This window comes from Podarcis raffonei, chromosome W (assembly GCF_027172205.1).
Source record: "Podarcis raffonei isolate rPodRaf1 chromosome W, rPodRaf1.pri, whole genome shotgun sequence".
NCBI classification, from domain to species: Eukaryota; Metazoa; Chordata; class Lepidosauria; order Squamata; family Lacertidae; genus Podarcis; species Podarcis raffonei.
In genome coordinates, this window is record NC_070620.1 from 13,480,846 (window position 1) to 13,625,024 (window position 144,179).

General features: G+C 43.7%; 1 protein-coding gene across 8 annotated transcripts; it reads left to right on the plus strand.

Annotated features, from left to right (window-relative positions):
• Window positions 1-41,524: 41,524 nt before the first annotated feature.
• LOC128405953 (zinc finger protein 711-like) lies at window positions 41,525-99,177 on the plus strand. Of its 8 annotated transcripts, XM_053373004.1 has the most exons (9): window positions 41,525-41,836; window positions 50,543-50,644; window positions 54,747-55,271; window positions 84,953-85,111; window positions 88,526-88,672; window positions 90,738-90,875; window positions 93,476-93,523; window positions 94,393-94,536; window positions 96,339-99,033. In XM_053373004.1, exons 2-9 carry the CDS (start codon window positions 50,560-50,562, stop codon window positions 97,514-97,516), a joined length of 2,424 nt encoding a protein of 807 aa, XP_053228979.1. In that variant the 5' UTR covers window positions 41,525-41,836; window positions 50,543-50,559; the 3' UTR covers window positions 97,517-99,033. The 8 variants fall into 8 exon arrangements, with proteins under 8 accessions (XP_053228979.1, XP_053228980.1, XP_053228981.1 ...); XM_053373005.1 differs by lacking the exon at window positions 94,393-94,536; XM_053373006.1 differs by lacking the exon at window positions 54,747-55,271.
• Window positions 99,178-144,179: the final 45,002 nt, after the last annotated feature.

Sequence of the window (144,179 nt, forward strand, 5' to 3'; positions counted from 1 at the left end):
TAAAAGCCAACGCCTGGCTGCCACCATCAGGGCACTGCAGCCAGGCCAAGGAGCAGTAAAAGTGCCCACTCCGGAACCTCCAAGGCCAGCCCTGGTAATAGAGGTGTTGCTAGAGCTGGCAAACGGGTACCCACTAAAGACAAAGGCGCTGTTGGACTCAGGCAGCTCCTGTAATTTTATGAGTAAGGAGTTTGCAGCTGAACACCAGATACAGATACTCCCCTTAAGCAACCCCCTGCAGGTGACCACGATAGATGGGAGGGAGCTGTTGGGAGGAGAAGTTAGCCTACAGACCGTCCCAATGGTTATGAGGGTGGCCAGGCACACAGAAAGGATAGCGTTCAATGTGGCCACCCTGGGAGGGGCTCCTGTCATTTTGGGAATGAGCTGGCTAGCGTTGCATGATCCGCTAGTGGGCTGGCATCAGAGAGTGGTTTCCTTTGGGTCAGCACATTGCCTGGAACACTGCAGGGAGGGAAAGGTCCCAGAAGGGGCAAAAGCCTTTCTAGCAGGGACGGAAGTGGCGGACAAAGGGAAGGTGCCCAAACAATACGCTGACCTGAGCAAAGTCTTCAGCGAAAGGGAAGCAGATAAACTACCACCGCATAGAGCCTTTGACTGCCAAATTAACCTGGTCCCTGGGGCCCAGCTCCCCGTGGGCAAGCTGTACGCCATGTCAGACAGGGAAATGCAGGAGTTAAGGGAGTTTATTGATAAAAACCTGAAGAGGGGCTTCATCAGAGAGTCCAGAGCGGTGGGGGGGAGCCCAGTGTTTTTTGTGGACAAAAAAAACACGGATAAACCCAGGCTTGTAGTGGACTACCGGAGGCTAAATGCCGTGTCAGAACCAGTGACTTTCCCCATGCCCAGGATTGATGACATTTTGACCAGGGTGAGGAAGGGAAAGATATTCACGAAATTGGACCTGAGAGGGGCATACAACCTGATACGAATGAGGAAAGGGGATGAATGGAAAACCACCATGTTCACCCCTTTGGGGGCTTTTGAATATCTCGTTATGCCATTCGGATTGCAATCAGGCTCCGCATGTTTTCAATCGCTCATGAACCATGTCCTGGGACCTCTGCTCTACAAGAATTGCGTGGCCTTCCTCGATGACGTGCTGATATATTCAGAGAATGAGGAGCAGCACGTAAAGGATGTCAGGGAAGTGCTGAGCCAACTGCAAGCAAACCAGCTGTGGGTGAAATTGGAGAAGTGTCAGTTTCACACCAAGGAGGTGGAATTCCTGGGGTACCGCTTATCAGACAAGGGATTAGCTATGGATCCAGGCAAGGTCCAGGCGGTGCTGGAATGGAAGACACCGAAAACGAAAAAGGATGTGCAAAGGTTCTTAGGGTTTGGGAACTTTTACCGTAAATTCATCAAGAACTTTGCCCACTTAACGGCTCCCATCACGGACTGTCTAAGCAGCAAGAAGAAATTCGTTTGGACGGCGGAGGCGGGGCAAGCATTTGAGGAATTGAAAAGGGCATTCGCTTCGGAAGAACAGCTCCTGCATGTGGATTTACAAAAACCCATGAGAGTGGAAACTGATGCCTCAGACCGGGCGGTGGGGGCGGTGCTGCTTCAGCCAGGGAGTAATAAGTCGGAATGGAGACCGTGTGCCTTCTTTTCGCGTAAGCTGAACAAATCCGAGAGGAACTACACCGTATATGATCGAGAACTACTCGCCATTCACGAAGCGTTCCGGAGATGGAGACATTTACTAATTGGCGCACAGCATAAGGTGCAAGTGTGTACTGACCACAAGAATTTGGAGTATTGGAGAACGGCACGAGTGCTCAACCAACGACAAGTGACGTGGGCCCAGGAGTTCTCCAAATTCCATTTTGAAATTTGCTATGTGCCAGGTCCAGAAAACATCAGAGCGGACGCTCTCTCGCGCAAACCTGAATATTTGGAGGGGGAGGGAGCGCCTGAAGAGAGACATATTATCCCAGAGGACCACTGGGTGTGTGGGGCAGCCTGGGTGGGGCAAAGGGAACTGGTAGAGGGAACGGTAAATGATGAATACGCCCAGAATAAGCTCAGAGGTTTAAGGGGAGAGGGAGAAGACCCCGGAGGTTTTGAAGAAAGAAACGGGGCATTGTATTACAAAGGGGCACTATATATACCCGAAGGGGAATTGAGGGGGAGAGTACTCAAACAGCTGCACGACAACCCCACAGCGGGGCATTTTGGGCAACACAAGACCATGTGGTTGGTGACCAGGGAGTTTTGGTGGCCCAAGGTGAGGGAGGATGTACGGGAGTATGTGAGAGGGTGTGACCAATGCCAGAGAGCCAAGGGAGAAAGGCGGGCGCCAGCGGGGTTATTAGAACCGTTACCCACACCAGAACGACCGTGGGAGGCGGTATCGATAGATTTTATGACTGATCTGCCTAAATCCCAGGGGAAAACCGCCATACTAGTCGTAGTAGACTTGTTAACTAAGATGGGTCACTTTGTAGCTTGCTCACATGCAGTCACGGCGGAAGAGACAGCGAAATTGTTTGTAGAACATATTTTTAGGCTGCATGGCGCCCCCTTGAGGGTGGTCTCCGACAGAGCGAAACAGTTCACGTCCAGATTCTGGAGGAAACTTATGAGCTTGTTGCACGTAGAGGTCAACTTTTCGACTGCCAGGCACCCTGAGACCAATGGGCAGGCGGAGAGGGCAAACGGTATCCTCCAACAATACCTGAGGTGTTATGTCAATGACAGAGAGAACGATTGGGTCGAAAAGTTGGCGCTAGCGGAATTTGCTTACAATAATGCGGAGAATGTGTCCACCGGGATGAGCCCCTTTTTGGCTAATTATGGGTGCCACCCCAGGGCGTTTCCAGGGGGAGGAGGGGAGAGATGGAGTGTCCCGGCCGCTGAACATTTTGTAGAAGAAATGGAAGCGATCCATCGTCAACTCCAACTCAACTTAGAAAGGGCCAAAGAAGAATATAAGAGGCAGGCAGACAAGAGCAGAAGGGAAGGTGAAACCATTAGGGTGGGGAGTCAGGTCTGGCTATCAACCCAAGGATTGCCGTTCAAGGGGGGTTGCAAAAAATTGAGACCCAAAAGATTGGGACCATTTGAGGTCATCCAACAGGTCAACCCAGTGGCTTTCAGACTCCGGTTACCGAACCACATGAAACTGCACCCAGTATTTCACAGGTCATTACTGTCACCATATAGGGGGGAAGGTGCAGGGGTATCCACACGGGGGCCAGTCTTAGAAGAAAGGGAAAGCAGCAACCATGTGGCGGAAATCATCGACTCCAGGTGGAAGGGTAATCAGGTGGAGTATTTGGTCGCGTGGGAAGGGGAACCGGAGTCGGAAAACACCTGGGTGACGGCAGAGGAGGTCAGTGATGAGATCTTGATCGAAACGTTCCACCGAAGGTTCCCCAGGAAACCTCAGCCAGTAGCGAGGTTCAGGAGGGAGTACTTTGGCACCACCGATGATGAGGAGGAACTGGAAGGATTCAGGGAATCGGAGTTGGAAGTAGGAACAGACTCCGATGAGGAGGAGTACTTGGAAACCGGAAACAGCAACAGGTGGAGGGAAGTGTTCGAAACTTCGGAAGATGAGGGAGGTTCTTTCAGGGGTTTTGCTCCCTCGCCTCCCGCAGAGGAGGGGAGGGAAGGGGGTGAAGGGGGCCCTGGAGGGGAGGTGGATGTCAGGGAACTGCCATCTGAGGCGCAGGAGGTGAAAGGGCTCACGGAGGGTGAGAGAGACCATTCAGCTGAGAAGGGAACCAGCAGGGGGAGAAGTGGATTTCCAAGGGAAAGTGAGTCGGAGGGAGGGCTCAGAGACACTTCAAGCGAGAACAGTGGGGAGGTTTCAAGACCTCCTATAGGGACACCCACTCCTCGCCGGAAACTGTCACGCCGAGAGTCCAGAAGACGCGTTTCCGTTAAGGAGCTTTTATGCTGGAAGAAGTTCCGTAAACGCCCACTGTCCGATTCAACGAGCGACTGATGGAGCCATGCTTAAGGAGCTCCGTCACAGACAGAGGTTTGTGGACTTAGCCAAACTCTGAGGGACTAGGATTTTACGCACAAGCAGCTCACCATCCCATCACAGTATGTCTTTTCCTTCCACTTCCAGATTTGTAATTGTATTTAGTTTTTGTCTTTTTTTCAGTTGCCATGCTAGTAGTTTCCCACATTTGTTTGCTGATTCAAATGTCTTCTGTCTCATTTGTTTAATTTTCCATTCTATTTCCTGGTTCATCAATTCCATATATTGTACCTGAAGTAGCTTTATTTCTTTCAAAATCTCCTGTGACTTTGGCTTTGCTCTCAGTTTTTTCTCTCCTTCTTTTATTTTCTCCAGAATTTTATCCTTTTTCTCATTTCGACTTCTCTTCTTTATTGCATTCTGTTGAATCAGAAACCCTCTCATCACGGCTTTACTAGCATCCCAAATTACTCTTTTTTCAACATTAGTGGCCAAATTCACTTCAAAGTAGTCTCTCAAAGTTTTTTGGGCTTTTTGTATACTTCTTCATCTCTAAATAAGGTGTCATTCATCCTCCATCTGAAGGAGCCGGGTGTTATTTGCTTCATCTCCATCTTTACAGCATTATGGTCGGAGCAAGTTTTGGGGCAGATTTCTACCTTTTTTATCTTAGGTGCCATTCCTCTAGTAATCCAAATTTGGTCAATTCTAGTCCAGGTCATTTTTGCTTCAGAGAAAAAAGTTCCCTCTCTCTCTAGAGGGTTCTTAGTTCTCCAAATGTCAATCAAGTCCATATTGTCAGTCAGTTCAAAAAAGGTCTTTGGTAATCTCCCATCTTTAGTAATTACTTGTCTTTGTGCCTTGTCCATATTTGTAGAGACAACTCCATTCATATCTCCCATTAAAATTATATTATAATCCATATAGTCCAAAAGAACCTCATGCAACTTCTTAAAAAATTCAGATTTCCCCTCATTCGGTGCGTACACCCCTACAATCAGGAATTTTTCTCCTTGAAGTTGAATTTCAATAGCCAAATATCTTCCTTGTTCATCTTTAAAAATTTGTTTCGGTAAAAGTTTCTCCTTTGCATATATCACAACTCCTCTTTTTTTAACCTTGTCCGATGAAATAAATTCTTGTCCCAATCTCTTATTGATGAGCAGCTTCCTGTGTGACCTCATTATATGTGTTTCCTGTAGACAAATCCAATCCAATTGTTCTTTCCTTAATATATGGAAAACACTTTTCCTCTTTCGAGGGGAATTGATCCCATTACAATTCCAGCTTAGAAGTTGCAGAGCCATGGTAAATTATTTGTTCTTCCCTCCTACTGCCCCAAGTTGCTCTTCTTCCTCAGTCGGTGGTGTGTCTTTCCCTGGTTCAGCAAGTCCATATGATAAATTTGCTACATCCAAAATTCCTTGTGAGTCAGTTGGGTCCTCTCCAATCACTCCCTTCTGCAGATTCTCGCCTTGTTCATTAAGAAATTTGTCTTTGTCCTCCACAGTCCTTATTCTTATTTTCCTTCCTTTAAGTTTAAAGGATAGGCCTTGAGGAAATTCCCATCTAAAAGGAATTCTATTTCCTTTCAGTAGGTCCACCAGATCTCTGTAATGGGCCCTGACATCCAAAATGAGTTTAGGGATATCCCTAAAAATTTCCACGAAAGAGTCTCCAATTTCCAAACGTCTTTGATACTGTAAATTGAGAATTTTATCTCTTTCTTCTTTTGATCTTAACGAGATCAGGCAGTCCCTTGCTTTATTCTTTCTTTGTTTCCTACCAATCCTAAAAGCACTCACTATCTTAATTTCTTCCTTTCCCAAGTCCTTTTGCCAAAATTCAGTAAATTCTTTCATAAGAAAGTCCACCAAGTTGTCTTGTTCCTCTTCTGGTACCGCCCGAAGTCTCAAATTCTTCTCTTTCCCTTGAAGTTCCCACATGGACAGGGTCAGATCATGGTCCTCAAGTTTCTTATATACCGGTGGAAACCTCTCCTGGGTAGCAGTTGCAATTTATTTTGCTTCTTCAGCTAATTTCCTGGTGGAGGCCGATTCCTCTATCAACTTCTCAATAGATTGTGTATTAGAATTCACCTTCTTCCCCAATTCATTTATGCTTGTAGTATTCAAGTCAATTTTTGCTGAGGCCTCCGCTACTTGCTTATTTGTCTCTGCAACTTGTTTAGCTAAGAATTCCAGTGATGTATTAATTTTACTTAATGCCTGGGCGATTGGATCTTGAGATGACATAACTTTTGGTCTTTGCTGTAAAACTGTAACTCCTGATGAGCCCGCTGCACCAGATGTTGAGGCCCTTCTCTGCTGTGCAATGTCGGTTTTATATTGTTTCCCAGATCTAAGCTTTTTTTCTTCCGATTGTTCTATTTTTCCCTTCTCATCTGCCATATCACTCCCATACAACAATCCAAGGTCAGTCTCACGCTTGGTTACTTTGTTTTGAAAGGGAATTTTCCAGGCTCAGTTATTTTGTAGCACAAAGCTTTGCAACAAATCTCCTCTAGGGGGACACAGTTTCAATTTCAATTTCAATAGTAACAAATATAGTCCTAGTAGCTCCCCTTTGTTATTTAACCAAGCACACTTTCAACCAAAAATAGCTTTTTCTGCCCAAAATCTCTTTATAAGCAATTTTATCCTTCACAGAGTATCAACGTTCTTAACACTTAGCACTTTGACAGCTGTCAAAAGCAGTCCGTTCCAGGTTTTAGATCCGCCTCTCCTGGCCTTAAGGCGAGCACTCCTCCTGGGAGAAACCAGTTCCCTTCGCCTCTCTGTCCTAAGCCTCTGCAGTTCAGGAGAGGCTGAAGGGTTACTGGGCCCAGGGGGAGACTCACCTGTAGGCACTGAGTCCTCAACCACCTCTGGAACCAGAATGGATTCACCTGGTGCCTGCTCCTGAAGATCCGGCACAAGTGCAGGCTCCTCAGCATCAAGGCCCTGCCCCAGTTCAGCCGGCCCTGGAGGCGGGGACTCCTGTGCAGGCTGGGATTCCTCCGATTCACTCTCTGAATCGGATTCCCAGGCCATCACACCATCCCCCCTCCCAGGCCCCCCCTCAATCGAGGGTCTGGACCCAGCTTGCTCGCCGCATGGAAATCTCAGAGGCAGGCAGGCGCGTGGACGTTGGCTGCTGGTTCCCAGGAACGGTCCTCCGGTCCATACCCCTTCCAGTCTATGAGATACTGCAGCTTTCCCCTGCGGTATCGGGAGTCCAGAATGTGTTCCACCTCGTACTCAGGCTCCCCCTGGACCAAAACTGGCTGCGGTCGGGGATGGTTCGGGTGGAACTCATCGGGTGGGGCCACCGGACTCAGAAGGGACCTGTGGAAGACCAGGTGAACCTTCAGGGTTGCAGGCAACCGGAGACGGAATGCCACAGGTGAGACTTGGTCCACGATAGGAAACGGGCCGGTGAAACGGGTGTCCAACTTCCGCGAAGGTCAAGAGGGGTGGAGGTGGCAAGTGGAGAGCCATACCAGGTCACCGACGTGAAGTTCTGGCCCCACCTGGCGCTGGCGGTCGGCCTGGGCCTTGTACGCCTCCTTGGCCTGGCGCAGTTGCTCCATCAAGAGCTGTTGCTGGGACTGGAGCTCCTGAAGCCACTCCGTCACCACAGGGACCGCGGATGCCAGCAGCACATCTGGAAACAGCCGTGGATGATAACCGTAACTAGCCTGGAACAGGGTCTGCTGGGTGGACACATTCACCGCGTTGTTGTAGGCGAACTCCGCCAATGCTAGGTGGTCGACCCAGTCATCCTGCTGGTAGCTGCAGTAACACCGGAGGTACTGCTCCAGCACCGCGTTCTCCCGTTCCGTCTGGCCATCGGTCTGTGGGTGGTAGGCTGACGAGAGACAGACCTCTGTCCCGAGGGTCTGGTGCAATGCTCGCCAGAATCGGGATGTGAACTGGACGCCCTGGTCGGACACCACACGCTCAGGTAGGCCATGCAGGTGGAAGACATGCTAAAGGTACAGCTGAGCGGTGTCCTTAGCTGTGGGTACGGATGGGCAGGGGGCACAGTGCACCATCTTAGTGAAATGGTTGGAGAAAACTAGGAGGCAGGTACAGCCACGAGACGGGGGTAAGTCCACCACAAAGTCCAGCGAAACCGTGTGCCAAGGACGTGGTGGGACTGGCAACGGCTGAAGTAGGCCGGGGGGTCGCCCGGTAGGGCCCTTGGCCCGCAGGCAGACGTCACAACCAGCGACGTAGCAGGCACGTCAGCCTTCAGGCGGGGCCACCAAAACTCGCGGCTTACCAGATGGGTGGTCCGATACCGCCCAAAGTGTCCCGCTGCTGGGGCATCATGGGGCATCCGGAGAACCTCAGCCCACAGTGGCCCTGGCGGGATATACAGGCGACCGTGGCGCAGGAGAGGGCCTGGTGCAAGACCAGCCCCGGATACTGAGGGCATGACCCTTCGGCCAGTTCCCGGAGTCGTTCCTGGGCCCAAGCATCGACCCGCTGCTGTTCCCGCACCCGAGCCTGCAGTGGCTCAGCCTCCTGAGTGGCCAGGAACGCAGCCGGTGGTAGGATCGTGGTTGGTACTGCTTGCTGTACCGTGTCTGCGATGTCTTCGGATTTCTGGGACAGGGCATCCGCCTTCTGATTTTGGGAGCTGGGGATGTAGCGGATCCAGAACTGGAACCGGGAGAAGAACAATGCCCACTGGATCTGCCTTTGGTTCAGCTTGCGGGTGGTCTGGAGGTACTCCAGGTTCCGGTGGTCGGTTCTCACCTCCACCGGGTGTCGTGCCCCCTCAAGATGGTGGCGCCAGACCTCAAAGGCCACCTTGATGACCAGTAGTTCCCGCTCCCACACGGTATAGTTACGCTCCACCGGAAGGAGCTGGCGGGAATAGAAGGCGCAGGGTAACAGTGGCGCATCAGGTCCGTGCTGCTGGGACAAGACGGCACTGAGAGCCGTGCTGAAGGCGTCAGCCTCTACCATAAAGGGTCGAGAGGGATCAGGATGTTGCAACCTCTGAAACGCCTCCTCTGCCTCCTTGTCCCAGGAAAATGGCGTCTTGGGGCGCAGCAGCCGGGTCAACGGGGTGGTGCGATGAGCATAATCTGCAATGAAGGTCCGGTAATAGTTGGCGAACCCCAGGAATCGCTGTAGGTCCTTGCGGTTCCGAGGTGCCGCCCATTCCCGAACCGCTGCCACCTTCCCAGGATCCATCTGCACCCCATATGGAGAGAGTCGGTGACCAAGGAAGTCCACTGACCGCTGATGGAACTCGCACTTGCTGAGCTTCGCACACAGGCGATGCTCCCGCAAGCGCTGCAGCATGGTCCGGACATGACCCTCGTGGCGAGCCGGGTCACGGGAGAAAATCAGAATGTCATCTAAGTACACCACCACATACTTGTCTAGTAAGTCCTGGAACACGTGATTGATGTACCGTTGGAACACAGCGGGCGCGTTGCACAATCCGAAGGGCATTACCAGGTATTCGAACTGCCCATACCGGGTCCCGAATGCTGTCTTCCACTCATCCCCGGCTCGGATCCGAATTAAATTGTAGGCCCCCCAGAGGTCTAGCTTGGTGAACACCTGCGCCCCTTGCACCCGCTCCAGCAACTCCGAGATAAGGGGCAAGGGGTACCGGTCTGGGATAGTAATCTTGTTCAGGGCCTGGTAGTCATGGCAAAGACGAAGCTCCCCACACTTCTTCTTAACGAAGAGCACTGGAGCAGCGGTGGGTGAGGTGGAAGGCCAAATGAACCCACGCTCCAGGTTCTTGCGAAGGAAGTCCTGCAAAGCTTCACGCTCCGGCTCCGTAAGAGAGTATAGGAGACTCACAGGCAGGGGCGCCCCGGGCGGAGGTCTATGCCGCAGTCAAAAGACCGATGGGGTGGCAGCTGGTCTGCCCCCCATTCCTCGAACACGTCTTGGTAGTCCCGGTAAACAGCCGGGAGCGCTGACGCAGCCTCATCAGTGGGCACGGCTGCTAACATCTCGAACCGCGCATGGGGACACGGGTCTGGGAAGTGCACAGTCCGATTGACCCAGTCAATCCGAACATTGTGAGACTCCAGCCAGTCCACCCCGAGCACCAGGGGAAACCAAGGCATGGTAGCAATGTCCAGAGTTCACACCTCCCGGTGCTGCTGGTGACACAGAACCAAGGGCTGTGTCTCCTGAGTAACAGCGCCCAAGCGCAGGAGCCGCCCGTCAATTGCCTCCACCTGTACCGGTTCCGACTTATCCTGGAGTGGCACCTGATGATGGGCGGCAAAGGCAGAGTCCATATACGAGCGGGTTGTCCCTGAATCCACCAGAGCATGGGTGAGAATCCAGGACCCGCCAGGGGGGTATAGGCGCACTGGAACCATGAGGTGTCGCAATTCCACCGGTGAGGGCCCCTCTTGCATGGTTTGGGACCCCGGGTACCCAGGGCATTCGACTACCGGGGTTGGCGGTTTCCCTGCGGCCTGCATCTTCTCGGGACAGGATCGGGCGTAATGTCCACTCCCACCGCAGTAGAGACACAGGTTCCCCTCCCGACGCCGCGTCTTCTCCGAGGCGGAGAGGTGAATTCGCGCTGCCCCAAGCTGCGCTGGCTTGTCCAGCAACTCGGCTGTGGCAGTAGATCTGCTGGGAAGGACTGGAGCCAGGAGCCGGGAGTGCTGGCGGTCCCGGGCCTGGCGACGGTCCTCCAACCAATTGTCTATCTGCAGGCTCCGCTGAATGAGGGCGTCCAGCCTTGGGGGGCGATCCATCGTGGCCAGCTGGTCCAGTATCTCGTCCGACAGTCCCTCGAGATACTGGTCCCGAAGTGTAGAGTCATTCCAAGACAAGTCCTGTGCCAACAGCCGAAATTCTGTGGCGTAGGCGGCGGCTGTGGACTTGTCCTGTCTCAACCGACGAATCGCCTGATTGGCTTGGCTCCCCTTCAGAGGCTTGCCAAACGCAGTCTCCAAGTGGTTACAGAACCCCACATAGTCTGTTAGCAAAGGGGAGTCTTGCCGGAGCAGTGGCAAGGCCCACTTGGCCGCATGGTCCTTTAACAAACTGATCAAGAAGTGCACCTTGGTGCGTTCGTCAGGAAAATTCTGGGCTCGCCCCTGAATATACAGCTTGGCCTGGGCGAGGAACATGGGAAAGCTGGCTGGAGACCCATAAAATTTCTCTGGCAGGGCCACTGGGTACTTGCCAGGAACTGGGGCATCGGCCCCAGGAGCTGGTAAGGCGTCCAACTGCTGCTGAAGCGCCCTAAGCGCATTGCTTAGCTGCTGAACGGTGTGAGTCAAGGCCTGGTTCTCCTGGGCCAATGCCACGAACGCAGCTGCCTGATCGGCCATGGCTTCTGGCTCTTCCTGAACGCACCCCAACGAAGGGGGAGTGCGGGTGTGACGGGAGCAAACTGTGCTGGTCCCGGGGGGAGGTTACCGTGAGGCGTGGTCAGAGTCCGGTCCTGGGTCGAGGGTCTGGAGACTGTCCACCAAGGGCGAAGCGGGGTCCAAAGCGAGGAACCGGGCAAGGTCGGGAACTCTGGAAGAACAGGGCTGGGTGCTGGCAGAAACAGGTTTCCAACGACGTTGCTCCCGCAACCCAGGACCGGGCTGACTGGCCTTTATCTTCTCTGAGGCCAGGGGTGGTCCCAGCCCACAGGTGACCTGCCTCTCCTGGCCTTAAGGCGAGCACTCCTCCTGAGAGAACCCAGTTCCCTCCGCCTCACTGCCCTGAGCCTCTGCAGCTCAGGAGAGGCTGGAGGGTTACTGGACCCAGGGGGAGGCTCACCTTCCCCTGACAGGGCTGGGAGAGGCGCACCTGTAGGCAATGGGTCCTCAATCACCTCCGGAGCCAGAGTGGATTCATCTGGTGTCTGCTCCTGAGGATCCGGCACAGGTGCAGGCGCTTCAGATTCAAGGCCCTGCCCCGGCTCAGCCAGCCCTGGAGGCGGGGACTCCTGTGCAGGCTGGGATTCCTCCGGTTCAGCCTCTGAATCAGATTCCCAGGCCATCACAGGAAACCACCCTGGCGGAAAAACGCAGCTCTTTTTTTTTTGAATTATTTTTTATTCATTTTACAATACAAAAATATAAAAACACATAACACAATTTTTCACAAATACATTTTTTGGAGTTCCCTCAGCTCTTCTGCAAATCCTCTGTTTTAGTCCTTCTTCCACATTTCTTAATCTAGTATTGCCTACCTCCTCCTTCTTATTCCCTTTTTTACAATATTTCTAATATTATTTTCACAGAGCCTCTTGCAAACCTACAAACGTTAATTGTTCATCGCAAATACTTTTCAAATAGTCTACAAATTTACTCCAGTCTTCAGTGAATCTGTGGTCTCGTAGGCCTCGGATCCTTCCTGTTTATCAAGTTCTGCGTATTCCATTAACTTCATTCTCCATTCTTCCATCGACGGTAATTCTTTTTTTCCCCATTTTTGGGCTAGCAGTATTCTTGCCGCTGTTACTGTGTATAAAAAAAAGCTTATAATCTTTTCTGTTTATTTCATTTCCTACCATTCCTAACAAAAATGCCTCTGGTTTCTTAACAAATGTATATTTCAACATTTTTTTCAATTCGTTATATATCATTTCCCAGAAGCCTTTCACTTTCTTACATTCCCACCACATATGATAAAAAGTCCCTTCCTTTTCTTTACATTTCCAACATTTATTACACACTTTATACATTCTTGCTAACTTCACTGGTGTTATATACCATCTACATACCATTTTCATAACATTTTCTTTTAACGCAGTACAGGCCGTAAATTTTAACCTTTCGTTCCATAGTTTTATCCATTCACATAACTGTATATTATATCCAAAATCTCTAGCCCAATGAATCATAACCGATTCAATTTCTTCTTCTTTAGTATACCATTCTAGCAGCAATTTATACATCTTCGATAAAATTTTAAATTCATTATTCAATATCTCTATTTGAAATTTTGATTCTTTTTCAACATAACCTTTTTCTTTTAGTTCTTTTTTAAACATTTCATTAACCTGATAATAATGCAACCAATCATTAACATATTCTTTAACTTCCTCATAGGGTTTCAATTTCCATTTACCTCCTTCTTTAACAATCAAGTTCCCATATGTTACCCAATTCCCCCTCATATTGATCTTCTTTACACTCATCACCTCTAATGGAGACAACCAGTGTGGTATCCTTGGTTCTATTTTTTTATTATTATTAGTTTCAATTCGTTATACAAACATTCAGACAACAGAAAATAAAGAAAAACATACAAAACACAGAAAGAAGAGAAAGAAAGAAATTTCATAACAAAAGACACCAACAAATTAAACTTACAATAATTGACTTCCCTTCATCTCAGGTTTCGGAATATGATACAAAATATTGTAATCTGCAGTTTCATTTTCTTAAGTCTCTTTACATCGCAGGCGTGCTTTCTAGCCTACTGTGAGTTTTAGATTTTTAACCTCTATTTCAATATATGACATAAATTTATTCCATTCATCATTAAACTTTGTGGTCTTTTGGTTTCTTATTTTCTGCGTCATTTTTGCCAATTCTATATAATCAAACAGCTTAGATTGCCACTCCCTTATAGTTGGGATTTTCAATGTTTTCCAGTTTTGTGCTATGAGTGTTCTAGCAGCTACTGTTGCATATTGGAAAAGTGTTTGGTCTTCCTTTCTGATTTCTTCTCCAACTATCCCCAAAAGGAAGGCCTCTGGTCTCTTTGTAAAGGTGTATTTAAATATCTTTTTCAATTCATTGTATATGGATTCCCAGAATTTTTTAATTACCTCACAGGACCACCACATATGATAGAAATTACCGTATTTTTCCCTCTATTACACGCAGATTTTTTCTCCTAAAAAGTAAGGGGAAATGTCTGTGCGTGTTATTGAGCGAATGTGTGGTCCCTGGAGCTAACAAGCGCGAGTGAAGGCAAAAATCAGGCAAATATCAAATCGTCCGTAGAAGGGAAGCCTTGAAAGGAGGAAGCTGCTGCTTTCCTGCATTCTGCCTCAGGGTCTTACTGCCCACCCGCTTCTGTTTCCTTACTGTGTTTGCTCAAACGGAACAAAGAGCAGAGAAAACCCCTCCCCTCCAGGCAAGCAGAGCGTCCTTCCTTCTAATTCCTCTCCGTGCGTCTGGGACTCGAAGGCAACATGCAGGTTGGGGGGGGGGGAGAGAGAGAGAGCTGGCTGGCTTGTGTGTGGGGGGGGGAGGGACTTTTGCCTTCCTTTCCTCCCTCCGGTAAAACCCCTCTCCTGCATTCTTAGCCAGCTGCTTCTCTGCACACCCCTCTCCTTGTCGCTTCTATGTTTTTCCTTCCCTCCCTACTTAAAACGTGGTTCCAATCACGGATCCACATGGATCCTCAGGATCTTTGCATTGAGTCACCCCAAATTCACCATCAGATCACATAGCAATGATCTGATGCAAAAACAGGGCTGCAATGGTGCAAAAACATGGTTACAAAGCACGGATCCACATGGATCCTCAGGATCTTTGCATTGGGTCACCCCAAATTCACCATCAGATCACATAGCATGTCCATGGCTACAGCCTGCACCAAAAAAATCACGCACCCACTGTTGCCTGGGGCTGCAATGGTACAAAAACATGGTTACAAAGCATGGATCCACATGGATCCTCAGGATCTTTGCATTGGGTCACCCCAAATTCACCATCAGATCACATAGCATGTCCATGGCTACAGCCTGCACCAAAAAAATCACGCACCCACTGTTGCCTGGGGCTGCAATGGTGCAAAAACGTGGTTACAAAGCATGGATCCACATGGATCCTCAGGATCTTTGCATTGGGCTACCCCAAACTCACCGTCAAATCACATGTCTGTGGCCGCAGCATGAAGCACAAAAATGATACATCCACTGTTTCATTCAGATTTTTTTCCCTTGTTTTCCTCCTCTAAAAACTATGTGCGTGTTATGGTCAGGTGCGTGTTATCGAGCGAAAAATACGGTACCTTCCTTGCTTTTACATTTCCAACATGATTTGTCTACAGTCTTGTACATTTTTCCTAGTTTAACAGGCGTGATGTACCACCTGTACATCATTTTATACATATTTTCTCTAAGTGTTGTACAGGCCGAGAATTTCATACCTATATTCCAGAGTTTCTTCCACTTTTCAAACTCTATGTTATTTCCAAAGTCTATCGCCCATTTCACCATTACATCTTTTACTTCTTCATCTATGGTGTCCCATTCAAGCAGCTGACTGTACATTCTTGATAGGAGTTTTGACTTGTTTTCTAGTATTTCTATCTGGAATCTAGATTTTTTTTCACTCATCCCCTTCTTTTTATCTTCGGTCCACATAGCATTGATTTGATGGAATTGGATCCAACCTGTCAGTTTGTTCTTTATCTCTTCGTATGGTCTAATCTTCCATCCATTTTCTGTTTTTACTAACAGATCTTCGTATTTCCATCTTTTCCCTTCAATGTTGGTTTTCTTTACTGTTAGAATATCAATTGGTGATAACCACCATGGGGTATTTCTTTCCAATAACTTTTTATTTCTCTCCCATACTTCCAACAACGATCCTCTGATGACATGATTAGAAAATCCTTTGTGGACCTTTCCCTTGTTACGCCATAGATAAGAGTGCCATCCAAACCTTATATCGAAACCTTCTAGATCTAACAGATCTGTATTTTTAATGGTAATCCAATCTTTAACCCAGCAGAGGCACGAGGCTTCATAGTACAACTTCAAATTCGGGACTGCAAATCCTCCCGTCTCTTTGATCTGTCAGTAATTTAAATCTAATTCTTGGCCTTTTTCCTTGCCAAATAAATTTAGAGAGTAATTTCTGCCATTCATTAAATACTGAAGTTCCCCTGATTATTGGTATATTTTGAAATAGAAACAGCAGTTTCGGTAATAAATTCATCTTTATTGCGGCCATTCTCCCCAGCCAGGAGAGTTTTATTCTGCTCCAGGTATCTAAATCCCTCCTTATTTCTTTCCATGTGTTCGTATAGTTGTCTTCCATTAGATTTATATTCTTCATCGTTAGCCAAATTCCAAGATATTTTACTTTTTTAGTTACTCTAATTCCAGTCTGTGATTCAAGATGGTTTTTTACCTCTTCATTCATGTTTTTAGTCATCATTTTAGTTTTTATTCTATTTAATTTGAAACCAGATAATTTTCCGAATTCTTCTAACAACTCTAACACTCTACCAACACTTGTTTCTGGGTCTTCCATTGATAACATAAGGTCGTCAGCATATGCTTTCAGTTTATATTCTTTCAGTCCGATTCTTATTCCACGTATCTCTGATGTTTTCCTTATCTTATTTGTAATTATTTCTAGCGCCATGATAAATAGTAGAGGCGATAGGGGGCACCCCTGTCTTGTACCCTTAGAGATGTCAAAGGATTCTGTTAAATTGTTATTGATAATTAGTTTAGCTCTTTGTTGTGAATAAATTGCTTTTATTCCTTCCAGGAATGCACCCTCTATCCCAACCACCTCCAAACATTTTATTAAAAACTGCCAAGAGACGTTATCAAAAGCCTTTTCGGCGTCTATAAACATTAGTACCGCTGGAATTTCATTTTTACATTCTAAGTATTCAATAAGATTTATTATATGTCTTATGTTATCTTTTATTTGTCTATTAGGTAAAAAACCGGCTTGATCATGATGAATGAGATTGACTAAGCACTTTTTAAGTCGACTTGCCATCACATCTGCAAAGATCTTATAATCATTATTTAATAATGAAATTGGTCTATAGTTCTTAATGTTAAGTTTGTCCGAATCAGGTTTGGGTATTAAAGTGATGTATGCCTCTTTCCATGACGCTGGCATTCCTCCTCCTCTTAAAATCTCATTCATTACTTCACAAAGAACTGGAGTTACGAGTTCATCTAAAACTTTGTAATATTTGGCCGATAAGCCGTCTGGCCCCGGAGCTTTCCCTAATTTCATCCTTTTTATCGCCTCCTGGATTTCCTCTGCTTTTATGGGTTTGTTTAGTAAAATTCTTTCCTCCTCCGATATCCTTGGTTCTAATAGGTTTTTATACCTATCCCAAGCTTCTATAAGAGATCTTCTGAAGATGTGGTTTTCAAAGCCTTTGTGAATTTTTTTCTTATCACACCATAAATATGCGTGCCAACCAAATCTGTTATCAAATCCTTCCAAGTCTAACAATTCTCCATTTTCTAATCTCATTCACTCCTTCAACCAACAGAGGCATGATGCTTCATAATACAATTTCAGGTCTGGTAGGGCGAAGCCTCCTCTTTCTTTCACATCTGTTAACAACTTAAACTGTATTCTTGGCTTCTTACCCTGCCAGATATACCTTGAAATTGTTCTTTGCCATTCTTTATATATTATTGCCCCTTTGATTATCGGGATTGTCTGAAATAAAAATAGCATCTTTGGTAACACGCTCATCTTTATCGTTGAAATACTTCCCCAAAATGATAACTTCATCCTCCCCCACACCTCCAGGTCCCTTTTAATTCCATTCCACATTGGTATATACTTGTTTTGAAACAGATCAATATTTTGGGGGGTTAGCCAAATTCCCAAATATTTAACCTTCTTAACCACTTCTATTCCTATTTGTTGTTGCACTGTTTCTATCAGACCTTGTTCCATGTTTTTAGCAATTATTTTAGTTTTTTTCTTATTTAGTATGAATCCTGCTACTTGACCAAACTGTTCTATCTCCTCTAATACCTCTTTAACACTTCTTAACGGTTCTTCCACAGTCAATACCAGATCATCGGCAAAGGCTTTAACCTTGTACTCATTATGACCGACTGTTACCCCTCTTATTGATTTATTTTTCCTTATAGATCTCAGAAAGATTTCCAACACCAAGATGAATAATAGTGGTGAAAGAGGACATCCCTGTCTTGTACCTTTAGTTATTTTTATATCTTCTGTCATCACATTATTTACAATCAATTTTGCTCTTTGTTCCATATATATAGCCTTTATACCATTAAAAAACTCTTGACCTACACCCATAGCTTCTAAATTTTTTAACATAAAATCCCAAGATATATTATCAAAGGCCTTTTCTGCATCTACAAATATCAACATAGCTTGTTTTTCATTTCTGGCTGTCAGATATTCCAAAATATTAATTATATTTCTTATATTATCTTTCATCTGTCTGCCAGGTAGAAAACCAGCTTGATCTTTATGAATCACTTCCTGTAATAACTTTTTCATCCTCTTAGCTAAAATACTTGCAAATAACTTGTAATCATTGTTTAACAACGAAATAGGCCTATAGTTTTTTACTTGTGTTAGATCAGAGACTTGTTTTGGAATAAACGTGATAAAAGCTTCTTTCCAAGTTTCAGGAATTTCCTTTTTCTTTAAGATATTATTCATAACTTCTTTCAATGGTACTAGTACGATGTGTTTCATCTCTTTATAATACCTTGCCATAAATCCATCTGGTCCTGGTGTCTTTCCTTTTTTTAAATTCCTTTATAGCCTCTTTTATCTCTTCAGTTTCTATTGGGTCATTCAGTCTGTCTCTTTTATCAGTCGGGATTTTCTGGACCTCTTTTTCCTTTAAAAATTTTTCTATTTTTTTCATATTGCTCTTCTCTCTTCTTTTATATAAATGTCTATAAAAATCCAAGAATCCTTTTCTAATTCCTTTCGGATTATCTATTTCAGTTCCCTCAACGATGATTTTGTAAATTGTATTCTGTTCCTTTCTTTTCTTAATCTGCCAAGCCAACCATTTTCCTGATTTATTAGCAAATTCGAAATTTCTTTGTTTCATTCTTTTAATATTCCATTCCATTTCTTTATTTATTATCATTGCAAATTGTGTTTGTAGAATCTTTATATTTTGTTTTATTTTCAAATTGTTTGGTCTTTTGATTAGTTTTTTCTCATTTTCCATTATTTGTTTCAAAATCTCTTTTTTCCCTTTCTCTCTAAAAAAATTTTTAATCGAATTCTGCTGAATAAAGAAACCTCTCATCACGGCTTTGCTGGCATCCCATACTATATTCATTTTCGTTTCTTTATTAGAATTGTTTACAAAATAGTCCGTCAAATTTTTTGTGTGCTTTCATTAAAATTTCTTGATCATTGAGAAGGTTCTTATTTATTCTCCATCTAAACGTTTTTTCTTCAAATCCCTTTATTTCCAGTTTTATTGCATTATGATCCGAGATTACCTTTGGTTGAATTTCAATCCCTGATCAATGCAGCCGCCTCCCCCTTGTGTCGGATTGTGAATAGCCAGGTGTGTCTCAAAAAATCATCAATCAGGACCAGAACATGCTTCGATCCACTTAAAGAAGCTACCTGCATTGGTCCACATAAATCTGCGTGAACCAGCTCAAAGGGTTTGCTGGTCCTCCTGTCTGACCTGGGATATGTGCATGTCGTGACCTTCAATTGCTTACACGCTCGACAATCTAGGAATTTGTCACATGCTTTAAACCCACACCCAACCGTGTTCTCAGTGGCCCTTTTAACATAAGACCACCCCGCATGCGCAAGTCTGTGATGCCATAGATGTAAACAATTATCATGTGGTGGTACATTTGCACACTGCACTTGTGCCTCTTCAGGGGGTTCTGCAACAGCAGCATTTGCAACAGGCATCTGCACCAGGAAAAGCCTGTCTCTCCCCTCAACGCTGTGGATCTTCTTTCCATCCCTGTAAAAATAGCACATGTTGTTAGTAAACACCACATCAAAGCCATCAGCAACAAGAGCTGACACACTTAAAAGAGAATTGGCGATCTCAGGCACCACAAAAGCCTGCACTTCATGATCTATAAAGGAACAGTACAAAGAACCAGATTCAGTTAACTGTCTCTTCGAACCATCAGCCAGTGACACAAATCGACCAGTTTTAACTTTCTTGCAGTTTCTGAGGAGCCCACTAGATGGCACTAGGCAATGGGTAGCTCCAGTGTCCACAACAAGAGTCATAGTGGCTCTCTGGCTGTCTTCCAACACTGCCATAGCAACACTCTCCCCCCGACTGGGGCCTTTGTTGCTTCCCAGAGACACCATCGCAGCTGTGAGATGATAAAACGACTTGTCCTTGTTTTTCTCCTGGCCTGCTCCTTTCCCACGTCTCTGCTGGGAACCGGCTCTGGAACTGCCGCTTATCTGCTTTGTTGACATTCCTTTCCGGCCAGTGTCCTTGCCTTCCTGGGCCTCTAGCGGACAATTGCGTACCAGATGTGTATTGCTGCCACATCGATAGAATCTTTTGGAAGCGAAAGCTTTTACACAGTCTTCGCTGCTCCTGGCTGCTGCCCCCCCACTCCTTCTTGGGGTGCAGCCTGTGCCCTCCTTCCCAGCCCTCTGCCGCTTCGATTCTTCATCAATCAAGCGTCCGCTTATATATTCAATCGTTAAATCGTTTCGGCGGCATCGTTTCCATCGTTAGAACCAAGTTCTCATAACTCCTGTCCAAAGAGCTTAACAGGGCATAAGATTTGAGTTCGTCTGGGAAGGGTACATTGAGCTGACGCAGCTTGCTGAAAATAGTCAGCACCTGAGCAATGTGGTCCCGTATCGATTCCCCTGGGGACAGCCTCTTCTCAAACAGAAAACGTATCACATGGATTTTGCCCCAGCTGTGGTCCTTTGATGTATTCTAGTCAAAGCGGACCAAATTTGGTGACAAGTTCGCAAGCCATCAATATGAGGGAGTTGCAACGCCTCCATCGCCATCACCACGTGAGACATAGCCTTTTTGTCTTTCCTCACCGCCCCTGCAGCCCTCTCAACTTCTCCAGCTGCAGCTCCGGGCGCAGAAAGAACTGGATCAGCCTGCGTACATTCCCAAAGCTGTTTTCCTTCCAGCCAGTAGTACATGTGCTTGCTCCAGTCTTCCCAATTTGAACCATTCAAGCGTTCGAAGGGCACGTTAAAAGTCTCATGGGCTTGCGGTTGCAGAGCAGCCATTTTTCCACACCCCGGGGCTTAAGCATACTCACGCGTTGCTAGCCAGCCAGTCCTTTGAAGAAGCAGCCTCCTCTTGGCTCCACTCTTCACCAGCGCTCTCCCACTGCCTTTCGCTTTGGCAGGAGCTCAAAGCTGGCAGCCTTGCTTGTCTCCCTCCTCACACTTGGCAGGAAACACGTAAGATCCATAACCTGTGGCTATAAATCTGCCGTCCAGTCGCGCTCCCGCTGCTCAACATCTGCTGCTCTGGGCAGAAAATGCAGAGTCGCAGCGGTCCTGCTGTCCGTGTGAGATAGAGGGATAAATCAAGTCCAGAGACAGTTCTTTGCTATCTCTAAAGTGTTTATTTACAGCAGTAAATCATCTGTACACCACCGGAACTTTCCGGCATCTTTCCTGTGCTGAAAGCACACACAGACTGTCTGCAGCGTCTGTCTGCAGCGTCTCTCTGCCTAAAACTGAAACCAACTCACAAAGACTGTGATGTACGGCCATGCGTAAAGGCCCCTCCCCAGATACAGGACACCAAGGAGTTTAACCCTATAACCACCAAACTCTGCCCGAAGCCCAGGGTGCGCAGCGCTGCGCTCCCCGGGCTTCGGGCTGCAGGTTGCTATCCGCAAGCCTTTGGAGCCCGGCGGGAACTCCCACCGTGCTCCGAAGGCTTGCGGATAGCTTCCTGAAGCCTGCATTCGCTCCATAGGACGCACACACATTTCCCTTTCATTTTTGGAGGGGGAAAAGTGCGTCCTATAGAGCGAAAAATACAGTACTTCATGGTTTTAATTGATTCTTTTTCCAGGTACATTCATGTGTTTATGCTCCAAAAGAAATCAGAAGTGTTTCCTAGGTTCAAGGCGTTCTGTGCATGGTTGGAGAATGCTCACAGTAAACGTATTGGCTGTTTGTTTACTGATCGAGGCGGTTGTGATGGGATGATGAGCTGCTTGTGCGTGAAATTCCAAGTCCCTCAGAGTTTGGCTAAGTCCACAAACCTCTGTCTGTAACGGAGCTCCTTAAGCATGGCTCCGTCAGTCGCTGGTAGAATCCGACAGTGGGCGTTTACGGAATTTCTTCCAGCATAAAAGCTCCTTAACGGAAACGCGCCTTCTGGACTCTCGGCGCGACAGTTTCCGGCGAGGTGTGGGTGTCCCTATAGGAGGTCCTGAAACCTCCCCACTGTTTTCGCTGGAAGTGTCTCTGAGCCATCCCTCCGACTCACTTTCCCTTGGAGCTCCTTCTCTCCCCCTGCTGGTTCCCTCCTCAGCTGATAAGTCTCTCCCAACCTCTGTGAGCCCTTTCACCTCCTGTTCTTCCGATGGCAGTTCCCTGACATCCACCTCCCCTCCAGGGTCCCCTTCACCCCCTCCCCTCCCCTCCTCTGCGGGCGGCGAGGGAGCAAAACCCCTGAAAGAACCTCCCTCATCTTCCGAAGTCTCGAACATTTCCCTCCACCGGTTGCTGTTTCTGGTTTCTAAGTACTCCTCCTCATCGGAGTCTATTCCTTCTTCCAACTCCGATTCCGTGAATCCTTCCAGTTCCTCCTCCTCGTCGGTGGTGCCAAAGTACTCCCTCCGGAACCTCGCTACTGACTGAGGTTTCCTGGGGAACCTTTGATGGAACGTTTCGATCAAGATCTCGTCATTGACCTCCTCTGCCGTCACCCAGGCGTTTTCTGACTGACACATAGCAAATTTCAAAATGGAATTTGGAGAACTCCTGGGCCCACCTCACTTGTCGTTGGTTGAGCACTCGTGCCGTTCTCCAATACTCTAAATTCTTGTGGTCCGTGCACACTTGCACCTTATGTTGTGCACCAATTAGTAAGTGTCTCCATCTCCGGAACGCTTCGTGAATGGCGAGTAGTTCTCGGTCATATACCGTGTAGTTCCTCTCGGATTTGTTTAGCTTACGCGAGAAGAAGGCACACGGTCTCCACGCCGACTTACTCTTCCCCGGCTGAAGAAGCACCGCCCCCACCGCCCGGTCTGATGCATCAGTTTCCACTCTCATTGGTTTTTGTAAATCCACATGCAGGAGCTGTTCTTCCGAAGCGAATGCCTTTTTCAATTCTTCAAATGCTTGCTCCGCCTCCGCCGTCCAAACAAATTTCTTCTTGCTGCTGAGACAGTCCGTAATGGGAGCCGTTAAGTGGGCAAAGTTCTTGATGAACTTACGATAAAAGTTCCCAAACCCTAAGAATCTTTGCACATCCTTTTTCGTTTTCGGTGTCTTCCATTCCAGCACCGCCTGGACCTTGCCTGGATCCATGGCTAATCCCTTGTCTGACAAGCGGTACCCCAGGAATTCCACCTCCTTGGTGTGAAACTGACACTTCTCCAATTTCACCCACAGCTGGTTTGCTTGCAGTTGGCTCAACACTTCCCTGACATCCTTTACATGCTGCTCCTCATTCTCTGAATATACTAACACGTCATCTAGGAAGGCCACGCAATTCTTGTAGAGCAGAGGTCCCAGGACGTGGTTCATGAACGATTGAAAACATGCTGAGCCTCCTTGTAATCTGAAGGGCATAACGAGATATTCAAAAGCCCCCAAAGGGGTGAACATGGTGGTTTTCCATTCATCCCCCTTCCTTATCCGTATCAGGTTGTATGCCCCCCTCAGGTCCAGTTTAGTAAAAATCTTTCCCTTCCTCACCCTAGTCAAAATGTCATCAATTCTGGGCATGGGGAAAGCCACTGGTTCCGACACTGCATTTAGGGCCCGGTAGTCCACTACAAGTCTCGGTTTATCCGTGTTTTTTTTGTCCACAAAAAACCCTGGGCTGCCCCCCACCGCTCTGGACTCTCTGATGAAACCTCGCTTCAGGTTTTTATCAATAAACTCCCTTAACTCCTGCATTTCCCTGTCTGACATGGCGTACAGCTTGCCCACGGGGAGCTGGGCCCCAGGGACTAGATTGATTTGGCAGTCAAAGGCTCTATGCGGTGGTAGTTTGTCTGCTTTCCTTTCGCTGAAGACCTTGCTCAGGTCAGCGTATTGTTTGGGCACCTTCCCTTTGTCCGTTACTTCCGTCCCTGCTAGAAAGGCTTTTGCCCCTTCCGGAGCCTTCCCCTCTTTGCAGTGTTCCAGGCAATGTGCTGACCCAAAGGAGACCACTCTCTGATGCCAGCCCACTAGCGGATCATGCAACGCTAGCCAGCTCATTCCCAAAATAATGGGAGCCCCTCCCAAGGTGGCCACATTGAACGCTATTCTTTCGGTGTGCCTGGCCACCCTCATTACCATTGGGACGGTCTGTAGGCTAACTTCTCCTCCCAACAGCTCCCTCCCATCGATCATGGTCACCTGCAGGGGGTTACTTAAAGGGATTGTCTGTATCTGGTGTTCAGCTGCAAACTCCTTACTCATAAAATTACAGGAGCTGCCTGAGTCCAATAGCGCCTTTATCTTTAGTGGGTGTCCGTTTGGCAGCTCTAGCAACACCTCTATCACTAGGGCTGGTCTTGGAGGTTCCGGCGTGGGCACTTTTACTGCTCCTTGGCCTGGCTGCTGTGCCCTGACGGTGTCAGCCAGGCGTTGGCTTTTACTTGCTCCTGGACTTCCTCCTCCTTTCCCCCAACAGCTCCCGCCATCCCTTGCCATTCCTTTCTTTGCGGGCAGACTCTGGCAAAGTGACCTGGCTGCTGGCAGAGATAACATTTCTTGGCGCTCTTCCCCTCCTTCTTCCGCCCTTTACTGGGATTTGAAACTGCGCGCGCGCGGGCTTTCCCAATTTCCATCGGCTCTCCTGGCGGGAAAGTTGGCTCCGGAATCTCTGGAATGCGGAAATCCCTCCAACGCTCCCCTTTCCCTTCCCGCTTCTCCAAGGCTCTCGCCTCCTGGCGCGCTCCAATGGTCAGCGCTGATTTGGTCAGCTGGTCCATAGACTCCGCCCTGGGCGCCCGGGAAAGTTCGTCTTTCACCGCCGAAGAAAGCCCCTCTTTGAATAGCATTTGAATGGGTTCCGCCGATAGATCCCACCCCAATTTATGTATCAACATGGTAAACTCAGTCCAGTACTCACGGACAGATCGGCTCCCCTGTTTACAAGCCATCAACTGTCTGCGCACCACTCCCTGCTCAATGTCGCTGGAAAACATCAGGTCCATGGCGCGAAAAAACTTCCTCGTGTCCTTCAGGACGTCATTATTCCCTGCCATCAGGGGTCTAACCCAGTCTCTCGCCCCCCCTTCGAGATGGCCAACCACAAACGCCACTCGCGATTCCTCGTCGGGAAAGTCGTCAAACTGCAGATTGAGAGCATACTGCATCTCTGTCCTAAAGGCTTGATAGTTCCTGGGATCCCCCCCAAACTTCTGCACCAATCCTGGCATCTTTCTTGCCAGTGGGGAGCCTTTTGCCTTTTCTGCATCCTGCGCCCTCCTCTCCTCGAGCCTCGCCGTTTGCAGCGCTAGCTGGACCTCCAACACCCGGTACCTTTCTTCCAGGCTTGGACCCGCTCCAGCTCCTCCCGCTTCTCCGGTTCCGGCTGGGTTGCTCATGATGCCTCTCTGCACAAGCTGCTTTCAGGGTCTGTCGGATTGCTGTGATGGGATGATGAGCTGCTTGTGCGTGAAATTCCAAGTCCCTCAGAGTTTGGCTAAGTCCACAAACCTCTGTCTGTAACGGAGCTCCTTAAACATGGCTCCGTCAGTCGCTGGTAGAATCCGACAGTGGGCGTTTACGGAATTTCTTCCAGCATAAAAGCTCCTTAACGGAAACGCGCCTTCTGGACTCTCGGCGCGACAGTTTCCAGCGAGGAGTGGGTGTCCCTATAGGAGGTCCTGAAACCTCCCCACTGTTTTCGCTGGAAGTGTCTCTGAGCCATCCCTCCGACTCACTTTCCCTTGGAGCTCCTTCTCTCCCCTTGCTGGTTCCCTCCTCAGCTGATAAGTCTCTCCCAACCTCTGTGAGCCCTTTCACCTCCTGTTCTTCCGATGGCAGTTCCCTGACAGCGGTGAATTCACTTCTCAGCAGTTTGAAGCTTTCCTGACTGAGAAGGGAATCCAGCACAACCTCTCAACGCCTAGATCTCCATGGATGAATTGACTTTGTGAGCGAGCAAATCAAACATTGCTTCAAGGCTTGAAAACCTTGCTGCATTATACCAATCTCCCTGAGAAGTTTTGGGGGGAGTCTTTGAACTTGTTTGTTTACACTTATAATCGCAGACTGTCATCACCTATTGGTTGTACTCCCTATGAGAAGAGGTTTGGTAAGAAACCTTACGTCAAGCACATGAGAATCTTTGGTTCTGACATGTGGGTCCACACCCCACAGAGCAGCAAGCTTGGGAAGCGTGGGGCACATGGTTTGTTCATGGGGTATGAAAAAGGTGCATACAGGGTATGGATGACTGACTCTAAGTCCATTAGGTTCACAAAGAGTGTTGAGTACAATCCTAAGTGGGGGGGAAATGTGGGAATTTTCCAGAGTCACTCAGAGGAAGATGAAGATGATGTGAAAAAAGCAGAACTCAATGCTCTGTCATTTTCACTCATGGATTGTGAATGGTTGATGCAACTGTTTCAGGACATCAGAGTTTCTGTGAAATGTCCTATACAAGTGTACCAAGACAATAGACCCTGTTTGGCTTTGCTGAACTCAGAGAGCTGCAAGCAAAGAACTAGGTACTTGCAGATTAAGCTACATCATGCAAGAGAGTGTATTCAGAAAGGACTCATTCAGGTGTCCTACATGCCAGGAAATGAAATTCCTGCTGATCTGTTGTCTAAGGTTGTTAACAGAGAACAACTTAAGGTTTATGTACAGAGGTTGCAATTGGGTTGAACCACAGGTTCTACAGGTTACACGGAAAGGGGGAGGATGTTAGGATATTTCCGTTTCACCTTAAAAAGGGAGCAGGCTGTTGTGTGTCACAAGCCTGCGTACTTCCTGCTCACAGGTAGTTTATGTTTTGTATATAGCTTTTGTTTTCAGTCTGTTGCCTCGACACGGAGGCAGGCAGTCATGTTTTTCCTTTGTTCTGACCAACGTTGAATAAATCTGTAGAATATGCTCTCCTGGGTGAATCTTTCATTGTGGAAACTCTGCAAAAAGGGCGTGCACGAGTCCTGGAATGTGGACAGCTATTTCTGAGACTCGTGTCGCTAATTGACTGATACTGTTTCCACGGGAGACTGGGAGACGACGTGGAGGCATGATGGCCTATGTCTCCCTGGCAGTATCCCAACAGCATCTTCATGAAATTTTCTTTCAATTGATAAGAAGCCGTAAAATTTTTATTTTTCCCCCAAAATTTATTTTTTTAAAAAATATTTTTATTAAACAATTTTTATAACCACACAAACAATCAATACATACATAAACAAACAATAACAAAAACAAAACAAAAAAAAAAGACAAGTACCATTTCATATCCTAATTTCTTAAACCTTTCTTCCTCGACTTCCTCATGCCTCCCTTTTCTGTATTCCCTTATTTTACTTCAAATTTAAGCTAATCTTCCTTATTCTCCTTGTCTTAACCATTGCTAATAGTAACCATTTACTTTCCAGTCCAACATCATTCTAACTTTCATTAATTTTGTAGTATTTCTTTAAATAGTCCTTAAACTTTTTCCATTCTTCTTCCGCTGCTTCTCTTCCCTGGTTTCGGATTCTGCTCGTCATTTCTGCCAAGCCCATGTAGTCCATCACCTTCATCTGCCATTCTTCCAGTGTGGGTAGATCCTGTGTCTTCCAGTACTTTGCAATGAGTATTCTAGCTGCTGTTGTAGCATACATAAAGAAAGTTATATCCTTCTTTAACACCCCTTGGTCGACAATGCCCAAGAGAAAAGCCTCTGGTTTCTTAGTGAAGGTATATTTAAATACCTTTTTGAGTTCATTATAGATCATTTCCCAGAATGCCTTAATCTTCGGGCACGTCCACCAAAGGTGAAAAAATGTACCTTCCTTTTCTTTACATTTCCAACATTTATTATCAGGCATTTTTCCCCCAAAATTTAACCCAATCTTTGTATTCAATTTCATAACCTAAATCTTGTTTCCACCTTAACATATTATTACTTTTGATTTCTTGATCTGTTTGTACATTATTTAATAGTTTATACATTTTTGTAAGTATTTTTTGTTTACTCTGTGAGACTTCTTTATCTAACTTTGATACAGTGGTACCTCAGGTTAAGAACTTAATTCGTTCTGGAGGTCTGTTCTTAACCTGAAGCACTACTTTAGCTAATGGGGCCTCCTGCTGCCGCTGTGTCGCCGCTGCATGATTTCTGTTCTCATCCTGAAGCAAAGTTCTTAACCCGAGGTAATACTTCTGGGTTAGCGGAGTCTGTAACCTGAAGTGTATGTAACCCAAGGTACCACTGTATTTTATTTTCAAACCCTCTGCTTTTTGTATCTTTTTCAAAAGTCGCTTTCAATTGAAAATATTCCAACCAATTTATTCCCATCTTTTAAAATTCCTCATAAACTTTTAATTTTGGTTTTCCATTCATTTCTTCCACTAACTCTTTGTAGGCTGGCCACAGTTTTCTTGCATTATTCTTGAGTGTTGAGGTTGCCTCTACTGGGGAGGTATACCACAGAGTTTTTTCTATGATTTTCTGCTTTGTTCGCTCCCAAACTTCAAATAGAGCCTTTTGCACTAAATGATTCGTAAATCTTTTTTGTACCTGTATTTTCCCATACATTAGATAGCCATAAATTCTATCCCAACCTTCTAATTCCAAAATCTCCATATTTTTCCATTTACCAAGTTTTATTACGGCAAAAGCCAGTGACACTAAACACCACAAGATCAAACAAAAAGAAATCAACAACAACATCAGAAAAGAAAAAGAAAAAAAGGATTACACAAGGGAACTTCGCAGTGTGCCATTCAACAGAAGAGATTTACGCTTCCTGATTACTAAAGTGCAAAATTTGGCCACCTCATATGATATTGAGCTCGAGGAATCTTCCAGAAGGTATTTTCGTAGAATTTCGGGGGAGGATTCCAAATAATGTTGTAGGGGTATGAATTTTGATAAAAGCGGCAAAATAAGTTGAACTCGCTCTTCACTATAAAATTCGCAAAATAGAAGGATGTGTGTGACAGATTCTACCTTATTAGACATACAGGGGCAGAGGCGCGCATGCATTGGTACCTGCGTGAATTTGCCGTACAGTACTGCTGAGGGCATTGTCTCAAAGCGGGCTCTAGAGAAAGCCCATCTATAAGCTTCGTTAGTGATGTTACTTAAGTAAGGGGCAGTTGCAAAATTAGGCCAAGCTTTTAAACATCTATACGTCTCCGGGAGTAGGGCGTCTTCTTGTTGTAATTCGACATCGTAAAGTCTCTGAGTGATAATTGCTTTTGCCTTATTCAGAGTTCCCAAAAAAAGGTTTTCAGGGTTTAGGCCAATTTGTTTGATCTTATTAGTTATTTGCATAAGCCAAGGAGGATAGGGAACTGCGGCCAGGAAGCAAGGTAACAGTCCCTTAGGATTGTAATGGATTTTCAGCCAGAGGGATATTGCTTGCTCCCAGACTTTTAATTCCACTCTGGGCAGTCCTGCCTCTTGCCTTAAGACTGCATTAGGTGTACACTTTGGGGTAGCAAATAATGATCTTAAGAATTTTGATTGTACTGTTTCAAGGGTCTTAAGGTTGGCAGAGGGGCTAATTTGAGAGCCATACAGGAGTTGGGCTAAAGATTTTGCCTGAAAGACTTTTAGGGCCATCGGGAGGAAGCCAGCTCCTTTCCTTTTGAATAATCTAAGGATGGCATTTGCACTTCTTCCTGCTGATATAGCTGATGTGGTCAGGTGTGTTGACAATTTGGCATTATAAGAGAAAGTAATGCCTAAGTATTGGAAGGTCTTAGTCTGTTCAATGGCGTTTCCCTTTACGCTCCAATTATCTTTCCTGAAGGAGCGGTTAAAATGTACAATTTTGGTTTTGGCAAAATTAATTGTTAACAGTTCAGTGTTACATTGGTCACTAAACTTTCCTAAGGCACGTTTCAGACCCACTTTGGTTTGAGAGAGAAGAACAGCGTCATCCGCATACATTAAAACTGGTACTTTTCTGCCGTTAGAGAACACGGGGGGGGGTGGGTTTCGATTTCACGGCAACATGTGACCAGGGAGTTAACATAGATGTTAAATAAAAATGGGGCTAATAGGCATCCTTGTCTAACTCCTCTTTGAACTGGGATTTCTTTAGAGAGTCTGCCGTCCTGTGCGAGTCTTATCTGGAGGGTATTGTTCTCATGAAGCTTAATCATCAGAAGTAATAACCTTCTGTTAATACCCATATTGGCCAATTTGGCCCAGAGCCTACCCCTGGATACAGAATCAAATGCTGCCTTTAGGTCCACAAAGGCCGCATACAATGATTTTTTCCAATGTTTCACATACTTATAGACAAAATAATCTAACACTAAGCAGTGATCTATGGTGGAACGTCCAGATGTAAACCCTGCTTGTTCAATTTCTAGCAAGTCATTATGATCTAACCATTCACATAATTTTAGGCATAGATGTTTTGTATAAAGTTTGCAGATCACATTCAGAAGACTGATTGGTCTATAATTAGATGGGTCAGAGGGGTTGCCCTTTTTAAATATAGGAACAATTATAGCCAGTCCCCAATCTTTAGGGATTTCAGTTGTCTTATCTATATATGAAAATAGATTTGCAAGAACCGGGGCCCACCAGTTTATTTGCGCTTTCAGAAGTTCAACGACAATGAAATCACTTCCTGGGGCTTTGCCAGATTTCATTTGTAGAATTAACGAAGTGATTTCAGTTTCAGATGTTGGGGGCCATGGTGTATCATTATCTAAGGGAATGTTAAGCAGCGCAGAAGGACGATGTTCCCTAAATAGCACTTTATAGTGCTCTTCCCATAAAATTGCAGGGATTATTGTGCCCTCGTTAGGAGCTTTGGTTTGACTGGATATAATTTTCCAGAAGTTGGTATTGTCTTTTTCTATTGACGCTTTTATGAGGGCCATATTTTTAAGTAACATCCACTCTTTCAACCAGCTCCAACATGCAGCTTCATAATATCTTTTAAAATCTGGAACTGCAAAGCCTCCTATTTCTTTAGACCCCGTCATAATTTCAGATTTAATTCTAGCTTTTTTCCCTTGCCAAATAAAATTGGCAAGGTCTTTCAGATATTTAGTCCCTATTATTATAGGTGCGGTCTGGAAGAGGAACAGAATTTTTGGGAGTATCATCATTTTAATCATTGATACTTTCTCCCATAGCGATAATTTTAATTTATTCCATTTTCCTAAGATTTATTTGATTTCTTTCCATTTTTTGATATAGTTGTCTTTAAATAAGTTCATATTTTTATTTGTTATCCAAAGGCCGAAATACTTCACTTTACCTTCTATTTTTAACCCTGTTGTTTTCTCTAACTCTTCTCTGTCTTTCTCTCCCATATTCTTTGCCAATAGTTTCGACTTTTCTTTATTCAACTTAAAACCCGAAACCTTGCTGAATTCCTTCATTTTTTCTAGGGTTCTTTGAATACTTTCTAATGGTGCTTCCATCGTTATAATCACATCATCCGCGAATGCTTTAACTTTGTAGCAGTGGTTTCCTACATTTATCCCTCTAATTTCCTTGTCTTTTTTTAATGCTCCTAGAAGAGTTTCCAGCGCCGTAATGAATAACAGTGGTGACGGGGGCATCCCTGTCTAACCCTTCTCTCGATATCAAATCCCTCTGTAATTTCATTATTTATCATTAACTCCAGATAAGTCTGAGGCACTGTTAGTGGGTGGTTCCCTAGACCAGATGAGTGGGAGATCTCCCGCTTTTGATGGGGTTACACTTCATCTGAAGGAGCAGGTTCATAGCTTGGGGGTACTCCTGGATCCTTTGCTGTTGCTCAAGGCTCGGGTGGCCTCAGTGGCCCGGAGTGCCTTCCATCAGCTTCCACTCAGAAGTGGTGGTGGTTTCACCAGCGATATGCTGCTGAGTGAAACCGACATCATGGTCTGCTCCTCATACTGGTCCTGGGCAATATATTGATGTATCGCCCAGGCCTAGTGAATACCCCTGTGTGTATCTTTGGCTCTTCGTCTGAGAGCAACTAGCTGACATAGAAACTTAAGGGGATACTCTGATTTGCACCCAAGTGTTTTACGTCAACATGAGGGCTGAGTTCCACATACTCTTCAACCCTTCCAAAGGTTTAAACAGGTTCCTTGGTAATCATATTATTTCTTTGTTTTCACCTGTCACTGTACTTGTACCAATCTCTCCCTGTCCCTTTTACCCAGAAGAAGGTTCAGAAACCATGTGAGACAGTATGCTTTGATTGAGCAAGAAAATGGTGCATGCCCATATGTCACTATGCGTGTGTGCCCTATATAATCAAAATCACTAATATGGACCAATTTTAGTATTTTTTTTAATGGATTGGGTTTCAAGATTTGAAAACCATGGGGCCACATAAAATTCCAGTTGGATTTCCCCTGTAAATTAGACAATGTGCCCAAGGTACAAATTAGCCTTTTGCATCCCTTTTGGAGAGCAAGCTAATGACATATCCCTTAAGTGAAAGACCACAGCCAATGTAAAACTCCTACAGAAATGCCAAGGTGAATACATTTCTCTCAAGATATGTCAACACCTGTGCCAAATGGGAAGTTGCTTATGATAAATGAAAGCAAATGAAAGCCCTTCACAGGGATTCATAAAAAGGTGAATGCTGAGGAGTTAGGATGCGGAAGGCTAAATCTGCAATCTAGGGAACCAAGAAAAGCTGAAAATAAGAAGGATACTCCTTCCTGCTGAGTGTAAAGTATAAACCTTCAGATTAAGAAATGGAAAAGAAAGATGCCAATAACAATTGATAAGGAAAACCAAAGTTTTGAAAGAGGGAATTCATCTATTCCTCTCAGCTAACTTCTGCATAATGCCATTGTGTAATGTTATCCAGATGCTCTACTTCTCTAAAAAAACTATTTTTAGAAACCTGCAGTATGAGGACCTCTTCATGAACACATGCACACACCAGGACATCCCCCCACATGCATAAAGTTACACCACTTAGGGAGGATATGAAGTAGAATTTGAGTGCTTTAGGGCAGAGACAAGGACTGTTTTTCAATAACCATGCCTCCATACATCTGTTTTGTGCCACCCTGTGTCCCACCACATGTTCACAGGATGCACATAAAATAAGTTGAGTGGGAGAGCTGGAAAAAAAAATCACATTAGGCAACAATGCACCACTTTGGTTCAGATAGCACATTGGTAGACAAGTCTAAAAAGCCCGGGGAACAAATTTTCATGGCCTTCTAGAGACTATAGTGGCTCCTGTACTAGAAGTAGTGTACTTAGTGTTAAATGTGGAATTGTATACCCGATTCTGACCAAACTAAGTCTCCTAACCAAAACATACATCAGTATGCCCTCCCACTGTATATAGGTCTCATGATTCAGGCTATCACTAAGAAGAAGAAAATTATAAACTGTCTCATCAGGGCCTGAGTGTTACATATACTCGAGTGCAAGAAGTATCAGCCACAGTAACAAATGTACCAGGCACAGGCAAACTCGACCCTCCAGATATTTTGAGACTACAATTCCCATCATCTCTGACCACTGGTCCTGTTAGCTAGGGATGATGGGAGTTGTAGTCTCAAAACATCTGGTGGGCTGAGTTTGCCTATGCCTGAAATGTACTGGTAAACAATACATGAAAAATGGTGTGTGCCTGCTCAAACAGTGTCTCAATATCTTTGTAACATCAACAATAGATATTGATCAATCATCCATTGCCGTAACCTCTTTCCATGGTTCAAGTGTTACAATTATTCAGCATCCTCAACATGAAGTAGATATGGAGGATGCTGGGGAAAGTGAAAGTGAGTTGCCATAGCGATACTCTGTTTCCCCTTTCTGAACTTCCCTTAAAAGCAACGTTTTATGTAGATACTTTATAGCAAGAGGATTGTGGAAGAGAAGGGGGACCAGGGGCGAATGGCTGGAACTGTGAGTCCTTGAGGAAAAGGAGGGTTTGAATGTGAGAAAGGAGTACTTCTCCACCTTGTCTTTAAAGTGTAAAGGACAGTGAAACCGGAAGAGAAGGCTCCGACGCCATTAAGAACTGAGGATAGAGGCGCGTTGAGGAAAGTTTAAAAAAGGTTAACTACATTAATACTGGCTGTGGAAATTAGCTGTACGTTGGATTTCCTGTAGATATTACCTCCTTTCTTCTTCTTTTTGGAATTTTTGATTTGTATGAGAAACTAAGTTGCCAGAGAAATAAGATACGGCTACATTATTGGAAACAATGCTATATTAAAGGGACTTGGTGACATCTAGTGGTGGGACTGAGATTGCACAACTTGGCTTTTAGCCTTCTTTCCTTCTCATCGCCTTCTTTTTTTTTTTTGTTACCTTTTATCTTCGCTATTTTTGTGTCCCCCCCACCCATTTGTGTGGATTAGCCTGAGTGGAGGCAAGAAGAACCCCCTGCAGTGGCGCAATTTGTGTGGAGGCAAGAAGACTCTACAATAAGAACTTTGTATTGACTGTTTGAAATATATATAAGGGGAGAAATATTATTATTGATGATTACATATAGATAAGAAGGGTAATGCAAAAGAACTAGCCTTCTTTCCTTCTCATCGCCTTCTTTTTTTTTGTTACCTTTTATCTTCGCTATTTTTGTGTCCCCCCCACCCATTTGTGTGGATTAGCCTGAGTGGAGGCAAGAAGAACCCCCTGCAGTGGCGCAATTTGTGTGGAGGCAAGAAGACTCTACAATAAGAACTTTGTATTGACTGTTTGAAATATATATAAGGGGAGAAATATTATTATTGATGATTACATATAGATAAGAAGGGTAATGCAAAAGAACTAGCCTTCTTTCCTTCTCATCGCCTTCTTTTTTTTTGTTACCTTTTATCTTCGCTATTTTTGTGTCCCCCCCACCCATTTGTGTGGATTAGCCTGAGTGGAGGCAAGAAGAACCCCCTGCAGTGGCGCAATTTGTGTGGAGGCAAGAAGACTCTACAATAAGAACTTTGTATTGACTGTTTGAAATATATATAAGGGGAGAAATATTATTATTGATGATTACATATAGATAAGAGGGGTAATGCAAAAGAACTAGAATTGGAGAATTTGTAAAACGGAAACTGTATAATTTAAGAGGGTTAAAGCGAATAATTCTGGCGGGGGGGAAGAGGAGGAGGGTACTGCACGGGGAAAGGGGAACTATAAGAGTATAAGATGTCTCATACAGTGAAGAAAGGACCAAATGGAGGGACTCCTGGTGAGAGGAAAGGATCTAAACAAGAGACGGATTTTAAGGCAGATATCTTAAGGATGTTTGCGGAAATTAAACAGAGTGAGAAAAACTTAGAGTCTAAACTAGAGCAGGTAGATAATAAAATTGAAAAAATGGATAAAAAAATGGACGAAACAGTTAGTGAGTTGAAAGGTCAAATAAAAGAAGTATTTAGGAGAACTCAACATGCAGAGGAAGGGTTAAAAAAGACAAGAATGGAATTAAAAGATATTAAACGGGAGGAAGAAAAGATCAAAGCAGAAATGATGGACTTAAATAAAGCACAGGAAGAGATGAAAGATGTTATTGCAATGAATGAACTCCGACAGAGGGAAGTGAACTTGAGGCTCAGAGCTGTGCCAGAGATACAAGGTGAAAACATCAAAGAGAGGCTGATAGCAGAATTGGCGGAATGGATGGATATACCAATAGAAGAAATGGCCAAAAATGTGCAGAATGCATTTAGAATGCGTGTGAATACAACAAAAGCAAAGAAATTTACAGGAGATTGTCTGATTACATTTAAGGATAAAGAAATGAGAAACAGAATATTAGGAAAAAACAGGGAAAAGAGGCTGAACATAGATGGGAACTACATAATTATTTTTAAAGATATCCCAATTAGATTACTTAAACGAAGAGATTCTTATAAATCACTGGTACAGACACTGAAGAAAAACAAAATTGAATTTAGATGGGAGTTCCCGGAAGGAATATCATTTGTGTATAGAAGTAAGAGACACAGGTTGTCAAATTTAGAAGAAACAGGGAAATTTTTGAGGAAATATAAGGAATTAAGATCAGAGGTGAATGGAGCTAAGGGAGCGGAGGGAGGATCACCAGGAGAACCAAAAACAGAGGAAGAAGAAGAAAGGAGTGGAAGACAGACGGAGGAGGAAGAAGAGGAGGAAGAAGGAGACTCGGCGAATTTATAAAGAAAAGGAAACTCACGCAAATGGTGGGCACCATGGGGTTAAAAATTTGGAACTGGAATATTAATGGGATGAACAATAAAAAAAGAGGAATAAAATTGAACAATTTTTGAAAAAGAAAAATTTGGATATTATTTGTTTGCAAGAAACGCACGTGGCTAGAAGACACAAAAAAATTCTAATTAACAAAAGATTAGGGAATGAATTTGAATCTTCAGATAAAGAAAAGAAAAGAGGGGTGGTACTGTATGTTAAAAATAAGATTGAAGCCAAACAAATCTTTAAGGATGATGAGGGAAGGATGATTGCGATTCGAATCAATTGGCAAGGAGAAAATCTGGTCGTAGTGGGGGTCTATGCACCAAATGGTAACAAAACTGAATTCTTCGAAAACCTAGAAGAGAAATTACTCGAGTACATGGATCAGAAAATTATTTTAATGGGAGATATGAACGGGGTGGCTTCCTTAGAAATGGATAGACGGAGAGAAGGAGCAAGCAAAGAAGGGAAATTACCAAAATCTTTTTTTTCAATGGTAAAAAATTGTAACCTGATAGATATCTGGCGGTTTAGACACCCGTTGGATAAACAATTCACTTTCTATTCGGAACCAAATCAGTCGATGTCACGGTTAGATCAGGTCTGGATTTCAAGTGAATTGACACCAAGAACCAAACAAATAGAAATTAGACCCAAAGTAATTTCAGACCATAATCCGATTGAATTTGAGTTGGAGAGTTTTGAGAAAAGAACTTTTAGATGGAGATTAAATGAATATCTTTTAGACGATCAAAAAATTGTAGAAAATGCACAGAAGAAGCTAACAGATTATTTTGCTGATAATTGTGATAAAGGAACAAAGAGTAAAGTGGTTTGGGACGCGAGCAAGGCCGTAATAAGAGGTTACTTCATCCAGCAGAATGCAATTAAAAACAGGAATAGAGAGAGAGGAAAAGAGGAAATTTTAAAGCAGATAATGGACAATGAACAAAAACTAATTAAGAAACCTAACTGTCGGAAAATAAAAGAAAAGATCAAAATCTTACAAGCCCAGTTTGCCACAATAATAAATAGAGAGGTGGAATGGAATATTAAGAGATTAAGACAAAGGAACTTTGAATTCTCAAACAAACCAGGCAAGTGGCTTGCGTGGCAAATTAAAAAAAGGAAAGAACAGAGCACAATAAATAAAATTACAGTAGAGGGAGAAGAAATAAGCGATCCAAAAGGAATCAGGAAAGAATTCTTGGACTACTATAGAAGCCTTTACAAAAACAAGGAGAGAAACAATTTGAGGAGAATAGAGAGATTTCTGAAGGATAAAAGGGTGCAGAAAATCCCAACAGATAAAAAACAACAATTGAACGCTCCTATTGAAACAGAAGAGATAGTAGAAGCAATCAAAGAATTGAAGAGAGGAAAAGCCCCAGGACCTGATGGATTCACTGCGGGTTATTACAAAGAGATGAAATCCATCTTGGCGAACCCACTGAAGGAGGTTATGAATAACATCCTAAGAGAAGAAGAAATTCCGGAAACATGGAAAGAGGCATATGTTACATTTATTCCAAAACAAGATGCAGATCCAACCCAAGTCAAAAATTATAGACCGATTTCACTGCTGAATATAGATTACAAAATCTTTGCAGGAGTTCTGGCGAGGAGGATGAAGATTTTGTTATCAGAAACTATCCACAAAGACCAAGCGGGTTTTCTTCCTGGCAGGCAGATGAGAGACAATATAAGGAACATAATTAATATGTTAGAATATCTGTCTGCCAGGTATGACAAACAAGCTATAATGATGTTTGTGGACGCAGAGAAAGCATTCGATAATGTGGCATGGGACTTTATGTTGAAAAATTTGGAATATATGGAAGTGGGCAAAGATTTTTTTAATGGGATAAAAGCAATTTATAGGGAGCAGAAAGCTAAATTGATCATAAATAATGTAGTAACGGAAGAAATAAAGATACAGAAAGGAACGAGACAGGGTTGCCCACTTTCCCCACTTCTATTTATAACGGTGCTAGAAGTCCTTCTGAATTCAATTAGGCAAAACAAAAAAATAAAAGGAGTAACAATCGGTCATAATGAGTACAAAATTAAAGCATTCGCAGACGACTTGGTAATAATGACTGAAGATCCCATAACTACAATTGAAGAAATCTTAAAGGAAATAGATCTGTTCGGAGATGTGGCAGGCTTCAAACTAAATAAGAAGAAAACGAAAATGATAGCCAAAAATATGGATCAGAGGGTAATAGAAACAATTCAACAACAGTCACAGATAGAGGTGGTTAAAAAAGTTAAATATCTTGGAATTTGGGTAACCCCTAAAAATATAGACTTATATAAGAACAATTATGAAACAGTGTGGAAAGAAATCAGAAAGGACCTAGAAGTGTGGGGAAGACTAAAACTGTCATTTTGGGGAAGGATTAACACAATTAAGATGAATGTGCTACCAAGGTTGTTGTTTCTATTCCAGACCATTCCAATAATTAAGGGGAATGGAGTCTTTAAGGAGTGGCAAAGGGTGCTCTCAAGATATATTTGGCAGGGCAAAAAACCGAGAATTCAATTTAAATTGTTAACAGATATAAGAGAAAGAGGAGGTTTTGCCCTGCCAGATTTGAAATTATACTATGAGGCATCATGTCTTTGCTGGCTGAAAGACTGGGTCAAGTTAGTGAACAATGAATTGCTAGATCTGGAGGGTTTCGACAACAGGTTCGGTTGGCACACCTACTTGTGGCACGGAAAAAGGAAAGTACATAAGGGATTCGAAAACCACATCTTTCGAGGCCCACTAATTGAAATATGGGAAAGGTACAAAAACCTGTTGGAGCCTAAAGTTCCACACTGGTTATCACCTCTTGAAGTGTTAAGTGTGAAAAAGATTAATATGAGAAGTAACTGGGTAACATACAGCCAATTATTAATTAAAGAAGGTGGGAAATGGAGATTGAAACCTTATGGGCAGGTTAAAGAACTAGTATTTGATTGGCTACAGTATTTCCAAATAAATGCAATGTTTAAAAAAGACAACAAAGAAAGAGGATATGTGGATAAAGACTCTAAATTTCAGACGGAAATTATAGACAATGATGTGAAAACTTTATCTAAAATGTATAAGATGTTGTTAGATTGGAATTTAGTAGATGAGGAAGTCAAGTCCGTTATGATTCACTGGGCTAGAGATGTGGGCCATAGTATACAATTTGAAGATTGGGAAAAACTGTGGAAAGATGGATTAAACTTTACAGCATGTACGACAATAAAAGAAAATGTCATGAAGATGTTTTATAGGTGGTATATAACACCTATAAAATTATCGAAAATGTACAAGGTTTGTAATAAGTGCTGGAAATGCAAAGACAAGGAAGGCTCCTTTTACCACATGTGGTGGGAGTGTAGAAAAGTGAAAGAATTCTGGGAAAAAATATATATCGAACTCAAGAAGATCCTAAAATATACGTTTTTAAAGAAACCAGAAATCTTCCTATTGGGGATACTAGGGAACGAGATACAAAAGAAGGATTGTAAATTTGTGTACTACGCGGTTACAGCAGCAAGGGTAACGCTAGCCCAGAAGTGGAAACAGCAGGAAATACCAACGGTGGATGAGTGGAGAGCAAAATTATTAGACTACGCGGAGTTGGATAAATTGACAGGAAAGATTAGATATTTAAGAGACCAAAAGTTCATTAAGGATTGGGGAAAATATGTAGATTACCTGGAATATATAAGTGAGGGACAAACAACGTTAAGGGGATTTAAAGAAGCATTGTGAAAGACGAAGAGTTATTGACTAAAGGGAATAGAAGAGAGAGATATATATATTGTCAATATAAGCTAGGAAATGCGTAATCTTAATTATTACCACAAATGATTTACGGACAAGCTGAAGGAAGTCTTATAAGAGATGGAAATGTGAAATATCTGATGTGAAACATGTAACGTGTACTATTGTTTTTTCTTCTTTTCTTTTTATTTTCTTCTTATTTTTTGTTTATCTTTTATTTGTAAATCAATAAAAAATTTAAATATAAAAAAAAGAAGTAGATATGGAGGATGATGACGACAGCATTCATATCCAGCAGAGGAGCCAGAAAATAGTCAACTGCCTCCCCGAATCTTACACTACTTTTCCTGCAACTGGTAAAGTGACAAGGGACCTACGTTTGCAAACTGTTAATCCATGCTACATTGATCACAATCCTGCCTTCGCCCCAAGGAAGTTTTATATCCTTGGCTAAACTCTGTCCTGGAGAGAATGCATATTCAAGACACACAAAGAATGGAGGAAGTACCTTGAGTATTCTTTGCTGCTTTTCATGCAAAAATTGAACCTGGTATAGGGAAACTAAAATGTAATGCAGCATTGCTTCCACTTTTAAATGACAAACTTGCAACACCAGCAATGGTACGTCATGTTATGGATATCATAATAATGGCAAAAGCTAAATTAAATGGAAATCAAATGCCTGTATATGCAATTGGAAAGGAACTGCAGTGGAAGTTTCCTGACAAGTATAGTGAGGATCACATTATATTCATGAAGTGTGGCCTTCATAGTGAAATGATGGTCATTAACTTACTTGGCAAGTGGTTAACTTGCAGTGGATTAACTTAATTAGTAACAACAATTGGAAATAACTGGTATTGTCAGTTCTGGTGTTGCAGAATCCTGCCTCACATTGTCATATGTGAAAAGATATTGATATGCTCATCAAGTTACTTTAACTGCATTACACTGTCTACAGGTACAAGCATTCCACAAAGCATGTGAAACAGATTCCACCATCAGTGACGTAAACATTGAACTATGGATTACGTGGAAAACATCTGAATGTCCTCAGTTCCAATACTGGAACACAATTATTGAACCCAAGTCCCTGCTAGTACAACTTACATTAAGTATTCACACATCTAACTTTAAAATGTTTGTGGATACTTTGACTCAGTTATGCTCTGAGTCCCATAAAAGGGGAGTTGGGCTGTTAAAGGCACCCCCCCCCATTTTCTGGTAATACACTTTTCTGGTAACAATACCTGTTAACTTCTCATTTTTAATAAAGGGTTCAAAACTAAAATTCATTTTATTTCCCTAAAAAATAAAACAAAAACCACCTATCTTCTTCATGCTTCTGGAGTTTTGTCAAGAGCAGATTCTGCCTTCCTACCTTCGGACTGACAATGGCGTGATAAAATGAAACGCAAAATCAAGCACTCAATGCATTTGGTTGTCGGTCTCCTTCGTCTCCCATTTTCCTCCACTGCAGTAAATGAAGGAGCCTTCAGCTTGCTTTTCTGCTCCAGCTCCCTTTCTCTCCCCACTAATGGCACGAAGGCATGGGCACAGCTAACTTCATTAACTTTGCTACGCGTGCTCAGAACACTGTCGGGAAGCGGGCGGGGCAAGTGAAAGAAGAACGGTGCGCACAAGAGGTTGATGCCCGCTCCTTTGTGACGTTTGTTTTAGCAAAGACTGGTCGCTAGACTATTGGGGGGAGGGGGAGAAGAAGGGATAAAGGGCGGGGGGGGATGTGCGTGTGGGTTTGCGAGTGAGCAGGCCGCTCGCTCTCTCGCTCACCTGCAATTTCCTAAGCTTAGCCTGTGATTAGTGCAGGCCTCGGACCTGGCGAACCCCGGAAAGCGGCAGTCAAGTCCTCTTTTCTCCACTCCTCCAGCTCGAGCAGGAGCACGCCAAGCGAAGGTGAGGAGTGGCTGGGGGGTGCTCAATCGCGGAAAGGGGATTGTTGAAAATTTTAATTAAATTTTTTTTAAAGGGCGGATGTGTGGGAGAGGTGCCAGGCTGCTTAGGCCCCAGAACAGGCCCCAACGCCTACCAACACTCACGTAGCACACCACTTTTTAAAATTTACTCCCCGCTTCACATGTAAACCCGCTCGGGCTTTACAACCAGAGGGGCGCGAGTGTGCGTTCGGCTTCTACTCCGCCGCGCGGTTCGACCTAGCACTGTAGCTGTCCCCGAGAGGCGGCCAGAAAATGGCGGCAAACAAAATGGCGGCTGTCAGAATCAGCGGCAGAGATAACAGAGCAGCACAGCTTACAGAGGCCTTTTTCTTCCTCTGCCTTATTCAACTTTTAGAAAACACACACCTCCCCCCGAAGTCTTCTAATAGCCAGTGGTTGTAGCGCCAGACAAACCTCGCTTCTGCGCCTTATAGTACTGTGGGATGTTAAAGACAAAACGGAAAGGGTGCAGGGGAAGAAGGAAGCGCCGGCGGTGCGGCTGTCAGGGGAGTTGTCGGCTGAAAACTCCTTCCTCTTTCCCCCGACAGCCCACAGCTGGGAGCCTTCGTCGTCATGTCTTATCTCAGATCCCGCGCGAGGCATCGCTGGCTCTTTGCCTTCCTCGGCCGTGCAACACTAGCTCTGGGAAGGATGGGTACAACCCCACCCCCTTTTGCCCTACCCGCGCTCTAAAGAGACGCTTTATTGTTTGCCCGTCACGGGCGCTGATTGGAAGCGAGGGGAAGAGGAGCGTTTTGTGTGTGTATATAGGCATGCGGGTCTCCGCCTCATTCAAGCGCAAGGTTCCCCATCCCCTTTATTGAGTAGCCGCCACCTTGGAAGCCTTTGGAAAAAAGAATTTACGTTTTGAGCCACACGACTTGGTTTGGGAGAGCTCTTTCCATCCAGAAACAGTCTGACCCCTTCTGTGTGTTTACATTTAAGTTTTGTTGGGACTTGCCCATGTGCTTTTAAGTTTGCAGTGGTTTGCTGCCTTTACTTGCACATGTTTACCAAAAAAACCCCAGCTTAGTCTTTCATCTTCTTTAATATTAAATGCATCTACTGCATAAACTTTAATAATATAGATTACAGCCTACTTCATGAGGACTTGGGGCACATACAACCTGTATTTTCAAAATTCAACTTTTGTTTATTGGCCCACATGCAAACCACCACCACCTCTAAGCACCACCTCAACTGCCTCTCCCGATGCAGGTGGAACAGAGAGAGAGCTGGGTGACATCTGCATATTGATGAAACTTCATTCCAAAGCTCCTAATGACAGTTCCCACAGGCTTCAGAGCATGAGGGACAAGATGGAGTCCTGTGGGACACCACAGAGCAACACCCATGGTGCTGAACAGTAGCCTCCCATTACTATTTTCTGAAAATGGCCCTGTAAGTAGAATTGGAACCACTGAAGCACAGTTCCTCTGAGCCTCTCCAGAAGGATACTGTGGCCAGCAGTATCAAAATCTGCTGAGAGATCAAGGAGAATGAGTGGGGTGGCACACCCTGCATCTCTCTCCAGATAAATGTCATAACTCAGTGTTATCAAGGCAGTTTGTGCCATGAACAGTCGTAAAGCCAGAGTGGAATGGAGCCAAGTAAATACAGTTTGCACACACTGGGCAATTGAGCACTGCATTTGCAGAAGAGTGAAAAAAATTTTTTATTTTAATTCTGGGGAACTTAAAAGTGAGTTAAAATGCCTATCCAAGAGACTTAAGAAATTCATGTGTTTGATGTCATTAAGAAAGTGCTAAGTTTTTTAAAAACAAAACCCCAAAATTGTAATGTGTTGTCTACTACAGCAGCAAAGGATTTTGACAAAATATAAAATGAGTCGGTACAATGCATAAACTGAATTAATGTAGTATTATGGTACGTACTGATATGTAATGGATTTTCATAATCTATTAAGTTCTAAACATCCTGCAATTGGAAATGGATATTCAGAAGTGAATCACAGCTATTTCAAAATAATAATTTACAGGAACGTTTACAGGAACCTGAGGTGGTCTTTTGTTACCTGGTGGTAGATTATTGCTCCAGCCTTTTCTTGTCACGGTAGTCTTATACACCTGTTACACCACTTTTTACTATTCACACTAAATGTGTAAAAACAACAACAGAAATCCTTAGCTGTCAAAAATTGTGATTATAAAATTTAAATGAACCTATGGTATGGTGTTCTTCACAGAAGGCTTTTTGTTCCAGTACAGTCTTCATGAATGGAAAGAAGGGAAGCCATTTTCGCCATTTTCGCTTCCTCTTGCAGCCCTTCTTCCCCCTCCCACACTGTTCCAAAGGCTCATCTAACCTTCTGGAGTAGAATTGTGTGGAAGTTGAGGAGACTGCAGAGGGAAGGGTAGTTGGCAAAAATTGCTTTCCACCATTTTCTGTTCATGAAAGCCTCCAGTGGCTTGAAAAGCCTTCAGTGAGTGGTGGAACACATTTGGATGCAACTCACTTAGTATTTCTACCTGGTAGGGCTGGGCGATATCTGGTTTTCAACATCACAATATATCACCAGCTAAATATTACGATATCTTGATATATCAAGCGCTATATATCTGCAGCGGCAGAGGGCCTTGCTCAAACTCCCTGTGGCAGCAGAGGGTCCCAATGTAACTCCTCACAGCGGCAGAGGGTGTGCTGCACTTCCCTGCAGCAGCAAAGGGTCTTGATGTGCCTCTCCACAGTGGTGGAGGGTTCACCGCGCTTCCCTGCAGCAGCAGAGGGCTTTTCTGCGCCTCCCTGTGCCGGCTGAGGGTCTCACCCAGTGTTTGAAACTCCCATTGTTCTAGGTGCATTTTGCGACAGGGAATTTCATTAGGGTGAGCAATTTCTGAGCTCTGGGTGCAGTACTGCACCTAAGATTTCAGATACAACTGCACGGTGGAAGGAAAGGAGGAACTGGAGAAGAGACCCTCTTAAGAATATTAGGGGTGTGGGCTAAACCATGTGAAAAATGAACATAAAATTTTAGCTGCAGTTCATTCATTTTCAGCTTTGTATTCTTCTTGTTAAAAAAAAGTGTGCCTGGACATTCCATTGTTATGCTCATAACCTAGGTTGAAGGTGCCATTTAGCTCCTAGCTTTCATATCTCAGTTTCTAACACTGGTCCCACCATACCTCCCCAAAGTGGTGGAGGGTGTGCCATGCTTCCCCCCAGCAACAGAGGGCCTTGCCACACCTCCCCTTGGCAGCAGAGAGTCAGGCTATACCCCCTTGCAGTAGGCAGGGGGTGCACCACGCTTCCCTGCAGCAGCTGAGGCCCTTGAGGCTCCCTGCAGCGGAGGAGGGCCTGAACATGTAAGGAAGTAGTTGATTCAATAAAAATATTAAATAAACTTCCATATAATATACCGTATTGGCCCGAATATAAGCCACACTTTCCCCCCAAATTCCAATTGTGAAAAGTTAAAAAGTGTGGCTTATATTTGCGACCTTACGGTATCGCTGCTGAAACAGCTGCTCACGAGGGCCATCGGGGGTGCAGGACAACTGCGCCCATCCCATCTGCGTCTCCCAAGCCTCCCCCGAGCCACTGTAAGGAAAGGGGAAGGGGGGAGGCTGCAGCAAAGTGGCACTGCTCCCCGCCCCCCGGAATCAGCCCATGGGGCAATGGCACACAGCCCGCCCACCTCTGCCAAGTTTCCCCAGAGCTGCCATAAGGAAAGGTGAAGGGGAAAGAAGCCCGGGGGCATGGGGCAACGGCGCACAGCCTGCCTGCCGCTCCCAAGCCTCCCTTGGGGAGGTAGTGCCACAAGGTGGTAGTGTTGGGAGGTGGGCACACTGTGTGCTCGGAGCCGATCGTTGGCTGCCCCCCATTCAGGGCAGTAGTGCTAGGAGGCAGACACGCAGCACGCTCGGAACCAGACGCCAGCTTGGGGAGTGGGGTGCCCATCGCCCCCCCATCCCCTGTTCAGTACAGTAATGCCGGGAGGCGGGCCACACCCACAAATAAGCCTTGAATTTTAAAGGTGCGGCTTATTTGTGCGTGCGTCTTATATTCCAGACAATACAGTGGTACCTCGGGTTACATACACTTCAGGTTACATATGCTTCAGGTTACAGACTCCGCTAACCCAGAAATATTACCTCGGGTTAAGATCTTTGCTTCAAGATAAGAACAGAAATCGTGCAGCAGCGGCAGCAGGAGGCCCCATTAGCTAAAGTGGTGCTTCAGGTTAAGAACAGACCTCCAGAACGAATTAAGTTCTTAACCCGAGGTACCACTGTATGAAGTTGCATCTGCTTCCCCACTCAGAGGTCTGAGTGGAATCCGCATGCATAAGCCTTACTGAGATCAACTAAACTTCTACTTTCCTGGGAGTAAGCCTCATTGAATCCAGTAGTGCTTGCTTGTGAGTAGACACACATTTGCTTGCACTGCCTACGGAAAAACATCCTCCCCATCATTCTCACATAGTACCCAACCTCCCATTTCAGCATAAGTGTCAGGCTGCCAGGCAAGGCTTACCTTCCCCCTCTCTGTAGATAACAGCATGAAACGAAAGCAGTCTTTTGCAGCAACAGAGAGAGAGGGAGAGGGGGGCTCCCACCATTCTTCCTCAGAGCAATACCCTTCAGTCTGGTTCCTCACATCATCCCTCCCTCTAAGATTCTCCTCCTCCCACCCCTCTTGTTTGGGTTTCTGGGGGTGTCTCGCATGAAACGTTTTTTGCAAATCAGGTGCATGCACATGCTCTGCATATTCCCATGAGTGCTTGGCTGGTCCATAACCCTTCCACCCAATCAAGTACTGTAATTCTTTACGTTGCTATCGAGAGTCCAAAATCTGCTCAACTTCATAATCTTCTTCTACACTTCCACTACAATGGGAGGGGGAGGAGTTTCCCTAGATGTCTGATACGGATGCACCAGCACCACTGGGGATAACATTGACCTGTGGAACATGGGGTGAATCTTCATAGATGAAGGTATTTGGAGTCTGAAAGTCACAGGCTTAATTTGGCCTGTCACCTCAAACGGACCCACTCTCTGATGATGTAATTTCTTACATCTGCCTCTTTGCGGTAGATCATGTGTTGACAACCATACCTGATTCCCAACTTTTATCTCCCTACCCGGTTGGCGGTGAGCATTTGCTGCCTTCTTATAAGCCTCTTTAGCATAGTTCCACCGTTCCTCCAGTAATTCCTGAATGGCTGCCAACTCCTCTAAAAATTCTTCCGTGGCAGGTACTGACAAGGTGTCGGTTGGGGACGGGGACGGGAACGCACGAGGGTGGTAACCGTAATTTGCAAAGAATGGGGTTTGTTTTGTTGAAACATGCAGGGCGTTATTATATGCGAACTCCGCTAGAGGAAGCTTGGTTACCCAATTGTCCTGCTGGTAATTAACATAGCAATGTAGGTATTGCTGCAACGTTGTGTTCCTTCTCTCTGACTCTCCGTTCGTTTCTGGATGCCTGGCCGAGGAAAGGCTTATTTCCACTTTGAGCAACTGCATGAGTTTTTTCCAGAACTGTGAGGTAAATTGGGTTCTGTGATCTGAAATCACTTGACGGGGAAGTCCATGCAACTTGAACACGTGATCTACAAACAACTGTGCTGTTTTGGGGGCTGTTGGAAGTCTTTTATGAGGCACGAAGTGGGCCATTTTTTTGGGGGGGGGAATCCACCATCACCCAAATTTCTGTCTGTTGCTACAACCTTGGTAGATAAGTTATAAAATCCATAGCAATGGTTTCCCAAGGCTCTTGAGTGGTAGGTAGCAGTTGTAGTAAGCCCGGTGGGGCTTCCTTGGGTCTCTTTGCCTGTTGACACGTTTTACAAGCTTGCACATAATCCTTTACATCTTCTCTTACCCTTGGTCACCAAAACTGTCTCGTCACATGGTATAATGTTTTGTACTGACCAAAGGGACCTGCTGTAGGGTTGTCATGACATTGACGCAGAACGGTGGCTCTAAGGTCCCCTGCTGGAATGTAGAGAGTCTCACCCTTGTACAAAAGTCCTTCTTTTTCTGAAAAACCTGGTGTCAAGATATGCCTATATACCAAGACTGATTCTTCTTCCTGGTATTCAGGTTTCCTTGAAAGGGCGTCTGCCCCTTGTTTCTGGCTCCCGGCCACATACTTGACTCTGAAGTCAAACCTATCAAAAAAACTGCCCATCAAATTTGCCTCAGATTCAACTGTTTCACCGCCTGCCAACATTCCAAATTCCAATGGTTCATGTGCACTTCTACCTGGTGCAGAGCTCCCTCCAGGAAATGTCTCCACACTTCAAAGGCTTCCTTGATTGCCAAAAGTTCCTTCTCCCAAATTGTGTAGTTCTTCTCAGAAAGGTTCAGCTTTCTCAAGTGGAACACGCATGGCCGAAGGTTGCCCTCTATGTCCTCTTGTAGCAGCAGCACCGCTACTGCCCTATCTGAAGCGTCCATCTCCACTATTAGTGGTTGATGAGGGTCTGCATGTGCCAGATACATCTCTGAAGAGAACATGGTTTTTAAACATTGGAATGCCCGTAGCGCATCATTTGTCCACCGGAAGGTTTTTTTTTGCCCCTGAGGCAATCAGTGAACGGTGCAGTCAGTCTTGAATAGGCAGGCACAAACCTACAATAATAGTTGGCGAACCCCAAGAATCTTTGTAAGTCCTTTCTTTTGGGTTCCTGCCACGACATCAAGCAATATATACATTTCAAAGGGCTAGACTGATTATAAACAATGAACTGTCAGAACCCTTTGACATTTCTAAAGGGACAAGGCAGGGCTGCCCACTGACTCCCCTTCTGTTCATAACAGTGTTGGAAACACATTTAAAAGCAATTAGGGACGACCCAAAAATAGAAGGGAATAAAATCTGAAAAAGATCCTATAAGGTCAAGGCTTTTGCAGATGACCTGATAATTACAACAAAAAACCCATTAGAAAGTATTTTAAAACTGTTGGAGAAAATGAACGAATTCGGCCAATTATCCAGTTTCAAAATCAACAAAGAAAAAACAAAACTTATGGTGAAAAATTTGGACGCACAAGAAAAAGTAGAGTTGGAAAAAGAGACAGGATTAAAAGTTATGAACAAAGCCAGATACCTAGGAGTTTGGATTACTATGAAAAACATCAATCTTTATAAGGATTATTATATAAAGGCCTGGAATGGTATATAAAAAAGAGCTAGAGAGCTGGAATAGATTAAAACTGTCGTTATGGGGGAGAATCTCTACAATTAAAATGGTAGTCCTTCCGAAAATGTTGTTCCTTTTTCAAACCATTCCAGTTATTAATGGACTTAACTGTTTCAAAGAATGGCACAGGTGTTTGGTTTTTATCTTTATCTTACATTTGGCAAGGTAAGAAACCCAGAATAAATGTAAATTATGAACAGGTTTAAAAGAAAGAGGTGGCTTCGCTTTGCCAGACCTTAGGTTGTACTACGAAGCAGCATGTTTTGTATGGTTAAAGCAGGCATGTCCAAAGTCTGTTTTGGGAGCCTAATCCGGCCCGCCAGTCGGTTTAATCCAGCCCATGTGGCAGTTTATTTCCTAGTGTAAAATCCTAAAAAAACCTTCAACAACTTCAATCCTAAAAAAGCTCAACATCCTTGGGGTAAAATCAGGAAAAAAAGCTCAACAACTTCAATCCTGGAAAAAAAAAAGGTCAACAACTTTGGTTGGCCCTCACGGCCAAGATTGGATGATCTTAAAGAATACTAATTTACTGGATATAGAAGGATGGGACAATAAAGTAGGATGGAGGTGAGGAAAGAAAGAAGAGCTTTCCAGTTCTTTGTTTATCAGGCTGTGCATAATTAGCTGAGCTCTAAGTGGAAAGATACCAGTGAAGCTGAAAAAGTTTGCTGGTTTGTCTAAGGAGTAATCATCATTTCTTATTGGTGAGGAGGGAAAGAGGAAACAAAGTTGGAGACACAGTGCCTGCAATATCTGTAAAGTATCTTCAGCTGAGCCCTGAGAAGCTGTTAAGTCTCCACCTTTTGTTCACCAGCATATTGCCTTGTTGAAGCACTTACCATGATGTTATTTCAATACCATATTCAATGATACGGCAATTTATTGGCTCCTGTAGCCAATCCGAATCCGCACCTTGGAAGTCTAACGGACTTCTGGAATGGATTCCATTCAGCTTCCATGGTATGACTCTATAAATAACATTGTGTTAGGCTGCAATCTGAAATAGATTTGCTAAGGCATTTGCCTCCCTGAACATAGTGGGACTTATTTATCAGTAGACATGCTTAGAATACCACTATAAATTGAAGTGTTACTCATTTATAAATGTTTGTAGGTTGGTTACGCTATTATTTGCAAATCCTGTCATCCAAATAGCAACTGAGTCTACTTTCTTATTCCTCAGCTGGTCTGCTGGTAGGTACATAGGAAGCCACCTTATACTGAGTCAGACCATTGTTCCTTCTAGCCAGATATTGTCTACACTGACTGGTAGCAGCTCTCCAGGATTTCAAACAGGGTTCTCTCTCTGCTCTACTAGAAGATGCTGGGGGTGGATGCTGATATTTGCGCTTGTTGTGAAATCTAGTAATAAGATAACTTTACATGTGCTTGCTAAAGAGGCTTGCATTGAATTCTGTATTAAGTGCTAAAGCATCATTCTAAGACATTTATCTTAGTACAAGTAGTAATTTCTATATACTTTTCTTTTCACAGTTTGTGAATGAGCATAGATGATTATGGATCCAGGTGGTGGAAGTCTTGGGTTGCAGACAGAGGAATGCAAAATGCCTCACACCATGATTATGCAGGATTTTGGTAAAACGACCTTTCATTTTTAACTCATGCTTGTTAATCTTTTGCAGTGTATAATGAATAAATAACCTGTGGCATAGGTGCCAAACATGACACAGGAAGTAGGCATTTCTGGCACTACTAAGCAGGAGCCTGAGGACGTAAAGGCCTGGCTGTAGCACAGGGGTTGGCTGGCATTCTTGACAACCTGTTCTATGTTGCACTGCTGCCAACTTGCTGCCTTAGTAGACCAGAGGCTTGAGGGATGTGTATGGATTGTAACACACACTAGAGTGGTGCTATCTTTACTTTGAGCTTGCCAAAAGGATGCCCAAACAATTATTGTTTATAATACTACTGTATTTATTTTTTGAAATAATGTAAGCTTCAGTATTGGATGGCAATTGAGAGTTAATTTTTTGTTTTAATTAATCATATTCTGTATACTAGGAGAGCAATCCTATAGTAAGTTCCACTGGGATGAGCAGTTTAGGATCCAGCTGATTTTCATCCGAGTCAGGAGGCTCTGAACACAGCCAGAGATATTATTGTATCTCTCCCAGCTCAGCCAGAACCTAGCTGACTGAGCTGAGCTCAGCGGATCTTAAGATTATTTATTTACTTAGTTACCAACCTTCTTCAAAAGATCTCAGGGTGGTTCATAAGATAAAAATACAAGATAAAAGCATAAATAGTTAAAACCAAACAACAAACAACAGCCCCCCCTCCCACAAACACATTTAAAATGCTGTGCAAAAGGGTATGACGGAGACAGGCTCAGTGAGCTCTGTGTGTGTGTGTGTGTGTACTTAGAATGGACCAGATATGGCTATCAAAAAACTGCCAGCCTAACCTATCCTCTCCTTCAGAAGACAATAACATGAGCTACCTATGGGGATCTTTTGAAGCTTAGTAGCTCAGCTATCATAACTTCTTAAAACTATAATTAAATGTATTGGAAGGTAGAGTAGTTTACCAGACTGTATTTGTGGTAAAAAATTACGTCTACACCACTTTGTTTGTTACCCAGGTGAGGGACCACCTTTTAAATAAAACATGGAACCAAGGAAATTAATTTAAGTCCAGCATCCAGGAGGAACCCAGCTTTTATTATAGCTATTGCAATAGGGCAGAGCTCAACTTAACATAGTGGTTTTATCCAGTTAAGAAAAAGGTGTGCTACGAGGAGCATCAGAACAAGAGTTTTATAGACACAGCACACAGAGTCATAAAACATCAAAATATAACATTGTTAAATTTTCTACATGCATCAAGAAAGGTTACAGGTCACGAGATGGTAAATACACAATACAAATGCAGCTGAAATTGCAGCTTACACTGGCTTCTTCAGTCTCACTATTCAACCCCTTCATGGCAAGCGTCTTTAGTACTTAGTAGAGGAGCCTTTTGCTGCTACAGCCTACTGCAAACTAGATGCATTGCCAGACAACAGCTTCTGGCAGCGTTCCTGAGCTTCTGCGCATGTGCGAGTGCTGAAACCCAGAAGTAACCTGTTCCGGTACTTTTGGGTTCGGCGCAGTGCGCAACCCAAAAACATACAACCTAAAGCGTCTGTAACCCGAGGTATGACTGCAATGTTCTTGGGTTTGTGTGCTGCAACCACCTTCTTCAAATCCACCTGAGATTTTCTATGGGGTTCAGGTCAGGTGACACTGATGGCCACTGTAGAAGCTTCCAGGACTACTTCTGCAACCAAACCTTGGTGAAACTTGAGGTATGCTTGGGACCATTGCCCTGTTGGAAGGTCCAGTGACACCCAAACTTCACCTTCCTCACAGACAGCATGACGTTTCCTCCTAGGATTTCCCAATACTTCAATGAATCCATCCTGCCTTCCACACATTGCAAACTGCAAGTGGCAGAGGATGCAAAGCAGCCCCAGAGCATCACCGAGCCTCCACCATGCTTCACTGTAGGCAGAGTGTTCTTTTCAGCGTGTGCTTCATTCATCTTCCTCCAGACATAGCGCTGATCCATGGGGCCAAAAAGTTCCAATTTTGTTTCATCGCTCCACAGAACAGAATCCCAAAACTACTGTGGCTTATTTATGATTTTGAGCTTATTGGAGCTAACTTTTCTTGAGCTTTTGGGTCAGCAGTGGTGTACGCCTTGGAGTTCTGGCACAGAAATGTTGGGAAAATGCCCTGGGGTGCCCCTGCAGCCCCCAAACTCTGAGCATCCTCGGGTAATTATTCTGATATAAAAAAAGAAATGGATCCAGAAAATCAGTTTTTTCCAAAAGCATCTGGATCTGGTCTGCGACCACTCAATCCAGAACCTTGTCCAGGACAGGGAGATTAGCAAGTGGCTGGTAGTTAGGTTTTCCAAATCCAGGGGAGGTTTCATAAGGAGTGGTTTTACCACTTCCTCCTACAAACAGGCAGGGACCACCCCCTCTCTTAAAGAGGCATTGATCACTGGATACATCAGTCTCCAAGAGTGGACCTTCCTAATAGATCCCCCGCCTCTGTGGGGGGGGGGGAGGTGCTAACTGTTGGGAAAACGCCCTGGAGTGCCCCTGCAGCCCCCAAACTCTGAGCGTCCTCTGGTACGTGCAGCTCTGGAAAAGGCATTCACCTTCTTCAGTGAGCTTCAGCTACATATATCAACTGATATATGCACACTAATCTTCTGGCATAACACAGCAAGAAGAACGAGACATTGTAGAGCTAATCTGCGTATTTATTTACACACTACATACAGACAAAGGAATTATTGCATCCTTTCTCTCCAGCTCTGAGAGAACAGACAGGTCAAAAGCAAAAGTTCAGTGTAAGAGTACACATAGCGGAAGACATAAGACTGTCTTCCGTTCTCACACTCTTCCCAGACAGGCATGTGAATTATACCAATCACATCTGCAGCATCGGAGGCATGAAATACTAACAAGAAATATGCGCCTTACTGTGCTCACTGAAACATCACTGCCTGCTACCACCAAGTCTTGCTGCAGCTCTTTAGCAGTCACTCAAGTGTTTTTCCCAGCCTGTCTTCTCAGAAATGTGGTTTCTGCTGCAGTTTGCTTCCTTTTTCTGCCCCATCCAGGTAGTGTAACCACCGTAACTTTGAACTTGGAAACTCTGCTTCCAATGGTGTCTTTAGGAACATTCAGTGCCTTCGCTGTGTTCTTGTATGCTGCTCCTTGTTTGTGATGGGTGATGTTCTCTTCTCTTACCTTCTTGAACCATTCTCTTGACTTAGCCATGTATCTAACATGCATCCAAATTTGACACTCCTCAACCCCCTAGCCAGCTCAGGTATTTCATGTGTTGCAGCTCAAGTACACCTGGTGCAACTAATGAAGCCCTTGATTCATTGCATCAGGTGTGCTTGAGACAACACCTGTTGTATTTGTGTTGTTGTGAGGGATTCTATTCAGGGGGTTGAATAATAGCAAGACTAGAGAAGCCAGTATAAGTTGCAATTTCAGCTGCATTTCGGGAAACCACTTGAAGCATCTGTTGTGTGGAGCTATTTCAATTGCTTTTGTTTGATTCGCTCACTGCAAACAGCTGGAAGTCTGTAAATTTTGATGATAAACATGATTTGCCATGGGGGTTGAATTGCAACTGTATGTATACTGCCATCTGCTCCCCCGCAATTACCTTTGGGTGTTCCAAGTGCCCAGACCATTTGGGCCTCAAATGTTACATTTCTATCACCGTTACCCTGGCAACTAGGCCTTTGGCAGGGCTGTTGACATTCCTTTCTCTATCTCACTTTCCTTGCCTCACCTATCTCCCAGGAAGCTTCAAGGATATGTTTGGATTTACACTCCAATGTTAATTAGAACAACATCCTTAATGATCGTTTGTGCCACTTTCAGGGTTAGGTGGGGTTTCTTGTTTATGGCCTCAAGAGCACAGGGGTTATAAAACGTTATAAAATGTAGGTGCACAGGAGTCATATATAAAAACTATTCAGTGATGTGTTCTATCTTTCTGAACTTTAAATGTCATTAATATTTGAAACAATTAAATCAAAATATACACCCTGGGTCTCTAATTCTTATGTCATATTCGTAGGATGTATTTCTTAGATGCTAATTGTTATGCTACAGCAATGCAACTATTAATGCTTTATCTCATTCACAATTGTTTCATAGTGGCTGGAATGACTGGTACTGCTCACATTGATGGAGATCATATTGTTGTGTCAGTTCCTGAAGCTGTACTAGTTTCCAATTTTGTCACAGATGGGATCACCCTTGATCATGGCTTAGCCACTGAAGTTGTCCAAGGACCTGATATCATAACCGAAACTGATGTTACAGAAGGGGTGATAGTTCCTGAATCTGTATTGGAAGCTGATGTATCTATTGAAGAAGCAGTAGATACCCGTGATCATGTTTTGACTTCAGATATAGTAGCAGAAACGGTTGGCGTTCCTGATGAGGTTTTTGTGGCTGATCTTGTTACGAGTCCTGATGGACATTTGGAACATGTGGTACAAGATTCTGTGTCAGGATCTGACTCTCCCACAATGGTTTCAGAAGAGGTTCTTGTAACCAATTCAGATACAGAAACTGTGATTCAAACATCTGGCACTATTCCTGGTTCTACAGTTACTATAAAGACTGAAGATGAGGATGATGGCAAGAGCACATCAGAAGACTACTTAATGATATCTTGTAAGTTAAGTAAAGGTTTATACAACATTTGACTATTCAGACTAGAAATGATCCAATGATGAGAGGCTATGAAATATAATTGGTTGTGAGTATGATGTATTTTCCCAGTAAAATTTTGGCAGAAATAGTGTTATGCCAGTCGAATAGTCAATACAGCTTAAATGTGGTTTGTAGTAAGTAAGTTAGTGTACATAAATCCACTCATATCCCCTCACTTATGGAAGACTGTTGGATCTAGCACAGGCTTCCATGGCCCAGAATGGAAGTGAAGCGATTTCTGCAAATTCTCCTTTCTCACACACACTACATACTTCACTATTCCAAAGGGTTCCCCAAATCTTTTGAGCTGATTTTGGAGGGCTTGTAGGAGATTGCAGAGGAAAGAGTTGAGTTGGCTTCCTTCTGTCTTGGGAGACAATGGAGGAGTCTGAAAAAAATGACACTACCCTACTTTCACAGTTAGAGGTCCATGGGAATGATGCATCAGTCTAGAGTATATACATTCTGGAACCCATGGGAGCAGGACTTAATGGAAAACGTTATGAAAGAATCTCAAGAACACATATGACATAGCAGATTTGATTATTCTTTGAGCTCTTTAGCACACATTTCCAAATGGAGTACGTTACTCTACATTTTTAAAGGTTTTTTCTTTTTAAAAAATCTAGATTTTATAATGACCTGTTTCAGGAAATTAATGGCAATACATAAATTGAAGCTCAGATACTCAATAAAAACAGCAGATTCTTACAGGACCTTAAAGACTATCAAAGTTACTGTGACATGAGCTTTTGTGAATTACCATTTATTTTATCAGATATAGGAAGTGTTATCAACTGCATGTGTGTCTTTCTGTGTGTATATATATATTTACACACACACTGTTGGGTTGGGGGCACGTGTGTGTCGTGGGTGAAAGTGAGAGAGAGAGAGAGAGAGAGAGAGGGGGGGTATGTGTTTGTTTTATACATACACATACTATCTGACTGCAACTCAGGATAACACTTCAAACATCTGATGAAGTGGACTGTAGTCCTGAAAAGCTTATACCATAAGAAATTTGTCCTTAAGGTGCCGTTGATTTTGCTGTAAGAGATGTGACACAAATAACATAAAACATCTTTTGTTTTTGTTTTTCAGGTTTGTGATGTTCAAACACCCACAGTGGATTGCTAGCTCTTGATCCTTATGATGGCACTGCATGTACATTACTGATGATCCTTCTTTCTTTTCTTCTTTGGCGATCACTCGTAGCCGAGTAAGATTGTCTTCCATAAACACAGTTTTAACAATGAGTCCGTAAGTGGCTGTGGAGACCATTTCTGGATCCACACGTCCTTCCACAGTGGGGACATTGGTTTCCGGGTGGGAGTTGATCACGGTGTGGATTTGCCAAGCGTTCCTTCCTCTTAGCACGTTTCTCCCTTGCGTCCTGAGTTCGAGTGTCTTCAAAGCCCCTGACACCTTTGGTAAAGGCTGTTCTCCAACTGGAGCGCTCGCAGGCCAGTGTTTCCCAGTTGTCAGTGTTTATACTACATTTTTTTTAGATTTGTCTTGAGACATTCTTTAAATCTCTTTTGTTGACCACCAGCATTAAGCTTTCCATTTTTAAGTTTGGAATAGTGTAGTTGCTTTGGAAGACGATCATCAGGCATCCGCACATTACCAGTCCAACGAAGTTGATCTTTGCTTCTTCCAGTACACTGGTATTAGTTCGCCTGTCTTCCCAAGTGATGTGTGAATTTTTTTGGAGACACTGTTGATGGAATATTTCGAGGAGTTGGAGATGGCGTTTATAAGTGGTCCATGTTTCACAAGCATATAGTAAGGTTGGCAGTACAATAGCTTTGTAAAAAAGCATTTTGGTTTCCCTGCGAATGTCCTGATCCTCAAACATTGCACTTCAGTCGGGAGAAAGCTGCACTCGCAGAACTCAGGCGATGCTGGATTTCAGCATCAGTGTTGGCCCTTGTGGAAAGATACCTGCCTAGGTAGGAGAAGTGATGGACATTTTCCAAGGTTACACCATTGAGTTGGATTTGTGGTGCTGCAGAGGGGTTATTTTGTACTTGCTGGTGCAGCACTTCGGTTTTTTGGATGTTGAGTGATAGGCCAAGCCTTTCGTAAGCTTCTGGAAAGATTTTTAGGATGGTTTGGAGGTCATCCTCTGAGCGTGCGCACACTATGTTGTCATCAGCATACTGAAGCTCTATGACGGAAGTTATGGTAACTTTACTCTTTGATGATCCTATACTACCCACTACAGAACCACACTGGAGCTGTCTTTTAGGGGTAAGGTAATATTCCACCACCACCTTCTTCCATAATTTATTTATTTTGTTTAACAGCATTTATAACTGCTTAATATTTAAAATTGATAAGCGGTATGCAGAAATGCAAACATTAAAATTGTATAATAAAATCAGAGAAAAATACAAAAATCTAGTAATAACAGGGCCTTTCTTATGCTTATTACAATATAAGCAATATATCGGGCACCTTTTTCTTGGTGCTATTCCATTTCCCCTAGCAAGTCTGCCTTAATTGTAGTAGAATTCCACCACCCCAGTGATATCATTATGACAGTCTTGAAAGGTAGTGGAGTTTGTAACTAGCAATGTGTAGAACAACATTGTTGCTCCTGCTGCAGATCACATTTTCAGAAATTATTCTGAGACTCATGATATGCCATCCACATCTGGCATGTTGGCCAGAAGTTACCTAGCCTGTAAAATGGCATTGCTTATTTTGCAAATGTTATGAATTCATTCCTTTATTGTTTCCTATGAGATAGATACTAGGGAAGGGGTTTTCCCCAAAAAAGAAATAGCACAGCTGTAGAACTATGGCACATATCTCAAGGGCTTCTAGGATGGGTGTGATATCACCAGCATAGTACATGCTAAGACATCACATAAACTGGGAGCTGGCAATCTACAGTGAATCTGAACATCTCACACCTGGAAACAGCCAAGAAAGGTAAGTTAGAGGTGGCAAATAGTATTTTTCTTGATCTTTGGCAAACAGGCATTTCTGCAGCATTTATCTTCTAAATAATCTCTCCACAATTCATAGAATTGTAGAGTTGGAAAGGACCCCGAGGGTCATCTAGTCCAAACTCTAATGCAGGAATCTCTGCTAGATCATACATGACAGGTGGCCATCCAACCTCTGCTTTAAAAACTGGAAGGAAGGAGAGTCCACCACCTCACAAGGGGGTCTGTTCCACTGTTGAGCAACTCTTACTGTCAGAAAGTCAGAACCTCCTTTCTTGTAACTTGAATCCATTGGTTCGGGTCCTTGCCTCTGGAGCAGTGTCATTCTCCATGTAACAGCCCTTGAGATATTTGAAGATGGCTATCAGATCTCACCTCTGTCTCCTATTTACCAGACTAAATATACCTAACTCCTTCAACCGTTCTTCATAAGGCTTGGCTTCCAGACCCTTTATCATCTTGGTTGCCCTCCTCTGCACACATTCCAGATGGTCAATACCCTCCTTAAATTGTGATGCCCAGAACTGGACATAGTATTACAGGTGTGGTCTGACCAAGGCAAAATAGAGTGGTACTATTACTTCCCTTGATTGGGATACTACAGTGGTACCTCGGGTTAAGAACTTAATTCGTTCTGGAGGTTGGTTCTTAACCTGAAACTGTTCTTAACCTGAAGCACCACTTTAGCTAATGGGGCCTCCCGCTGCCACCGCATGATTTCTGTTCTCATCTTGAAGCAAAGTTCTTAACCCGAGGTACTATTTCTGGGTTAGTGGAGTCTGTAACCTGAAGCGTCTGTAACCCAAGGTACCACTGTATACTTCTTTGTGCTGAGAGCAACAATATGATATTGATAATTTGCATTAGCAGTAATTTGCTCAGTTTTTTCTCTGGGCTTACTGTGTGGACCAGACCAGAAAGTAATAGGCCCACAACTATCGAAAATCAGGTAAAATTTCTAGATATTCTAAATGACTCTGTCTAGAAGAGTTGGTGTTGGAATGAACTTGGGGGGGGGGGCAAACCTGCACTTAATCTTGAATGGTGCCCAGGATGTAAGTATTATTGAGCCAATTTGGAGCAGTGGCCATAGTGCTATTAAATTAAATAAGCATGCAGATGGCCAGTTGCCAAAAAAATCCAACATGCTCACATTTGATTTCAAAAGAGGATACTTCCATTAAATGAGGAGACTGGTAAAAAGGAAGCTGAAAGCCAAAGTCAGCAGAGTCAAATCACTCCAAAACGCTTGTGAGTTGTTGAAAAATACACTATTAGAAACTCAATTGGCATGTATAGGGCAGTTGAGGCAAGGTACCATGAGGGCCCAGGAGACACCAGCATGGTTAATGAGCAGTCAAAGAAGCAATTAGAGGAAAGGCAGCTTCCTTCCTTTGGGTCATCAGTGGTGTATGCCTTGGAGTTCTGGCATGGAAACCAGTGTTAGAAACATATGAAATCACTTCCAGTCTGCTGCGAAGGATAATGACGGTGTGCTGGGTGTCGTCTGCGACACGGAGCTGGCAGGAAAGGCTTGGAGGGCAGCTCTGGATCTCAGCACACCCCCAGAAAACCCCCCACAGGAGAGTGGGGACCTGAGGGTTCCAGCAGAGTGAAAAATCTTGCCTCCCCCCAATCATCTCTCGGCCGCTGCTGTGCGCGCGGGAGGGAAGGGGAAGAGGCTTGAGATAGCTCTCAGCATCAACGCAGCCTGCTGCCGAAGCTATGATGTGTCACCAGAAGCAGCAGACAGATTCGAGGTAAAAGTCAATAAAATATTTTAAACGTGGAATTAGACTCTAAATTTACTATTTGGCAAAAGGAAAGCAAAACAGGAAGTCAGCTTCCGATATTTGCGGACAGGCTCTGCAAAGGGAACTTTTTTGTGAATGGGACTCGGATTCTGCTTATAGCAAAGGGGAACTGTAACAGTCAACTTTGACTGGATGGATGGTTACATTCTAACGGCTTGCAACTTTAACTGTATCCAGATACCTAGTGAGATACAAATGGAACTTTACTGACTGCTGGTGGTTTTAGCAATTTTATATAAAAATTTGGAGGAGCTAAAGAAGAAAAGGGGGAGGAGAGGAAAGTAAGCCTGCAGGGAACTCTTGCACATTTGGGGGGTAACCCCCCAAAAGTGGGAAATAGCCTGGAACAGCTTCCCAAGCATTCTGAACCCCCCCAAAAAACCCTGAAAGAGCTCCCCAAATAAGATTTTCTGATTAAAAATCCGGCCTGTTTGTGAGCTTGAAGACATGCCATGGGATTACAATAAAAACAAAAAGGAACTATAAGTCTTGGAACTTTCGCAAACCATCATCATTTGAAACCTTGCAAGTACATAAGTACAATGTTTCTTCTACTCCTTTTCTCTAAAAGACAATAACAGGAAATTGGACTGGCCTAACATATTTATACCACTTCACTTTCTCTGCCTTTTGGAATATTAATGAACTATTTCTCTCTTTCACTGCACAATATTGTATTTGTATATTTTATATTTCTTGATCTAATTGAAATTTGGGGTTTGTTTTTTTACATTTCCCTTTTGCTTTGGTGATAAAAGTATTTGTTACAGTGTGGTGGGGAGGGAGAAAGCAGACAAAAGGGAAAGTGAAACCAAGAGAGATCTGGGGGGGGGGGGTCAGTCTCACGGCTGAATAGACTCAGAGCCTGTAGGTGTGACCTTGATCAATTCACACAATACTGGGAACCAACAGATAAGAAATGTCTGGAACAGACAGAGTAACAACAAGGAAAGCGACTGTTTCTGCTGCTGCGGCAGCTACTAGATGGACCAGCGTACAGCTTGGTGACAATGGGGATAAGGGAGAGAAAGAACAGACAGATCTTTTTGCATTGTCAGTGTGGTGTAGTGGTTAAGAGTGGTAGACTCATAATCTGGGGAACCAGGTTCACGTCTCCGCTCCTCCACATGCAGCTGCTGGGTGACCTTGGGCTAGTCACACTTCTTTGAAGTCTCTCAGCTCCACTCACCTCACAGAGTGTTTGTTGTGGGGGGGGGGAGGGAAAGGAGAATGTTAGCTGCTTTGAGACTCCTTCGGGTAGTGATAAAGCGGGATATCAAATCCAAACTCCTCCTCCTTCTTGTAGCTTTCGGAATTTAGAAAAGAGATGTTGAACTCAATGAAATAATTTACACGACAGGTCCACAGTGATATGGAAAAATCTAACTTATCACTGAAGGAAGATGTACATAGAGACATTGAGAACTCAAAGTTTTGAAAGAACAGTTTGGGATATTGGGAGATAAGGTCAACAACTTGGAAACAAAAGTAGACAAATTAGAAAAACTATGAGAGGAGGTCACAGAAGTAAAAGAGAAACAAAAAGGGGTGTTGGGATTGGTACAAGGGGTTCAAGAGAAACAGAATGACTTAGAGGTTAAGGTTCTACTTTTGCAATTACAAGAGACAGGACGCTCAGAATCAGAGGCCTACCAGACTCTGACTCTGAGCCAATTCTAGAGACATATGTGATGCAGACAATTTCAGAATGGATGGAGGAAAGCACAGACTGGTTGGACGGCCTAGTAGAAAGCTGTGTTAGAATTAAATCATTTCAGAGTAGAGAACGGAAGCAGCCAGGATACATTTTTCTAACATTAGTGACAAAAAAAGTGAAGGACGCAATCCTTCAGAACAGTTTTGAAAATGATCTCGTGGTTGCTGGGCAGAAAGTAGACATTTTTAGAGAGATTCCGCTGAAACTGAGATTAAGAAGAACAAAATATAGGTTTTTGACAACGGTTCTTTGGAGAGCCGACATCAGATACAAATGGGAATTCCCAGAGGGCATTTCCTTTACATACATGAAGAGGAGATATAGACTGACATCGGAATTTCTGGACAAAAACAGGAGAGACTTAGATCCCAAACAAGATAGGGGATACCCCCGAGCTTAGCAAAAGAAAGTTCTGGAACAACTAGCATTGGAAGAGGCTGCATCAGGGAAAGTAGATACTGTAACTGACTCTGAAAATGGCCAATCTTAAATTAACTGAGTTGGAACATAAATGGTTTAAACTGTGAAGCCAAACGTCATTGGATTGAACATGTAATAGCAAAACAGAAATTAGATATAATTTGTCTCCAAGAGACACATATTGCAAAAAAGCACAAAAGGGTCTTAATTAATAAAAAAAAAATAGGTATGGATTTCATCTCATCAGATAAATAGTCTTTTATTTGCACTTGAACCCAAATTGATTCAGAAGGATGAAAAAGGTAGAATTCTAATAATACAAATTAAAATTCAGGGAGAGGAAGTGATACTGGTTGGCATTTATGCACCCAATGACAAGAAAGCGTTAGAAACAGAATTAGAATTAGAAGCAGAATTACTTGAATTCACAGATCAAAAGATCATTCTAATGGGAGACTTAAATGGAGTTCCATCTCTAGTTGAAGACAGATCAGCCAGGAAAAAAGAGACTTGTTGTTTAGTCCTGTCCGACTCTTTGTGACCCCGTGGACCAGAGCACGCCAGGCACTCCTGTCTTCCACTGCCTCCCGCAGCTTGGTCAAACTCATGCTGGTAGTTTCGAGAACACTGTCCAACCATCTTGTCCTCTGTCAACCCCTTCTTGTGCCCTCCATCTTTCCCAACATCAGGGTCTTTTCCAGGGAGTCTCCCCTTCTCATGAGGTGGCCAAAGTATTGGAGCCTCAGCTTCAGGACCTGTCCTTCCAGTGAGCACTCAGGACTGATTTCCTTAAGGTTTGATCTTCTTGCAGTCCATGGGACTCTCAAGTGTCTCCCCCAGCACCATAATTCAAAAGCATCCATTCTTTGGTGATCAGCCTTCTTTATGGTCCAGCTCTCACTTCCATACATCACTACTGGGAAAACCATAGCTTTAACTGTATGGACCTTTGTCGGCAAGGTGATGTCTCTGCTTTTTAAGATGCTGTCTAGGTTTGTCACTGCTTTTCTCCCAAGAAGCAGGCGTCTTTTAATTTCGTGACTGCTGTCACCGTCTGCAGTGATCATGGAGCCCAAGAAAGTAAAATCTCTCACTGCCTCCATTTCTTCCTCTTCTATTTGCCAGGAGGTGATGGGCCCAGGAGGTGATGTAGACTGATCTTCTCCAATCCTCTGGCCACTGCTGAGTTTTCCAAACTTGCTGGCATATTGAGTGTAGCACCTTAACAGCATCATCTTTTAAAATTTTAGATAGTTCAGCTGGACTATCATCACTTCCACTGGTCTTGTTATTAGCACTGCTTTCTAAGGCCCATTTGACTTCATTCCCCAAGATGTCTGGCTCAAGGTCAGCAACCACACTACCTGGGGTGTACGAGACATCCATATCTTTCTGGTATAATTCCTCTGTGTGTTCTTGCCACCTCTTCTTGATGTCTTCAGCTTCTGTTAGGTCCTTACCACTTTTGTCCTTTATTATGGAAATATTTGCACGAAATGTTCCTTTCATAGCTCCAATTTTCTTAAACAGGTCTCTGGTTTTTCCCATTCTATTGTTTTCCTCTATTTCTTTGCATTGCTCGTTTAAGAAAGCCTTCTTGTCTCTCCTTGCTATTTTTTTGAAATCTGCCTTCAATTTCCTGTATCTTTCATATCTCCCTTGCATTTTGCTTGCCTTCTCTCCCCTGCTATTTGTAAGGCCTCGTTGGACAGCCACTTTGCTTTCTTACATTTCCTTTTCATTGGGATGGTTTTCGTTGCTGCCTCCTGTATAATGTTGCGAGCCTCCATCCATAGTTCTTCAGGCACTCTGTCCACCAAATCTAAATCCTTAAACCTGTTCCTCACTTCCACTGTGTATTCATAAGGGATTTGATTTAGATTGTATCTTACCGGCCCAGTGGTTTTTTCCTACTTTCTTCAGTTTAAGCTTGAATTTTGCTATAAGAAGCTGATGATCTGAGCCACAGTCAGCTCCAGGTCTTTTTTTTGCTGACTGTATAGAGCTTCTCCATCTTTGGCTGCAGAGAATATAATCAATCTGATTTCGATGCTGCCCATCTGGTGATGTCCATGTGTAGAGTCGTCTCTTGTGTTGTTGGAAAACAGTGTTTGTGATGACCAGCTTGTTCTCTTGGCAGAACTCTATTAGCCTTTGCCCTGCTTCGTTTTGAACTCCTAGGCCAAACTTGCCGGTTGTTCCTTTTATCTCTTGATTCCCTACTTTAGCATTCCAATCCCCTATAATGAGAAGAACATCCTTCATTGGTGTCATTTCTAGAAGGTGTTGTAAATCTTAATAGAATTGGTCAATTTCAGTTTCTTCAGCACCAGTAGTTGGTGCATAAGCTTGGATTACTGTGATGTTAAAAGGTCTGCCTTGGATTCGTATCGAGATCATTCTGTCATTTTTGAGATTGCATCCCAGTACAGCTTTCGCCACTCTTTCGTTTACTATGAGGGCCACTCCATTTCTTTTACGGGATTCTTGCCCACAGTAGTAGATATGATGGTCATCCAAACTGAATTTGCCCATTCCCGTCCATTTTAGTTCACTGATGCCCAGGATGTCAATATTTATTCTTGCCATCTCATTTTTGACCACTTCCAACTTACCAAGGTTCATGGTTCTTACATTCCAGGTTCCTATGCAATATTTTTCTTTACAGCATTGGACTTTCCTTTCCCTTCCAGGCATATCTGCAACTGAGAGACATTTCGGCTTTGGCCCAGCCGCTTCATCAGCTCTGAATCTACTTGTACTTGTCCTCCGCTCTTCCTCAATAACATGTTGGACGCCTTCCAACCTGAGGGGCTCATCTTCCAGCATCATAACTTTTATATGCCTGTTGTCTTTGTCCATGGAGTTTTCTTGGCAGGGATACTGGAGTGGCTTGCCAGTTCCTGCTCCAGGTGGATCACGTTTGGTCAAAACTCTCCATTATGGCCTGTCCATCTTTGGTGGCCCCGCATGGCATAGCTCATAGCTTCTCTGAGTTATTCAAGCCCCTTCGCCACGGCAAGGCAGTGATCCATGAAGGGGGGGGGGGAGAGACTAAGGAAGGCAACTTGTCAAAAACCTTTTTTGATATGACTAAAAATCTAAATTTGATAGATTTATGGAGAATGAGACATATGTTTGATAAAGAGTATACCTTTTACAGCCATGTAGATGACAGCAGCTCAAGAATAGACTCCGTATGGATTTCCAAAGAATTGGAAATAAGAGTCAAAAAATGGAAATTAATCCCAGAACCTTTTCAGACCACAATTCCTTGATTATGGAACTACAAAAAGAAAGCCAAATTTCTTTTAGATGGAGATTAAATGATGATTTATTAGATGACCAAAAATTTGTTGAAAAAGCAAAAAAGACCCTCACAGATTATTTTGAAATAAGCAGTCAAGGGCAAACAAAATTACAGATGGTCTGGGACGCAAGCAAGGCTGTAATGAGAGGACTCTTTATACAACAAAACTCATTTAAAAGGAAATTGAGAGAGAAAAAGAAAAAAGGAATTTTAGAGGAAATTATGAAAAAGGAGAAACAGCTACCAAACAAAGCAAATAAAGAGGCAGTAAAACAAGCAATTAAAACACTACAAACTCAATACTCAATGATCATAAACGAGGAAATTAGCTGGAAAATAAAAACGGTAAAACAAAAATATTTTGAGCATGCAAATAAACCAGGAAAGTTGTTAGCCTGGCAGCTGAAAAAAAGTGAACAAAGGAACTCCATAAACAAAATTAACATAAATGGCAGAATCACAGACAAGTTGAAGGAAATAAGAGAAGGATTTGTTAAATATTTTTCTGAGCTGTATAGACAAGGGAAAGAAAAAACATTTAAGATAGAAGAGTATATCAGAAGTAGTAATATGTCACACATAAAATAACAAAGGATCATTCTTAACTCCCAGATAAGAATGCAAGAATTACTTGAGGCAATAAAAAGCTCTAAAAATGCCAAGTCTCCAGGCCCGGATGGCTTTACGGCAAAAACATCATTGCCACTTTCTTTTCATTTTTAGCCTCCAGGTATTCTATTATATTCAGAATATTCCTTATATTCTGCTTCATTTGTCTGCCTGGTAAAAACCTTGCCTGATCGTGATATATATACTCATTTAATTTTTAAAAAAATCTAATTTCTAATCTAATATATTTGCGAACAATTTGTAATCATTGTTTAACAAGGAGATAGGACTATAGTTTTTAATTTGCAGTAAGTCTGCATCTTGCTTTGGAATTATTGTTATATAGGCCTGTTTCCATGTTTCTGGGATTTCGCCTGTATTCAATATTTCATTCATGACATCTTTCAATGGGTTCACTAATTGTTCATTTAATTTCTTATAATATTTCGCTCTCCCAGACCTTAAATTGTATTATGAATCTGCTTGTTTGGTATGGATCAGGGACTGGATGAGGTTGGATAAGCAAGAGTCATTAGAATTAGAAGGACATGACAACAGATTTGGTTGGAACAAAGAGCAGGCAAATCCCCTCCCCTCCAGGCAAGCAGAGGGGAAAGGAAAGGATCGCGTCCTTCCTTCTAATTCCTCTGTGCTCCGGTGCTGCTGCATCCAGGGAAGCATTTTAGGGACTCGCAGGCAGCCGGAAAACATGCAGGTGGGAGGGGGGGGCTGGCTTGGGTGGGTGGGGGGAAACTTTTGCCTTCCTTTCCTCCCTCCCATTAAATCCCTCTCCTGCATTCTTAGACAGCTGCTTCTCTGCACACCCCCTCGTGCTCCTTGTCCCTTCTGTGTTTTTCCTTCCCTCCCCACTTAAAACGTGGTTACAAAGCATGGATCCACATGGATCCTCAGGATCTTTGCATTGGGTCACCCCAAATTCACCATCAGATCACATAGCATGTCCATGGCTACAGCCTGCACCAAAAAAATCACACACCCACTGTTGCCTGGGGCTGCACTGGTGCAAAAACGTGGTTACAAAGCATGGATCCACATGGATCCTCAGGATCTTTGCATTGGGTCACCCCAAATTCACCATCAGATCACATGTCTGTGGCCACAGCATGAGGCACAAAAATGATACATCCACTGTTTCATTCAGAATCCCCCCCCCCCTTGTTTTCCTCCTCTAAAAACGATGTGTGTGTTATGGTCAGATTATAGAGCGAAAAATACGGTAGCAGAAGCCTGCGTACAGTCTTTGATTTATCACCCACACACAAGGCACAAGGGGAAGCGTGCCGGGCACCATTACATTCCAGCAGGTTATGGGTGCAACAACGGAATGGTTTTTTATAACGAGATACAAAGCTGAAAATGAATGAACTGCAGCTAATTTTTTATCTTCATTTTTCACGTGGTTTAGCCCACCCCCCTAATATTATTAAGAGGGTCTCTTCAGTTTTCAGAGTAGCAGCTGGAAGTGGGGAGGCAGAAAAAGCTCCTCCTTTCCTTCCACCCTGCAGTTTTTATCTGAAATTTTAGGTGCAGTACTGCACCCAGAGCTCAGAAACTGCTCACTCTGATGAAATTCCGTCGCAAAATGCATCTAGAACAATGGGAGTTTCAAACACTGATGGATACCTTCTGCGTTTAGTATGCGCCTTACTGTGCTCACTGAAACATCAGTGCCTGCTACCACCAAGTCTTACTGCAGCTCTTTTGCAGTCACTCAAGGGTTTTTCCCAGCCTGGCTTCTCAGAAATGTGGTTTCTGCTGCAGTTTGCTTCCTCTTTCTGCCCCATCCAGGTAGTGTAACCACCGTAACTTTGAACTTGGGAACTATGCTTCCAATAGTGTCTTTAGGAACATTCAGTGCCTTCGCTGTGTTCTTGTATGCTGCTCCTTGTTTGTGATGGGTGATGTTCTCTTCTCTTACCTTCTTGAACCATTCTCTTGACTTAGCCATGTATCTAACATGCATCCAAATTTGACACTCCTCAACCCCCTAGCCAGCTCAGGTATTTCATGTGTTGCAGCTCAAGTACACCTGATGCAACTAATGAAGCCCTTGATTCATTGCATCAGGTGTGCTTGAGACAACACCTGTTGTATTTGTGTTGTTGTGAGGGATTCTATTCAGGGGGTTGAATAATAGCAAGACTAGAGAAGCCAGTATAAGTTGCAATTTCAGCTGCATTTCGGGAAACCACTTGAAGCATCTGTTGTGTGGAGCTATTTCAATTGCTTTTGTTTGATTCGCTCACTGCAAACAGCTGGAAGTCTGTAAATTTTGATGATAAACATGATTTGCCATGGGGGTTGAATAATTTCAATTGCAACTGTACATGTTGTCCTTACTGGGTTCTATTTAGGATAAATGGGTCTTCCTGGATTAAAATGTAACAGAATAAAGAAAACTTGAAACCATAATATCAGTTACTTCAGGTATTTCTTCAAAAAGTTATTCAATTAAAGGGTACCTGAAAAGCTAGTCAGGCTTTTCTTTTAAAAATGTGTTCCAAAACAGTTTCAGCTTCTTTGAACCATCATTGACTGGCTTTGATCTGTATGGACAAGCTGTGGCTTCTTGTCCAGGGCTCAGTGATGAGTTGAGACTCAGTCTTACTTCAGCTCTGGTGTTAATCAGTTGGCATCGTTGTGCTCCCATTCTTTTATTGTCATCTTGGTGGGAATACACAAGTTAACTATTTTACCACATTTTTACTGTGAATCTGACATGTACTAATATATTTTCACTAAAGACTTGCTGTAAAAGAAAAAAAAGTGTTGTTATGTTGATGTAATCCTTTCAGTAAAATTGGTCACTAGAATAATTTGTTGACCCATCTAGTTGGGATGTACTTAAGGTAGGGTAAAAAGGTAAAGGGACCCTTGACCATTTGGTCCAGTAGCGGACGACTCTGAGGTTGCTGCACTCATCTTGTTTTATTGGCCGAGGGAGCTGGCGTACAGCTTCTGGGTCATGTGGCCAGCATCACCCTTTGGTTACATCAGACTAAATCCATGCAACTATTTCACATTTTAAAGCAGTATATAGGGAAAATAAATTTTAGCACCACTACCTACTGTATGAACTCTAGACAGCAAGTACAGTGGTACCTCGGGTTACAGACGCTTCAGGTTACATACGCTTCAGGTTACAGACTCCGCTAAACCAGAAATATTACCTCGGGTTAAGAACTTTGCTTCAGGATGAGAACAGAAATCGTGCGGTGGTGGTGCGGAGGAGGCCCTATTAGCTAAAGTGGTGCTTCAGGTTAAGAACAGACCTCCAGAACGAATTAAGTTCTTAACCCGAGGTACCACTGTAGTGTCTAAACTACACCTTACAGTTCCACATTTAAATATTACTAATATAGATTGGATTAGGGCTGGGTGATGTCAGCTTTTCAACATTGCAATGTATCACCAGCCAAACATTTGCGATATGACTATACATTGCAATGTTGAAAAGGAAGGGATGCAACAGACACACACAGCAAACTAGGAAAGGGGAAGGACAAGCACTGTTTCCCTGGTTTGCATCACTCGCTAACCTCCCCAGTGCCACAGTCCCTTCCCCTCAGGGCAGCCTATTTCCTGAGGAACAGATTTCTCCTCCGGGCTCCAGTGTGTTCCCGCTCAAATTCACCGCTCCTTCACCCCCTGCCTGATTCTCTGGACTCCTTCATCCATCAACCCCCCAATTACCATTCCTTCACCCTGCCTGATGCTCCACGATCCTCCACCCAGCCAGCACCACCCCGATTTCAAGCATCCTTCACCTATCCACACAATCTCAAGCCCAGGCCGGGGGCTCTTGTTCCTCCTGCCAGACACTGAGGGCGGAGGGACTTGGGAGCAATGGTGGTTTCACTCGTGGTATACCGCCTGGTGAAGCCTCCACCGTGCTCTGGCCCTCATATCGCCCAGGCCTAGATTTGATATTAAACTACATTCTAGAAGTTGCAATTACTATATTCAATTAAAATACCCTATGCATTGCACACATTTTGTCACTGGATTCAAACTTGTCTGTTCAAGTTTCAATTTTGTTGTGTAGTATACACCTCTGAGTCCGGGATGATGATTTTAGGATACTAGTTCATTATTATATCACTTAATTTAAAACTGCTGCCTTTCAGACTGGAGACTGAACAATTTTTAACATGAGTTCTTTATATACCGTATTTTTTGCACCATAACACTCACTTTTTTCCTCCTAGAAAGTAAGGGGAAATGTCTGTGCGTGTTATGGAGCGAATGCCTATGGATGGCGGGGGGATCTGATGCAGTCGTGAGCAGAGGATCCATAGTTCCCCTTCCTTCCCTCCTCCGTGGCTCGCTTTGAAACAGCAAAGCGGGAGAAGAGCCACTGAGTGGAGAGGAGAGAGGGACAGAGAGCCTGCTTGCTTTAGAGGAGAAAAGCGGGAGAGGAGAGGAGCCGCTTACACGAGTGTAAGCGGCTCCTGTCCAGTTGGCTCCTTTAAAGCAAGCAGGCTCTCTGTCCCTCTCTCCCCCCCACTCGCTAAATAACAGCGAAGTTTTTCGCAAGCCGGCTCTCTGCCCCTCTCTCCTCCCCACTCCTCTTATAAGAGCCTTCTCCTCTTATACCCCTCTTCTGCATTATTAACAGCATCCTTCTCCACCCACCCCACGCGTGTTCCTTGTCCCTTGAGTGCTTTTCCTTCCCTCCCCACTTAAAACGTGGTTACAAAGCACGGATCCACATGGATCCTCAGGATTTTTGCATTGGGCTACCCCAAACTCACCGTCAGACCACATGTCTGTGGCCACAGCATGAACCACAAAAATCATACATCCACTGTTTCATTTAGAATATTTTTTTCTTGTTTTCCTCCTCTAAAAACTATGTGCGTGTTATGGTCGGGTGCGTGTTATAGAGCGAAAAATACGGTATATAAAAAGGTAAGATATGCTTCATGCACTTTTATGTGCTACAATAATACTGTTACAAATATTTTACCTGAGGGTACTATTTTTATGATCAAATATCTTTCCTGGGGTTCCTCTTCCTCACCCATGCAGTTATGTTAAAACAAACACTACTATGATAGAGTACAGTTAGATAGGATAAGTGGGCAAGAAATGGTGGAGAATATAATTACACTTGACCATTGAAATACTTGAGTTACTGTCATCAACTCAGAGACTTAACATCTCATCTCATGCAATGCTTGTGCACTGAAGCTTACACAGGCTGGGTGCAGTAGGAGAACAGATACAGGTAGATCTCTTACTTGAGGGTTATATTTCTGGCTTATCACACATCTAAGTAAAATTGTGCAAAACCAGAACAACCCCTGGAACGGCCCTGCACAACCATCTCTACCTTTCTAAAGACTTTCTAAAGTGCTGAGTGGGCATTGCTCCCCATGCAAGCTGGGGCTCTGGGCAGGTCACATGAGTCCTCTAGAAGGCTCTGCAACACTTCTGCAAGATCTCACAGGGTAGTCTGAGATATCTCAGGACTTTCCCAGAGCCTAGAAAGCAAGATGGGGGAAGGGTTACTTAAAAAGCTCTTTCCATGGTGGAAAAACATGGTGTTGGAAAAAGCTGCTTAAGCCCACTGTCTTGCTTACCAGGCTCTGGGAAGCTCACACAAGGGCTCCTGTGAGATATCAGATGGCCGTTCTGGGTGCGACGGGGTTCCTGGTCTCTCACCCCTTTTATTTATTAAATTTTCTGGTATCTGCATAAAGCTGCGATCATATCGAATCCAGTGACAAAATCAGCTTAATATGAGCTCTACGTGTGTGTGCATGAATTCAACAACCTGATTCACAAGTCATGGTAAACCAAACTATGGCTTACTAGGACCGTGCAAATATGTTAGTTTTTAGAGAGGAGTGTGAGGTTTGATGTTTACAGGGTTAACATCTCTGTGTGTCCTGCATCTGGGGAGGAGCCTTCCCAACATCCGGGAAAGCTGAGTTCTTTGTCTGTGAGGTACTTTCACTTTTCTGCGGAGAGAGGCAGAGACATCATGTCTGCTGTTTCTGATGGAGTGTTTGTTATTTTATCTGTCTGATGTAAATAAATCTGTCTAGTTTAGAAGAACTACAGCGTGTGGACTGTCTCTTCACTCACACGTCAAGCACTCGCTGTGCCCACTCTGCTACAAGTCCGGGAATTCTGTTGCTGTGGAAAGTACCGGACCAGTCAAGGAGTTTGCACCTACTTTGCCCCTCCTTGGTCTTTTCAGTACAGAGCAGCATCTAAACCAGTGTTTGGCTTAGCATGTCATCTGAACCCAGGATCATGGTTAAGATTACAGATTGTAGTTAAAGAGGAGAGACCTTCACCTCTCTGGTTCAGAAAACATACTAAGTCATTGGTCACCAGCCTTTTGGTCTGGGGGCTCAAATTTGGAATTTTAAGGACACAAGTCAGAAAATGGCTGCCGCTTCCAAAAGAGCAGGAAAATCAAAGAGACATGAACATAAAATGGTTCAAACATAAAAAAAATCTGTTCCATTTTTTGTTGTTAGCAAATAATGTTTAAAAAACTTTCATTTGCAAACGCTGTTACGTTTTGGCTGTTAACATTGTTTGTTGCTGGTGTGCTGTTGTAGATTAGAGCTAGAAAATAAAAGATAACTGAATCCAAGCATGATTTTATATTACTGCAGCCAGTCATACACATGCATCGTCACAAATAAAAAGACATACTTAATGCTGACTGGCAAGTTGTTGGTCTTTTACTAGTTTCATAGAGTAGAAAATGTAAATTCTTTTCCACCAAACAGATCAGTGGCTCCTGGTAGATGCCGCTTGCGTGGTGAGAAACCTATCTTCGAGGCGAGCCGTGGCAGGTGGTTTGGGGGAGGCTGGCGGCTCCACAGTGCCATGCCATGTGGTGCCTTGGCTGATGTGCTCCGGTTGGCCAGCCTTGCCAGAAAGAGGCAGCTGCTGTGCACGGTGATGCTAATTGTATGCATGGCTGGCAGCTGCCTTCTTCCTACCTGCCAGTGTGGTGTAGTGGTTAAGAGCGGTAGACTCGTAATCTGGTGAACCGGGTTCGTGTCTCTGCTCCTCCACATGCAGCTGCTGGGTGGCCTTGGGCTAGTCACACTTCTTTGAAGTCTCTCAGCCCCACTCACCTCACAGAGTGTTTGTTGTGGGGGAGGAAGGGAAAGGAGAATGCTAGCCGCTTTGAGACTCCTTTGGGTAGTGATAAAGCGGGATGTCAAATCCAAACTCTTCTTCTTCTTCTTCTTCCTGGTTCCAAGCAGAGTTTCGCAGCAGCGGTTAGTGCCTTGTGTGGGTGATAAATCAAAGTCTGTACGCAGGCTTCTTGCTATCTAAGAAGTCTTTATTATCGTACAGAAAAACATCATAAATCAACCTGGAGATCGAGCGGACATCTCATTGGCTCAACAGCTAAAAATGAAAGTAAAACACACACAAAGAAAGATTCACGTATGTGAATAAAACCACGCCTCAGAATGTGAGACGTCACACAGAACTGTTTTTTTTTTTAAATTTTTATTAAGGGTTTTTTTTTTATAACAACAAAAACCAAACTAACCAATACAATACAATAAACACAACAGACAAAAAAAAAAGAACAAATACAATTTCAGATCTTATTTTCTTGTACCTTACTTCCCCGACTTCCTCATGCCTCCCTTTTCTGTATTCCAATTTCTAGTCATTTATTCAGCAAATCTTCCCTTATTTTAACATAGTTTAATCTTACTTATTCTCCTTATCTTATCCTTTACCGGCAATAACCATTTATTTTCTAATCCAGCATCATTTTAACTTTCATTAATTTTATAATATTTCTTTAAATAGTCCTTAAATTTTTTCCATTCTTCTTCCGCTGCATCTCTTCCCTGGTTTCGGATTCTGCTCGTCATCTCTGCCAGGCCCATGTAGTCAATCACCTTCATCTGCCATTCTTCCAGAGTGGGTAGATCTTGTGTCTTCCAGTACTTTGCAATGAGTATTCTTGCTGCTGTTGTAGCATACATGAAAAAAGTTATATCCTTCTTTAACACCCCTTGGCCGACAATACCCAAGAGAAAGGCCTCTGGTTTCTTAGGGAAGGTATATTTAAATACCTTTTTCAGTTCATTATAGATCATTTCCCAGAATGCCTTAATCTTCGGGCACGTCCACCAGAGGTGAAAGAATGTGCCTTCCTTTTCCTTACATTTCCAACATTTATTGTCAGGCAAATGGTAAATCTTTGCAAGCTTGACTGGGGTTATGTACCACCTATAGATCATCTTCATAATATTTTCTCTTAAGGCATTACATGCCGTAAATTTCATCCCGGTGGTCCACAACTTCTCCCAGTCAGCAAACATAATGTTATGACCAATGTCCTGAGCCCATTTAATCATACTTGATTTAACTGTTTCATCCTGTGTATTCCATTTCAACAGCAAGTTATACATTTTTGACAGATTTCTAGTACTGGATTCTAACAGTTCAGTCTCCAATTTTGATTTTTCCACCTGGAAGCCAATTTTACTGTCCATTTTAAACACTTCATTTATTTGATGATAATGAAGCCAATCTCTCACTTTCCCTTTTAATTTCTCAAAACTCTGCAATCTCAATCTGTCCCCTTCCTTTTCCAGAATTTCCCAATATCTTGGGAATATCAATATCTATTTAACTTTTTAACTGCCTTAGCTTCCATTGGCGACAACCACCTTGGGGTTTTATTTTCCAACAAATCTTTATATCTAGTCCAGACATTAAATAATGCTTTTCTGACAATATGGTTTTTAAAACCTTTGTGTGCTTTAACCTTGTTATACCACAGATATGCATGCCACCCAAACGTATTATTAAAACCTTCTAGATCCAAGATATCTGTGTTCTCAAGAAGTAGCCAGTCTCTTAGCCAGCAGAATGCTGCCGCTTCATAATAAAGTTTAAAGTCTGGCAGGGCAAATCCCCCCCTTTCCTTTGCATCCGTTAGTATCTTAAATTTTATTCTGGGCTTCTTGCCCTGCCAGACAAATTTAGATATATCTTTTTGCCACTTCTTGAAACAATCCGTCTTGTCCATTATGTGCAATGTTTGAAACAAAAATAACATCCTTGGCAGCACATTCATTTTTATCACAGCAATTCGGCCTAGCAATCTTTCCTTTGCATAAATCACCACTCCTCTCTTTTTTACTCTGTCTGAAGATATAAATTCTTGTCCCAATCTTTTATTTATAAGTAATTTTCTATGTGCTCTGGTCACATGCGTCTCTTGTAGGCAAATCAAGTCCAATTGATCTTTTTTTAATGCATGAAATATACTTTTCCTTCTTCTGGGGATATTTAAGCCATTACAGTTCCAACTAAGAAGTTGCAGAGCCATGATGGGGCTATTTACTCTTTCCTCCTACAGCTCCTAGTTGTTGTTCCTCTTCTGTCGATGGTTCCGTACCCGTGTCTAGTAATCCCTTGCTTGAAGAAGGTGGCACTTGTCCCGGAAACACTTCCTTCTGTAGGTCTTCTTCGTGTTCTCCTAAGAACTTGTCTTTATCACTCACTGTCTTTATTCTTCTTTTCTTCCCCTTATATTTAAAAGACAAGCCTTGAGGAAATTCCCACCTGAATGGTATGTAGTTCCTTTTCAGCAGTATCACCAGGTCCTTATACAGGCCTCTTGCGTCTAAAATATATTTAGGAATGTCTTTAAAAATCTCAATGTGAAAATCTTCAATCTGAAGGGTTCTTTGGTAATGCAAGTTCAGTATTTTGTCTCTCTCCTCCTTTGATCTCAAAGTTATTAAACAATCTCTCACTCTGTTCTTCCTCTGCCTTGTTCCCAATCTGAATGCACTCTCTATCTTAAATTCTTCCTTATCCAGCTCCTGCTTCCAAAAGTTAGAAAATTCTTTTGTCAAAAAGTCCACCAAGTTGTCTCCTTCACTTTCCAGCACCCGTCTAATTCTTAAATTCCTCTCCTTCCGTTGCATCTCCAGCATGGACAGTGCCAAATCATGCTCATCCAGTTTCTTGAGCACCGGTGGAAATTTTCCCTCAACAGCAGTCGCAATTTCTTTAGCATCCTCAGCTATCTTTCGCGTAGTAGATGATTCCTCCAGTAATTTTCCAATTGCTTCTGCATTAGAGTTCACTTTATTTCCAAGGTCAGTTATACTTTTCGTATTTAAGTCAATTTTCCCCGAGATTTCCTCAATTTTCTTATTTGTTTCAGCAACTTGTACCTTAGTCTCTGCTCCTTGCTTTTTTAGCTCCTCCAAGGAGTCATTTATTTTCCCAAGTGCTTTAGCAAGTGCTTCGTCAGAGAGCATAGTTTTCACTTTCGTCTTTGGGACAGCTGCAGTTCCAGAGGCTCCGGATGCAGAAGCCCTTCTTTGCTTGGAAATATCAATTTTGTATTGTCTGCCGGATCTCAAAGTTGTTTCCTGTGTGTCTCCTTTCTCTTTACCATCTGCCATAACAAAATCTTACAGTCAAGGTCATTCCCACACTCTTATGCTGTCAGACAAAAGTTCTAAAGTTTTGAAATCCAATTGTTGCTGAAACTAGTTCACAAATCCTCTAGAGGGCGCAGAGCGAATTCCTGCATTCAAACCAGTCCCACAATCTACAGAAAAGACACCCTCAGAGCCCTCAAAGTCCCTTTTAGATGGTTTTAAAAAGATCCAAAGCAATACTGTCCTGCATAAGTCCTTACAGTGCAACAAAGTAAAGTATTTCCAAGTTGAGAGTTACCAAAGTCAGTATCTCAGTTACTTTTTTACCTTCATGTAGCAACAGTCCTTGGCCGGTTTTCTTTTCTCCGGCAGTCCAATCCCAGGTTTAAGAGCAGCGGTATACAGTCCAAATTCTTTAAAAAAGCAGGGAAGTACTGTAAAAATTTCTTCCCCCCCCTCTCCTGCCTTTGGGGGGGGGGGAGTTCTTTTTCCTTTTCAACGGTGGATTCCTTAACTCCCACCAGTCTCCTGTATAGGGTTACAGCTTAGATGTCTTTTGCTTTGATCTTACTGCAGAACGGAAAGCAGACTTCCTTTTTAGTGCTTGTCCGTCTCGGTGCCCAATTTCTTCAATTTTTGCGTCCAATTAATCTTTAAATTTTAGTCCTACTCACGGATAGTTGTTTCTTGTAATCCAATTTTCAGGAAGAAATCAGCGCTCTCCGCTAATGGCGACGCGGCTTCACTTCGTAGGCTGGGTGAGAACGACTCTCAGCACCGCGCCGCACCCCCACAGCTGTTCCGTAGCCTTTAGAAAGGCTCCTTCACAGTGTCGGGGGGGGCGCAATGGTGCCCACCGAGTCTCCGGTTCACAGCCTTCGCGCCTGTGATTTTTAGGGGTCCCCGCTCCGCCGTAGCCGCAGGACCCGAACCCACGAAGCAGATCTCCCTCGGGAACTCCGGGGGAAATCCGCCATTAAGCGCTGGCGCTGACCGGAAGTCTCTCGTCACACAGAACTGTTTAACCCTGTAAGTTCTGATTCTCCTCACATGTACAGCCTGGGTATGCTATAGTTTGGCTTACTGTAATATGAGAACCCAGGCCTATATGTATGTTAGCTGTCAGGAGCCCAGGCTGCCATCTTGATAACACAGCATATGCAAGTCATAATTAGCTTGAAGATTTATTGCAAAGCAAACAATTAGCCTCTGATGCTCTAGCCAAGCGTCCGTGTCTTACGATTCAGTTGACCCTTCTGACCTGCTTCTGCAGAATATCCTGAATGATGACCCTTACATTTCTGGGTTTGCTTTCTGTCTAATACCTTCCCCATTCGTCTACTCCTTGGACTCATGGGGTTAACTACCTCCACTTCAGTTAGGAAATGCTCCCCCTCCTGCCTTCGAGCCTGCCTGTGCTTCTTGATAGAGTTGGCTTCTCTCCAACCCTCCCTCTGTTGATGGCTTATCTGCATTCCTTTCATTGTCAAGAAGGGGGGGGGGGGAGAGAAGTTGACAGCCAACTGCTTCCAGCTGTCTGAGAGAAATGCAAGCCTCTTTGTTGCTGACTGCATGCTAACTCATGCTGTACTTCTCTACTTTGGGCAGACGTGTTCATGACATTAGCATTTCTGTTTCTTATCTTAAACAAGATAAATGAAAAGTATAAAAAGCAAATCAAATCTTGTATGGTACTTCCTGTTAACTTGGATACATTTCTTTATTAGTGACATATCAAAATGATGTATGAATAGCCTCTGTTATCACTATATAAGAATAAGTTAAGTTTTTGTAATTTTGTTTTTACTTTGTCCTGTGCATTTAGCATCTCTAGAACCTTGAAACGCATTCTTTGTCCTATGGTATACATTTATATCTTTATTGTTTGTAAAGATCCTTATTCTTGCTCTCCCAGAATTGTTTTTGTTGACTAAAATTAAGCCAATGCATGAGAATTTGCAGAAGTGGGCTGTTACGCATCAAATAGGATTTTTCAACCAGAATCTTGAAAGAAGGAAACAAAAGAAATATTCAATAGTCAATTCACTTCAGCTGTATGCCAAGATGTCACTTGCTTGTCATCTTTTTGTTCTGACAAAATTATTTTAGTACACATCTTCTGACTGCTGCATTGAGTAACTTCTTCACGGTTTATGCGTTTAGTAACTGCTATGCTGTTTATGAATAGTCTGAAATTCTTACATTTTCCATCCACAAGCATTTACACATTGCTTTTTAGCACTAATACTGTCCATAGATTTGTTGTTACCTTTTTTATCCCTCTACAACGTAGGTATAGTTAACATTATGCAGATCTGTGTAATTAAATTTTAAAATAAAAATAAATGCTTTAGATTTCAAAGACAAATGGCTATTACAGAAGAAGAAAACATTATTGTTCTAATACAGGTTCAGGCTCTCTGCTAAGTGAGTAGTTCAGGTAGGGTTTTCATATGTCCAGATTTTCCCAGACACCACTGCTTTTTCAGGGGTAAAATTTCATTTGCAAAAATGTCTGGGGTTTTTTTTAAAAAAAAAGAAGAGGAGAAAGGCAGCACCCAAATCAAATATGGTAACCATGAAGTTGCCCCTACAAGAGAAAACTCTGGATCCCTCTTTTGGGAAGCTTGGCAATGGCTGGCTCACCTCTGGCAGGGTGCAGGTACTCCTAGCAAATCAGCTCCTAAGTACAGCCGTGGGCCCCGAGCAAGCAGTCTGCTTCAGGGCCCCTCCAGGAAACCATACACTGTGTTTAAAGTATCAAATTGTGGCAGGTCACATGAGGTCCTGGAGAAGGGGTTGAGCAGCGCCACAGCAGTAGCCACTGAGAGTAGACCAAGCAAGGCAGTGAGAGGCTGGTGGTGGCTGCAGTGAAGATCCAGTGGAGGGAAGGGGAGAGGAGCAAGGCTGAGGCAGTAGTTCCCTCCGGATTGGACTCCCGATTTCCCCCCTCCTTCCTTTTTTTCCTCCCCTCCCCTTTCCACCACATCACCCAGTTTACATGATCCAGAACCCCTACATTATTCCCTGCCTTTGTTCTGCATGATAGCATGGTGATAATACACCTCTCCTGATTTTTGTGGTGTCTTTTTCTCTTTGTTTGAAATCGTGGGTCTATTCTATGGGGTTTTTTTTTTATTCTCTTGCATGTGGCAAAGGTGAAAGATTGTCTGATCCAGTGGTCTGTTAGTTAATTCTTCTTTGTGACTGAGGGAGCTTTAGAAAGAGGTGTGGAAGATAGGGGGTATGTGTAGATATATATTTCTATATCACACACAGAGAGTTTTAAAAATTGCAATCTGTAGTAAAAAGTAGAAATTGGCAAATGTGTCCCCTTTTTTGCTCTTCAAAATATGGCAACCCTAATTAAGGAGTTATTCACTATATTTTTGAAAAAATAACTTTTTCTGCAGTGGTGGCACTATCCTTTCTACCTGCATATATTGGAGGGGATCTCTAAAAGGCATAATGTAGCCCAGTGTTTCTCAACCTTTTCCCGACCATGGCCCCCTTCCAACTTTGTTTCCTTCCTGTGGCCCCCCGTCCTACTGCTCGAAAGGTAGCTATTTAAATGTCTTTTTTTTTGTAGTAAATAGAACGTTTTATAATTTATACAAAATACAATTACATAAAAATGTATTTCTTGATCAATGTGACCCTTGTGCTTGATGACCAGAAACAAGCTTTTTCACATCTGGTTCTATTGTTGTGAGGGATAACTGAAGATCACCTCTGTCCGTTACGTTAAGGCGATTCCATGTTAGGCTGAGTAAATAATTCACACGACTGAAACCTCATTCTGCCAAATACAGAATAGGAAATGACATGAAAAACAATTTTGCTCTATCTCAAAGCTGTGTAAACTTTTTAGATATTGTATCCTTTATCCCAAAATGGTGTTTTTCTTGACTGAAATTTACTTTGGCTGCTATGTCACTCTGTAGCTCTATGACAGCAGCATTCACAGCAAATGGATCAACTACCCAGGCCGGAATATCCATGTCCAGCAGATCATGCAAACAAACTTCCTTATCATTATAAAGCTGCTTCAAATGATTCACATACACAATTATTTCATCCTCTTTCAATTCATCACTAACTGCTGCCAAAGAGGAAAACTGCAAATTCTCGACATCCAATTGATGGTATACAGTTTGACTTTTCCAAGAAAGCCTGTAATAATCTCCTTGCTTGAAAAAAGGTCACAATTCCTGCCCTGTAGTTCTTTGTTCAACAAACTGAGCTTTTCAGAGACATCAAACAGGTAAAATATATCACATTTAACAGAGGTCATATTTTCTTGCCTCTGAAAAATGTCACAACTGAGTCCCACAAAGCAACAAAACGACAGCCAACAGACTTCTGTATGCAATAATAAGCATGTGAAGTCTTTGTCATTGTCCTCACAAAGCTGTCAAAACAGACACTCTGTCTTGCAAATATCTAACATAAGCATTGCTGTGTTATCTGGTAAACACAATTCATCAATTTGCAAAGCAAACTTCTGAACTTTTAACTATGAGACTACAGTCATACCTCGGGTTCAATCAGGTTGAGCGCGTTTGGGTTGCGCTCCGTGGCAACCCGGAAGTAACGGAGTGCGTTACTTCTGGGTTTCACCGCTCGCGCATGTGCAGACGCTCAAAATGGCGTCATGCACGGAAGCGGCAAAACGCGACCCACGCACGCGCAGGCGTGCCATCACGTCTTACGTTCCATTCAGGATGCAAGCGGGGCTCCGGAACGGATCCCGTTAGCATCCCGAGGTACCACTGTAGCCGGTTTTCAACATCTGTCATTTTGTCAATATGCCTCGACACTGATGTATTGCTCAAAGGGAAGGATTTGATTGCCCTATAGTGTGTGGCTGTCAATTTTAATATATCATAAGATGCAATTAAACCTTTTGTCATTTAAAACAGATTTCTGAACAAACATTTTCAAATTTATCTCGCGACACTCAAAAATGTTCCAGTGGTTTATCCTACTTGTCTTTATGAGAAGTTTAAAAATGTTTCTGCAACTTACATGGACACTTATTTTCATTGGAAAGTGTCATCATACATATCAAACGCATAGGTATTGTGTGGTCTTGTGGTGACAGAATAGCCAAGATACTTGACTGATACAGATGAAGACTAATTTTACATATGTTTGCAACTACAAAATTGAGATCACTTCTCAGAAATAAAACAGCGTTAGAACATCTGAACAAAGACAAATGAAAAATTATGTCTGATACCAATAGATCTTTACAATGAGAAGCAACTGAACACAGCAACTGCGAAAGAAATGGTAAACACAGCAGCTAAAAATACCTGAAGATTACATGCAGTACTCTTGCATACATCAACATGCAGTACCTCCTTTCGCAGCAATACTTACACGAAGAAACAGCACCCCACACACTAACACTGTTGCAGCCACACACCTTGCCCATGACAAATGAGATGCGGGCAGCTTGGTGCTTGCAGTGGTGGAAGTGGGAGGGAGAAGGAAGCCGAAGGGACATTGCCGCAGATTCTGCGTGGCGATCCATCCACTGGGAAGCATGGTCACTTCTCTGTTCACTCTACTCTGTTTTCTTTTATTGGTCACTTCTCTGTTTTCTGTTTTCTTTTATCGGTCCCTTCTCTGTTTTCTTCACTTCTCACTTCTCTATGTGGCCCCCTAGTCTCATGCTGTGCCCCCCCCCATTTATGTGATTTTCACCTGTGGCCCCCTTGGAATATTCTGGGGGCCCCCAGGAGGCCATTTTGCCCCCAGTTGAGAAACACTGATGTAGCCTTTTCTCTAAATGTTAATCCAGTTGATTTGGTTTTCTCCAGGTTCTCAGCATTCAGGCTATTTGTATTCTGATCAGTATTGTAACCTTCTGTGAGCTAGCAGAAGAAAAGGGCTCTCATTATGCTTTATGCCAACTTCCCTCAACCTTGGGCCCAGATGTTAGATGCTCAGTAGAGCATGAGGCTCTTAATCTCATGGTCATGGATGGGTTCATGTCCCAGGTTGGGCAAAACATTCCTGCATTGCAGGGGGTTGGACTAGATGGCCCTCATGGTCCCTTCTGACTCTACAGTTTTATGATTCTGCCCCTGACCATTGGTTATGGTGGCTGGGGATGATGGATGTTGTAGGCCAACAACTTCTGGGGACCAACAGTTGGGGAAGGCTACTGTATGCCATGGGGTTGCTCTCGCACACATGCAGGTTGCATAAGCAGGAGGGATGGATTTTTAAAGAAACACCTTCCAGTCAGTCACAGAAGCTTAATTTTGCAATGGTTAACAGTAGCAGTACTGATATATAAATATTTTTAATGTGCTTAGCATTTTTAATTCTATATAGTTCTGTTTAGTTCTGTTTTCAATAGCTCCAGCAGTGTTCTGACTCATTCACAAACTTCTGAAATACAAGTTTCATCAGTGACACCAAATACTGCTACAGTTTTAGCAGGTATTGTTAAATAACATCCAGCACAGGCAATATGAGCACACATAAAACAAATATGCATTATTATGTTTAAGTATTATATATTATTAGCATTATATATTATTAGTACATGTTGAATGTAGTTTTCTTTAACTTGGGAAATTATATGTGAAAATTTCCTGGAAGAATTAATTGCTACAAAGGAGTTTGACCTCTTGCTGACCAGTTGCAGAGCGGTATCATCTTGGGCATTTAATTCCAAGTTCCAACAAAGTAAATTATGCTAAATTTTGTTAAAGCACTTGGACTAGATGATATTGCTGATTTTGTGAAAGGGTTGCTTGTGAGTTCAGAATTAAGCCCATTATAGATGTAATGTTCTGAATCTCTTAAATCATGGTTAAGAGATCAGGAGTGGGCTCATATGACACACACTTCCCTCCCTTCTCCTGCTCCTCCACTGTAAGGCTAACTAAGGTTAGGACTTGTATTGGCACCAACCTTAAGCATAGTTTACATTTAAACAAGATATAGGGTGATACTCAGTGCTAGTCCTACTCATAGTAGACCCATTGAAGTGAATTGACATAACTAGCTTTTGATTAGGACTTAGTTTAATACAGGTGAAACTTGAAAAAATTGAATATCGTGGAAAAGTTCATTTATTTCAATAATTCAACTTAAAAGGTGAAACTAATATATGAGATATATATGAGATAGACTCATGACATGCAAAGCGAGATATGTCAAGCCTTTATTTGTTATAATTGTGATGATCATGGCGTACAGCTGATGAAAACCCCAAATTAACAATCTCAGAAAATTAGAATATTAAATGAAATCAGCAAAACAAGGACTGCAAATAGAGCAATATTGGACCTCTGAGAAGTAGAAGCATGCATATGTACGGTACTCAGTACTTGGTTGGGCCCCTTTTGCATCAATTACTGCCTCAATGCGGCGTGGCATGGATGCTATCAGCCTGTGGCACTTCTAATTTTTAGAGTTTCACCTGTACAACTCATACTGATCAATTCTCTAGTTAAGAAAAAGCCCTCAGTCCTATCCATGGTTAAATCTAGTTTGACATAAACTTAACTATGAGGAAGGGTAAGATGCAGGGATTGAATGTACCATCCTGCTCTGATCTATGAAATTCTAAGTGTTACATCTCTCCTGGTTCTTACAGGGTGACTCACTAACATTTTTCACTGTTGTTCTGTTACCCTTTCATCTTTTGGAATGCTATACAGGCATTTCCCTACTTGCGTGTGAAGAGCATGTGTTCTCCCGCTGACACAAATACCAAAAGGGGGTGAGGCAGGAGTGGAACGGGGGAATCCTCACTCATGCACATCCTGGTGACATGTGCAGCAGCTCAAACCGGAACCCCCACATAAGTGGCGATTCTTCTGTACCCTTCAAAGAGATTCTCATCTTAGCAGTGTTTGGTATTTTGAAGATCTTGCAAAGATAAATACATACAATGATAATTTCTTTTTTAGAAAATTGGTAACATGAACAAACCTACCATTTAATACTATATAACTGTATTTGAAGGGGGAGGGAAGAGTATCAATACAAAAACAAAGTATCTTGACTTATTTAGTTGTTTAATCAGACATTATAATGTAACAGAAATGTTTCTACACTGCACTTCATCGTTTTTATGCTGAAATTAACTACATTGACTTATTAAAACTCATGCTATGGCCACACGGCTAATGCAATAAAATCTATTGATTGACTTATTAAAACAGTAACACAAAAAATTAAAACAAATCTCTTCATATTATGTGTAATCTTCACAAAATAAACAAGAACAAGGTGATTGGTCTGTGCACCAGCTTTATATTACCAGTCATATTAGGTTTTGCACAAATGAGCTAAGAACAATGGATCAACATTGCTAACACTTCTTGCTTCCTTCTAACTGGTTTTGTTTTGTTTTTATAGTGGATGATGTTGGGGAAAAGCTCGACCATATTGGAAACACACCATTAAAAATCAACAGTGAGGTTTCACATGAAAACGTATCTAAAGATGATGGTTTTGGTTCTGAAGTTATTAAAGTTTACATATTTAAAGCTGAAGCTGAGGATGATGTGGAAATAGGTATGTATCCCAGCTTCTGTTATTGCTAGTTTCTAGTGTTTTCAAAAATTATTATTATTTATTAATTTTATATACCACTCTTCATCCAAAGATCACAAGGAGGTTTACAAAATAACAGTCCAAAATGAAAACACAAAATACCTATCATCATCATAATAAGAACAACAAAAATCAATAACTCCTGTGTACAAGCACATGTAAAGGGCCATAGATTGTTTAATCAACCAAAGGCCTGATTATAGAAGAACGTTTTTGCCTGGTGCCTAAAAATATGTAGTGAAGTAACCAGGCAAGCCTCTCTGGGAAGAGCAGTAATCTAGACCAGGCATAGGCAAACTCGGCCCTCCAGATGTTTTGGGACTACAATTCCCATCATTCCTAGCTAACAGGACCAGTGTTCAGGGATGATGGGAATTGTAGTCCCAAAAAATCTGGAGGGCCGAGTTTGCCTATGCCTGCTCTAAACCCTATCAAGAGCAGGCCACCTCCCATCCATGTGGACTAGGGCACCGCCAACAAACAGTGCCTCAGTCTTACCTGGATGGAGCTTCAGTTTGTTGGCTCTCATCCAGTTCATTCCTGAGGCAAGACAACATTCCAGCACATCCGTTTCCATACCTGAAGGTGTAAAGAAGAAGTAGAGCCGTGTGTCTTCAGCATATTGCTGACAACGTATTCCAAAACTGGATGACCCCACTCAGCACAGAACCCCCACAAATCACTGGCCTCTTCACCTGGATTTTCAACCTCACCTGACTCCTCTGCCCACACATTCCCCCAACTCTCATGCTCCTGCCCGTCCATGACACCAACTCAAGATAGCTGCTCCAGAAGGATACCATGGTTGATGGTATTGAAAAAGGTCAAGGAGAATGAACAGTGACACATTTCTTCCGTCTCTCTCCTGACAGAGGTCATCATACAGGGTGACCAAAGCTGTTTCTGTGGCAAAACTGGGCCTAAGCCCCAATTGAAATGGATCTAGAAAATCAGTTTCTTCCAAGAGTACCTGGATCTGCTCTGCAAACACCCACTCAAAGAAGGGGGTGTTGGCAACTGGCTGGTAATTACTTAGATTTTGCGAATCCAGAGCGGGTTTCTTGAGGAGTGGTTCAAGCAGGCAGGGACCATCCACTCTCGCAAGGAGGCATTAGTCACCTTCCTGGCACAGCCAAATGTCCCTTCTCTGCTAGTTTCTATCAGCCAAGAGAGGCAAGGATCCAGAGCATAAGTCATCACCCTGACTGATCCAAGCATGCTGTCGACGTCCTCAAACCTTACAACTGAAACTCATGCAACACAACAAGACTAGACAGTGCTCTGGACACCCCTTGAGATTCATCTGCTGTAACAGCAGAGTCAAAGTCCCTTCAGATCAAAGCAACTTTATCCTCAAAATGCTTTGTAAACAAGTCACTGTGAGCTACCATTAGTTCTGCTTGCTCCTTTGGGCCAGACTATTGAAGGCCCCGCACTGCCTGGAAAAGCTCTGCCAGATGGCACAATGAGGATGTAAGGGAGGCAGCAAAGTATGCCTTCTTTGTTGTCTTCACTACCACTAAGTAGGCTTGATGATGAGCCCTCCCCAGTGTTTGATTGCATTTGTTTGGCGTTTTCCTCCACTTGTATTTAAGCCGTCTCCCAGCTTGGGCTCATTGCCCTGAGCTCTGGAGTATACCGGGGAACCAAATGGGGTCCATGAAGTGCTCAGAGGCGATCAAGTCAATAGCCTGAGCCATTTGGATATTCCACAAGTCAGCGAGGGCTTCGACAGGAGTCATATCAGCATGGAAACCCAAGGCTGTCTGGAAGTCAATTGGATCCATCAGTCTCCAAAGGTAGACTGTCCTCATAGGGCCCTTGCCTCTGCAGAGGGGGAAAAGGTGCTGAAAGCCTAAATCTCAACTGGACGTGATCTGACCATGACAAGGGACTGATGTCAGTATGCCCCACTCTTAGATCACTCTGTTTTCTGAGGAAACAAGGTCTAGAGTATGGCATTCCACATGCATTGGGCTGATAACATGTTGTGACAGCCCCATGGTCATCATGACAGCCATGAAGTCCTGAGCCACCCCAGAGTCCATTGCCTTGGCATGGATGTTGAAGTCTCCCCAAACCAGCAATCTGGGGGTCCTCAACACTGCTTTTGAGACCAGCTGTGTCAGGGAAACTGCTGGGCAGCAAGGTGTTGTGCTAAACCAGCAGAATCCCTAATCTGTCCTGATTACCCAATGCCAGGAACAACCACTATTGTTCCCCACGCAACTGGACAGAGAGCCAGGAGAGAGAGAGAATTTCTGTAGACCACAGCAATTCCCGCTTCCTGATCCTCAAGTCTGCCCTGACACTGCATTGAGTACCCAGGTGGGCACAGCTGGGTGCAGCCAACTCCGTCCTGCTCACCCACTCAGGTCTCAGTGATACAGACCAGACTCGCCTGCTCATTCATAATCAGATCATGCATAAGGCAGATCTTATTCAGAGCCAACCTGGCATTCAACAGCAGCAGCAGCAGATTTGAGAGCTATCTGATAAGAAAACCACAATTTCCCCAGTTTGTTTGTTTTTTTTAAAGAGAGATTTATTCAAGTTTTACAAAAAGGAAACGTAAGTTTAAACACAATTTCCCCAGTTTGGAGGAGGGGTTGGCATATGGCACAGTTACTAACTGCCTGTGTCATGTGCCCCTTCCCCGGCCTGTGCCACCTCCTACACCATACCTCCCCCTGTCCAGAGCTACTATGATTGGGGGGGAGGCCCTTGCTCTCCCCAAGTCCCCTCTTCACAGACATGTATTTCTCTTCCTCCTTCCCACACATTAACAGCAACAAAAAAGCCAAGCAAAACAAATAAAAAAAGTCAAGCATAGAAATAAAAAAACATTTTAAAACACTTACAAACACTTAGGGCAAGGCCGCCCCCCCAAAGGCAATGCTGAGGGGGTGGCCCTTGCCCTTGCCCTCCACTGAAGTGGATCCCACCAGGGCTGCTGTCTACATTGTGTAAAATGAATACTTCCTTGAAATGGTCTCCTGTTAAACCTCTTGTATTGTTTTTCATAAGACAATCAAAAAACAATTAAATAACATAACAATACTATGAAAGCTGTGCCCGTAGATTCCAGATAGCTTCAGTCAACCTCTGCTTCTTCCTCAGTTATCTCACTCCACTTTCAGAACTAACTTCTCTCCCCACGCCCTTGTAAAGGCTCTTCTAAGTTAGTTCATGCCTGCCATTCCCAGGCCATGGCAATTTGTCATGCTACTTACAAATTATAATGCTGTCCCATCAAGCTATCTTTTCCCCTAGTGACTTTTGTTGTCTTCTTATTTCACCAAGCACACAGGAGAGAAATGAAACATCTTGCTGTTTCTTTTAAAATGTTATTAAATGAAAATTATTCTCTTCAAGGTGGAACAGAAATTGTAACAGAGAGTGACTTTCATAATGGGCATTCTGTAGCTGGAGTTCTAGAGCAAGGAGGTGTTGGCAGAGTACAGCGAGAGAAGATGCCTTATATGGCTGTTAAGGATTCCTCTCAGGAGGATGAAGATATTAGTAAGAATTTTATTTTTGTGTTGCTAAGAGAGTAATCTTGTCATTTTTCTCTTCCCCCTACAATTACTATGAAAGTAAATTGATTTTATCCATATATTGATAACTGATCATTTTATACTTCAAACGAGGATAGAGATCCTAACACATCCAATCTCCTCAAGCTATGTGCAAAGCCCATATGGAGAGGTCATAGCAAACCTAGTCATGAGTGTCCTATTGTTTGCACTATATTGCCACATCACAGACTTGTGATCCAGTATGTAGATGAACAGTTGCCTAGCTGCTATTGGTAGCACACTTATATCTGTGCAGTGTGTATTATTTATTTTATGTTTAAGTGAATTTCAGTAATGTTACGGCAGCTGGCATTTACATGGGGATGGTGACAATCCCAGAGGCATTTTGTGAATGTCTGAAAATAACTAGATATTTCTCCGTTTGTTAGACTTAACGCCCATGAATGTAGATGATTGTCAACATTCACTTTTTCTTATTTATTTATGCCTTTTGGACGTTCTGAAGTGATTTTATGAACTACAGCACTGTCAGGTTTAATGTCAACACGTTACCGTAACATAAAAATAAGACATCCTATACATAGAGCACATATACATAAGCCCTTCATTAATTAATTTTACATTTTTTATTCATAGATTAGCAGTGAAATTCTGTACATGTCTACTCAAAAGACAATGTCTCATTGAGTTCAACAGGGTTTACTCCAAGGTAAGCAGGTAAACACTATTTTAAGGAATAAGCCCCATGGAAGACAGTGAGACTTACATCAGAGTAAACGCACACAGGATTGTACTCGTGATACATAAATGCCAATAATTTCTCACTTGCAAATTTGTAATTTTTCTACAATGTGGTACAATTTTATTAGTGGGCAGAGCAATCCAAGGTGGGGTGTAGAGTGAAGTGGCAGACAATCTACCTCTTCATGCTGTCCAGGGTGGGAAGTTGAAAAGGAGTAGGTTGTCTGAGAAACAAACCTTGCAGATCTGTGGGTTTTTATTACCCCCCCCCCACACACACACCAATTAAAGCCAATGAAGGAATCATTTCACCATTTTCAGCCTGGAATAGTTCATGGGCCTGCTCTTAGGGGCTTTTGAGGCACCCCTGCCCCTTCCAAATGCCTCCAGCAAGAACTACAGGTCAGGATTACACTGCATTTTTATTCAGTATTCAAAATTTGTTTATACCATTGTACATCTTAATAATATAAAGAAACATCACCAAACCCACTCTTTTGTTAGTGTTTGCTTTTTAAAAAAAATCTGTACTTTTTAAAAACAACAAATTAATGTCTAAGCCATGCACAGATGCATGTTTTGTTCCTGGTTGAAATTTTACTACAGAGACAATGCTTCTAAGTTACTCATGTTCATTAATTTTAATAGGTCTACTCCCAAGTATGACTTAGCTGGTTAGTATTCATAGGCAAGCCACTCATTCCCTCAATCTGCAAAATTGAAAAAATGATATTACATAGCTGGTGTAAAGATTACTTGGTTACGTATGTGAAGTTATTTGATCACTCCAAATGCTATAGAAATAGGTGTTGTTGTTACATTCTTAGAACTCTATGATGCGGCTATATTATGTTGTGAATAAATTCAAAAGACGACCATATTTAGGTCAATCTTGTGTGCTGAGGAACCATGTTAAACTTGTCACAGCTAATAAATAGCTTTGCAATGCAATTCTAAGCATTTTCATTTAGAAGTAGGTGTAGCCCTTGCCTCACCAACCTCCGAACTGCAGCTTTCTCATGGTATGCACATTGATGCCACTGATGGGAGGCCAGGTATGGCTGCGCCTCTCCCTGCTGGCTGCTTCTTTCCTGGTAGATATGCATGGGTTTGCAGTCTTAGTCATGGGGGTAAACCTTTCAAGACAATTTCATGAATCTGTCATTCGGATTTTGGGTTTTCACACATAGATTGATGTACTCTGGTAGTAGATAACTGTACTGAGTCAAATATGGATTAATTGAGCAAAGATGAAAAGTTGCATGGATAGTGTCATTAATTCCCATACCCTTTAAAACTGAATATAGGTTGTGCTGAAATAGCTGATGAAGTCTACATGGAGGTTATTGTTGGTGAAGAAGAAGCAACATCACTTTCCGACGCACAGCTTGAAGACTCCTGTGTGAATAAAACTTTTGTTCCTGTTGCGTGGGCTGCTGCTTATGGTAGGATGCTAGATTATATCTTAATCTTAATGAGAGTCTCTTTTCCACTCTTGCTTAATTTGCAATGTTCCCATAGAGTTAATTGCATTGACCAATCTCTTTCTGCCCAAATAATGTTTTGCTATTTTGTGGACATAAGAAAGCAATAAGACATGTTGTACCAAAGAGTATGAATTCATTTTAAAGCAGGGGTCAGCAAACTTGTTCAGCAGTGGGCTGGTCCACTGTCCCTCAGACCTTGTGGGGGGCCGGAATGTATTTTTTTTGGGGGGGGGGGAGAGAACGATTTTCGCCCGCCCACAAAGAGGCCTGAAGATGCTTCGCTTTACCTGTCCCAGTTGTCATCCCAATAGCTGCAGTTGGGCTTCTCCAGCCAGCCAGGCACCGTGGCGGGGTAGGAGGCTGTGTTGGCCAGCGAAGACAGAAGCAGCAGCCCCGGCTGAGGAGCCACAGACGGAGGTAGGGGAACTGGGGCATCACAAACTTTTACCCACCACCTGCTGCTGCTGCTGTTGCTGCTGCTGCTTCCCAAGAGGCACCGCAGAGAAGAAGACAGAGCCGCCTGCCAACCCACAAGCAGCGGCCACGGCCACCGCAACAACCCGTCTGTACGCCATGGGAGGAATGAAGGAGGGAGGCAGGCAGCGATGAAGAAAGTGTGCGAGGAAGCGGCGCGGAAAAGGGGCGTGGAGAAGGAAGGGAGGGTGGACTGAGGGAGAGGGAGGAGGAGCAGGAGGGAAACGCAGAAGCAGTTGGCACCCGGCGTCACACGCCCCCTTCACAGCGCCACCCTGTTGAGGCAGGTGGGCAGGCGAGCCAACTCCCGCCATTGATGACGCCTGGTGTGGGACAAGATTGCTCTGTCCTCGAGGATAAAAGCACTGCCGTGAGAGGGAGAGGGAAAGAACATGCGCACTGGCAAACCACTCGGCAATTCCCAGACCGTCCGTGGGCTGGATCTAGAAGGCAATTGGGCCTGATCTGGCCCGCGGACCTTAGTTTGTCGACCCATGTTTTAAAGGCTCCAGAATGCTTTCTACCTTTTCCAGTTCATATATGGGTTGAAATAATACCTTCAAAATGATGTTTTGTAGTTTAATACTTACTGTTACTAAGGGAGGTGCAAAGTCTTGCTCAAAAAATGCGTTTTCAAGCACTTAGTTGTATATTCTGTTTATAATTACAGAAAGTTGCCAGCCCACCTACACTTGGACTCCAAGTACTCCTCCTCTGAGGCAACTCCTGTTCCACCTATTCTTCTTTCCTCAGAAATAGTTGATCTCACCTGATGAAATTAGAAAAGCATTTGAAACAAACCTGCAGAATAAAATAAAAATTATATTTCATTTAAAAGAACCTCTGCTGCTAGATGGCAAATTTAGCTGTTGTTGCAAGTGTGATCAGGTCATATGCTATCTGACCAGTGTATAAAAGCAGGTGTCTACAAATACCATCACCACAGTTGCCATGGTTATTGTAGAAGAAGCTATTGTATTTTGCCCTTTTGTTCTTTTAACTGTCGGCATTTCCCATTTTAAGCAGACAATATACCGTATGCTGCTGCTGCTGCTGCTGTATCTTCCATCCTGTCTCATAAGTGGCTGACCAAAAGCACACAGCATAATTTTAAAACTTCCTTTCTACTTCCCTTATTCCATTTAGTTCCTGCTTCCATATATACCCTTATCTGTTCCTTTTCACTGGTATAAAGGCAGGGCTGGCTCAGGATGCTTGGCCACTTGAGGCAAAACTTAAAATGATGCTCTGCTGCCACAGCTCCCCACTGCCACCACATCTGCAGCTGCTGCCACTGTCTGAGCCAGCTGGAGGTGGCCTGAGAGTAAAAGGAGGCTGGAGAGGGGTGGGAAGCGGCAGGCAGTGCATGATGGTGGGAATGGGTAGCATGTTGTGCTCAGTGGAGGTGGCCAACAAGTGCAGGAGGTAGAGTAAAAGGAGGCTGGAGAGGGGTGGGAAGCGGCAGGCAGTGCATGATGGTGGGAATGGGTAGCATGTTGTGCTCAGTGGAGGTGGCCAACAAGTGCAGGAGGTGGCGAGCAGCACACTCCTTGGAGGCCAGATCTACCATCCTTCCCAGCTGTCTGCAACCTGCTGTTTGAGGTGATGGCCTTACTGTGCCTCTTGGACAGGCTGTCCCTGATCAAGTGTTATAGTGCAGGGTCGAGAGACGGTTGGCCAAATAATCTCTCTCTCTCTCTCTCTTTCTCTGTGTGTGTGTGTGTGCTGTGTATGTGTGTATACACATATATATATGGGCAATAGCTGAATGGTAGAGCATATACATTGCTTTTAGAAGGTCTCTGGTTCAATCCACAGCATTTCCATTTAGTAAGGTTCTCAGGTAGATGCTGCTGAAAAAGACAATTGTCTAAAATCTTGGCAAGCTACTGTCATCAACAGAACTGGAATAAATGGACAAGAGGTCAGACTCAGTGTAGATCCAATCTCATTCATACATATGAGGCTTGTTGTTGCTGAATGGTGTGACAGTACTGTTAATGCTGTGAACTCTGCTTACGTGGCAAATGTTATTTTTAAAAATAGTTTCACACAAACATTTAAAGGCTAACCTTTTCCCCTAGGAGATGATAGAAGACTTCCCCGGAGGTATGAAGACTGTCAAACACCAGGTGAGTAGATGAAGACTTGCTTATATGTCTAGTATTGCAAAGCAGTTCTTAACTACATTTAGGCTCCATCAGCAGTTTAATAAGAATCAGCGCATGAATGTTAGAATAGCAGATAAATGTAAAAGAAAGCAACATTACAGTATGATATTAATCAGTTATTTGGGTAGGGCTGTCCATAGCTGCAGCCGTTGTTACCACAGCTGTGACATTACCAAAATAAACCCTCTTCACCTCTGCTTCATTTGGGTGAAAGTCTCTATCAAGAATCTAAAGGAAGCAGGAAGGAATTTGGGAAGGGAAACTAAGTTGGAGCAGAGAGCTGTGTATGAGGTTCTTTGATGGGACAATTTTTGTTCCTTTCTCCCCTATCAGTTCTGGAACCAGTGAATCTTTCATTATAGGAGTGCTTTTGGACATGTTTACTTAAGCGTGTTTACTGAAAAATAAGTCCCACTGAGTTCATTGGGGGTTATTTCAAGTAATGTGCATATGGTTGCAGCCTGAATATACATAGACTCATATATGAGAATCATATTAGCTGACAGCATTTATTTATTTATTTATTTATTTGATTGATTAACTCAAAATATTTTCCCTGCTCTTCAGCTGACTCCAGAATGGCTTCTGTAAGATGAATAGAAACAAAAGCAAATAATTGCTTTCTATGTGTTATATTAAACAATGTATGTAGCTATTTCCGGCGAGTGCTTCTAGCATCTTATTACGAAGCAGAATCTCATTGTCTCACTCTCAGTGCAAACACAATTGCAGCGGCTGGTTCTTTCGCTAAACAGCTTCAGTTTTCAAAATAAGCTCCTACAAGGAAGCTACTTGCAACATTGTGATGCGTATCTGGTCTTTCATATCAGGACCCAACTTGGATGCAAGATTAGAAAGCAAAAATGGTAATGCAACACAATACCTGCAAATCTGTGATAGCATTAGCACAAACAGACTTCTTAAACAGAAAGCCAAAAAAAGGAGGAGAGGGGAAGCAAGGCAGTGGCAAACAGGTAAAATTACTTTCTTGGCTAGAATTTAACTACTTACCTGTAGCTTTTAACATTATTAAATTAGAATAAAAAAGAGTAGTTATTGCCACATTCTTACATCATTAGGAGGGTGGTTTGTTTAAAGAGAAAACTACAATAAAATTTTGTCCAATTTTCTCTTATTTTATTATCTGCACTGTCAGAAGAGTATTTCCTGACTTATTTATACTGCAATTTCATGTAGTATTCATGTAGTAGCTAAGTTCTTGTTACATTAACATAGTAGGAGGGACATGGGTTGGAAATGGCAAAAAGATAATTTATAAGATATTGTTCTTTAGTGTGTTGCATTGTGGGTTTGTACACATAAAACAGCTAGCAGAAATTGTAATTTGAAATCTTTTACCAATCAGCAAGAGGAAAAGAATCCCCACCCAGGTTTATTTTGTTTGCAGAATTTATATAGAAATAAGACTACAATGTAGTCCTTGTGGTGCATTGTCACCTACACAGCAGTAGAGAATATTCTCATAATTCAGTCACTTACCATTTACAGTTTTCTGTCTGAAAACAAAAATAAAAAAGTATTGGGGAATAAAAATATCCAAAGAAAATGACTGAATTTTGCAATAGAGGTCCTTTTTTATTCCAGCCAGTGTGAAATACTGGAGTAAAAGTTTTCAAACAAAAACTATCCAGGAAAACTGATATAAGTACAGTACACATACCGTGTGTGTGTGTTTCCAAACACCAGGGGGAATAAAATATCCCATATTTGGAAGCTTATTGTTCCTGCTAACCTAAAGTGTTGGGGTAAAACTGTCCCATGCCATTTTTCAAACAAAAACTGATTCATGGAAGCCTGACACCATATATGTTTTTATTTTGGAACTACCCTGAGGTACATTGGAACTTGGCTTGGGATAGTAAATTGTCTCTCAAAGCAATCCATATATAATAGTTGCTTTCTGGTATTGGATGAGGAGTTGTTAGCCAAAATACCATTGACAAGTGTTTTGAACTTGTCACACTAGAAAGTTGCTAAGTTGCTAAACTGAAAAGACTGTAAGAGGAAGGTCTGGCCTTGTATGCCTCTTCTTTGAGGCTGCATAACGATTTGCAGTGTTAGAGTAGAGATTTTGGAGAGAGTAAAAAGGAGGCATTCCAATAATGTGCTGAAACTGGATCCATAGAATCCATCCCCCTCCCACTGCACTGACATGTCCCCAGAATTGGGGGGAAACTATGCTAACCCTGTAGCTGGCATTGTTTATTTCCCTCCATTTGGAATACAGTGGAACCTTGGTTGTCGAACGCTTTGGAAGTCGAACATTTAGGCTTTTTAACACCGACAACCTGGAAGTGAATGCTTCTGTTTTCTAACGTGCCTCGGAAGTCAAATGGCTTCCGAGGCTTGTTTCTCCATTTTTTCAATGGATTTTGCCGACCTCCCATTGCGCGTTGGTTGTCTAACGTTTCGGAAGTCAAATGGTCTTCTAGAACGGATTACGTTCGGCAACCAAGGTTCCACTGTAAATGGGAAGGTAACTTTTTAAAAGAAATAAAAAATGATAACAGGAAAGGAAAAATTTATAAAAGGCAAAATGCAGCCCTGCCCTCCTCCACACTTTTTGCCCTGCTGGCCTGAGCCTGGTGGGTCATAGGAAAAGTTGTTAATCTGCCTTTAGTTCTCTCTCCACTCCCACTTTTGGATTGCTCTGCTCACTATTTTTTATGATATTGTGTTGTGTTTGACTGATGTCAGAATTATTCTTTTTCTTGTTACAATTTATTTCATGATATTTTATGTTTATTTAAAACAGCTGTTATAATAGGTCCTGATGGACAGCCCTTAACTGTCTACCCTTGTCATATATGTGGAAAAAAATTTAAATCCAGGGGATTCTTGAAAAGGCATATGAAAAACCACCCAGATCACATGATTAAGAAGAAGTACCAATGCACAGATTGTGATTTTACAACTAACAAGAAAGTAAGCTTTCATAATCATTTGGAAAGCCATAAGCTTATCAACAGAGTTGACAAAACACACGAATTCACAGAGTACACCAGGCGATACAGTGAAGCAAGCCCACTGAGTTCAAATAAATTGATCTTAAGAGATAAGGAACCTAAATTGCACAAGTGCAAATATTGTGACTATGAGACTGCAGAGCAAGGACTGCTTAATAGACATCTGCTTGCGGTCCACAGCAAGAACTTCCCTCATGTTTGTGTTGAGTGTGGAAAAGGTTTCCGACATCCTTCTGAGCTCAAAAAGCATATGAGGACCCACACAGGGGAGAAGCCTTACCAGTGCCAGCATTGTGCCTTCCGTTGTGCTGATCAGTCCAATCTGAAGACACACATCAAAACCAAGCATGGTACTGACCTGCCCTTTAAGTGTGAACATTGTCCACAGACATTCACAGATGAGAAAGAACTCCAGCAGCACACAGAGTTGTTTCAAGGGCATAAGACTCATCTGTGCCCACATTGTGACCACAAGAGCACCAACTCGAGTGACCTGAAACGACATATAATATCTGTTCACACAAAGGACTTTCCTCACAAATGTGAGGTGTGTGAAAAAGGTTTCCACCGTCCATCAGAGCTCAAAAAGCACAGTGAAACACATAAAGGTAAAAAGATACATCAGTGTAGGCACTGTAACTTTAAGACTTCAGATCCTTTTGTACTTAGTGGACATATCCTCTCAGTTCACACTAAGGACCTGCCTTTCAAATGCAAAAGATGCAAGAAAGGATTTAGGCAACACACTGAACTGAAGAAGCATATGAAGACCCACAGTGGAAGAAAAGTCTACCAATGCCAATATTGTGAGTACAGCACTACAGATGCATCAGGCTTCAAGCGGCATGTCATATCAATACACACAAAAGACTATCCGCACAGGTGTGAGTACTGCAAAAAGGGATTCCGTAGACCATCAGAGAAAAAGCAGCATATAATGAGGCATCACAAAGAGGCCTTAATATAATATATGAGCTATAGAAGAAAGCAGTTTAGAAACTGTGACATCATAATTGGGGAACAAAATTCTCATGAACTGTTTCTCCTCTTTTCAAAGTTTGATATTAAATCATAACTTTACATTATTTGTATTATAAGTCTTTTAAATTATTAGGGTTTGACAGGGGATCTCATAGCTCTATGATAGTTGCTCATCAGAACCTAAAGAACACTGTAAAATGCAAAGAGATGAACGTTTAAAAAGATGTAGAAAGAGACTGAATGTATTCTGTTTCAAGTATTATACATAACTAAGCTAAAGAAAATATTTTAAGTCAATTATCTTAGCCCTTTACCAACAATGCAATTTAAATCCTTAATGAAAATCAGGGATGGAGTTCTTTAAAAATGTATGTTAAGGCAAATCTAACATGCATTTTTTGAACAGTGACACTATATAGAAGTCAGTACTTTGTCATTACATTTTTAAATTGTGCTGAGAAATAGTATTCAGGAATTAAGTCAAATTTTGAGATCTGTCTTTTTTCATTTTTAAAGCAAACACACATTTCATCAGGAAACATTGTTTCTGTTATTTATTTAAGTTCAATGAGCAATATTTAAATGTTTCCCCAGAACTTCTAGCCCATTTTATTGTAGGATGTGATGTTAAAAATACAACATTGTTTTTGAGCTCAAAAGGTATTGTTTGGTGCTAAGGTTAAAGATGTGTATGTATATAATTTCCCTTCTTACGTGAAAAATGCAGTCGAATGTTCAGTATGGCACATATAACAAAAAGTACCTTTTGACCAACATAATTATTATAAAATTATTATTATTTTAAAAAAGGAAAACAAATAGCTAGATGCGGCTGTTGGTGCTAAGGTTTCACACTTCTTTTTTTTTGCTTCCTTATTATATTCCCTAAAAAATAATAAACAAAATGAATATCAATACTGCAGTAGTTAGAAATACCTAGAGAATTTTATGGGGCAATGTTCCTGGCAAGGTAGGACTACTGTGGTGTTTTCGTGCTAATAAAAAATGTTTCAGTATAGAAATGAAAGTTGCACCTTTTAATCAATTCATGTGAAACATATAACATATTATAAACATGCATTTTCAATCTGTAATAAAGTTATATATGCAGTAGTTAACCAGGACATTATGCTACCGCTGGAGTTTGGAGGTGGATCTTCAGTTTACAGTGTATACATTTGAAATATGCATCCCTTTAAACAATGCTTTGTGTTAGCATGGTGCAAATCAAAATGGCGCTTAGTATAACAAGCTGGTCTAGGACAATTTAATAACTAAAAACTTCATAAATGTTATGCATATAATGTGTACTTTTAAAAAACTTTTTAAAGTTGCTTCATGTTTTTACACAGCTGTTCACATGATAAATTGTAACTTTACTTCATGCTACTATTTTATGGCTTTGTGTTTCAGAAAATATTCATACTTGGTTTTTCCATCAGATGAGAATCCGTTCCTTGAGAACCAATTTCTTTTATATTTCTAAACTTCAGAAAGTTAAGTTTGGGAAACCTTAGAAAACTACTTGTGTTTTATGTGGCTGTAAAAAAATGATGTACACTCTGTAAAATAAGATTGTCACTGTTATGCAAGATTATTATTACTCATTGTAATGAGCATACAATAAAATCCATCTCTTGCACTTCAGGCATGCATTGCTCACTCATCATTTATTTCATAATTTAATTGTTTGATAGCCTGGTCATTATTTTTGAGAACTTACTGTAAACTGCAATCACAGTAAGTAAAGAGGAGAAATAATAGTGTCTTTAATTTTTATCAGTTAAATGCGCAGAAATTTAACTTCCATTTAGAGAAAAAGGTTTGTAGAATGGTTTTTTTCCCATTTAACTGGTCATGTGTGATTGCCTGGCATTTTTGTGTTCATATTCAGCTTTTCCTTCTTCTGTGTTCTATTCAGTGAACCAATATTAGTCATTTGCAGTAGTTCAATGAGAGTTGTAACAGTAACATTTAAAGTAGACAAAAAGTAAATGTAGTCTGGTTTGAAATTCATTTTAAGCTTCAGGAGATTTAGCATCTACTTACAGTGTGGGGCACGTATAGTACAGGACCTTAGTTTCCTATTCTGTGGTCCAATCCCCTAGCTGCATATGGGGTGAATGGTGGTGCTTTAATGCTTCTGGGTGAGCAGGTAGCAGGGAGTGGTTGAGATGCTGCCCTAATTCCAGTGGTGGTGGGCGGGCAAGGGCACAGTTGTAGTGGTGGAGGCTGAACAACATTGGGGGTGGAGGCTTAGTTGCTTGGTCTCAATTACTTGTTCCAGCTCTTTCACTCCACCATCAGTTATTGGTAGAATATCTGCTGAGCCCCCTGGTCTGGTGCTGCTGTTGCTGAATGCCAGATCAGTCCATACTCATCCATGACTTGATTGTGGGTGAGCAGGTTGATCTGCCTTGCATTACCGAGACTTCGGTGAGAAGGCTGGGTGGGCCTGACTTTACCCAGCTGTGCCCACCTGGGTTTTCAGTACTGTACCAGGCTAGGCAAGGGGTTTGAGGCAGGTGTTGAGATAAACTTAGAGCAGGGCTTCCCAAACTTGGGTCTCCAACTGTTTTTGGACTACAACTCCAATAATAAAAATAAAAATAAAAACAACAACTTTTATTTATATCCCACCCTCCCCGGCCAAAGTCGGGCTCATCATCAGATATATAACATTAGTATAAAATCAAACAATGATTAAATTACCTCCTAAAAACAGGTCAAAATCAAACTAAAGTCTAATTAGATGGCTTTCTGCAGGGTTGGGAACAATAAGTGCTCATTGGCCCAGCTGTTTATGCTGATCTTATATGGGCCTTTGAGAATGCTGGGAGGCCTCTTTCATATTAGTTCTTATACAAAAAGAAAAGAGTCAGGCTGAGCCCTGACCAAAGGCCTGGTGGAACAACTCTGTCTTGCAGGCCCTGCGGAAAGATGTCAAATCCTGCAAGGCTCTGATCTCTTGTGGCAGAGCATTCTACCAGGCTGAGGCCAAGGCCGAAAAGGCCCTGGCCCTGGTCGAGTCCAGCTTAATCTCTCTGAGGCCCAGGATCTCCAAGATGTTATTATTTGCAGACCATAAGGTCCTCCGTGGGGCGTACCAGGAGAGGCGGTCCCGTAGGTACGAGGGTCCTAGGCTGTATAAGGCTTTAAAGGTTAAAACCAGCACCTTAAACTGGATCCTGTATTCCACCGGTATAGCACTGGATGAATGTGATCTTGCGGCAAGGACCCCGTAAGGAGTCTTACCACGGTATTCTGCACCGGGTGAAGTTTCTGGGTCAGTTTCGAGGGCAGCCCCACATAGAGTGAGGTCCTGTATACCTGAAGGAGCGTCTCCACCCCCATCGTTCAGCCCGGACACTGAGATCCAGCGCCGAGGGCCTTCTGGCGGTTCCCTCATTGCGAGAAGTGAGGCTACAGGGAACCAGACAGAGGGCCTTCTCGGTACTGGCGCCCGCCCTGTGGAACGCCCTCCCATCAGATGTCAAAGAGATAAATAATTACCTGACATTCAGAAGACATCTTAAGGCAGCCCTGTTCAGGGAAGTTTTTAATATGTAACGCTGTACTGTTTTTAACACTGATTGGGAGCCGCCCAGAGTGGCTGGGGAAACTCAGCCAGATGGGCGGGGTATAAATAATAAGTTGTTGTTGTTGTTGTTGTTGTTGTTGTTGTTATTATTATTACAATAATCAAGCCTGGAGGTGACCGTTGCATGGATCACAGTGGAGAGATCAGGGCAAGAGAGGTAAGAGACCAACTGCTTAGCATGACGGAGATGGAAAAATGCTGCCTTTGTTGTAGCTACAACCTGCGCCTCCATAGAAAGGGAGGCGTCGAGGATTACACCCAAACTCTTGACAGAAGGTGCTGGCACTAATTGCGCCCTTGCAAGAGATGGGAGTTGGCCCTCCAACCCCATATCACCCCGACCCAGCATACTTCGACCCCAACCTCTGTCTTTGAAGGATTTAGCTTCAACTGGCTCGCACGCAGCCCTCCAGCCACAGCTTCCAAACATCTGACCAGTGTGTCTGGGGCAGAGTCAGGTTGGCCATCCATCAGCAGATAAGAGTTGGGTGTCATCAGCATACTGATGGCAGCCCAGACTAAAGCTCCGGACAAGCTTGGCGAGGGGACGCATAAAGATGTTAAAAAATTTCAACTCTACTGCTGTTGGCCATCCAAAAGCAACAAAACATGTTTGGACCCGCCCAAAGATGCCACTGGCATGGGCCCACACAAATCTGCATGGACTAGCTCAAAGGCCTGCTAGTCTTTTGACTGGATCTGGGATATGAGCATGTGGTTACCTTGGATTGCTTGCAGGCCCTGCAGTCTAGGAACTTGTCATATCCCTTAAACTTGCACCCCTCAGTACACTCTGGGGCCTTCTTGATATATGACCAACCTGTATGCGCAAATCTGCGGTGCCAGAGATGAAAACAATCATTGTGTGGTGGCACGTTTGCGCACTGCACCTGTGTTACCTCAGGGGGGTCATCAACAGCAATAGGCATCTTAACCACGAACAGCCTATTCTTGCACTCAACACTGTACAGCTTCTTCCCATCCCTGGAAAAAGAACACATGTTATTTGCAAACGTTACACTGAAACCATCAGCGACAAAAGCAGACACGGATAAAAGACAGTTGGCAATTTCTGGAACCACAAAAGCCTGGACCTCATGGTCTAGGAAAGAACAATATAACATTTGTGTGTGTGTTTGTGGCTGATTAGCTGCTCTCCCTGTGCAAAGGTCAGAGGGGGCAGGGTTTCTGTTGAGTCAGGTGATTAGCTGTGGGAGGAGCTCATCAGAGCTTGCAGGGCAGCAGCTGAAGGAGGAGCAAAAGGGTTTTCTTGTGTGTGTGTTTGTGGCTGATTAGCTGCTCTCCCTGTGCAAAGGTCAGAGGGGGCAGGGTTTCTGTTGAGTCAGGTGATTAGCTGTGGGAGGAGCTTATCAGAGCTTGCAGGGCAGTTTGATCCATCTTTTAGATTTAGGGGAGCTAGTCTCAAATGTTTGTTGGGGGGGGACCTAGGTTTTTTTGGGGGGTTATTTGTCCTGTCTTCATGCTTTTTAAGATGGAGGACCACTGTAGCCACCCCCAACGACACGTTTTCAAGATGGAGGGTGAGGGAACAGCTGCAGTCGCCTGCGGTTCCTGTGCAATGTTTGCCATCTTGCCAAAGGTTGCAGGCAGCTTTACCTGCAGCAATTGTATGTTGATTGCCCTCTTAGAAGACAAAGTCCAGCAACTGGAGGAACGTGTAGCTACGCTCCAAAGAATTAGAGAGCTGGAGCTCTTCTTGGAAGCAACAGAGAACACCGTCTCCACCAAGGAGGAGACAGGGGACACCCCTGAGAAGGAGGCTAGTTCACCAACACAGGTGCCAGATATATGGAGAAACGTGACTCAAAGAAGTAGGAGGCCCAGGGTTCGCTCTGATTGTTTAGAAATACACAATCACTTTGAGGTCCTCTCCCGTAGCATGGAAGACGAAGAACAGACTCCATTTGAGGATCTCTCCCTCATTACAGTCGATCAGGTATATGAAGACGAGCAGCAAAGTCAGTCCTCAGGGAATGTGCAGGCGACCTTGGAACGGACAGCTCACGGAAGAACCCCGACCAAACCTAAGAGGAGGCGTGTAGTGGTGATAGGGGAACAGAAGCAGCGATCTGTGGGCCTGACAAGATGTCTCGGGAGGTGTGCTGTCTCCCCGGGGCTAAGATCCAAGATGTAACTGAACGACTGCAAGGAATCATAAAACCCACTGACAAATACCCCTTCCTCTTGGTTCATGTGGGAACCAATGACACTGCAAGCAATAGCCTCCAGAAGATCAAAAGAGACTACGAGGCTCTGGGCAGGAAATTGAAGCAATTAAATGCACAAATTGTCATCTCATCTGTCCTCCCAGTTGAACGACGTGGCCCAGGGAGAGAGGGAAAAATAGTGGAAGCGAACAGCTGGCTTCGCAAATGGTGTAAACAGGAACAGTTTTTTATTATTATTATTTTTTTTAAATAAATGTTTATTAAGGTTTTACAAAACAAAAGATTCATCATTTCAAAATGTATCATTTCCATACATAAAGTTCATAAAAAAACAAATACAACAGAAAAACAAAAATATATAGCAGGAAAAAAAAGAAAAATAGGAAAAAAGAAAAAAGAAAAACCCACTTTCTTAAATTTATAAAGTTCCATACCCCTCTGTCTTGACCTCCTCACATCCCCCTTTTTTGTGTTCCTCTTTATTCCAATCAAATTCAGCAAGTTCAAAACCTTATTTAAACCATACTTAATTTTATATTCTTCTAGTTATTATGTCCCGATTTTTCATTATTTTAGTCCATACCTCATCTTATATACTATGACATAATAGTGTTCTGTTCATAACCCCCTATCCTTTTTAACATTCTTCTTTTTATTCACATTTAACCAAATCACACAAACCCTGTTACCTTCACTTCCCACATCATATTAACACTCAAAGATTTTACAGTATTTTTGTAAATAGTCCTTAAACTTTTTCCAATCCTGTTCAATCAAATCTTCTCTCTGATCACGGATTCTGCCAGTCATTTCAGCCATCTCCATGTAGTCGATCACTTGCGTCTGCCATTCCTCCACGGTGGGTAGATCTTGTGTCTTCCAGTACTTGGCAAGAAGTATTCTTGCTGCTGTTGTTGCATACATAAAAAATGTTCTATCTTTCTTTGGCACCCATTGGCCAACTATGCCCAAAAGAAAGGCCTCTGGTTTCTTAGGAAAGGTAAGTTTAAATACCTTCTTGAGTTCATTATATATCATTTCCCAGTAAGCCTTGACCCTTGGGCATGTCCACCAAAGGTGAAAGAATGTTCCCTCAGCTTCTTTACATTTCCAACACTTGTTGTCAGGCAGGTGATAAATTTTTGCAAGCTTAACTGGGGTCATGTACCACCTGTAAATCATTTTCATAATATTCTCCTTTAAGGCAATGCATGCCGTAAACTTCATACCGGTGGTCCACAACTGCTCCCAGTCAGCAAGCATAATGTTATGACCTATATCCTGCGCCCATTTAATCATTGCTGATTTAACCGTTTCATCCTGCGTATTCCATTTCAACAGCAAGTTATACATCTTTGACAAAATCTTAGTTTTTGGTTCTAACAGTTCTGTTTCCAATTTTGATTTCTCCACCTGGAAGCCAATTTTTTTGTCCAAATTGTAGGCCTCTCTTATTTGATAATAATGAAGCCAATCTCGCACTTTGTCTTTTAATTTCTCAAAACTCTGCAGTTTCAATCTGTCACCTTCTTGTTCCAAAATTTCCCAATATTTTGGCCATTTGGCCTCCATATTGAGCTTTTTCTGAGACTTAGCTTCCATAGGTGACAACCACCTTGGGGTTTTGCTTTCCAGCAAATCTTTATATCTTGTCCAGACATTGAACAGAGATTTCCTGACAATATGGTTTTTAAATGCCTTATGAGCTTTAACCTTGTCGTACCACAGATATGCATGCCACCCAAAAACATTATTGAAACCTTCTAAATCCAAAATGTCCGTGTTCTCAAGAAGCAGCCAGTCTTTTAACCAGCAGAATGCTGCTGATTCATAGTACAATTTAAGGTCTGGCAGGGCAAATCCACCTCTTTCTTTTACATCAGTTAAAATTTTAAACTTTATTCTGGGTTTCTTGCCCTGCCAGACAAATCTAGAAATATCTCTCTGCCACTTCTTGAAACAATCCATCTTGTCCAAAATTTGCAAAGATTGAAACAGAAATAACATTTTTGGCAAAACATTCATCTTTATAGCTGCGATTCGACCCAACAAGGAAAGCTTCAAATTAGACCAAATTTCTAAATCTTTTTTAACTTCTGACCAACATTTCTCATAGTTCTCTTTAAATAAGTTCAAATTTTTCGCAGTCATATTAATCCCTAGGTATTTCACTTTCTTAACCACAGTTAAACCTGTTTCATTCTGAAACCTGTCCTTTTCCATTGGAGTTAAATTCTTCTCTAATACTTTAGTTTTTGACTTATTTAATCTAAATCCTGCCACATGACCAAATTCTTTAATCAATTCCAAAGCTCTTTTCATACTAGATTCCGGCTCCTGTAGAGTTAAAACCAAATCATCTGCAAAAGCTTTCAATTTATATTGTTTGGCTCCGACCTGTATTCCTTTAATAGACCGGTCCCCTCTAATCATGTTCAGCAGCACCTCCAGGACCGAGATAAATAATAATGGAGAGATAGGGCAACCCTGACGTGTTCCTTTTTCTATCATAAAATCTTCAGTCACCACATTGTTTACAATCAATTTTGCTTTTTGTTCTGAATAAATTGCTCCTATACCATTTTCGAACCCCTGTCCCACTCCCATCCCTTTCAAATTTTTCTTCATAAAACTCCAAGAGATATTATCAAAGGCTTTCTCCGCATCAATAAAAACTAACACAGCTTTCGTATTAATATTCGTTTGCAACAACTCCAAGATGTCAATTATATTCCTTGTGTTATCAGATAAGTGTCTGCCTGGAAGAAAGCCTGCCTGGTCCTTGTGTATTACTTCCGCTAACACTTTTTTAAGTCTATTAGCTAAAATATCTGCAAAAAATTTGTAATCCACATTCAGAAGGGAGATGGGACGGTAGTTCTTTAGTTGTGTCTTTTCAGCTTCTGTCTTGGGTATCAATGTGATGAATGCTTCTTTCCACAATTCAGGCGCCTTTTTCCCTTCCAAAATCTCATTACACACCTCCTTTAATGGTTGAATTAAAAAGTCTTTCAGAGTCCTATAATATTTGGAGGTTAGTCCGTCCGGTCCTGGAGATTTGCCCAATTGCATGTTCTGAATGGCACCTTCAATTTCTTGTTCTGTAATTTGATGATTCAATATTAATTTATTTTCTGGAGATATTTTTTGTAATCCATTGGTTCTTAAGAATTGGTCTATCTCAGTTTCTTTCTGCGGCCCTTGCGTGTAAAGTTGTTTGAAATATCTCTGGAAACACCTTCTAATCTCCTCCGGGTTCTGTATATTTTTCCCATCAATCTCAAGATTTGTAATCGTATTTAACTTCTGTCTTTTTTTCAACTGCCACGCCAATAATTTCCCACATTTATTGGCTGACTCAAAAGTCTTTTGTCTCATTTGTTTAATTTTCCATTCTACTTCCTCATTAATCAGTTTCATATATTGCACCTGATATAACTTAATTTCTCTTAGGATCTCTTTTGAGTTTGGTTTAGCTCTTAACTTCTTCTCCCCTTGTTTTATTTTCTCCAAAATTTCCCCTTTTTTCTCATTTTGGGATCTCTTTTTTATTGCATTCTGTTGAATCAAGAACCCTCTCATAACCGCTTTGCTTGCGTCCCAGATTGTTCTTTTTTCAACCGTGGTTCTCATATTTATTTCAAAATAGTCTTTCAAAGTCTTTTGGGCCTTCCTTACAATGTCTTGGTTTCTTAATAAGGTGTCATTCATCCTCCATCTAAAGGATGAGTGTTAGTTTCATTTCCATCTTTACCGCATTATGGTCGGAGCAGGTTTTTGGGCAGATTTCCACCTTTTTTATCTTAGGTGCCAGGCCTCTAGTTGTCCAAATTTGGTCGATCCTTGTCCATGTCATTTTGGCTTCAGAAAAGAACGTTCCTTCTCTACCTAGGGGGTTTTTGGTCCTCCAAATGTCAATCAAGTCCATATTGTCAGTCAGTTCAAAAAAAGTTTTTGGTAGTCTGCCCTCTTTCGTTACAGTCTGTCTTTGTGCTTTGTCCATATTCGTAGATACCACTCCATTCATGTCTCCCATCATAATAATGTTGTTATAGTCCATAAAGTCCATCAATGTCTCATGCAATTTCTTGTAAAACTCCGATTTCCCCTCATTTGGTGCATAAATTCCTAAAATCAAAAATTTCTCTCCTTGTGTTTGAATTTCAATTGCCAAGATTCTTCCCTGTTCGTCTTTAAAAAGAAACTTTGGTGATAGGCTTTCTTTTGCGTAAATTGCCACTCCTCTCTTTTTAACCTTGTCTGATGAAATAAATTCTTGGCCTAGTTTTTTGTTAATTAACACTTTTCTGTGCAGCCTAATCACATGTGTTTCCTGCAAGCAGATTATGTCCAATTGTTCCTTTTTTAATAAATGAAAGACTTTCCTCCTCTTTTCAGGGGAATTCAAACCATGAATATTCCAGTTTAATAATTGCAGAGACATATCGAAATAGTACTATTTTCCTCCTGTTGCTCCCAAAAGTGGCGTCTCTTTCTCAGGATCTTTCAATCCCCCAGGTGTAGGTGTTGGGCTTGATGATCCAGGTCCTAAGTCGCTTGGCTCTTCAATCCCTTTCTGAAGGTCTTCTCCGTAGTCCTTCAAAAATTTGTCCTTGTCTTCCACCGATTTAATTTTAACTTTTTTCCCTCTGAAGGTAAAGGATATCCCCTGGGGGAATTCCCATCTGAAGATAATCCTGTTGCTCCTCAGTAGTTGCACCAAATCACTGTAGTTCACTCTGAGCTCCAACAGATGTTTCGGAATATCCTTATAAATTTCCAACCTTGAATCTTGGATCTCTAAAGGCGTCTTAAAGTGCGCACTCAGAATCTTATCTCTTTCTTCCTTCGTTCTAAGGGAGATCAGACAGTCTCTCGACTTAATCTTCCTCCCTCCCTTTCCCAATCTGAATGCACTTACAATTTTAAAGTCCTTTTCTTCTTCCAGAGACCAAAATTCTGTGAATTCTTTTGTGAGGTACTCAATTAGATTTTCCTTATCAATTTCCGGTACAGATCTGATTCTCAGATTATTTTCCTTATTTTTCAATTCGATCATAGACAGCAGTGCCTGATGTTCCCCTATCTGTTTGCGCATAGGTTTGATTTCTCCTTGAACTTCTTCAACTTTCTGCTTTGCCTCCTCAGCTATTTTACGATTTGCAGTAGTATCTTCCACAAGCTTTCCAATGGTTTGTGCATTTAAATTTACTTGTTGGGTCAAGTTGTTGATACTTGCAGTATTTTGGTCTATCTTAGCTGACTGGTCAGTCACTTGTTTGCTTAAACCTTCCAATTTTTCCAAAATTTTGTTTAGCACTGCAGTAAAGTCCCCTCCTGAGGCCATTCCTTCCGGCCTAGGTTGTTCTATATCTTCCACTTGTGCCACAGGAATCGTGGGAACAGATGATCTGCGTAGCTGAGAAGTTAAAGTAGTTTGCACTGTTTTTGCTTTAGCTGATCTTGTCCTTCCACTCATACCCCTTCTTATCTATGCATCAAGGTCAGTCTCACAGTCTGTCTTTCTCATGGAAATCCCCAAATCCACAGATGGAAAATTCCCCCAGTAGGTTGCCAAACTAAGTTGTTCCACTAGAGGGACACTGTATTCAAGAATGTTCAAAAATGTCGCAGTTCATAAAAGTTACAAAGTGCCCTCTAGAAATTAAACAATATCCAGTTGCAAAAAGACCTTCAGGCTCCTCTTAAATCCCTTAGATTTCCACAGAGTTACTCTTTAACAAATTAGCTTGTCCCAGCAAGATGCGAGATACTAAGTGACAGTTCCAAAGCAGCCTTCAAATTCCAGCCCTGGCAGCTCAGTAACCAGAGATTCAATATTTTCCAGTCCAAAAGTTCAAAGAATAGGTAGAAAAAGGCTGATTTTTCACCTCCTCCACCCCACAGTAAGTTGAGGAGAGGTCTTAAACTTAATGTGAGAGTTTGAAACTTATTAACTCCAAGTCCGGGGCTTGGGTTCTTTTAAAAGTCTTTGCTTTGATCTTACAACAAAACCCGGGAGACGGACTTGTAAACAGGAACAGTTTGGATTCTTAGATCACGGACTGCAGTTTCTTGAAGACGGACTTCTGGCAAGTGATGGGCTGCACCTCACAACGGTTGGGAGGAATGTTTTTGCCAAAAATCTCAGAAACCTCATCAGGAGGGCTTTAAACTGACTAATGTGGGGGAGGGAGACAGTGCTCCTGAAGGTAGGAGTCTATCAATTGATGAAGATGATCATCCAAATGTCATAGACCAAATGGAGCAAACACCATGCAGACCTAGTGGTGGGAGGAAAAAATCCTTAAATAAGAGACACGGGGGGATGATTAATGGACTTCAATGTCTGTACACTAATGCGCAAAGCATGGGAAATAAACAAGATGAGCTTGAGCTCTTGGTACAGCAAACTAAATATGACATAGTAGGTGTCAGGGGCTCAGGAGCAGAAGCACAAGGGAGAGAGGAAATGGAGAGCGAAGGGGAAGAATCTGAGGGCAGCGTAGGGGAGTATGACAGTGACCCGAGAGATTCCATGAGCTTCTCCAGCGAATCAGAAGATTCCCAGAAGGGGGCGCCGATGGTCAGGGCAAGGGGGGGTCCCAGGGGGGACGCACCAGAAACAAGGGGCCAGCGGGGACTCCCAAAGCAGCAGCGGGAGATCAGGACCAGCTTCCCCACCAGAGCGTAGTGGGGGGGAAGAGTCACATGTGTCAGGACCAGCGTCTCCTCCAGCGGGGAGAGAAGATGAGTCAGGGCTGACCACGCCTCCATCGGAGAGTGGGGGAACGGAGGGGAGGTCAGTTCCAGCTAGCCTCCCCGAAGGTGGAAGCAGTGACAGCAGCAGTGTAACGGTCAGGAGGAAGGCTGCGGCTGTGAAAGTGAAACTGAACTTCAATAAAGACTTTCGTACTTAACAACGAACCGGCGTTGGTCCTTTGTGAGCTGGGACCTCGGGCAGCTCTGACAGTAAGCTCCGTCTCCACTTTTAGAATTGAACCCTCGCAGCGTGAGTTGGCGCAGCGAGGGGCAAAACTTGGTGTTTTGCGAGCTCACGAAGATAGGCAAAGATGACTACAGAGGAGAAGGTGACAGAACTGCAAGCAGCAGTCACGACGCTTTACGCAGAAGTAGCAGCATCCAGAAAGAGAGAAGAAGAAGCAGTAGCGCTCTGCCGGGATCTGCAGACCAGGTGGGAACGTTTGGGCAAGGAGGGGCTGCCAGGACCCAAGCCGGAGGGAGTTGGCCTCGGGAAGAGGGGGGGGCAGCATAGTAGCCCACTTCGACGGGAACCTGCAGCAGTATCCTAACTTCAGAGCCGACATAGTTTTCGCGTTCAATTTGCTTCGGAAAGACTTTAGAGACGAGGAGGAGAAAGTAGGCTTCATAATAACTCATCCGCATGGGGAAGCTAAATCGTGGCTGCGCAATTTATGGCGTGAAAATGATCCCGCCCTCCAAGATTCAAACGCATTTATCAAGGCTATGGACGATTGTTTTAAATCAACGGTAGATGTGGATGTGGCCAGGAGGGAAATGCATGGGCTGAAGCAGGGCAAAGCCACGGTGCGCCAATATCACTCCCGCTTTTTTGCGTTAGTAAATGTGCTGGGCTGGGAGAAGGACTCCGCTGCCGTAAGGGATCTGTTCTGGGAGGGACTAAATGGGGCCGTGAAAGATGAGCTGGCGAGGGGAGAGAGACCTAAAAGCACCACAGAAGTCGTCCAGAGAGCGCTGGCAATAGGGGTGCGCCTGGAAGACCGCCCTTGGAGCAGGGATGAGGGACGTATGGCAAGCACACCAGCCAGAACAAATCCCTTCCTACCCAGAGAGACAGAGCGCGCGCAATCCACGCCTCCACTGGGGAGGGGAGAAGAGCCGATGGAGATAGGTGGTGCCAGGGCTCAGACAGCGAGCAGAGCCCAAACACCTGGAGCAGTAAAGGCGAAGGCTCCTAGAGGGAGCAGGAAGTGTTATATCTGCGACAGTGCACAGCACATGGCCAAAGAGTGTCCCCAGAGGATCCAGAAGCACACTGCAGCCTTAGCAACAGTAAGGGGAGCAGTTCAGCAGGGGGAACAGCTACAGGGAAACGACGAAGCCTGGTTGGAGGCAGAGGCACTGGGGCCCAGCCAGGCGAGTCAGCGAAGCAGTCCCCAGAGATTTTACAGCCCACAGACCCCCTCCCACCCAAACCAGTGGTGCAACTCACCGCATCGCTCCAGTTGCCCAATGGACTCACCCTGGAAGTCCCTATTACCATTGACTCTGGTAGTAATGCAGATTTTGTGGGAGTGGACTTCATCAGGCAACATCGCATAGCACTCCTACCAGCCACGATGCCCCTAAACGTCGTCACGGTTGATGGCAGGGAGATACTGGGTGGAGAGGTGGCACAGCAAACACCGCCTATGGTGATGCAAATTGGAAATCACCGCGAGGTCATCAGCTTCAACGTCACCCACCTGTCGGACACGCCCATAGTGTTGGGCATGAGTTGGCTGGATAGGCACAGCCCGGCATTAGCATGGTACCAGCGGCAATTGACCTTCTGCTCCTCCTACTGCGCAGAACACTGCGTCCAGACCAGCCAGGAAGAAGAGGGGCAAGGGGATGAACCGCAGCTACACCTAGGCATGGTGCAAGCGGTACCCAACAAGTACAAGGCGTTTTTGGAGGTCTTCTGCGAGAAGGAAGCGGACAAGCTGCCTCCCCACAGGCCCTACGACTGCAAGATTGACTTCCTGCCGGGGGCGACGCTGCCGACTGGAAAACTGTATTCCATGTCTGAAGACGAACTGCAAGAACTCAGGGAGTTCATAGATCACAACTTGAAGCGGGGATTCATCCAAGAATCCAAAGCAGTGGGGGGCAGTCCCGTGTTTTTCGTGAAGAAGAAAGACACGCCCCAACGGAGGCTGGTAGTTGATTATAGAATCATCAATTCCAGGACAAAGCCCACAGCATTCCCCATGCCCAAGATCGACGACCTGCTCGCGACGGTGAGGAAGGGACGAATCTTCACCAAGTTGGATCTACGAGGGGCGTACAACCTTATACGCATGCGGGAGGGCGATGAGTGGAAGACGGCCATGTTTACGCCTTTAGGCACCTATGAATATCGAGTCATGCCGTTTGGTCTGCAAAATGGCTCCCATTGTTTCCAAGCCTTCATGCACCACGTGTTAGCGGGACTCCTCTACAAGAAGTGCGTCTGCTTCCTAGACGACATCCTGATCTTCTCGGAATCGCAGGAGGCTCACGAGGGGGACGTCAAGGAGGTCCTGCAGAGACTAAGGGAGCACAGACTTTACGCCAAACTGGAGAAGTGCCAGTTCGACATGACGGAGGTGGATTTCCTAGGCTACAAGCTGTCCGACAAGGGACTCGCCATGGACAGCACCAAGGTCCGCTCGGTGTTGGACTGGAAGAGCCCGCGCAATCGGAAAGAGGTCCAGAAGTTCGTCAGCTTCGCCAACTTTTATCGCAAGTTCATCAAGGGGTTCGCGATGGAGACGGCGGCCATCACGGACACCCTCAGCTCCAAGAAGAAGAAGTTCACCTGGACGGACCAGGCGGAGCAGTCCTTTCAGAGGCTCAAGCGTCTCTTCGCGTCCGAAGAACAGCTGCTACACGTAAACCCCAGCAAACCGATGAGGGTTGAAACGGACGCCTCGGACAGAGCGGTGGGGGCGGTCCTGTTGCAGCAAGATCCGCAAGGGGACTGGAGACCGTGCGCATTCTACTCCAGGAAACTCAGCAAGTCGGAACAGAACTACACCATCTGGGACAGGGAGTTGCTGGCCATTCATGTAGCCTTCAAGGCGTAGCGGCACTTCCTCATCGGAGCCAGACACAGTGCAGGTCCGCACGGACCATAAGAACCTGGAGTACTGGCGCACGGCGCGGTTCCTGAACCAGAGACACATCCGCTGGGCGGAGTTCTTTGCGGATTTCGATTTCCGGATAGAATACATCCCGGGAGACAACAACGTCATGGCGGATGCACTATCCAGGAAGCCGCAGTATCTCGAGGAAGCGGCACCGGTGGCGGCCAAACACATTTTCGCACCGACAGCGTGGGCGTGCGCTTCAGCCACCGTGGACCTGGACGCGGTGCGCAGCACGCTGCAGACGGATTCGTTCGCACAATCCAAGATGGAGGAGGTGCGAAGAGGCACTGCGAAGGACGACGAGTTCCAGATACGCGACGGACTGCTCATCCGCAAAGGGGCTCTCTACGTACCGGGAGACGACCTCCGCGCAAAAGTCCTGCAGCAGTTACACGACGCACCCAGCGCTGGGCACTTCGGCAAGGACAAGACGGCGGAATTAGTAACCAGAGACTTTTGGTGGCCCAAGATGAGGGGAGAAGTCGCGGATTAAGTCTCTAGGTGTGACACATGCCAAAGGGCCAAACCAGTACACAGGAAGCCGGCGGGACTGCTGGAACCGCTACAGACGCCGCTCGAACCGTGGGAGAAAGTGGCCCTGGACTTTGCCACAGATCTCCCCAGCTCGCGAGGCAAAACAGCGGTACTCGTGGTTGTAGACCTGTTCACCAAGATGGCGCACTTCATTCCTTGCGCGAAGGTGGCCACAGCGGAACAGACCGCCAAGCTGTTCATAGACCACGTGTTCAAAGTTCACGGCTTGCCGCAGTCCATCCTGTCCGACCGGGGTCGCCAATTCATCTCGAGCTTCTGGCAGAAGCTGCTGGGCATCCTGAACGTCAAGATCAACTTAGCGTCGGCGCGACACCCGCAGACCAACGGACAAGCGGAGAGGGTCAACGCCATCATGCAGCAGTACCTGCGATGCTACGCGAATCAACAGCCCTCGACCTGGGTGGACTACCTACCGCTGGCCGAGTTTGCCTACAACAACACGAAGCACGGGTCTACAGGGGTGACACTGTTCTTCGCCAACAATGGGCGGCATCCCAGAACCTTCCCGGGGTTGGAAACGAAGGGGGAGGGGGAGCCACGGGGAGCAGAGCACTTAGCAGCAGAGTTACAGGAGGTCCACGAGCAACTCCGAAGGCACTTGGAACTAGCAAAACACGCCTACAAAATGCAGGCAGACAGGCACAGGAGGGTCGGGGAAGACATCCAGGTGGGGGACTGGGTCTGGTTAGCAGCCCAGGCAGTGCCGGCCAGAACGTTAGCTAAGAAGAAGCTCGGACACAAGCAGCTGGGGCCTTACCAAGTCACGGCACAAATCAATCCAGTGGCCTTCCGGTTGACACCCCCGGAGGGCTCCAGAATGCACCCGGTCTTTCATAGGTCAGTGCTCACACCCTACAAGGCACCCCACAGGTTTCAGGCGCCAGGGAACGCGCCAGACCCACTCAGCAAATCGCCCACAGGAGAGGGGTCACCGAGGGAGCGGCGCCACTCAACGAGGTCACGGAGATTTTGGACTCGAGATGGGGGGAAGAGGGAGTTGAATATCTCCTCGCCAGGGAAGGTACCCCGGCCAGCGCCAACAGGTGGGTACTGTACTATGCCGTGGAGGAGCACTACCTCAAAGACGAGTTCCATGCACTCTTCCCACACAGACCTATGCCAGCAGATTATTTCGACGACTGGCTTTTCACACCCACACTGTCAGCCAGTACATTCCAGGGGTTCTCATCAGCTGAGGAGACGACGGCAGAAACAAGCTCCCCGGAGGGATCACTCTCAGGGTTTGTCACAGACCACTCTTATTGGTGGGACAATCAACCGGAGGTGGGGTGGAGCAGGGAACTGCTGAGGGGGCCCTTACACGCAGCATCACCCGAGGTAACAGGCGGAGGGAAGGACATGGACGTGTTGGGGGAGGACCCTGGGTTCGAGCACAACTGCAGAGAGATGGGAGCAGAGGAAATCGACGTCGACGAGCCCATTGCGGGCTGGCCGGATCCCGCTGGCCGGCTGCACACCAGGGGGAAAGAACGGTATCCCGCACTCACACCCACAGCACTGGAGCACCCAGAACCCACACCCGAAGAGGGGGAGGGGGGAAGGGGGGCTTCGAGGGGGGGATGGATGTCAGGGGCTCAGGAGCAGAAGCACAAGGGAGAGAGGAAATGGAGAGCGAAGGGGAAGAATCTGAGGGCAGCGTAGGGGAGTATGACAGTGACCCGAGAGATTCCATGAGCTTCTCCAGCGAATCAGAAGATTCCCAGAAGGGGGCGCCGATGGTCAGGGCAAGGGGGGTCCCAGGGGGGACGCACCAGAAACAAGGGGCCAGCGGGGACTCCCAAAGCAGCAGCGGGAGATCAGGACCAGCTTCCCCACCAGAGCGTAGTGGGGGGGAAGAGTCACATGTGTCAGGACCAGCGTCTCCTCCAGCAGGGAGAGAAGATGAGTCAGGGCTGACCACGCCTCCATCGGAGAGTGGGGGAACGGAGGGGAGGTCAGTTCCAGCTAGCCTCCCCGAAGGGGGAAGCAGTGACGGCAGCAGTGTAACGGTCAGGAGGAAGGTTGCCGGCTGGGCGCGCGCGCCAAGTTCGAATGTACAGGCGCGCGGGACAGCAGAAAACCCGGATTGGGAACCAGGTCCTAAAGCCCGCCGGAGGGAGGGGGAAGATTCAGGGGACTCAGCGTCAGAAGAGTCTAGGAAGGGCGAGACCCCGATGGACAGGCGGAACCAGAGGAGGAGAGAGCAAAGGAAGAGGTGGAGCAAGGCTAGAGTCTTAAACTGGTGTCTGGGGGGAGGAGATTCAGACAGAGCTTCAGCGGTCTAGAGTTTGAGATGTAGAGCTGCACGCTGCGGCTGTGAAAGTGAAACTGAACTTCAATAAAGACTTTCGTACTTAACAACGAACCGGCGTTGGTCCTTTGTGAGCTGGGACCTCGGGCAGCTCTGACAGTAGGCATCACTGAAACTTGGTGGGATAAGTCCCACGATTGGAATGTAATAATGGAGGTATACAATCTATTTCAGAGAAACAGACCAGACAAGAAAGGAGGAGGAGTGGCGTTATATGTCAGGGATGTGTATACCTGTGAAGAGATCCAAGATTTAGAACCTCAAAGCCAAAGTGAGAGCATTTGGGTCAAAATTAAGGGAGAGAAGAATAACAGAGACCTCATTGTGGGAGTTTACTATAGATCCCCAAGCCAAACGGAGGACATAGATGATGCCTTCCTGGAACAGATGGCCAAGCATGCAAAAGGAAGGGAGATAGTAGTAATGGGGGACTTCAATTACCCGGATATTTGTTGGATGTCAAACTCAGCCAAGAGCATAAGGTCAAACAGATTCCTCACTGGCCTTGCAGACAACTTCATTTTCCAGACAGTGGGAGAAGCAACAAGAGGAACAGCCATTTTAGATCTGGTCCTAACCAATGTTGATGACCTGGTTAGTGGGGTAGAAGTGGAAGGATCATTAGGCGCGAGTGATCATGCTCTTCTGAAGTTTACTATACAGCGGAAAGGAGCAGCCAAGCATACTAGGACTCAATTTCTTGACTTTAAGAAAGCCGACTTCATAAAACTTAGGGAAGTGCTGGGTGAGATCCCATGGACAGTAATACTAAAAGGAAAGGGAGTTCATGATGGCTGGGAGTTTGTTAAGAGGGAGATAGTAAAAGCACAACTTCAGGCAATACCAATGAGACGGAAACATGGAAGGTGCCTAAAGAAGCCAGGGTGGCTATCTAAAGAACTTTTAACTGAGTTAAGATTAAAAAAAGGATGTGTACAAAAAATGGAAAAGGGGGGAAACCACCAAAGAGGAATTCAAACAAATAGCCAGCACATGTAGACACAAAGTCAGAAAAGCTAAAGCACAGAATGAACTCAGGCTTGCTAGAGAGGTTAAAAGCAACAAAAAAGGCTTTTATGGGTATGTCCGTAGCAAAAGGAAGAACAAAGAAACAGTGGGGTCACTCAGAGGAGAAGATGGTGAAATGCAAACAGGGGACACAGAAAGGGCTGAACTCCTCAATGCCTTCTTTGCCTCAGTCTTCTCCGATAAAGAAAACAATGCCCGACCTGAAGAATTTGGAGCAAATGATTCAGCAGAGGAAACACAGCCCAGAATAACTAAGGAGATAGTACAAGAATACTTGGCTAGTTTAGATGTATTCAAGTCTCCAGGGCCAGATGAACTGCATCCAAGAGTATTAAAAGAACTGGCAGATGTGATCTCAGAACCACTGGCAGTCATCTTTGAGAATTCCTGGAGAACAGGCAAAGTCCCGGCAGACTGGAGGAGGGCAAATGTTGTCCCTATTTTCAAAAAGGGGAAAAGAGAGGACCCAACTAATTACCGCCCAGTCAGTCTGACATCAATACCAGGGAAGATTCTGGAGCAGATCATTAAGCAAACAGTCTGTGAGCACCTAGAAAGGAATGCTGTGATCACCAATAGTCAGCATGGATTTCTGAAAAATAAGTCATGTCAGACTAACCTCATCTCGTTTTTTGACAGAATTACAAGCCTGGTAGATGAAGGGAATGCAGTGGATGTAGCCTACCTTGATTTCAGCAAGGCATTCGACAAGGTGCCCCATGATATCCTTGTAAAGAAGCTGGTAAAATGCGGTCTTGACTATGCTACCACTCAGTGGATTTGTAACTGGCTGACTGACCGAACCCAAAGGGTGCTCATCAATGGTTCCTCTTCATCCTGGAGATGATGGACTCAAGGGCATCCTGATCAAATTTGCAGATGACACCAAACTGGGAGGGGTGGCTAACACCCCAGAGGACAGGATCACACTTCAAAACGACCTTGACAGATTAGAGAACTGGGCCAAAACAAACAAGATGAACTTTAACAGGGAGAAATGTAAAGTATTGCACTTGGGCAAAAAAAATGAGAGGCACAAATACAAGATGGGTGACACCTGGCTTGAGAGCACTACATGTGAAAAGGATCTAGGAGTCTTGGTTAACCACAAACTTGACATCAGCCAACAGTGTGACGCGGCAGCTAAAAAAGCCAATGCAATTCTGGGCTGCATCAATAGTAGTATAGCATCTAGATCAAGGGAAGTAATAGTGCCACTGTATTCTGCTCTGGTCAGACCTCACCTGGAGTACTGTGTCCAGTTCTGGGCACCACAGTTCAAGAGGGACACTGACAAACTGGAACGTGTCCAGAGGAGGGCAACCAAAATGGTCAAAGGCCTGGAAACGATGCCTTATGAGGAACGGCTAAGGGAGCTGGGCATGTTTAGCCTGGAGAAGAGGAGGTTAAGGGGTGATATGATAGCCATGTTCAAATATATAAAAGGATGTCATATAGAGGAGGGAGAAAGGTTGTTTTCTTCTGCTCCAGAGAAGCGGACACGGAGCAATGGATCCAAACTACAAGAAAGAAGATTCCACCTAAACATTAGGAAGAACTTCCTGACAGTAAGAGCTGTTCGACAGTGGAATTTGCTGCCAAGGAGTGTGGTGGAGTCTCCTTCTTTGGAGGTCTTCAAGCAGAGGCTTGACAACCATATGTCAGGAGTGCTCTGATGGTGTTTCCTGCTTGGCAGGGGGTTGGACTCGATGGCCCTTGTGGTCTATTCCAACTCTATGATTCTATGACATGCCAGACTCAGTTAAAGGTCTTTTGCTCCCATCAGCCAGCGACACAAAATGTCCACTTTTCACAGACTTGCAGTTCCGAAGAAGCCCACTTGATGGCACTAGGGTATGAGTCGCTCCAGTATCGACAACAAAAGGGAGACTAGCTGGTTGTTTACATTCCTCCAGGGTTGCCATGGATGCAGCTAGGTGGAAAAGAGATGTTTTCTCCTTGCCTTTCTCACTCCGGCCTTTGGCTCTCCCACTCCGCTGTGCCTGAGAACTGTCTCGAGAACCGTCTCTTATCTGCTTCCCCTGCATTCCTTTCCGGCTGTCCTTGGAGTCTTGGGCCTCTAGTGGACAGTTTCTCACGAGGTGTGACGTCGACTCACAGCGAAAACAACTCTTGGAGACTTTGGCTTTTACAGAGCTCTCACAGCTTCTGCTGCCTGCACCCCCACTCCTGGGTGCACAGCTTCCAGAGCAACAGCCTGCAACTGTTTTCCTCTCAGCTCTCTGCCTCTCTCCCTGTCCATCACACAGATGTGTTGAAGCGTAGAAACAGCTTCCAGGAACGTTGCTTTCAGCCCTCACTAGGCTCACGGCCCCCTTTCGGTCTTTGGCTCCCACTGTGGCTTCACACGCCCTCTGCAGTGCCTGCCAAGCGACCCAGGCTTCCTTAATTCTCTCAAGGTGAGGCAAAAGCCAAGCGTCCACGCTTGTTCTTAGCATGCCCAGCACAAGCACACTTTGCTCCCTTTCCAGAGCTGCAGCCACGTCTGCCTCAGTAGCTCTCTCAGCAGCCTGAGGGGGTTGCATGCAAGACCAGAGCTGTTCTCCCAACAGCCAGTAATACATTCGGTGCGACCAGTCCTCCTAGTTGCTGCCATTCAGCCTCTCAAAAGGCACATTGTAAGACTCATGCTTGCGGTTGAGCTATCTTCCCCCGGGGCTATAAGCTTACTCACGCTTCTGCTGGCCGGTCCTTCGAATATGCTATCTGCAGCAAACTCTGCTTTCACTAGTGAAATCAGGACTGCCTCATCCCAGGCAGGATTCAGAACTGGCCTTTTCCTTGTGTTCCCTTCTCACACCCGGCAAAATAAACGAAGCCTTCCATAACCTGTTGGATTATCTGCCTGTCCAGTGCGTTTCCTCTGTGCCAAAACTCTGTCCGTTTTCTCTGCGCAAGCTACTGTGCGCCTCTAATGCGCACAGCCTCTGGAAAAACGACCTAAGGCAGTTTTGCAGAGTAGCATAGGTTGCCTCCGTGTGAGAAGGAGAAAGGAAAGAAAGTCCAGACACTGTTCTTCTATCTCTAAACAGTGTTTATTTACAAGCAAAAACAACAAACAGTTCCATTGGAACTTGATCACATCTTGCTCTCTCTCGCACTCGGAGCAAAGTGAAACTAACTTTCACAGACAAAGAACTTAACAGCTTCCGTTCCGAAGCTCCTTCCCAGATACAGGACATTCAGGAGATTAACCCTTAACCACCACACTCCACAGGACAAATTAATGATGTCACCCAGGGGGGCCCACACCTCATGTGGACACACTCTAATCAACCAGGATGGGCACGGGTCTGTAGAGTTGATTTATTTCCCAGATAAGCCTGGCGTCCGGCCCGCTTCCAATGCTGCGCCAGGCCTCTGCATTCCAAAGCTCTGAGCAAAAGCAGAGTTTAGCAGCATCCAGAGAAAGCTGCTGTCTTCCGTGCTTCAGTGTGCACAAAGCAGAGTCTCACACAGAGATACTAAGAAACTAAAAGCAGTTTATTTACAGCAAAGCTATCCATTGTCTAACACAGCACGCAGCATCGTGAGACACGTCTGCTCCACGTAAAAGCGGAAGCAGAATAGAACAAAGGACTGAGACTCTTGGAAGTGACGCAGAGTCTCTCCCCGCCCCACAGTAGGCAGGACGTACACTCTGAGCTGTTTAACCCTGTAAGCTGAGGTTCTCCTCACAGGGTCAACAGGGCAAGTGGTGGGCTTTCCAGCTTGGAGGAGTCTGTCCACATCAGCTGTGAGTATCCGATCGAAGTGGTCCAATACTGGACCCAAAGACAGTCGAGGGGGATCCAGTTCCGTTATTGTACAAGTTGGCAGGGAGGTCACGGCAGAGCAACAAGACTTTCTCCATTAAAAAGGTTGCAAATGCCTCACAGCTGTGTGTCAAATTCATATTTAAATTTGGCCGTCCCTCTAGGGACGTTAGAGACCCAATTGTACTAAAAAGTTGCGCTGGGCGAGAGCTAGCGGATGCAATGGAGGCTGAGAAGTAAGACTTCTTAGCAGCCTTCACTTCCATCTCATAGGCTTTCATAAGCGTTCTATAGGATGTTATTGACACGCTGTTGCTGGCACCCCGCCATACTCACACTAGCCGTCTGAGGTCCCACTTCATTTTCCAGAGCTCCTCAGTGAACCAGGGGGCTCAGTTTCTGCAGGGTCACAGAGGGCGTCTAGGTGCGTTCTCAACAAGCTCACCCAATGAGCCACCAGAGGGAGCAGGGTCCTGCAAGGCCTGGCTGAATCTATCAGGGTCCATCATCCCTAGCTAACAGGACGAGTGGTCAGAGATGGTGGGAATTGTAGTCCAAAAACAGCTGAAGACCCAAGTATGGTAAAGCCTGACTTAGATGTATGGTCTGCACCTGGTGTTGGGCCAGAGAGACAGGTATTGGATGCTGCTAGTCTACCAACCACCCTGCTTCTCAACAGCATCCCTGATCCCTGGTCCAGAGTGTGATTAACTCTTCTCTGCTTGAGGGGGTGGCTGCAAATACCCATTTTGGAGGAAAAGTGGTGGAGAGGGCTGTGGTGCAGAGCTGTAAACATTATTGGAGGACACAGATTATTTAGATCCATTCCAATCTGGGTTCATGCTTGGCTACGGAACTGTGTTGTCCTTGGTCAACCTGATGGATTACATCTTCAGAGGGACAGGGTGAGTGTAACCTTGCTCCTGCTTTTTTATCACTCATCAACTTTTGATACCATCAACCATGGTATCCTCCTGGACTGGCTTTGGGGAATTGATTTGATATAATATTTATATTCCACTTTTCCAACAATAAATGTTGAGTTCAAAGCAACTCACAGTAATTACAATAGCATTAAAAAACAATCATTGTAGTTACTATCAAACACAATAGCATATAAATAAATCAAAAAACAACAAATTCATCAAAATGATTAATACAATTCAATAAAGTCATAGTAATTCAAAATATGAGAAAGAGCTGCTGAGCACCAACCCTGTGGCAAATGACATGGAATGGCAATTGAGGGCACTGTGTGTATTACAGTGCTTCCAATTCTACTTTCAGGATCAAGTCCAGAAGGTAGGATTAGGAGAGTGTGTTTTGGCCCTCTTGCGGCTATGTTATGGGGTGCTACAGGGGACTATCTTATCTCTTGTGCTATTTGATATCTACATGAAGCCATGTGGGAGTTGTCATTAGGAGGTTTGGGGCAAGGTACCATCAGTATGCTAATAAAAAAGAACCCCTGTGTTGCAAACAGAACAATCTGACAATCCAAAAGCAACATGGTAGGCTAATAATATAATTACAATACTTTTATATCACTATTGAATTATGTCTTAATTTACAATCAGATAACTTACAATATATACATGGTGACAATTACTAATGTGAGTTAAGAAAATGTCCCAAAATGCGGGATTTTAGGCTAGTATAATGTCACGCAAAATCACTAAAGCTTGAGGCAACATGCCTTCCAAAGTAAGTGTCTTATGCAGTATTTGCAGAGAGTAAGCTGAATAATGTTGGTGCTCCAGACACAGCAATAGGACAGTCCTTCCAGGATAACCGACTGTTTCAATAAGTGTTCTTCCTCAGCTGATAATACCAAATAGAATCAATTACATGCAAATACAATAAATGAGATGATATACCTAAATATTCTATAAATGGTTATTACACAATAAGAGATACATTACCAAGTAAAATGTCCAAAAGGTTACACAGGATACATATGGTTCAGCTTTCACTAATCAGTGTAATAGGCTGACACTGTTAGCTAAGACATGGTTGCATTATAAAGACCACTAGCAGGTGAATGAAATAACATCAAATTTAAAGGTACAGCATCCAATATACAGAAATGAGACTACAGACAACAGCCACATTGACATGCAGATTAAACAAAACAATTTAGGTCTAATTCATTGTTTAATCCCCCCGGATATAGGGATTTAAATAGGAAAATCAACCTAGCTACTTCCTGGTGTAACAGTTTGACATAATCCCTCCTTATACAGTGGTACCTCGGGTTACATACGCTAACCCAGATATAGTACCTCGGGTTAAGAACTTTGCTTCAGGATAAGAACAAAAATCGTGCTCCGGCGGCGCGGCAGCAGCAGGAGGCCCCATTAGCTAAAGTGGTGCTTCAGGTTAAGAACAGTTTCAGGTTAAGAACGGACCTCCAGAATGAATTAAGTACTTAACCCGAGGTACCACTGTACCGTGTTTTAGGACTGTATAGAGTAAGTCTGTATCAGAATGGTTATGCTTCACAAAGTGATCCACCAAAGGTGCCTCCGTAATTTGATTAGTAATACGGGAGCGATGCTCTCCTATGCGGGTACTGACAAGCCGTCCAAGACCATCAGTCGATATGGATCTACATGGTTCAGATACTCCTCTGCTGTGAACATGTCCTTGAGCCTCTCGAATGCGCACTGCGCCTCCTCTGTCCAGGCAAACGGCTTCTTACCCTTCAAGCAGCTCGTGAGGGGTGCAGTGAGTTGTGAGTAGTTGGGCACAAACCTCTGGTAATACTTAGTGAAGCCCAAGAACCTCTGCGGATTCTTCTTTGTCTTGGGCTTCTGCCACTCCAACACCGCCTTCACCCTTGCAGGATCCATGTATACTCCGCCAGGCGACACTCTATATCCCCAAAACTCTACTTCTCTCACATGTAGAGCCTGTGCACCCGCAATCGTCGCAACACCTCTTTTATGTGTTGCACGTGCTCGCCAGGGCTCTCCGAGTAGATCAAAATATCGTTGAGGTAAGCTAGCACATTACAGTCCAGCAAGCCTGCCAAAATATTGTTGATGAAGGCCTGGAAGGTGGCAGCGCCCGACTGCAGCCCAAATGGCATCAGTAGGTACTCAAAAGTCCCATACTTGGTATTGAAGGCCGTCTTCCCCTCGTTGCCTTGCCTCACACGTATCAGATTGTAGCCCCCCCCCCCCTCAGGTCCAGTTTGGTGAAAATTTTCACTGATCTCAACCTCTCTAGCAGATCCCCAATTCGTGGCAAGGGGTACCGGCTGGGAATCATGAGTTGGTTGGTCTTCCTGTAGTCCACAATAAGCCTTTTCTCTGGGGTGTCCTTCTTATTTACAGAGAAGACTGGGGGCTCCTCCTGGCGCCTTGGTTGGCTGGATAAAACCCCTTGCCAAATTCTTCTGCAATAACTCCCTCAGCTCAGCTAATTCCGCCTCCGACATGGTGTAGAGACGACGTGGGTATTTGGGCCCCTGGCGCCAGGTCTATTTTGCAGTTATAAGGTCGGTGTGGCGGTAACCTATCTGCCTCCTCCTTGCAGAACACGTCCCTGAAGGCCTTATACTGTGGGGGTATGGAACTCTCTTCTCCCGTGAGTTTCCCTCCTACCTCCACCCCTTTCACTCCCACCTCTCTAGGTGTTTCGCGCTCCAAACAATTTGCTTGGCAATAGGCTCATGCGAACGTTAAGGACCATTGAACCCAGGCCACTGCAGGGTCATGTTTTGTGAGCCACATCATGCCCAGGACTAGGGGATAAGTAGCTAGCTTGATGACGTGGAACCTCCTTGTTTTGTTGTGCCCTGCCACCTCCACCCCTAACGGCTGTGTGGTTTGGACCACCTCCCCCGCTACTAGGGGCCAACCATCAATCGTCTGGACCTCTACTTGGGAGTCTAACCACTGGGTCTCGAGGCTGTGTTGCTTCACGAAATCTGCATCTACAAAATCTAGCGGGGCTCTCGATTCCATCAACCCCGGCACTTGCACCCTCCAACCATCTGGGAGTTGTAGCATCACTGGCAGAGCTATCCCAGGAACGGCTGGTTCCATTTGAGGCCCCTCTACTGGCTTGCCTCCCAGTCTCTGGCCTCCCTGGAGAGCTGGGATCAGCCGTTTCCTGACTGTGCTGCTTGGGATTTGGGCTTCTCCTCAACACTGGCCCCTGACAGGGACCCCCCTGTCTTCCTATCGGGACACTGTCTAGCCAAATGCCCCTACCTCCCACACACAAAGCAACTGTGCATCTCCCTATGCTGCTGACTGTTAAGATTCTTACTCCGTGCTTGCAGTCACGGGATTGTTTTATGTCACATGATGGTGTATGTTTTCATTCCACATAGTGGGAAGTGATAGAGACAGGATGTTTTGTCTTACTGTGTTCCGTGATGTGGGACTATTGTCCTTTGTTTTTTTTTGTTTTTTTTTAAAAGATATTTATTGGAATTTTCAAAAAATAAAGAAAAAAACAAAAAATAAAAAAGAACAATTAAAAACTCATAAAGTTTACATTTCTTGCTTTCAATAACCAATTTCCTTGACTTCCCCACACCTCCCCTTCTTGTATTCCAGTTCCAATTTTTAGCTCAGCAAATTCTTGTCCCCACACTTTACCTTATTTTCTCTAATTCATTTTAATTAACCAATTTTAACTTATAAACCTCAATCTTTATACATCAATACTTATTCTTAAAAATCTTTTTCTAGATTCGCCCCATCAATTTAATTAACCAATTTTAACTTAAAAGCCTCAATCTTTATACGTCAATACTTATTCTTAAAAATCTTTTTCTAAGGTCGGCCCCAATTCCCTTCCCCGAAATCCCAATTTTTATGTTAGTGGCAAAACCAAATTAATTAAAACAGAATATAGTTACACACACTTTGGATTCCCAAAGCCCCACCACCCCCTTTCCCGGTTTCGAACCCCAACATAAGGTCCATCAGTCCATCTGCAGTCAGCCTGGCGACCTCACGTCCGAAGCTCTCAACTCTCTCTCAATTCCTCTCTGCCGGTTTTTTTGATAGTCCTTTATTTTAAACTCCGAATATCGAAGGAGCTCTGTCCCGATAAGGTCCATGTTTCTTCCAGCTAGGCCTCCATATTTAAAAATGGAGCCAAGATCTTGTTTCTTACTTCTCTTAAGTCCAAGTGTCCCAAAAGCTCCAGTTTCCACTTTAGCCAGGTTTGTATTCCATATGTCTTCAGATCTCCACATAGGGAGATCTCTCCATTTTCCATTCTTCAATTCAAACCAAATTTCCATCATCCTGATCTTGTTTTCCTTTATATCCATCTTAACCGGCCTCTGGCTCTCCTCAACCATCTGTGGCATTATAGCTCCTCCTTCTTTTTCCTTCAAATCATCATGTTCCTCTTTCATCACATTCTCAGATTTCTCAAATTTCTTTTCTTGTTCGGCTGCAGAGATTTTTAGGTCAACTGCAAAACTTTCCTGTTCATCTGCAAGAACTTGAGTCAAGTCCCTCCCAGGCTCAGCAACTTTATTTACTGTTCCCTTCAGTATTGTAACGTTTATAGTCAAAACATCAGTCTGTTCCTGCAATTTTCCCAAGAGAGAAAAAGTCTTCTCCAATTCAGCCAGTATTTTTCCACTTACAGCCATTTTTGTAATGTCCTAAACCCCCTCTAGAGGGATTCTAGTTTCTTAATGTCTTCCAGTTCCAACCCAAAAGTCAAGTTAGCCTTTTCTTCTTTATTTTTAACAATTTGTTACCAAATTGTAACGAATATAACCAGCAAAGACAGCAGAAACAAAGTTCTCCTTTTTTTTCCAACTTTGACAGCTAGTTTGACAGCTGTCAAAGTCTTTATGTCTCTTCCGCAGGCTCTCTCACCGATCGCTCCCGGGTCTTGGGGGAGGGGTGAATTCCGTTCTCAATGTTAGCTCTTATCCTCCAGCACAATCACTTAAATTGCCCCAACGTAAAGTTAATTGCTTTTCTCCACAAAGAAGAAAGGTATTCTCACAACCTTAGTAATAAAATCCTTGCTTTACGATGTTTACAAGGCGGGTAGGCGGACTTCCTCTTTACACCTTACCCGGTCGTGCCTAATTCCCAAAGAAAATTTCCCTTTTAAGTCCAATTTCCGTGTTACTCACGGGTTGTTGCTTTTAATCCAAATGTTCAGAGAAAGAAGTCAGCGCTCTCCGTCCATGGCATGCGGCTTCACTCAGCAGGGGAAGCAGTCGACTCACAGCACCACGCCGCTCTCCGCCCCCCATTCCAGAGCCTTTAAAAAGGCTCCTTTGCGGGTCGGGGGGGCGCAAATGGTGCCCGCCGAGTCACCAGGTCCACAGGCTTCAGCGCCTGTGGTTTCTGAGGGTCCCTGCGTCGCCGCCGCGGCAGAACCCAACCCCTGCTGAGCCGATTCCCTCCGGAGCTCGGAGGGAATCTGCCATTAGGCGATGGCGCTAACCCGGAAGTTATTGTCCTTTGTTTTTTCTCTTTGTTGTTTGATGAGAAAGAGGAAGGAGCTGAGTCAGAATGCTCCGAGTGCATTATACGTAAATAAAGTAGTTTAGCCAAAATGCTGAGCTATTGAGTCTGTTATGTGAACTGCCAATACTCTGCAGGTTCCATAAGCGTGCTAATGCCTCTTGGTATCAGTCGCTGTGATGTTCGGGCTGGAGAAAGCTTTTGAAGTTCCCAAACTACACTTGAACTTAGCCAAAAGGCCAAGAAGCGAATTGTGGACCTAAAGGCAGCATTTGATTCTGTATCCAGGGGTAGGCTCTGGGCCAAATTGGCCAATATGGGTATTAACAGAAGGTTATTACTTCTGATGATTAAGCTTCATGAGAACAATACCCTCCAGATAAGACTCGCACAGGACGGCAGACTCTCTAGAGAAATCCCAGTCCAAAGAGGAGTTAGACAAGGATGCCTATTAGCTCCATTTTTATTTAACATCTATGTTAACTCCCTGGTCACATGTTGCCGTGAAAGCGAAACCCCCCCCCCCCCCCCGTGTTCTCTAACGGCAGAAAAGTACCAGTCTTAATGTATGCGGATGACGCTGTTCTTCTCTCTCAAACCAAAGTGGGTCTGAAACGTGCCTTAGGAAAGTTTAGTGACCAATGTAACACTGAACTGTTAACAATTAATTTTGCCAAAACCAAAATTGTACATTTTAACCACTCCTTCAGGAAAGATAATTGGAGCGTAAAGGGAAACGCCATTGAACAGACTAAGACCTTCCAATACTTAGGCATTACTTTCTCTTATAATGCCAAATTGTCAACACACCTGACCACATCAGCTATATCAGCAGGAAGAAGCGCAAATGCCATCCTTAGATTATTCAGAAGGAAAGGAGCTGGCTTCCTCCCGATGGCCCTAAAAGTTTTTCAGGCAAAATCTTTAGCCCAACTCCTGTATGGCTCTCAAATTAGCCCCTCTGCCAACCTTAAGACCCTTGAAACAGTACAATCAAAATTCTTAAGATCATTATTTGCTACCCCAAAGTGTACACCTAATGCAGTCTTAAGGCAAGAGGCAGGACTGCCCAGAGTGGAATTAAAAGTCTGGGAGCAAGCAATATCCCTCTGGCTGAAAATCCATTACAATCCTAAGGGACTGTTACCTTGCTTCCTGGCCACAGTTCCCTATCCTCCTTGGCTTATGCAAATAACTAATAAGATCAAACAAATTGGCCTAAACCCTGAAAACCTTTTTATTGGAACTCTGAACAAGGCAAAAGCAATTATCACTCAGAGACTTTACGATGTCGAATTACAACAAGAAGACGCCCTACTCCCGGAGACGTATAGATGTTTAAAAGCTTGGCTTAATTTTGCAGCTGCCCCTTACTTAACTAACAGCACTAACGAAGCTTATAGATGGGCTTTCTCTAGAGCCCGCTTTGAGACAATGCCCTCAGCAGTGCTGTACGGCAAATTCACGCGGGTACCAATGCATGCGCGTCTCTGCCCCTGTATGTCTAATAAGGTAGAATCTGTCACACACATCCTTCTATTTTGCGAATTTTATAGTGAAGAGCGAGTTCAACTTATTTTGCCACTTTTATCAAAATTTATACCCCTACAACATTATTTGGAATCCTCCCCCGAAATTCTACGAAAATACCTTCTGGAAGATTCCTCGAGCTCAATATCATATGAGGTGGCCAAATTTTGCACTTTAGTAATCAGGAAGCGTAAATCTCTTCTGTTGAATGGCACACTGCGAAGTTCCCTTGTGTAATCCTTTTTTTTTTCTGATGTTGTTGCTGATTTCTTTTTGTTTGATCTTGTGGTGTTTAGTGTCACTGGCTTTTGCCGTAATAAAACTTGGAACTTGAAGCTCCCAAACAACTGACCAGGAGGGAGAGAACATGCCAGTTGGGCATGTGTCTCTATTGGAGGCCTACATGTGAGTAGGACGATCCTAACACTGACTTCCTTCCTTCCATGCCATTCTAGCTCTGCCCCCTTCCACTGAGCCAAACTGCATTGGTTCAACAGCTTCTCCTTGACTACGTGTGCTGCTGACCCCCTGCTCAGGCAGCTTAGGAGTGTTGACCCCAACCCCCAATAGTCCTCCTGCCCCCCTCTTTTCCAGCTTCCGTTGCTCCTGCTGTAAGCCGAGCTATAGGAAGGCTCAGACTATCTCATCCAGCAACTGCATGGGTTGCATCTTCGCCAATTTGCACTAGCAAATTGAAAGCAGTCCAATAAGAGGCCACCGAGGCCACTTCCTTGTCGCAAGTTCAATAGTTGCTGTTCCGTGGCCACATGCTCCAGCGGGCTCTTGAACATGGAATCCATCAGCTCCCAGAACTCCCGCAGGTTTCCTAGAGCGCTGTGTTGGCCCTCCATCAGCATAATGACCCAGTCCTTCGCTAGCCCCCCCAGCCAACTGATCAAAACCACGATGCGATGCTTACCTGAGCTGAATTCAGCTGATCTTATGTCCAAGATGTATCTGGCTTCAGTTGTAAAGGCTGCATAGTGTTTTGTGTCTCCATTGTATTTAGCAGGGTGCACCCCAAGCCCCTTGCTGGCTCTGAGGCTCCTTTCATTTTCTGAGCTCAACTTCTGTTCATTTAACGCTCCTGCTAAAACGTCTACCTGAGATTTGAGCTGCCATGTGTAGCTTCGCAACTCTAATAGGGGGTCTGAGGACTCTCCTGCCCCTCCCTCTGCTCCTCCAGCTGCATTTCCCATGTCCAGTACTTGCCCATCCATCACGTTCTTGTTGTCCTCCAACATGAGAGATAACTTGAGACTCAGCAATCTGTACTGGTTGGGTCTCTCCCACAGAAGTGAGACAACTCTGGCAGTAAATAACTCAGGTTTATTTCTCAAGCACACAAATCACTCTGGAGCTCAGTCACTCAGCGTCTGCTTCCAAATTAGCTGTTGCCGAGTCTGAGTTCCACCCCTTCCTCTTCCCACATTTAAAGCCCCACTTTCACTTCCTTTCCTGTTCACACCTCTCATTTATTCTTGTGTGCCTATGTGTCATGGGATGGGCTATTTCCAGTGGCCCTCCCTCTGAGTCCGAGCTTAAACTGTCAGTCTGTGTCTTCTCCCTTGAATGCCCCCCTTCCTTCTCCTTGTTCTCGGAGCTCAGGCATCTGCTGCAACTAGGCTTCTCCTCCCTAGTTCTGCATTCCTGCCTAATTACCTCCTCCTGTCTCTCCACACTCTCCTCCTCTGTCAGCAATGGGACGCAGCTGACACCTCTGGTTAATAGAGATTTGGAAAGGGTTTCAGCTCCAATTAGAAAATCATTATGTAGTGAGGAATTCCTCTTGATCCTCAACAGTTTTTCATACGGTAAATTGTCCTTAAAATACTTAGGATGAAAGGAAGAGTAACGAAGTAAAGAATTACAATTAGTGGGTTTATGGAAAGGTTTCACAAGTAAGTACCCGTCCTGTTTTACCACCTCCACATCTAGGAATTTGCAGGAATTAGTACTATGTTGTCCTGAAAAAGACAGGGAAGGGTGTATGGAATTAATCCAAGTAGAAAACTGTAAAAAGTAATGTTCATTGCTGAACAGAAAAAACAGATCATCTATAATAGTGCAGCAAAGACTTAGAATATGGATTGTTATTCAAAATATGAGTTTTTTCAAATGAGATCATAAAAATATTGGCCACCAAAGGAGCTAAAGGTGAGCCCAAGGCCACACCTTGGGACTGAAAATAGAATTGATCTAAAAAACGAAAATAATTATTTTCAAAAACGATATCCAATAAGTCTAATAGGAATTCAGAGGGGGGTGCAGGTCCTGTCTAGATTCCCACAATTGTAGAATGATGTGGCATACTTCTTCCAGAGGACTTTTTGTGTACTAAAACCATAGCGTTTGATACTTGTAACCGTTCAACTTGTCGAATGAAATGTGCTGTGTCTTCAATGTATGCCAGAGAGTCCTTGGCATAAGGTTTGAAAAAAAGAATCTAAATATTTTGCAATGGGTTCCAGGATGGATCCAGAGCCCAAAACTATCAGTCTACCTGGGGGAGAATGTTGGGAGTCATTCTGCACAGAAACATGTTTGTACCTTTAAGAACAGTTTTTGTGAGCTCTGGGCTAATTGGTTGCAGCTGGCCGTGGCTACAAAAGGAGAAAAGCTGCAGTTTGAACTCTGCCTGCAGGAAAAACACCCAGAAGCTTTGCTGTTTGTTGTTTTGTAATAAAGTCCTTATTTAAGTTGGTTTTACACCGGTCTCATGGTGTCACAGTCTTCTGTCATCTGCCACCAGTGGAAAATCCCCCTCTAACAGGCTATGGGCCCAGTCCTGAGTGGGCAGAGACAGAGTGTGAAAAGAACCCAGAGACTGGAAGTGACTCAGTGTTTCTCAAGCAGCTGGCTGTGTGAAGGCGTTGGCAGGGAGTGTCTGTTTGAGACCAGGAGCCGAACAATTCTTCAAGCCACGTGTGAGTAAAGACTGAGTGGAAAGCTGAAAGCTGGGTGGAGCCATGGCTGGACTTGGAGCTGGAGCTCAAGGGGGAGCTTCATGTTTTACAGTAGAGAATCTGGGAGAGTCCAATTATATGTCATGGAGTTTACAGATGCAGGCATTTTTAAAGAAAGAACAATGTTGGACTGTTAATTGTTAACCCTCCTGTAAAAGATGAGGATGAAGAAGTAGATGAAGCAGACCAAAGACTGGAGGACAAAGCCTATGCCAATTTAATTTTGAGTTTAGAGAAGTCTCAGTTATCTCATGTGTGAGACCTTGAAACAGCAAGTGAGATTTGAAAAGCGCTGAGAGAGATACACATTAGAGACACTGCTGGCAGCAAAATTACTCTAATGAGAGCTCTGTACCGAGCCAGACTAAGTGAGGGTGAATGTGTGATTTATTTTCACAGTTGAATGAATTTGGGGAACATTTTTCTGAGCAGAGAAAGGTTTATATTGTGCTGTCTTCACCTCCTGAGTCATGGGATAATTTAGTGATGACTCTGGAGGCAATTCCAGAAAGCCAGTTAACAATGCAGGGTAAATTACCTAAGACTTTATTCAATCTTGTGGAGAACTTGGAACTGACAGATGTCTGGAGGCTTAGACATCCAACCACGAAACAATTCACCTTTTATTCGGAACCTCAGAAAAGCTGGGGAAGGATAGACCAAATATGGATCTCGAGACAAGAAGAAGAAGAGTTTGGATTTGATATCCCGCCTTTCACTCCCTTTAAGGAGTCTCAAAGCGGCTAACATTCTCCTTTCCCTTCCTCCCCCACAACAAACACTCTGTGAGGTGAGTGGGGCTGAGAGACTTCAAAGAAGTCAGGGGGACCGCTAGGGGCGCCTTGAAAGATGGCTGCTATAACATCTTGTCCAGCTTGCACGAGGTAATTAGAGGCTGAATATGGGGAGTATATGAGCCTCCCTTCGTCTTTTCAGGGAATTGAAAAGGCGCTGCCTCGCCTGCTGTTGCCATAAATCACCCCTGAGTTCGGATGAAGGAGGGGATGAGAGGCACTAGGCGGAAAGCCCTCGGGCAGGCTCGGAGCTCCCTGCCAGCTACTTTCAGGAGCGAGCCTGGTTGCGAAAAATGATTAAAAAGAAGAAAATAATTGGAAAATAAACGCACACGCTTCAAGAGAAGTCAGGAATGCTTTTATCTGCTAATAATTTTACCACTGAGAGAAGAAGACCGGGACGGAAGGACGGAAGGAACAGAGATAATATCAGAGGACTGCCGACATATTGGTATGTGGAACGGTACGAAGGGGGGGAGACTTTTTTATTTTATTTTTATGTGAGTATACAATAACCCTCCCCCTTAAAAAACCGTCTCGACGACCAGTTTGCAAGTGGGAGAGAAAATGAACTGTGTGGGAAAAATAATATGTTTGTGAAAGATTTGGAAAGAAGTGAGTCTCTCTCAGTGACGCAGCAAGAAATGTTTTGATGCGTAGGCAGACCTTGGCTGCAAGAGGGATGGTCTAGGGAGGAAGAGCCGTTTGGATATCAGGCTGGAATCGTAAATCTGAAAGGGCTGTTATCCTCCTGGAAGACTATGGGGCAGCGGGTCTGGAAAGTAAACAAGTGGACATTTAGGTTATATTTCATCGTAATGACACGATGGCGTGTCTGCTCGAAAACTTGTAAACTTGATTGTTGGATTTTTGTGAGAGACGTACGAGAGAGCATTACAAAACCCACACAGAGACAAAATAAGACTGTTTCTTTCAATCCACTTGTGGAGAAAACTCAGGTGACAGAAAAGGAAAATGAATAATGACAAAGATGAGAAGATGGGACTGGATACATCATTGCAATGAGGAAAAGCAGCACGAATTTGGATGTTTGGATTCCTGATGATCGAGAAGCATGGGTACCCCCCACAAAAAAATTTTAATTTGGACTTTATGATGTGTATTGATATAATTTGGACTAATTGGTATGATATGTTTAATTTGGCAAATGGAAACTTAATAAAAATTATTGGGGGGAAAAAGAGAGACTTCAAAGAAGTGTGACTGGCCCAAGGTCACTCAGCAGCTGCATGTGGAGGAGTGGAGACGCGAACCTGGTTCCCCAGATTACGAGACTACCGCTCTTAACCACTACACCACGCTGGCTCTCAACTAACTCCAAGAACATTGAAATGTGAAATATTACCAAGAACTCTATCAGATCACAATCCCATAATTTTAGAGGTGAAAAGTAATGTTCAAGGCACATATAGATGGAGGATGAACAAAAATCTTTTTGAGAATTCAGAAGTTATTGATAAAGCCAAAGAAACCCTGAAATAATATTTTAAATGGAATTTAAACAATGAGACAAATTTGGAAGCTGTCTGGGATGCAAGCAAGGCAGTTATGAGAGACTTCTTGATTCAACAAAATAACTATAGAAGAAGGTTAAGAGAAAAGAAAAAAGAAGTCCTGGCACAATTGGAAGAGTGAGAAAAGAAATTAATAGCAAAACCCAAAGACGATCAGAATAAACAAGCAATTCAAATGCTACAAACCCAATTTTCTATATTCATAAAGATCAAGCTGGGTTTCTGCCAAACAGACAACTTAAAGAGAATATAAGACACATTGTAAACATCATAGAATACCTGGAAGTTGAAAATGAAATACCAGCTGTGCTAATTTTTATTGATGCAGAAAAGGCGTTTGATAATGAGTTGTGGCAGTTTCTATTAAAAAGCATGGAAGCAATGGGGATAGAGGGAACATTTATGAAAGGTATAAAGGCTATATATTCTAAACAAATAGCCAAATTAATTATTAATAACAATCTGACAGAGTCATTCGAAATTACAAAAGGAACGAGACAAGGGTGCCCTCTATCCCCCCTGCTATTCATAATGGTTCTAGAGGTGATAGCAAACAAGATAAGGAAGACACCGGAAATTCGAGGAATCAAAATTGGAAAAAAGGAATTTAAGCTGAAAGCATATGCGGATGATTTGGTACTTACATTAGAAGAACCACAAATTACGGTTGGTAAAGCATTACAAGAATTAGAAGAATTTGGTAAATTATCAGGATTTAAAGTAAATAGAACAAAGACAAAAATGATGGTCAAAAATTTGGAGAGGAATGTGATAGAACAATTGGAACAAAAATATGGAATCAAAGCAGTGAAAAAGGTGAAATATTTAGGGATCAAATTAACAATGAGAAATAGCAATTTAATTAGTGATAACTATAATATAATATGGAAAGAAATCAAAAGAGATCTGGATACATGGAACAGATTAAAATTGTCATGGTCTGGGAGAATGGCTGCAATTAAAATGAACGTAGTCCCGAAGATGCTGTTTCTTTTTCAAACAATTCCAGTAATTAAGGGAGTAACACAATTTAAAGATTGGCAAAAAACACTATCAAAATTCAGCTGGCAGGGAAAGAGGCCAAGAATCAAATTTCAACTGTTAACAGATTGGAAAGAAAGAGGGGGATTCGCAGTTCCAAATCTAAAATTGTATTATGAAGCATCCTGTTTATGTTGGATCAAAGAATGGATCATGTTAGAAAATACGGATTTATTGGACTTAGAAGGTTTCAACAACAGATATGGCTGGCATTCTTATTTATGGCTCAATAAGGTTAAGGTTCATAAAGGTTTCTTGAATCATATCTTTAGAGGTGCCTTATACAAAGTTTGGGGGGGGGGGAAATAAAAAATTATTAGAAAGGAAAACACCCTGGTGGCTCTCACCGATAGATATACTAACAATAAAAAAATCGAATATGGAAGGAAAAAGATTAATTTATGAGGAAATTTTAGTAAAAACAGAGAGAGGCTGGAAAATTAAAACATATGGGGAATTAAAAAATAATTTGACAGGGTGGATACAATATCATCAAGTAAATGCGCAATGGAACGAAGATAAAAAATTAGGATTTAGTGAGAAAAAATCTAAATATCAAACAGAAATTTTGGAAGGGAAAACAAAACTCTTATCAAAGATGTATAATGTTTTACTGGAATGGGACACCAAAGATGAGGAAATCAAGGAGGTGATGGTAAAGTGGGCAATTGACCTGGGTTATAATATAGATTATGATAAATGGGTGAATTTATGGAATAAGGGAATGAAATTTACGGCATGTTCCACACTAAGGGAGAACCTAGAAAAAATGATGTACAGGTGCTATGTTACACCAGTTAAATTAGTAAAAATGTATAAAACGGGAGACAAGGCTTGTTGGAAATGTAAAAGCAAAGAAGGAGACTTATATCATATGTGGTGGACATGCGAGAGAATGAAAAGATTCTGGGAACTAATATATAATGAATTAAAGAAAATTTGTGGGTATACCTTTCCAAAAAGGCCGGAGGCATTTTTATTAGGCATAATAGGAGAAGAAATAAAAAAAGCCGATCATAGACTATTTCAGTACGCAACGGTGGCAGCTAGGGTTTTAGTAGCTCAAAAATGGAAGACACCAGAAATTCCAACTGTCAGGGAATGGCAAGTAAAACTATTTGAATATACGGAATTAGTGAAAATGACACACAGGATTAGAAACCAAAAAGGATCAAAGTTTGTAGAGGAATGGAGTAAATATGTCATATATATAGAAACCAATTGTAGAAGCTTAAGGACTACAGCAGGGTTAGTTTAACTCTTGCGATTATATATATATATATATATATATATATATATATATATATATGAATATGAAGAAACTGCAAAAGATAAGAAACAATAAGAAAACCGAAACTGGGAAGGAGGGAAGTTGAGGCGTGATATAACGCAAGTAGATAAGTTGACAATATGTATAGTTGTAAAGAATGTTTTATTTAAGTTTTTTATGTATTGCACTTTTATGTTTTTTCCCCCTTTAGTTTTTTCGTTTTTGGAAAACCTAATAAAAATCATTTAAAAAAAAAACAACAAAAAATAACAACAATGCATTTCTTAACCGGGTGTTTGCTTGATGAGGAGGAAAGACGCCATGAGAGGAAGGTGACAACCCCTCGCCATAACTCCGGAAATGGGAAGCAGTCCAGTAAAAGATATGCAACTGACGAGGGGCGGCAACCTAAAGAAGTTGTTGACCACGCAGAGGAAGCAGCTTTCACAGTCAGAAGATGCTATCGTTGTGGGTCAACCAAGCATTTAGTATGGCAGTGCACTGTGTCTGTGAGAGAAAACACAAGAAAAGGGCAGCCTGCGTTTACTGGGAAGCGAGGAGACAGGAAGAGTCCAGTCCAGTATGTTTCTGCCGCAGTTCGAGGCACCAGTCACGACGTTGGACAGGACTCAATTTTAGACTCGGCAGCGAGAAACATTTTTGTTAAGTCTGCACAAGCCCTTGTAGAAAAGCAACCTTGTAAATCTGTAAATGTAGTACTAGCTGACGGAACAGTGCATGAGTCAGCTGGAGAGGGTAGTGTGGATATTAACTGTTTAAGCACCAAATTTACCAATGTTTTATGTATACCAAGTTTAGAAAATAATTTGCTTTCAGTTACAAGTCTTGTTAAGCAGGGGTTTAAGGTAACCTTCTCTAGTTCAGGCTGTAAAATAGAGAAAGCTGGAAAAGTGGTTACAGCGTCACTAAAAAATGGTTTGTTTGTTTTGAAAGACGAGCTAATAAGTGACTCTGGGGCATGTGTTAAAGCCTGTAATAGAACCTTGCATGATGAATGCCAGCATCTGTGGCATCGTCGTTTGGGGCATGCCAATTTCCGCAGTATTGCAAAAATGCCAGAATTAAGGGAATTAAAATGAAAAAATGTTCAGTTTTTCTGGACTGCAATACCTGCAAGGAGTCTAAAAGTAAGCGAGGGTCATATCCTGAAAGTAATAGAATTAGCAAGGAGCCATTTGCTTTAGTACACTCAGACCTTTGTGGGCCATTTACAGAATCTGAAGGAGGAGCAAAGTTTTTTCTGGTTCTTGTGGATGATTATAGCCAGTATACTTGGGTATATTTGTTAAAACACAAAAGTAAAACTGGTCAACTGGGGGAGGAGCCCGAAGATGGCGGCTGTAACAACTTCTCCTTCATTAACCCTCCGGATTACAAACCTTTTATAGCCTTTTATAGCTTTTTACAGCCGTCTTTTTAGCTGTTTTTATTAGACTTTTAAATCATTTTACCTTTGTTAGAAGTTTTAATCGTTTTACTTCTATGGTTGGCCAATATACGTATCAACAAGGATATTCAAACCTTCTGCTGATTAGTAACGCCGCCTTGAAGACTGAGTTACGTTGAGCAGTGGAGGAGGAGTAGCAGAGGAGTTGCGTCCAAAAAAGATAAGTTCTCTTTTATCTCCGTTTTCCTCTACTTTGAACCACCGTAGTTAGTGAGACAGCGGCAAATGGGTCATGGCAAGCGACCAAGATCTGCTGAGAAAGGTTGTTCACCTCCAAGAGTAAAGCAGTCAAAGCTTGAACCTCCCCCACCATCTACTAACAATAACAGCAAAACGGAGCAAGTAATTGTTCCTGCGGTCGAAACATACAACCGCTTCTGGCCTCTGTATGATCAAGGAGAGTTGGAAAAGCTAGCTGATCCAGCGGGAGATGGAAGCCATAGGGAAGCCCTCCTCCCTGACACCTTAATTACCCCTCCGTCACCGAAACGGGAAGCATTAGGGCAAATTGCCCATGAATTAGTACCTGATCAAATACAACTGGTAATCAGGACTTTAAGCTTCATTTTCAAGGAATTGGAGGGGATTTCTTTGTCATTGAACAAACTTTCACGGGCCCTTCTGGCTCATCTACCTTCCTCAACTGAGCTATCTAATTTGCATCAATCTCCTGTGCAGCTTGTAAGTGCCTTAAAGAGACAACTTGATCAGAAATCTCTCCTTAAGGGCCTAAGATGCAGGCTGCCACTGCTCCAAAGGAATAAGCAATCTTTGATTTTTCAACCTAATAAAATATGTTTATCCATTTTTTCCCGTGACGCCCCCAGTCTTAGGTGGAATAACCTGAGGATGGCTAAAGGGTACCTACGTGATTTGTTAAATATTCCTTTTTTCCAGATAGATCTTATATCTGTAGCACCCCTAAATGCCACGCCCTGGCCAAGGAAATTTATGCTCTCCTTCCAGTCTGCAAGGATCCCACATCTTCTTGCAAGACAAAAAGACCGGCTGGCACCCTGGGAGATTGTAACAACAAGAGTCTTTAAAGACACGAGTGTTAAACCTCTTTTTGCCAACATCTTAACTGGCAATGAACGCTCGTTTCCCTCTTCTGTTCCTATAATAACGGGAAAAACACCTAGCCGGGTATCCCCTGTTCCACCTGCGACCCCAAGTGCCCATCTAGCTACGTTGAGGAATGATCCAATTGCAAGCGGAGATTGGAATATCCCTGAAGAGAGAAATCTTATCTCCTCTTATGGAAAACTCCCTTCAGAAGAACAGCAGGCTATTCTCAATAGATTGGATCTACTCAAACAAAGACTCCTATCACAAGGGGACCCCTCTATACCGATGAGAGAGGAGAGCAGGCGCTCCACGTCCCACACGGCATCTCCATCAAATGCCTTGATAATTTCTCAACCTGCTACCTTGTTACCCCCTACTGATCTGAATCAGCAGTCACCTGTTGACCAACAGCACCATTCTACCGTGGAGGAAGTCGATAAACTCAATACTCCCGTCTCAGACCTTATGCCCAATCAAAATATGGAAGTTGATGACTCCTTTGCCTCAATGCCTGAGCTAGAATCTACCCTGTCTGAAGATCACCAGGAAATGACTATGCATGCACCATCCTCATGTTCATGTCCCTTAATACATCTGCGTGATAATTCTTCTCCATCTGCGCAGCAACTACAAGTGATGGCTGGAACACCTCTGAGCGCTACCCTGGTTAAGACTGATAACTCTGACGGATCTACCAGTGTAGCCCATCAAAGACTTGTTACTACTCACCTCAATGAACTGCATCCGACCTCACCAACTTTGCCTGATTCTTCCTTCCCGGCAAAGCCCTTCCTGTCTGTTAATGTTACCAAATCATCGATACAATTAACACAGAAGAAGACCTTATCCGCACAAACTAAAATTACCGATTTCCTTATGGGTCCTCATTCTACCCCCAAGAACCCATTAAACAACTCAAAGTGACAATTACCGGGACAGCACAAGGACCCGACATTATCAATACTTAGCTGGAACATTGCTGGTTGGAGAACCAAAAAATCAGACCCCGAATTCAGGAAGTACATAAATTCATTTAAAATCATTCTATTCCAAGAAACATGGGATGAGGAAGAGATTACCATAGACGGCTTTGATCTTCTAACACTTCCGGCCTCCCCTTCTTTGAAAGGTGGACGCCCCAAAGGGGGTCTTTTGATTGGGATCTCACTCCAACTTCGCGCCAAATTCACTCTGGTACGGGCTTCCCCGCCTTTTGCTCTATCTGGACTGATCACAGAAGGGAAGTCCTCATTACTAATTACTAATGTTTATCTCCCCCCCGAAGGCTCAGCGCCTGATCTTGATTGGAGATGGGAATCATTTGAAAATCACCTACTGTCATGTCATACCAAATGCCCTAACTCGTACTCCTTAATTGGGGGAGACTTTAATGCTCGTATTGCCACAAATTGGGACCTACTAACCAAGTCCAAATGGTGGACTCCCCCATGTTTGGACAATTTTGACTTGGAACATGCCAGAATTAGAACTTCAAAGGACAACAGAGTAAACAAAGCAGGAGTGACCCTTTACCAAATGGCCATTCGCTTGAATCTAGTATTTTTGAACGGCACCTTCCCCCCCGATATACCGGGGGAGTTCACTCACCTGGGACTAACATCTAACAGTGTTATCGATTACTTCTTGATCTCCGCAAATCTGGCCGTTAATGTACTTTCCTTCCAAGTTGAAAACCAACATTTCAGTGATCACCTCCCAATAGTGACCACTTTGTCATTGTTCCGGTGCCAGAACGACAATAAACACTCAGTCCTTCTGGAAACCTCATCATCGATCAAAATAAGAGGGATCAAATGGTCGGAGGCTGTGGCCCAAAAATACCAGGTTTTTTTCCATAGGGAAATCACTGCCTACTTACCTCAAATAACTACTGATTTACAAGATTCCAATTCGGTTTTGAAATTTTTTAACCTTCTTATAACAAACCTTACCACTTTTTTTACATCACCTCCTCAAAAGGCGAAAGTGGCGTATTGCAGTGCTGGGGCCCCTTGGTTTAACACCTCTTGCAAACAAGCAAGATCCCTTCTTCGTTCCATCTATAATGAATACAAAAACTCTAATGCCCAGGCTCTACCATCCTCCTATTTACAAGCCAAAAGAGCATACAAACAGACTTTAAAGCTGGCCAAACGCGAGTGGCATCAAAAGCGTTGGCGAGCCTTGATTGCGGCCTCGAGATCCCGCAGACCACAGGAATTTTGGGCTCTGATAAACAAAAGAGGAAGGAAGTACCCACTGACGATTATCCCTGCGCCCACATGGGAACAATTCTTGAGTAAATATTTCTCCTTGGCAGAGGAATCCAACTCACCCACGGAATTCCGAGCCGACCATCTACCTTTGTGGCCCTCCACCGACCCAGACCTGATAATGGACTTGATATTAGATCTGAAAATGGGCAAAGCCCCCGGGCCGGATCTAGTCCCTGCTGAGGCTATTGTTGCGCAACCGAGGTGGTGGGCTGAAATTCTGGCCAAAGTCTTTGATGCAATTAATTCTACGGGGCTTATCCCTAGGTCATGGAAGGAGGCCGTGATCGTGCCAGTCCATAAAAAGGGTCCCCCTGCTGACCCGGAGAACTATCGGAACATCAGCCTTTTGTCTATCATCGGGAAAATCTATGCAAAATTTTTGCTGTCTAAGCTGTCCCATTGGGCAAACGACTCAAATTTGATTGGCTATGAGCAAGCGGGCTTTAGGAACAATTATTCGACCTCTGACCATATGGTAATCATGTATCATCTTGCCAGAAAATATTCTGCCCCGAGTCGGGGACGCCTATGTGTCGCTTTTATAGACCTAAAGGCTGCCTTCGACAGTATCCCAAGAAACTGCCTATGGAAGAAATTAGAGAGATGGGGCATAGATAGAAGGCTGTTATGGCTTATAACCCAATTACATCATGGGTCGTCGGCTAGAGTGAGACTCACACCGGCGGGAAACCTATCCAACGAGGTCCCAATAAATAGAGGTGTGCGCCTCTCACATCCCTTCTGCATTGAAGGTATACCACGCAAAAGTGGTCTCCACCCTCTGTTATGCTGCCCCGCTCTGGGCCCCAGAGTCCAATTTAACATCGCTGGGGACATTGCAGAATCAGTTTCTCCGTCGCCTTCTGAAACTCCCCATGTGTGTGAGCAACGCAGCCATACGTCTGGAGTTAAGGATTGCATCATTGGAGACTGTCATCTGGAAGCGAGTCTTTGGCTATTGGCTGTCCAGCTGGCATAGGCTTCCCGACCATTACCTTTTTCAGTGCCTCTGGCGGGACGTCTTTGTCAACCCGTGGGTAGGAAAAATCCATGCCAAACTTCTGAGCATCGGAATTTCCCCAGCGGACTCCTTAAAGATGAACTTACGCTCAGCCAAAAGCCTTATTGAGCAAAGATTAGCGGACATTGAAAATCAACACAGCCTCGCCAGGGGTGGGGGTGTCTGCTCCCCCAGGTATCACGGAATAACCCCACCACTTGGCCTTCCATCATACATGTCATCTCTTTCATCAGTACCACACCGACTTGCATTTATTCGGGCAAGGTTCAATGTCCTTCCATCGAACCAGCTGAGCCACAGATTTTCCAAGGGTTTGGTGTCTCCGCTATGCGTGTGTGACGGGGAAACTGTTGAATCTCTTTCACATATAATGTTCAACTGTCCCCTACATAGCATAGCCAGGACTAAATTCCTGGGTCCTGCTTTACTGCGCTTGGTTGGCAGGCCTGTTGAGTCACACGCCGCACTGCTTTTGCAGGATACAGATCCTTCTGTAACTCTGCAGGTGGCGAGATTCCTGAATGCGGTTATCTCACACTCAAAAACCACCAGAAAACAACAACAACATCAAAACTAATCGGACTGTTATGATGAGAGTGCATGTCGGATTTCGTCTTCAGTTTTCCTTTTTCTGTGATCCGTCCCTTGGAGCTCTCCTGGCCCCAAGCTGTCATTTGGCTCTGCTCAATGGCCCACCCTTGCATCGTGGTGTTCACCTTCTGTTGTCGGATATATCGGTTTTTATGTCTCTGTGTTTTTATGTTTGTACATATTTTATGGGCTATTAGCCGTAAATAAATTAAAGTAAAGTAACTGGTCAACTGATTAAAAATTGGGTCAACTATATAGAAAGGCAGTTGCCCTACAAAGTTACCCAATTGCAGAGTGACCGTGGAGGCGAGTTCATGTCTGAAGCCCTCCAGGTATGGTTGAAAAAGCATGGTATTAGTCACCATAAATCGTGTCCTTTTTCACCAGAAGAAAATTCAGTTGCAGAACGCAAGATAAGGTCTTTGCAAACAATGCTAGATTCTATGTTATGTGATTCTGGCTTATCCAGGAAGTTTGGGGGGGGAGCAATTCTCTGTGCTAATTACATACAGAACAGATTGTTTCATTCTACCATAAACAATACCCCTCAGTTTTTGCTTTATGGAAAAAAAACCTTTTTTGGACCATGTTAAAACTTTTGGTTGTTGGGCTTGGGTTCACATCCCAAAAGGACAGAGAAGGAAAGGAGATCCCAAGGCAAAGAAACTTAGGTTTGTTGGCTATCAAAGTTGGTCAAAAGGGTATCGTTTTGCACTGGGGCGTGGCAGAGTTGTGATATCAAGACATGCAGAGTTTTGTGAGCAAGATGGTTGGGCTCGTTTACATGGAAATTCAGAAGTTGTTTTATCTTCAGATGATACAGATAAATTTGTGAAATCTGAGGAAGAAAAGCCACAAATTAAAGAAAGTTCTGAAAGTGATAGTGATGAGGAATCAGGGGATGAGGGTTCCAGTACACAATCTCCTAAAGCTGAACCAATTTCTCCTGAGCAAGATGAATCAGAAGGGGAAGATAGTTCAGAGGGGGAGAGTGTTCAAGTTAGAAGATCACAAAGAAGCAATAAGGGGGTATCTCCAGAAAGGTTTACTATACAAGAAGTTAAAACTGTTGATGTGAAGAAAGAACCTCATGATTATGAGGATGTTTTAAAGTTACCATACCAGGAAATTGTAATGTGGAAAAATGCAATGAGAGCAGAAATGAAATCTTTGGCAGAACATAATGTGTTTACTATTGAGCCATTGCCAGAAGGAAAAAAGGCAGTGGACTGTAGATGGGTGTATAAAATAAAACACTTGGCAGATGGTAG

What these genes read in the sequence shown, in the direction of transcription:
- LOC128405953 (XM_053373004.1), top strand. Translation starts at nt 50,560, where the DNA reads ATGATTATGGATCCAGGTGGTGGAAGTCTTGGGTTGCAGACAGAGGAA. An exon ending in TGAAGACTGTCAAACACCAG is followed by an intron (nt 93,524 to 94,392) that starts GTGAGTAGATGA and finishes CTTTCATATCAG; the next exon opens with GACCCAACTTGGATGCAAGA. An exon ending in AGCAAGGCAGTGGCAAACAG is followed by an intron (nt 94,537 to 96,338) that starts GTAAAATTACTT and finishes TATTTAAAACAG; the next exon opens with CTGTTATAATAGGTCCTGAT.